At 40.2% G+C, this 130,907-nt stretch overlaps 2 protein-coding genes and 1 long non-coding RNA gene across 3 annotated transcripts; 1 reads left to right on the top strand and 2 right to left on the bottom strand.

Annotated features, from left to right (window-relative positions):
* Positions 1–9,277: 9,277 nt before the first annotated feature.
* TTC17 (tetratricopeptide repeat domain 17) lies at positions 9,278–63,593 on the bottom strand. Its single transcript, XM_079308652.1, has 25 exons — positions 63,339–63,593; positions 51,118–51,207; positions 49,625–49,794; positions 48,526–48,637; positions 47,293–47,424; positions 46,493–46,602; positions 46,055–46,199; positions 45,538–45,677; positions 45,143–45,303; positions 44,719–44,831; positions 43,907–44,047; positions 43,352–43,467; positions 42,095–42,269; positions 41,515–41,592; positions 39,128–39,352; positions 36,799–36,985; positions 20,332–20,502; positions 19,738–19,991; positions 19,048–19,213; positions 16,597–16,717; positions 16,115–16,274; positions 15,560–15,643; positions 13,975–14,094; positions 11,651–11,794; positions 9,278–10,342 (listed from the first exon to the last, which is right to left on the bottom strand). The coding sequence occupies exons 1-25, from the start codon at positions 63,552–63,554 to the stop codon at positions 10,211–10,213; spliced, it is 3,663 nt and encodes a 1,220-aa protein (XP_079164778.1). The 5' UTR covers positions 63,555–63,593; the 3' UTR covers positions 9,278–10,210.
* Positions 63,594–63,686: 93 nt separating this feature from the next.
* Positions 63,687–64,252, top strand: LOC306803047. The gene is made up of 2 exons (XR_013774544.1): positions 63,687–63,933; positions 64,088–64,252. It is a non-coding gene; the product is annotated as an uncharacterized lncRNA (long non-coding RNA).
* Positions 64,253–65,204: 952 nt separating this feature from the next.
* On the bottom strand, positions 65,205–82,330 carry API5 (apoptosis inhibitor 5). Its single transcript, XM_079308670.1, has 14 exons — positions 82,109–82,330; positions 78,479–78,640; positions 77,608–77,701; positions 76,624–76,689; positions 76,096–76,247; positions 74,559–74,765; positions 73,909–74,013; positions 73,138–73,227; positions 72,398–72,579; positions 71,125–71,218; positions 70,565–70,621; positions 69,451–69,527; positions 68,973–69,109; positions 65,205–67,409 (listed from the first exon to the last, which is right to left on the bottom strand). Exons 1-14 carry the CDS (start codon positions 82,175–82,177, stop codon positions 67,330–67,332), a joined length of 1,572 nt encoding a protein of 523 aa, XP_079164796.1. The 5' UTR covers positions 82,178–82,330; the 3' UTR covers positions 65,205–67,329.
* Positions 82,331–130,907: the final 48,577 nt, after the last annotated feature.

Raw genomic sequence — 130,907 nt, 5'->3', positions numbered from 1 at the left:
GTGAGCTTCGTGAAATAGATTAAGATTAGCCCAGCTGTGACTGAAGTTTTGGCCAAAACAACAACCCACAGTGGAAGGCGAGGGAAAAGCACACCGCAGCCCGAAGATCGGCGTGAGGCTGCACAAAAGAGCATTCCGTGGGCTGGGGAGGATCGCCCGGAGAAACCTTGCATGGGCAAACCCTCCCCTTGCAGAATCCAGAGCTGAAGCGGGTAAACCCCTCAGGAGTGCAGTGCTGGACTCCACCTGCCCCCGAGGGGATCGCCGGTAACACCGCGCCGCCTCCTCCTGTCCGCCCCCGGCTCCTGCATCCCCCGGGCTGCAGAGCGTGTGGGCGGCACGGCAGATTCCCCCGCCGCCGGGGCGCTGCGGTGCCCGCGGGGAAGCCGGGCCTCCCTCGGGGCCGTTCGCCGGGCGGGGAGGCGGGGACGGGGCGGAGGTTTCCCCGCAGCCAGGGCTGTCCCGGGCCCGGGGCTTCCATCCGGGCTGCGGGGCCAAGTGCGGGCAGCCCCAAGCGGGGGGGCTGAGGAACACCCCCGCAAGACCTGCAGCCCGCACGGAGCTTCCATGTGGGCTTCCGTCCCAAAACCCAGAACGCACCAGCTCCTTGCCCCCCATCCACCCCGCAAGGGGCGAACCCGGGCCGAGGCGGGAGCCCCGCGGCCGCACCTCGGGCACGGAGGGGAGCGGGCGCGCCGCTCGCCCAGGGCAGCGCCCTCTCAGGCGCGCTGTGGGCCGGGGAGCAGCCGGGTGTCCGTGCGGGGAGCCCAGCGGGCCGGGCCCGCGCTCCGTGCGGGGGCAGAACGCGGCGGGGGAGCCCCGACGGGAGCCCCGGGCCCGCGGCGGCGGCGGCGCTGCCCCGCCCGGCCCGGCCGCCTCACGCCGGGCTGCTGCTGCCACCTGCCGGCCGCGCGGGGCCAGGCGCCGCCCCCGGGCTCCCCCGCCGCCCCCGGGCCGCCGAGCGGCGGGAGCGGCTCTCCGCCTGGCGGCCAAAGGGATCCCCCTCCCCGGGCCGGGGACAGACCGGGACACCTGCGGCACGGACAGCCCCTTCCCCTTCCAGCACGGAAAACTCCTGCCCAGGGTGTTAGTTCACCCCGAAGCTGGGGGTACTGGAACCAGCGCTACCTTCGGCGCGTTCCTCCGTGTCCATCGCCAGCACATGCCGCACTGGCAAATCCCGGCTGGAGAAGGAATACAGGGGACAGACAGAGGGCTGCCATGAATCAGCTGAATACGAGCACCCTTTGGAGGGCAGGTTGTGGGTGTACCCAGGAGGCTCCAGCGCTGCAGGTGTGTAAGCACAAAACTGCACAACCAGGGAGTCACAGGGCCGAAGGCGGCACACAGAGAAAAGGCAGAGCAAAAACTGGGCCCTGCGAAAGTGATTCTGTCAAAGGAGAACAAGACTGTGGTGGCAGAGGAGGAGAACAGGTAATGATTACAGCTCAACAAGCCTGGGTGTGTGCCCAGACTGGCAAAGAGCTGCAAGATGCTCACGTCCCACTGACTCCCCCCGGAAAAGTGCTGGGACAGTCTGTGGGATGGGATAGGAGAGGTGTACTGAGACAGGACAATCTTACCTGCTCCTGGTAGAGTAGACCATCCATCCAAATCCAAATATGTCCAGAGAGGAGACAATACTGATTTTTGTCCTTGCCACCTCCCATCTTTGCTTCAGCTGCCCATTCATTAACTTGGAGGGAGAGAGAATAAGGCATGACAGTGCTGGAGCTTCAGTACCAGTGACAGCACTTTTCCCGGCATGGAGACAGACAGGAGCACGGCACGGAGGAGGGAGGCGGTGGGCACTGCCCCACAGCCACTGCTCACACCACTACCTGCTCCTCAGCCCCTCTGACGATACCTCTAGGTGAGGAACAGAAACACAGCTGGAGGGGGCTGCGAAAGGGAGCAGACAGCGAGGCTGGCTCTCAGCCCCCAGGTGCTCTTCCCTCTTCTTCCTCCCACTCCTCCCACTTTCCTCCAGCTGCTGGTGCTGCTCTTTCCTCCCACACAGCAGCTCTAAGAGGCTGGAGGAGACAGTAAGGAACAGGGGAAGCTGACTTACAAGCTGACAGATGCCACTGCCTGGTTTCTTTCCAGAGCCCCATCTTCCTTCGACCTTCACTGTCTCCTCCATTTGCTCCAAGCTTGAGCAGTACTCAGAGGTGGCCTAGCTGCAAGATGTGGATGAAATGGGGCACAGAGAAACGTGGGTGACTGAGAACTAAAGCTGGTTACTGCAGCCTTGGAAAGAGGTCACTTTGCTGCAAGTAAGGGAGGATTAATGTTAAAAAAAAAAAAAAAAAAAAAAAAAAAAGGTAAAACTCATGGTTTCTCCCCCCCAAAACCAAGCCATGCCATGCAGGATTCATTTTGCTGGACATCTCATGAGCAGGGTGCAAGCAAGGCTCTGAGATGGCAATCAAGGGTTGCTGGTGACACTTCGAAGTGAGAGTCACAGGGATGAATTAATTTCCATTTTATCTGCTATGACCTTGCTGTCTGTTCTAGTAATACCAACTTTTAAATGAATATTGTGAATTCATTCACACTTCGCATTCCCCTCTCAAACTTCCTAGAGTCATGCTGACAACATTGGAAGGTCTTGTTCTTCTTTTTTATCCACTTGAAGGGTTGTGTGCTGAACTAAGAAATCACAGCAACCTGATATGGCTAGGACATGCTATCCAGACTGAAAGAACTACAACTGCCATGCAGTTTGTAAAAAGATTAAAAAAAAAAAAAAAAAAAAAAAAAAAAAAGCTCAGGGCTAAGCCATGGGCAGGCTTTTCTCCTCTGCCCAGCACTGAGGAAGGTTGAAACTACAAGCAAATAGAAGGGGTTTGTCTTGGCTTCTCTTTTAAAGAGTTTCTAAAGGAACTTCCACCCATTTAGTTTTTTTTTTCTTATTTCTGTCTCTTGCAGGTCCTCCAACTGAAGAAAGCAAGCCTTACCTACACTAAAATACACTAAATTGTTTGTTCTTCTGGTCAAAATGTCTTTGAAACATTTTAGGAGAAAGTGTTTCATAAGAAATACTCTAGGCTTCTAAAGGCACAAAAAATCCTGTTTATGAAAAGGGACAGAGGGTTCTTTGTCAGGGTACCAGTAGCAGTGCTGCACTGATCTGATCTGCTCCTGAGGAAATGCTGTCACTTGTGTTGCAGCCACCCAATTTTCCAAGAGCTTTTAGTGACACTCCTGCTAAGGTTGGTTATTGTACGCAGGTGTAGGGGGGGTGTTGCTATAGATATTCAAAGGAAGGCCCATGTAAGCCCACAGTGACAAGGATAAGAACTCTTGTAGAGCTCTTGCAACCTGATGTGCTGACTAAGCTGCTCCAAATAATTAAAATTGCCCTATGATGACAGTGAGGAATTAATTAAGTAGGGTTTGGAAGATCATGCAATTCACCTCTCTCAGATCACTGAAAAAGACTATAAGGCACTACTGTAATCAAGAGATAACACAGAGATTAAATAGATTTTAGACCAAATTCTCATTATGGCAGTCTAATAGTTAATAGGACTGCTTCAATGACAGAGGTAGGGTACATCATGTACTTCTTGTTGTGCAAATGTGTGCATCCAGCCCTGCTTAGGAACATACACACCCTGCCATCATGCCATCCACTTGCATAGAAAACTGCCCACAGGCAGACAGGTCCCCGTGTCACACAAGACACAGAACTCACTATTTGCAGGTCCCCAAGAAAGAGGGCAAGAGTAAATGGACCAGAAGATGCCACTCTCTGTGTGAGGTGTAGATTGGCCACTCTCGTGTTAACACTTCAGTTACAAGAATCACATCCTGACCTTTCTTTTCCAGAGGAAACTTCAATCTAGGCTGAGAAGGCAGAAAAAAATCAGATTCTGGATGCTTACAGTCCTCTTAAAAAACATCTAGAAGTTGCTTTTAAGCAAGTATTCTACCCTCCCAAAAGAAGTCAGTAGGCTAAAAGCCAAGCTGAGTCTGGTCAGGCCTCAGTTTAGTCAATAAGGCATGTCTTAGATAAACGTGTCACAGAAAAGGTGAGAGAGAAAAGCTGTTAATGATCTTTCATAACACAAGAAGTAGCAGGCTCAAAAAGAACAGATACTTCTTCAATGCAAACTGACCTCTGGAACTCTTGGCCATAGGTGACCATGGGAGCTTTTGTTCCAGTGCTCACAGGACATTTTTGCACTTAGGCTTGTCCCTTGGCCAGGGAGGCTGAGCAGCTGAGGCCCTCCAACCTCCTGACTGTGCAGGAATGCATGTCAGTGCCAGGTGCCCCACTGTCTGCAATGGCTCTGCAGCATTGACTCACAGCTTCTCAGATGTCCTTCTTGTTTCCTGATGTCTCCAGATAACCAGGAGGAACCCTCCACTCAGGCTACTGCTTTGTCCTTTTTACCTTGTCTAGTTCTGCCTTCAGAAAGCCTCTGATGTTACAAAAAGCAGGACACTTGTCTTCTTTGCTTCTACCTGGAGATTCCTCTCCCTTCCTTAGTCTCACCACTAAAGACTAGTGTCTTTCCTGTTTTCAGAGATAACATTTTCCTACATTAGTTCCTAGCATAGCAGTGGGATAAGACTGGCTCCTCCACCCATTTAGGATGTTTGGATTGCATTTGCCCACAAGTTAGTGTCTTTTAACAACTTTCATATATCAACTTTTGCTCCTCAGCATATGGATCACAAGACAGGCTGCAGCAAAATGCACTTCCTAAGACAGTGGTAAGACATGCTATCATACTGTAATCTGTAATAGCTGCAGCTCTGAGAAATAATTTCTTTAATAAAAGAAAAAAACAATCCAACAGTAGAATTAAACTATCAGAGAGAGGGGATATGATTGGATTTAGATCAAGAAGCAGAACAGGCAAAAATTTTCCATTGAATTGTAGTGGAATGATGATCACTGATTTGTCAGAGTGTTATTCTCAGAAACACATGGAAGGCTTGGATTTTAAAACCAAAAGTGGTGTCACCATGGAGGGACTGTGGCCAGAAGGTTTGACTCAACAGCTGTTTGACCCCTGGGTAAGGCACCAGTGATCACTGAAATTATTCTTTGGTCCAATGTCTGGGGGTGTACACCCTTCAGAGCAGAGATTGGCTCTTCTGTGAAGTACCTGGCATACCATAGGCACAAAAAAACATGCACAGCAATACTCTGTTAGACTAGTAATAACCCTGACTGAAAATGGAAGGAGAAGCCTGAAACCAGATTAAAGAACAAAAAAAAAAAAAACCCCAAAACCCTCAACAAATCAAAACACCTGCATTAAGAAAATACTCCTAGATTGTAAATATCACAAAGCTAACTCCGGCTCACCTGTATGCAAAACCATTCCTTCCATGGCACTGTCACTGCATCTTCTCCTCTGGGATTATTGAACTTGAATACTATTTGTTCTGGAATCCAGAAGTAGATTATTAGGTTTAAAAGTTTAAAAAAAACCCCAGCTTCTTGCAAAAGTTTGAGGAAATGCTTTTTTAAGCAGCCAGCCTTATCAAAACACTGTTCCTAATTAATCCTGATTAATACTAAAACTTGAAAAAAGCTTTAAGCACAAGACCCTTCTCCCTTAATTGAGACTGTCACTTTCTTAGCTTTCTTTGTGTGGAACACAGGTTGTACCACTCTTGTGCAGATTCCCTAAAAATGGTAGTGAAAACTCACTGCCTGTCCCTTTGTAGTAGTCATTTGCACAACTTTCTGTTGGCTCTCTCAGATGACCAGCCACTGGACTTCAGCAAGATGACAACAAATTCATAGGAAAGCTTCATAAGCCTCAGTGTTCACAGACCCAAATTTTTTGTTTGAATAAATACTGGCACACTCGAGTACGTTCAGCAAATCAAGAGTAAAAATAAACTCAACAAAACCAATCCCACACGTGACAATGGAGGATGTTTCTTTTAAGAGAGTCTCATTGACTCAAACTTGGCCAGCTGGTCCTCTAAGAATCAAAACAACCTGCAGCACTCCAAAAGGACACATCTAAGTAATGCTTGAGATGGAAGAATCATCTGAACCTGCCACACAACATCCAGCAGCTTTGGAGGAGCTTGTGTTTTTCTGAATATTCAGGCAAGTTCAAAGCATTTTCACTCTTTCAGTGCTGATACAGACTATTAACTGTGGCCTATTCCCTGTTTCATAGGCTGTTTTTAATTTGGGTTCTCTGTTCTAAAAACACATCAGACAATGTGTGGAAGGGAGAGGTACAGCAAAGAGGGGAAATGTGTTGCCTAAAGTCATACAGAAGGACAACAACAAGGGTAGGAACATTACTTTTCTGGGTCCAAATATAGAGGGGTCATAAATTGGGACCCAGAAAAGTTAATGGCAGCTACTGCAAATTGTAGGAAGTAAAAGCATCACAATACAGCAACAGAACTAATTAGTATCTGCAGCTATACCATATCATACCATACCATTCTTAGAGAGAGGTTGTGGGTTTGTTGTTTTTAATCTTTTTCCTGTGAGAGGGAAAGAGGGGGGTTATAGAGTGGAGAAAGAAGGTAATGAGCTGCATCAGAAAACTTTTCTGATGGCCATTTTCTATCATAGGTGATGCTAAGCATCCACAGGCAATCTCAGTCTCCAAAGCATTTTAAAACCTCTTGTTTGACTACGATCCTACAGACACACTGTATACCAATATGGTATTTCAGTGTTTCCTTTTTTGTATGGCATCAGTGCAGTCCTGACCAGTACAACTAAGGCATCAACAGTAAATCAAATCCAACCACTTTAGAGGTAGAAATGTCTGATTCTTTTCCTGTACCATTTTCCCTCAAAAACCCCTGAAGTCAGGAGGCTGTGAGGATACTGGAGGATTATAAGGATGCTATCTGTGAACAAATGGAGACTTTTTTTACCATTACTACTTCATTTCTGGATATGATCTGAAAAAAACCCTTTTTTTTGGAGAAGAAAGGATTTTGCCATTTACCTATGGTTATGTCATCCCTAAATCAGACTACTTTGATGATATGTTAAGCAGAGCCAGTCAAGGTGAAATGAGTTACCAAGCCTCATTATTAGAAAACATAAATGAAGTTCAGTTTGTCAAAGGTATCTCAATAGTCAATGGAAAGGAACAGTCAGTTTGAACAGGCAATTTGTCACACTCCACAACAGGGAGGGTAGATCACCCTCTCAAGATAACAATATTTTCCATTTATGAAAGACAGTCTAGACAAACACCTTAGCTTATTTTGAAATAACTTAAATGGAAGGAGATGCGTGTACTCTCTAAATAGGTAACTTACCCTGCAGAGTATCACACCTTTGCTCTTAAAAATTCAGTGGCTTCCATTTCACCATGTTGCCCAACTTGTTTTCTGTTCACAGAATCAGCATTATTAATTTTAATTGACTAACATTTGAACACAGGCAAACCACTGAAACCCACCATTTGGCATTTATACAGAAGGATGGAAGGCATGGAGATGGGAGTGTTCCATTGGCCTTCTCCAAGGGCAGAAGCCAGCATTCCCCAGCAGATTCACCAGTGGGTGAAATCTTTAAGACACACATTGTTAGCATTAGGTCAAGTTTATGGTCTCAAGTAGATCTTTTTACTTCCCTGCTTCAGCTAGATGTACTGCTTGTGCAGTACACATCCAGGAATTACCTAAAATTTCAGAGAATATAGTTAAGAGGGAAGCATAGGCTATTTTAAAATGGGCTGTATGGCAGAGAGAGCACACAGTAGCCAAGTAGCACATGAACATCTGTACATACAAATTCTATGGGACTAAGGCAGGACACATTTAAGTACTTACCCAAGATTAAGAAGAAAAACCCCATTAGACTACTGCAGTTCTCAAGAACCATTTCTAATGGGCAAATTCTCTGAAAATTCAAAGAAAGCAAGAACAGCAATGTCCTGCTACCTCCAATTTACAACCTGCCAATTTACAGTATGGCCACACACAAACTTGATATTCCTAGATTTTGGAAGATGTCTGTGTGCAGTGCATCTTGCTGCATTTCTTAAAGAAATAAATTAGTAAACACTGCAGTAAGCAAGATGTAAGCTGGCATGAATATTAATGACCAATTTCAAGTGCCCATCAATACTGTCTATGAGCATAATCCTTGTGGATCCAGAAAAGGTCTGTTTTAATCCCATCTTTTGTCAAAGCCATGGATGACCACCTGTGCTCCATATACTTGTGCTTTAGGTTCTTAAGGACCAGCCTTACTCTTCACTTAAAATCCAGCATCTCCCATCAGCAGTAAGACATGCAGTAAAGAGTTCAGCACATGGCAACTACTTGATTTAACCATATGATACACTAGGAAACCAAGCTGAAAGGTACATGCTCTGTACCAAGTTTTTTTGCATACTACATTTTAAAACTAGTACATAAAATGGAAGATTTACCAGATGTATTTAAGTGACTCCCAACTCTTCATCAACCACTATATAAGTGAAACAGACCAATTAACAAAACAATTAAAGCAGACACTCTGCACATTAACCCAAGGAAAAGCTTTTGCTCCTTTTTTCTAGATCAAATGGAGATTCTTCCCATTTGCATTTCCATTTCCTTGCACCTGCCTTGCTATTTTCCCCTCCCACAGCTCTATGTCAGAAACCTGTGTCATTCATTATCCCAGTCCATGATCCTAGTGGTGGTATTAGACCTTTCATGAAGTCATCTTCCTCTTGGAGTTTATATAGAGATACAGCTATGCCTGTCTCCAGTCAACAACATTCAGCCTTCCAGTAGCCTTGGGAAGAGAATAAAATTTGACATACTGTTGACAAAAATTTAACACATTCACCCATTTTAATAAAAATCTACCCAACAGTAGTACTTGTTCATACCTCTGTCAGGCTTCCTAGATAAATGGAAATTACTTGCAATAAAACAGAGGTAAAATTTGCATTAGAACTGCTCATCTTCAGTCATATATAAAAACATTCAGGGATCCTTTTATGAAGTAGTAAGTTCCAGTATTACAAGAATTACACTGATGTCATAGTTTCTACCACTGCCATACTCTTAATTTGCATCAATGAGACAGGAGAGTTACATGACAGCTGACTTAGTTAACTCTTTTGTATTTCCTTCTGCCACAAACAGAGTCAGACAGAGGAGCAAGGAATTTTCCAAGGGTACGCACAAAATCATTGGCTGATCAGGAATGTCAAGGCTTTGCTGGCTCCCAGCTTGGTCTGCTCCCAAGGAAAGGCTGTAGCTCTTCCAAGAGAACCTGGACTCTTGCAAGTGGCGCATGACATACACAGTACAGGAGAAGCTGTGAGTTGTTCATAAACAATTTTATTTCAAATATGTGCCCTTTTTGATTCTGGAGAATCATGTCCTCCACCAACCAAAGACAGAACAGATTTGGAAATCTTCCACCTGACTTGTTTGTTGTTGATACCTTGACACCATGTCCCTCCTCCTCCTTGGCAGCTGAAAGTATGGCTCAGGGTGAGCATAACTTGCACCTTATTCCAAAACGGCTAGAAATACAGCGAACAAAGAATTAGTAAATCAACCACTCAGGGAGGCAGAGGGCTATGAATATACAGACAAATATAAAACATCTCATTGGGATTTTACCAATTTTTTTTTTTTCTGCAAGTATGATTAAAAACTACTTTGACTTTAGGGTCCTGATGTTTCCTCCACCTCATTTCCCAACAGAAACGAAGAATTCCAAAAATGCTTCATGTTTCTCATGTTTTTTAATAAATATTTAAAAGTCTGTTCCTCTCCTTCCAAAAAAAGCAAGTAATATGGTATGGAGTGAACAAGACTGGACAAAGCATGAGTTTCACATGGATGAATTGCTGATTATCTCTTCTTACTATTTGGTACAGTTGTGTGCTTTGCATTTCCAGTGGCTTAGATTATAAGACATGAAGCAAGTTATTTTGGATGCTGATGCCAATCTGAGCATTATGGAAAAACTAACAGTTGCCTAGGTCCTGTTACAGGTGGTCATGGACTCATGGAAGTTTCTTGTTTTAATATTTACACGGATGTTTTAAAATTATGGTCTGTGAAATATATTTTCCAAAGATGCTCCTCTATTTGACAAAAAAATAATAAAAGAACCCTTGATCCAAATCCCATCTCTTTTTAACAGTCTTGTTAAAAATTTCAATTCATCAATTTATCTTAGCACACTTAAGAGCAGAATAGAGAATAATGACATTTTTAAAAAAGAGAAAGATGCTGATCTCTAAGGAGACCGTCGCTCTTTTTTCAGAAGTAAATGACACTGAATGGTTCGGATTCGATTCTTTGCTGGGGCAAACTCCGGCTGAAGCTTTAGTGTTGACTCATACCATTTCATGGCCTTTTCAAACTCCTCCTGTGAAGAAAGAAACCAGAGTGCAAAGAGTCAGATTCTAAAACAGTGAACATATTTTCTATGCCTTTCCCATTCCAACCAGTTGTACAGAATGATAAGCACAAAAGTAACTGAACCAATCCTTGTGATTTAGGATTCTTTTCCTTCTTCCACAAATAACTGATATTTTCTTTTCTTTCCTTTTTCTCAATTCTGCATAATCCATGGAAAGGAGTCAAGTTATTGCTGAGAATTATTGACCAATGTTCTTGCCTTTTCTTTTTAATACACCTCTGTATTCTTGCTGTGAAAGTAACTTTTAAAAACAGATTTCAGTCAGAATTTGAGTAGATCAAAGCTTTAAAATCACGGACAATACAAAACCATCAACTTTTCTGAAAAGCTAACATTTTTAGAAACAACCTGAAATTATTTTTAAAAGATTACTCAATAAAAAGAGTAAAAACTGAACAAAAAACACCCCAAAACTTAAAGAGCATACAATAGCTAGACAATTTCAATTGATAAGCTGGACTCCAGGCTGGTAGTTAGAAGCATTCATGTGGAAATAGCATCTATTTTTGTATAGATGAAATCTCATTACCTATGCCACCCTGCTTTTTTATTAACTAGGAAAGCATGCCAACATCCAATACTGTATTAGAGGAAAAATGAAAGGAGAAAAGACACAAAACATTGAGGTTTTCAGTCCATTTCATCACTTCTTCTTCTCTTAAGTTTCTTTTCTCAGTAACTTTATAGTTATGCAGTAGAGATAATATGAATTTCTGGCCATATCATAAAGACTAACTAGATCAAGGTGAGTTGTGAATCTTGATTTTTTAAAAATGTGTATTTTAATAGTATAAACAGACAGTATGAATACTGGAGTCCATTCTGCAAATTATGCTGGGCATTGATAATCCAGATACTGAAAATGAACTTCCCTCGTGTTTGTTCACCACAACTCCAAACTGCGTTTTACTTATTATTCCAAGCCTAGCTCTTCAAGATAGAGACCAAATTCATCCCTGATTTTCCAATATCATAAGAATATCCTGCATTTAGATGGGTAGACAACACAAATTACCAACTGTTTCCTACTGTCTTTACAAAGTTTTGCACAGAGCATTCTTAAGCCAGCTTATGTTGGCCTTAAAGTACTAAATGAGAAATAGAAGCAAAATCAGCAATAAAAGTTTAGTCTTTCTAAAGATACTTCTTCTTGATGATCATACCCAAATCACTTGAACATTGCTCCTTCAGAATTTATGTGAGAATAAGACTTCTATACACATGTAAATAGTGTCCCAAAGACAGTGCACTCACCATTGCTACATAGACATTTGCCAGTGTGAAATGATTAACCACGAAGTGCGGAGCTATTTCCACTGCCATGGTAGCCACAATGATGGCATCATTCCAGAGCCTGGCGTTGTGGAAGATGTTTGCTAGGCTTATTAGTGGTACATCCTGGAGGAGAAGAGCAAGCAACAGTTTATTTCCACTGCAATTGTCTCAGGATCAGCAAGACAAACAGAATAATCCACCACCAAAATGCATTCATCTGGTTCCTACCCACGTCCCTCTCTTTTGATGTTGAGAGCAATGATCCAGACTTATTTTAATACAAAATTGCATTTGGACTTGAGATACAAACAAAAAAACCCTCACATCCACATCCACTCTCAGTAGTGACAAACATGACCCTTGGACAGAAAAATCAACTCAAAAATTAACTCACTTAAGTGTATGTACATTCATTTTTTAGAAGCTCTTACACTATTTTCCCCCCCAAAGATGAGATGCACTCTAAGGACAAGACAAGCTGTTTTGTTTGTGCAACCTCCTTCAGCTCTTGCAAAAAAGGAAAGGGAATATGAACAAAGGGGACAGCAGGGAAGTGAAAACATGGTCTAACCATAAGTGCAACAGACGCATCATTTTTTGTCCTGCCTCTGCCACAGAATTGTTATTCTGATGCTGAGTAATAGCTATAAATAAAATTTTCTCAGCTAGACACTGATGGTATGTTCTTTATTTCCTGGATTTCCAGACTGTGACCTTGTCTGACTGAAAAAACTGTAGAGCCCTGGCAGGCATAACAGACTCTCTGGGAGCTGGGCCTCACCCCTTCAAAGCACAAAATACCTCTGAGTACCAAGGCTTAGGTGCCTTCAACAGGACAATAAAACAGCTCTGGGTGTATGCAATCCCCGAATGCTTGACCTTCACATGTCAGGGAATACACCTGTCCTGGACAAGTTATTCATGTTTGCAAAGCAGGTGTTATGGAAGTCAGATTCACAAGAGAAGTTCACAGGAAAATTAATTACCTTTTATTTGAATGAGAAAAGTCGAGAGAAAATAGCCAAAGTGCATAAAAGCTAAGAAGAGGATAAACTAAAATACACAAAATAACTCGTAATTCAGTGCTAACTCAGAGTAAAAATTGCAGTTCTATCTTTACAACCAAATCCAGTGTTTTCTCTGGAGGCAGCTTCAATATGGAGGACAAAAACAAGGCACAAATTCAGAGTCACACAACATTATATCATACTTCTAGAAAACACTACTACTCCACCATAATCTTGCCAAACTATAGTTTCCAATCCTTAGTTTGACCCTTACAAATCACACAGCTAGGGAGTCCTTTCCTGAGTAACCAATTACATACAAAGACAGGAAAATAAGCAAAAGCTGAATGGATTAGGTCTTGGTTCCAACCCTTTTTAAATGGATAATGCAAGAGATCGGATTATAGGAAACATACAAAGCATGTGCAGACGGAATGTGCATTTCTTAGTTGAGGCATTTCTACTGTTAATGGCTAAATCCTTCTAATATCCTGAAAGTGTGAATTACTTTGTCTCCATATTTTCAGAGAAATTAGAAGACCAAGATTCCAGTGAAGTTTACATATGTCCGTGCTGCACGATTTGTTGCTCAGGTCCCTAAGAAGAAATCTGCTGTGTTGAATAAGGAGCCTATATTGCATTTATCAGTTGGCAAGGGGGAGCTTGGTGTTTAAGAGCAGACATTACAATGCTCAGCACAGCACCTGGCAAGGTGAAGGGTACAGAGTACTTCAGCCAACTGAAAAACTAAAGAGAAGACTGTGTCCAAAGGACTGCCTTTCTTTTTTGAGCAAGGAATTGCTGCACAAAGTCAAGGACTAGTGTACTACTGAGATTCACAGCTCAAATGCTTAAAGATCTGAGCATTTAAGTAATTCCTTTAGATAATAATCTCCCACCCTCTCTAAAAGCATAACCAGGGAACATACTCCCATATACTAGGTTAGAAGACTTGTCCAGATTAAGGCTGATGAAGACTCAAAGTTCTAACAGGAGGAAGTTCAAGTCTGGGATGCCCAGGGAGGGGTAACACCCACTGAACTGCAGGAAATTCCAATGAACTTTTCATCAGTTGTCTTTTATTTTAGAGACAGTCCACACTAAACAAATGGTGAAAATCTTGGTTTCACTTCAACTAGCTAATATCTAATACATTACAGATGCCTGATATACAGTGCTGGCCTTAACAATAGTCTCTGAAAGCTCAGCTGTGACAAACAAAACATTCTTTCATCTGGGTAGTGAACACACACACTATGTGATGTATATACTAGGTACTACACTATGTGTACACACCTTCATGTGATGGGGTGCATAGTGCAATGCTTGCCGTAAACAATCAATTGCCTTCTTGCCTTGGCCTTTCACCCTCCAGTAAAGAGCTGCCATGCTAGAGAGGACCCACGAAGTCTGATTCTGCCAAAAGAAGGACACAAAAAACTGTCCTGTAAACACCAGTACTGAATATTCTTCCCACCTTTCACTCTTTCAGTTTATTTGATATACTGAGGTAAAGGATGTTACACTTAAAAAGAGCATTAAACTATTTCAAAGCAGCAAAAAGTTTCTGACAACATATATGCAATAGCCAGATAAATGAGACTGCCAAATGAAACAAATTCCAAGTGCAACATCATTTTAGGAAAGGAATAGCAGTTAAATAGCTTTCAACAGCAACAACAGTTTCAGCAGCCACAACAGCTTCTAACCAGCTCTCTGACGCTGAGCATCTATATGTGCACACACATTACCCAACATGAAGGAAAAAACTTAGCTAACTTAGCTGATTGGACTTGTAGGCTCCCTGCAGTCACTGGAAAGAGAAAGGATGCCCTGGGATGCAGCTCAGTCCAGAAGCCGGCCAAAGCCCAGCCTCTAGCTGGCTGACTCCCATGCCCTGTGTTACAAAGGAAAATGCTGAGAATACTGTTTCTAATCTTTGCACTAAATATTCATCTTATTTGGATCAATCTTGGTGTTTGCAGGGGAAACTGGAATGTAAGAGAAAAAGTTAGTATACATCTAAAGTGAAAAGAAACTAAATCTTGTAACATGAGGATAACTCATTACTTTCAGGGGATGGACAAAGCTATATTGGTTTTAATTTCAAAATACAGTAAGTACTTCAGATAGCTTTGGGTCCACCTGGCTAGGAGCACCAAACTGTCTTCACTAAGCCTTCTTTACCATAGTACTTTGGGATATTATGCCTACTAGCTGTAAATACAGAACAATCCCTGGCATGTCAGTCTGCTTTGTGAATCCTGTGAAAATTACGTCCCTAATCCTCTCATCCTGGGGCTCAGAGCTGAGGTCCTTAGTAGCCTTTAGCTAGGAAGCTTGGATTGCTCTGAGGAGAACATGAAGTGCAGGCTTGCACATGGTACCAAACTCTGCCTGAACATGTGACACTTCAGGCCAACACTGCAACAGGCAGAAGCAGCAGGCTGAAAAACCAGGAAGTCCCCCTGAGCTGTCTGCCAGGAGTGTTGCTGGAGAGGGGAGACATGGCTTAATTCTACTTTCCATAAGCTTCAAGTCAATGTAGCATAAAGAGAAAGAAGAGGGCTGAGAACTGAGAACAGTTTAATAAATCAATAATCAGCAACGCTGCTCACTACAGGGCAGGAAACACTGGGACATTTGGCAAGCTTAAGTTTCCACAGAAAGATACAGAAGACACTTGATGGTATAAGCACAGGATATGCCTCAACAAAATACCTGTGAGGGCATTACAGATGCTAAATAGACACAAATCCCTAGTCCAAGTGCTAATACGTTCCTTGAGCAGGATTTCAGACAAACGATTTGAGACCGGATTGACCACGATGCCAGTCATGAGCAGTAAGCCCAGACTTCTCACTTTCTCCCTTACACATACCTTTTCCAAAGCTTTGGCTATTCGAGTACCAACTTGTTCTAGTGACTGTGGTGAGTAGTGGTCTTTGCCAAGATTCTGTAGGACCTGTGGAAGAGGAAGTAAAAGTGCTTAGATCCTGGAACTTGGTAAGAAATGTCCCCTTGTTTGTTGGTTGCTTTTCTGCACGGCGTTTTACAAATGTTGTAACCTGCTTCAACCTAAACATCATGGTCTATCTTGAGTTGATACTATCTGTATAACACAGTGCTACAACTCCTTGGCACTGAATACTAAGAACACTGGAAATTCTGAGTATGCTGAGTTGAACTTTACTAATTCATACACAAAGAGCTATAAATACACAGACACTAATGGTGTTTTAGGATTTCCCTCAGGCCACACTGTAGATGGCTGGGAAAACATTCTGGTAAAATTTCATGCTGCACTGTTGTTACAGTTTTATCCAGGCCTTCACTCACTGAAAGTCACCTCTGGAGATAAGGCTCTGAGGTAAATGCACCTTGAATCTGCCATGGTATGGCCTTTTTTGTGTGACAGCCTTCAGCTCTGGCATACCTCTTTCAGTTGACTTTCTCCAGTGTAATGCAAGCTGGCCCGACTAGAGACACCTTGCAGGTGGTCCAAAGTATGCATACTGGCTGGGAGGTTTGGGTTACAAAGGGGCTCCACGGCTGGTTCCTGCAGCTGTGTGGCAAAATCAATGTGTTCTGTAATGCTACAAATGTCATAAAACAAGTCAAATTAGTCAAGAGAACAGAATAGTCATTAGAAAGCTCTCTAGTGAAAGTAAACTACCCAGAACCCGGCAGAATCTCATTTGAGTAGCTCAAGAAGCAAGAGAAACTGGATCTTTCATCTGCACTTGCACTTTTCAAGTCTAACTGATGAAAATTCCACATGATGTTTTCAAACTTCTTAGAAATTCTGGAAGTTCTTTCTCACCAACATAAAATCTTCAGTTTACACACACTGAAGACCATGTAACTGTCCTGCTTTGTGTAAGTAACTTACTTAGGGCTCATATCCAAGATACTCACTCAATGTTTTTAGCAGAAACAGCAAGCCATGTGCTGGCTACAGTTGTAAGCTCTACCCTGCGGAGTTTCAGGCATTCATCAGGACTTGGCCAGCCAAGGCTACGGTAGTCACGCTTTTTTCCTTGAGAAAGTGAAAAAAAAAAAAAAAGAAATAGAATAAACCTTCTGGAAGCAGAAAGACATTCTCCTTCAGTACAGTGATTCTTAAAATACTTTATGCCTGTGGATATATCCCCTACATAGAAAAGTCACAGTTTCGCAGACACATTTCTTTAAGAACATTCATGAATCTAAATGGATTGACTGGGACTGGTAGCATGCACAGGCAGAAACAGATTGTGTGCAAAACACATTAGGAGATGAAGTTTCAAAATCTGTTTCATTACACTTTTTCCAAAACTAACAGATAAAGAACAATTGCCAATCTTGTTTACAGGTAATGTTTCTACTTAAATGTCCTTATACAAAAATTGCGAGTCATCAGTAATGTTCTACAGCTACAGCTAAAAACTAATAAAAGCTGACTGGTCTATCTGCTGGCAATTCCAAGCAAAAATACTGCCAATATTGTTCAATGAGTACTGTCTAAGACAGTGCTAAGTCAGTGGCTCTTACACTCAGATAGAAACCTTCCTGAAACTATTTAACAATTACACTTTAGCTCTCCCGTTTTTCAGAAAAGCAAAGCAAGGAAGGGAAAGGTTAAATAACTTGCTTTATGGTAACAAACAGATCATTGAGAGAAACACGAATCTGATCTTCACATCTGAACTAATGCCTACTGAAATCTTTCCCTCAAATTTGATGGATATTATATCAAGTCCTAGGAAACTGACTTGTGTTAAATGTTAGGAAACATCCAAACTATTTGGAACATAAGAAAACTTTGTATTTTCATTCATATAGCAGTAGTAGGTTTGCACGTGGGAAGCCAAGTTTAACAACATTCTAGTGCATCAAACCAGCTATATAGACAATATTTCAGTATATATTTCTAGTTAAAGGAAATTTTGCCCATTTGGATGCAATGCCTATTTCTCATTCAAGTTGCAGTAAACCACTTAATAATATTTTGCAAATAACAAAGACGTTTGCAATACCATGTATTCTGTAAAGTATTGTAATAAAATGGAAATTAATTTTGAGATACAAAGGGAAATGGTCAGTTTTTATCACCACCACTGTGAGCTATCTGATTGCAAGTTCTTACTGGCATGAACAGCAAAGGACATAAAGAGGTATGGAAATCCTACAGATGAAGTTCAGTAGTCTGGGAAGGAGTGAAACACAAGACAGATACCATAATTCCTCTGTTCTACCAAGAACTCTCCAGGTGATCTCCAATTTGTTACTTAAATTTTGATGTTTTAGTTCTTGCAAAGAGGATGCCAGCAGACCCTGCCTCACAGGAATGTTGGGAAGATTATTTTACAATTGAGGGATGCTATCTAATAAAGCCCCAAAAGTAACTCAGAGGGAAAGAAGATAAACATTGAAGAAAGGACAGGTGTGTGCTCACAAATGATAGCCTGTTTTTATGTATTCCTTCCCCCCTTCCATTTAAATATTTAATTCAATAACCTACATTTGTCAGTTGCTAAAAAAGGAGGTTGTTAAAGATTTAATGTAAAAGCCTTCAAAATGTGAAATTACTTTCCAGGTCATCAAATCGTCAAGGACTAAGATGCACTGTAGAACTTTGCTTACACATCAGTCCCACAACATTAAGATTTTAGATCCATTGAAAGGTAAAACAAGAAGTATGGGGGTCAATTACTTGGGTTTTATTATTTGGCACCATATTAACAGATTATTCTTCAATTCCTCTTATTCAACTAGCAAAAACTGCATCTGCCTCTCAAAATCTCATCTGTGTTGGTGCAAAACTATTCTTCTGTAGCTGTACAGTGTTTTGGAAGACAGTCTCTAAATTTTCTCTTATAATATTACTGAACAATTATAGCAGAACATTTGGTTTTTATTTATTTACTTCATTTTTATTAGACTAGGCTTTCAGCTCCCTCTTTTTGAGTTGTATGTCTTATGTTTAGCCAAAAGCCAGTATAAACTCTTATTCTGCATCCCAATAAACTCATCTGCCCATTCAGTTTATCAAAAGAGATCACCTAAGGCCCCTCTCTCTTACAGCTTCTACTCACAGTATCTACCTTTTTCATTCTCCACTCTCACCACTTCATTCCCAGAAGTTTTTGAAATTAACTAGAAAGTTTTAATTCAACCCATCAAGTTAGGCCGCACTTCATCAAGAAGGTGCAGATGGAAGAGATTTCTTATTTTTCCATGTACTCATCTAGAAGGGACATTTCACTGTGTAGCTTTTGTGATGCTCATTTTCAGCAATAAACTAGTGTAATAAAGGCTGCAAAGGAAATAAACCATAGTAATAAAAAAGTTGCAAATGATTGTCTTTCTCTAGAAGCAGCAGGTTACCTATTGGTCCAGGAGAAGGTATCTTTGGTCCACTGATCTCTAGAGCAGTTTGGTACAGGTTTTCATTTTCTGCATTAGTCCCTTCTTCCACATTTCTCCCAACCGGCTCCTGGAGATCCAAGCTTTCAGCTTTCGGTTTCTTCAAACGTTTGACCTGAAAAGTGATCTACCAAAAGAACAGTATTGGCAAGGTTAACAGCAAGAAACACCATGACTGCTATCAGCTCCAATGCACTACTTGTTTTAGCCCAAAGATGTAACAGATGAGATCTCTCTCTCTCTCCTTTCCTCCCCATCTCAACTGATTTTTAAAGCCTGCTCCCTTTCACTGCATTACACCATGCAAACCAAGTACACAACTTCTGACCTTCAAAATTGGAGACAATCAATTTAATTGCTGGAGAACTGAAAGGCATTTTTCATTATCTATTTTATTAGTAACACGAGGAGAGGGATGTCAGTGCTTCCATGCTAACCAGAACTTTTGGGTTAAATCTTTTTAAACTGTGAGCAAGAAGTTGGTTATGAATTGAAACTACTTGTTCACTTCACACCAGCCATCAATGTCCAACTACATATTTTAGGCTCATAGGGGAAGTTCATAGATCTGTATCTCCCCCTCGAACTGTTCTCATCTTTCCCTCCTCCACAACATTAGTACAAGACTTAAGTAAACTCATTCAAACTTACCCATTCAGCTTCATCATCATCATCACCACAGTCCCCAAAACAGGAGCTAGCAAGTCCATCCTGAGATCCCTTCTTCAGGACCCGGATTCCCTGCAAGTCCATCCGACGACCTTTTACCTCCAGAGCCCCTTCAAAAGCTTCCTGAGGCCAAGAATTTTCAAACTCATCCACCAAAGCCAGCATCTCTTCAGACATCTGATCGTCTTCTAAACCCTCCACTCCTTCTGAGCCGTTGCTTTCTGCAGTGACTGTGTCTAAGACAGAATACCATAAAAAACTTCAAAAATATTTCCCTGTGCTTTCACAAGTTGTACAAAAAGAATCTTTTTCTGTGACCTGACTTTTTCACTTGCACAACCTAAGTATCACTGACTACTCACTGCACACTGCAAAAAGAGAGAACTAGTTAATGCAGATAAGCAACTCTGTTGTGCTTGGAGAACAATGAAGAGAATGAAACTAGTTTATGGGTTACTTGTTACTTTATGGACAGAGAGGGGAAAACACAGCTTCTCAGTGGAAAATAAGATAGCTCTTCTGAAAAATCTAGAAACCATTTCATTTGCCAGAACTATTTTTGTAAGGCTGACTTACTTTCCAGTCTCAAGAAGGAGGGATCCCTTGCTGAACTCTGAGTAAGGACTTCTGGATCTTCTATACCTCCCTCAGAGTGTCCTTCTGTCGTTGCTGTAGCTGACTCATAGTGGTCATCAAAGTATTTCTCCTTGCCATAATTGCCATCTGGATTTTTCTCATGACAGTGGCCTGAAAGAGAGAAATTTACTGATATACCATGAGAGAAAGCTCCTGCTAGACACAAGTGCAGAAGCTGTATTGTGGAAGCTACCATCTTCTAGTTTTCTGTGGATTTTCTATGTTTTTAATCTATGGATTGAAAGAAAAGTCTATGAAGTATGAAGGACCTTGTTCAGTGAATAAAAAACTGATCTGCCCACTGACAAGGGAGATAATGTAAAACAGTTACAGGAAATTATGTTATTAGGTATATGCTGTGAAGTACTAATGCAAGAAAAATCAGCTACTTTTCAAAGGAAAGTTGAAATTACAAGAGGAATTACTGTGTGTTGGCAGCCACTCCAATGAACACTCCCAAGACATGCTTTAGTGACAAAGCATCATATGAGGCTTGTCTGTCACATGAACTTTCACCACCACAGTGGTCCCCATGCTTACGTGCAAGAGAAAAAAGACCAAGGCAGACTGATCTGGGAATGCCAGACTGACCTTCTATGCCAGCAACAAACAGCATGTAGGGATGACTAGCTCATGAAACAGAGAGACAAAAGCTAAGAACATTCATCTGTACAAAAACGCCAAAAGTTTATACAGTTGAAAATTTAACATTTGTGATCAGGTTGCAAGTTCACATTCCACCAAATGCAAAGATCTAAGAATAACATCAGAGGAAAGCCAAATGTAGAGTCAGTAATAAGCAGAAACAAAAAAGCACACACTTGCAGCAGTTGTCTTTGAGCATCCTTCAGTGCCACATAAGCATTCAGACAGTTTAAAGGGTGGCCACCTGCATCTCTGTAACAATACTTTTGATAGTAAGTACATTTTAACTACAGATCTCAGATCTTCTAATATTAATTACTTTCCATAGGCAGAGGTGCTTAGGGGACACAGCTAATGACACCATTCTCCACATGTGTGAGAGGCTGGGAACTGCCCTGACCCCCAAGGCACAGCTACAGGCTGAGACACAGACTGGGGACACTTGTCTCATTACACAGGAAACCTGTTCCCACTGAGAAAAACACATTCCATGTACACATCTACTGCTTTCAAACCTTTTCTTCATTTCAATCCTTTGTGAGTGAAAATAGTATACGCAGACAAATGAATTAAGAAGCACACAGTTGAATAAAAGAAAAATTAAATGCATTAGATTCTCAAGTATATTCCTCATTCTACCTTCTCTGAATTCAAATTGTATTTCTCCATTCATACAGGAAGCATTATTTTTTTTCAACCAGCAGCATAAAATAACAAGAATGTGAATAAAGTAGATCAGTGACTCCTTTCTACTTCACACAATGATCCTATGATACAAAAGAATAATTCTAGGTTTTCTGTCTTTATCAGGCCAGTGGGATGAGAGGATGGTTCTAACTCTCCTATAAGGGTAACCTGTTCCACTGCTGCTCTGCCAAGTGAAACTCCAGCTTTAAGTCTCTGCTTCTCCATCTGGGGACACTCAGGTGTCATCTCTGGAGGAGAAACAGACCATTACTTTCTCTTTGTGTGTGTGTGAGTGACCAAAATCAAACAAATGAAACTGGATTTATAAATCCTTTGGGAAAACTTCTTGTCCTACATTTTTTTTTTTTTGCTGCATGCCAGAAGACAAACAATGGTAGGAGGAAATGTATGAAACAGAAGGAGTTAACTTCATAAACTCTTCTAATATCTACCATACAGTTACAGTCAGCTTTTCTTATTCTAACAGTCATTGAGTCTTTCTTCAATCCTCTGCCCATCTCTCTCATTTTGCAAATAAAAATGTAATTGGTTTCATATTAAAAAAAAGATAAAACAATCACTTCAATATATGGGTAACATCATGTTTGGTTATGTGAAATGGTGCACACAGAACATTTAAGCTGCCCCCACCTGACATCAACCCAGCCTGATTTCAATACAAGTCAGGTGTTTCTCAGTAATGTAATGACTACAATTTTCTTTGCTGAAGATACATTCATCATTAGTATAAAGAAAGAAGCAAAGGGACTCCAACTCAGACAACTATTTTTAATTGAAATAAAAATGCCAAAAAGAATTTTAAAAGCTGCAAAGTGCAGACAGAAGGAAAAAAATGATGACACTTAAAATTCAACTTAACACCAACTCTGTTAATATTAATTTACAAACACTGACAGCTAAAATCAGACTAAATGACTGTCTGTGCTGGCTTTCTTGGGATCTGAGAGCTGCTATATATAGAAATCCGAGTGACCTAATTTCTTTCAAATTGCTGCTTTCAGTTGTCTGATGTTGCTGTAGACAAAAATGCTAATTAAAAACCAATACAAGTTGAAGATCTCTAGTGAGTGAACTATGAAGCTAGTGGTACTGAAACACTGCAAACAGAACTTCACAGCCTCTGTCAGGCAGATGCTGAAATCCAGCAGGAAGTCCAGTGGGGAAGAGTGTGAGACCAGCAAGGGAACAACACAGACCCAAACTCCTGGCACATCCTCTGTCTGTAGAACTTTGGCTATCACTGCAATACTTACAGCACCTTTGTTACGTGAAGGACCAAAGTGACCACTGACCTACAAATGCTCAGCTACTTATTATTACTATTTCACATATATTACGGTTGTTTAAATCTGCACATATGAGTTTTAGGTGTAAAATCCTGACACAGTGATATTACAAAACTTGGAAGTCTAAAGTTTCTACATTGTACTTAGTAAGTTCAGCTTACTCCATCCTAAAAATTTACTAGAGAAGGATCACTTTCTTGCTCATTTATTTTCTGAGAGCAGTTGTTGTCACTCTTCCTATTGATTCTGTAGAGCTGAGACTGATCCACTTCCCTCTAGCTGTCTGCCTTACCACATGTATTATGAGACCTGGTTATCAAATTCCAGCCATCAAAACAAAAATCATAGTGATGATACAAACAAGTGCCTGGGTCTTTAAGTGATGCAAATAACAGAAATAGTCTGTAGCAGGTTAATGTAGAGGCAGAAAAAACCCACAGAGTAGTTCTTAACCTACAAAGGAAAGCCTCTGGAGAAAAAGGCAAATACAAACTCTAAACTGAAACATTGAGACCTCAGAGATTAAAATCAGAGCACAATACTGCATATTAAAGGACTCTATTCCCATATTGTTATAACTTGTAATTTTTCTCACCAATGTGAACACACTTGTACAGCATTAGCACAATTCAAATGTTAAATATAGAAAAGATTTGCTAGATAATCCATCCCATTTAATATCAACCAAATTCATGATTTTCAGGACCCCTCTCCCATGTCCACTGAAGCTGTGGTAACTACTGCAGCTGGTAGGAAAAAAAAACAAACATTAGACAAAAAGTCAGGCTCAAGTTCTTTAGGAATGGGGTGATTCTGAACTCTTAAGCAGAAATTCACCTGCCATAAGTAGGGAAGCACCCAGAGTGTTGATATTTGTCACAAGGAAGGAGAAATATTAAGAGGGAGAAGCAATACAGTAACTGAAGTTTATGGCTTGCTCCATCTATGATTGGGTAACAAATACTTATTCTGAACCATATTTGATGTTGCCCCATTTCTCAGAAAAGTCACACATGGAAACCATTATGAACTTTCCTCATTATGTATGAACTTTTCTGGTGTGTTGTGTTTTGGTTTTTTTTGGGTTTTTTTTGTCTAAGAGCAAATTTCTGTTAATTTGGGTGATCCCAGATGCTCAGATTGAAAGCCACTCACCTAAGGCAAGGAAAGAAACATGCAAAGTGCAGAAGAGAGGAAAGATGAACAAACAACACCCCCAGAGGATCACACAGAAGTGCTGCACCTCAAGTAAGGTCTTCAAAGTAATCAAACCACACCATTAAATTAGGCATAGATTGTTCTAAAAATGTAAATTAACTGCCACTGTAGCTCTTTGTTTCTTGTGGTTCTCTCTGGCAGAGAGAATGAGGCCTCATTAAATATTTTCCCTGTTTGATTCCTATATACCAACCAAAGATACATGATTTGGTGTATCAATAGCATTAGAAATAAAAAGTAAAATTATCTCCAAGTGTCTTTGGTCAGCACAAAATTTTTACTGATGTTGAGTTCTTTGTCAGTGCAGAACCTGCAAAATATGGCATTTCTAACTCCAGCATCACAGGTTTACAAAAATTATTGTGTCCCAACTTCTAATGTTGTACAGACTAGTTCCCTTAAAATTTTTTGGTACATATTTAGAAATTACAGTGGCAGAATAATGCCTTAGAACTAAAAATCAAGTAATTTTAAATTTAGGTACTGATTTTTTCTCCCTACCATTTGGAATAAGCAGAGCTGCATTATCTCCTGAATTATTACAAGAGTCAAGGACTGTTGCTGTTGCCAGTGACTTGCATTAGGTTAGGCAAAATGCATGTTATCTGGAGATATGTGTCACTTAAATGATTTGCCTCTTTATGGGTAAACACAACCAAGAGAGAACTGTACTTAATACAGACATAAGTCATTCTAATACCTGAGTTGTCAGAGTAGAGAACAAACTGAAACCAAGCTGCTAACAGGAGTTATTAACTTCATACTTATTTTTATGAATGCTTAAAACTAGTATTCCCCATGGTGAAATTCAGTAAAGGTAGGTCTTTTTTTTTTTTCTTTTTACAGCAGGAATGACATATCACTGAGCTCAATGGAAATAAGTTTCAATCCCTGCATGCAGATGAAGTCTCATCTACAGACATCTCAGCAGCAGAGAATCAATGAAGAGTCTTCTCTTTACTTTTGCTAGTCACTGCTTACACAGATGCAGAGACAAGTAAAAGGGGGTGGTGCATTTCCACTTATGAGAATGGGCAATGATGCTGCTCAGAGGCCACATGAAAAATCTGGATGTGCTCACTACTTGACTGACACTGTATATTTACAATTAGGCTAAAATATATTCATTACAGAAATTAAACTGAAACCCAGCACATCCTCACCCACCACTTTTAGAGAACCAGTCTTGTGCTTCACATCACAGGCAATATGATTTGCCAGGGTTTACAAAAATAATCTAGAATGAGAAAATTCACCTATCAGAATCTTTTGTGCATCTAGAACTACTGGGATCTCAGTCATCAATATTTGGGCTAAATGAGCACCCTAAGAGGTGTCTTACTTTCTGCACCACAGTGACTTTGTTGCAATCTGACATTAACAAGCCAGGCAGTGTCACAGGGAAATGCTGTTTGGGAAACCATCCTCTAGACAACATAAAAACATGAACTTTGACTTTCATGGCAATGTTAACACTAGTGATTAACACACTGCATATTCTTAATTACTTTGATCTTTCAAGGTGAACATGGTAATTTCCTAAAGATCTTCTGACACATTAGCAGCAACCACGTTATTCCAATCACATATGAACATGTATTTGATTGCAATGCATTTGCCAAGGGAAAAAAATCCAACTCACTTATTTTGAGGTGAGTTTTAAAAGCAATAGGATGAGCAGTAACTACAGAAGAGACCTATCTTTAGCAGCTATTGCTGCTCTGCTTACCTTAATCATAAATTAGCATGGTTCTATTTAGATTTTGCTCTAAAATTAGTCTTTTTCTTACTGTTTTCGTGAACAAAATACATATTCATACTTCAAAATTGAGCTTTGAAAGCAGAAACTGCAGAACACCTAGAGCTGAACAGGACTGCCATCAACAATGTTACAGAAAGGTCACGGGCCATATCTGCTAAACAATGGTACAGCAACAATGCCACAGGAATTTGTTGCTTTCCACACACACAAGCATATTAAAAATAAAACTGAAGAAATTCTAGTTTATTTTTAGTGAAAAACGATCACCAAAGTGATAGAGCAGGTAAGTAAAAGGAAACGAAAATGAAAAGTTTTAATTAGAATTAGCTGGCTGTGCAGTACTGACCTGTGAATGTTTGCTAGGTCTGTATTTAGCTCAAGAGAAATACATCAGATCTACCACATATCCACTGTGCACTACAGGACACAGGAAGGACACAAAGCAGATGGGCAACTACATCTGCAGAAGCATAAAACACTTGACAGCCTTGCTGCTGACTGGAAAAGCAACCAAGCAGTGGCCAGTCTTGCTCCCTCTGAATCTAACAGTATCAGTGCTGATTTCAGGCTGCACGACTCAGCTCCAGAACATTAACACCAGTAGACCTCCAGTGCCTTTTACAGTTGTTTACTGGATAAACCACTAAAAAGATGCATCTACTACCCACATACCATCATAGAATCAATTCTGGATAACAAAAGACAGATTGCAGTAAGTTCCCACTCTGATGAAAACAAGCAGCTGTATGGGTACTGGAAAAGAATAAGGAGTGTAGCGTCCAAATTCTGAATTAAGCTTTTGATGTGTTTTCTCCTTACACACAAAAATTACTTTTTAATTCTTAGTTTTTTCCTTTAATACAAATCCTCCTTTGAAAAGCCAGAATTTATAGAACAAAAAAAACCCAAAACATTTTCAAAGGACAGGACAAACTGCTGATTGAAAAAGTGAAGTATCGAAAACAAATAATGAAAAGCAAAATGAAGTATTTAAAAAGCTGATTTTCATGAATTCCTCCCTTTGATAGGCAGTTGCCCTTCTTCTAAGATGATGATAGGTGTGCTCAAAAAGGAATAGTCAAAGAAAACGCTACATAAAAACCTTTCATTTGATGGATAGCAAAAAACAGGATGATAATTTATGCCATCAAAATTTAGACCAAAGCACACAAAACTAAGCATGCAGAAGTTCTTTTTTATTATTTATTGCAACAACAGTTTCCCAGTTAAGAGGCTTATATGCTGAAACTGTTCTCACTTGTAGGAAGTTTTAAAATCTGATTTGTAGCAAAAAAACTGCCTCTAAATTGGCTTAGCTATAGACTTAAAGGTTATCTTTTTGTCTCATCACAGCAGTTCTGATTAAACCTTTCAAAACACACAAATGCCAACAATATATAAACAGATTTCTTGATCATATTGAGAAGTACCTCACACCACTGTGCCATAGACCAGTCCCTGACGAACAGATACAAAAATTCACTCCTTATGAAATATAAAGCAGTGATAAATAAAACATGGGAAAAAATTAAAGAGAAAGACAAACCTATTTAAAATAGAATACAATGCAGTTTCATAAGGCACATGCATGCAAAATATCCAGAAGAATTCAGTAGGCTACTCTGCAACAGAGTAGAAAATGTCAACCTTCCTCCCAGCAACAGGGAGAGGAAAATCAAAGAGATTGACTACCTAAAGCCTTCAGCCTCCTCCTTCCTCTCCACCCACTAAAATAGCAGCTTATTTTTTTTCATGATGCACATCTAGAAGCAGGAACTTACTCTACAGTGGCAGGAATAGGGCCTAAAACATAGAAACATCTCAATGTAACCCCCCCTCCTCCAATCCTGTCAGTGAATAAAAGATAACTAGAAACTATCTCTTTCAGAAGACCCTGTTTCTATGTGTAGAGCAGGAAGGTAAGTAGGCCTCCAGTCTGATTTCAGTCTGTGCCTCAAGGGTAATGACTTTTTCTTTTTGTTTGTTTTAGGGAGAGAAAAAAAAGCAAGAGAAATAAGCACATTAAAGTTCTGAAGACAAAGGCTTGTCCTCTGTGACTTTTCCTCAGGCCAGATTTTTTACTGTAGATACAAAACCAGTTAATTATTAATTTCTTAGCAATAAACATTCACCCACAGTAGATCCCAATACAAGGCTTGCTAGAGTATTAAATTACTAATATTTACATCCCTGTACACAACACAATTCTGAAATCTGTTTACGATAAGCCAAAGACAATTCTCAGTTTAAGTATCACTACCATAAGCAAAGCCTACAGTGGCCTGCATTTTTTTGCTCTAATCTTTCCTATTTTCCACATATCTGTTACTCTAAACATCACATATTTTTAGATTCTAAGTATCTATGTACTCAAGTCAAAGAAGGGCTTTAGGTATCTCTATTATTACCTCTAGTAACCTCTATTGAGAAATGGCATCATACAGTTGAACTCTATGAGAGTTGTTAACTCCACTGTGCATTACTGTCAGCTTCCCACTTCTCTGAATGCATGGGGTTGAAACTCCAAAGCCAAGGAAAGGCCTTATGTGTGTGCCTTGATTACCACTTTGTAAGGTTTGCACCATATACTGGAATTTAAACAATGTACCACAGAGACCTGGTGACATGTTTTTTTATTCTGAGAAACTACTTTGACAGGTTGTATTTATGTTCATGTGTGTACCTCTTCACTAGGTCATACTGCTCATCAAAAGCAGATCCATAGTCAGACTTGATCCATGATGATTTCTAGATTTGTTTGGAAGACGTATCCATGCAACTGCTTCTCCTAACTGGACATCAAAGGAGATACAGACAAACAGCAAAACAGTGTCAGCTGGTCAGGTAGGCCTGTCCCTTACTAATCTTAGAGAGTTTTTAAGTGCTTGGAAGTTTGCCTGACAATGCACATTCTACACAAATCCATTAAAAAGCAGAACTGTTGCTATAAATAGAAGTAAAAAAAAATAAAATTCTGATGTTGATGGTTGTGATGATCAAGATTAGCCTTTTCTTAAGTAAGGAATACCTGCAGAAGATTATGTTTGACAAGAATACTGCCAACCACTCTAGATTAGAATTCAACAAGAAAACACTCTCCTCACACTGCCAGAACAGTACAAAGCCATAGAATAGTTACTGCAGAAAGATTAAAAAGTTTTGAAAGAATGTCCCTTCTCCCCAGAATGGTTACATTCAAGAAGCTTCAATCTCCTCCTCTAGGGAAATGCTGAACTGTCCTAGTTTCAGTCTCTAGTAGCCAGAGCAGATGACTGATTTAAAGCTTTGAGGAGAGTCAGAGCACAATACAAACTCATATGAACCAGGCAACCAACCTTAAAAGGAAAACAAATCAATAAAGCAGACAGATCAGGGGTAGTTAAGTGCCTGGCACTCCATGGCTCAGCGTGCAGTGCTCATTTTAATCTGAGCACATGGTGCTTCGAGACAACCTCCACATGACTCATTACAGGCTGAGGTCACACATCACCACTCTCCAGGTTCTCAGATTTAAGCCAAGTGAACACAGCCTTTAAGGTCTCAGGCACCTGCTATTGACACTAAACTACACATGGTCACTTTTCCCAAATATGGGGACCACATGTTCTTTTCTCCTCCAAACATGCTTTAACCAACTCACTAATTCAGTGTGTACAGCTCAACTATGAACATATTTGTGAAACTACATCTCCCTGCAGATGTAGCTGGGGAATTACTATTCCTCCTAAAATGGCTGTTGAACATATGCAGTTATTGGAACCTTTTTAATAGGTGCAGCTCTAGGTGGTTTATCCTCTTGAGGTTCAGTAAGAAATCTTAGCAGCTACATGTAACTGCCACTGGCAAAGACAGCCTCTCCAACAGAGAGGAAGACACAGTCACAAATTTATAATTTTCTCTACATTCTTGTCACAGAAAAGCACCATACGCATTGCACAGAAATATTAATTCATCTGATAACTGAAGGAATCAACTTTTGAAAATTTAGTTGGAGAATCTTTTCCCTTTCAGTAGTGCCTGATAATTCTCCTCCTCCTACATGAACATGCAGCTATTGCTCAAGTAAAGGAAAGATCCAGGTAACTTATGAAGAAGAATCTTTTGCACTGTAAAGGTAGATAAAAATGGGAAATGTCATATTATATTTATTTTAATACTGTACTGCATGTTCTTCATGCTGAATGATTTGGCATCAGTAAACTCTCACTGAATTCTCCTACAGTTCTAAATTCCCTTCCACAGTGCAATTCTCATTTCCCCAGTCACTCCAGCAGCTGAGGCCAGAATTTTCTCCTCTCTCCTCTGCTAGTCAATGGTCTTCTGATCTTGGGATAAGACAGAATGGATACAGATTGCAAGTATACCAGCCTTAACAGAGCATGATGCAAAGTGAGACTGATGACTGCTGGGAGAAGCTGTCAGGTACACTGCCATGCAGGAAACAAGCAGGCCATGTACGTAGGAGAGCAAGACATACTTTGCATGATGAAAGAAGCTGCAAAACAAACTCACCCATTAGCATATTTAACACATGCAGAAGAGAATGACATTTGAGCAACAGAGATATACTTAAGGAATCATGCATTGTTTACAGAAACCTTTAAGATTCTTAATGGCTTTCCAGCAAGCAGCAGCTTGGAAGCAATGTGCATAAGCAGTGAGTACACAATCTTTGGATACTGGTATAGCTAAAAATGCCAAATTTAACATAGTATTCCACTCTTTTATTTTTCAATTTAGGAATCTTAATCTATACATTTTTATATAGTTTTGACATGTAAAATATACGGAAAGGAAAGACAGGTTTCAAAGTAAGCTTGTCACAGTGGTATTAGGGCAAGATCATTCACCTTCATTTTCCTTCAGCCACTCAAGAGATACAACATGAAGACTTTTCAGGGAAAAACATGATTTATAAATCAGGCTCGAAGGAGTGAAAAATACCAAGAAGCCTGAATCTGGTCAACTATCTTCAAGATCGTATCACTAATATTCTAATATTACTGCAGCAAAAGTAGACTGTGGGAACTGCTTCTTCCCTTAATGGGCTAGTGGTGCAGAAACAGTAGCATAAACCCAAAATAACTGGGTCACATTATTCTCACAGAGCACATTCTCACATGGATTTCTCCAAGATCTTCCACTCAGAAGCACATCTGACACTTCTCACTTCCCCAGGGATGCTGGCTTCCACCAGGACAAAAAGCAGACCTCATTTTCCATATCTCCCACCTACCTGTATTCTGCAAGATGTTTTCACTCTACACAAGCACAATTTAACCTCTTCTTACTTGTTCAGCACTACAGAGACCAAATATGGCGACCTAGAGTCACTTGTATGGCAACCATCAGAACTTTCAGATGGACAGTCACTGTCTGATCTTCCCTGCCAGAGGGAGAAAGAATCCAGCTTGATTTTCAGATTCCAGGAGGAACTTGCAGGGTGAATAGGCACATGGGTGCACTCCTGTGCATGTATGGGGCAGCAATAAGCAATTGAGTAACTTCAAAGGATAACAATGATCTTAGAATTGCCACTGTTACACACAAATCCATTCTCTCTATGCTACTACTAAATGACCAAGGCAAATTATTGCCATGATGTGTTTCTGAGAGCTCTGACAAGCTGTTCATGTGCTTCATAGAATTCTACCTGTTGTTTAAAAACCCTACTGCTGTTGACTCTTCTGTTCATACAGGTGAACTTTACCATAAGGCAAGAGAGAGAATAAAGGCAACAGAGAAACAAATGGTCACAGATCCCACCAAACCCAAAGATAAATAAGAGTACTAACATATGCAGTATTCTCAATAAGGTTCAGGAGCACTGATGAATTCTGCCAATACGCAGATCATGGTGAGATTAAGCTGAATTTTAAACATGCAGAAGTGCTCAGTTCAGAATCCATATAATTGGTATAGATTCTGGTCTTTTGCTTCAACTAAACACCATTAAATTCTGAGCTAAGTTCAATATCCTTTGTTCCAAGAGTAAACATCTTAGGGGATGTTTATTCCATTAACATTAATGTAACAACATTTACACTGTAAGTGATAAGCATTCCTTGGATGAACAAGACACAGAAGCTTGAGAAAGAGGCAACTGTCTAAGAGGATCTCATGCTATAGGATATGGAACAAAAATTTAGCAATCTCTTGCTGGGACTATCAAGTCAGTCATAACTGGTAGGCAATGAGTTAAGTGAAAGGTGCATTTAAAAATGCAAATTATTTCACATCTCTGTGTCTCATCACACTATTGTAAAGAAAATGATATTACACTTTTGGTTAATGTTTGCGTACCTCCAATCATTAAAGGGACATGAGGTGATTGTAGCTGTCAAACTAGTGTCCAAGGCTTAAACTGGGATATTGATTCAAGGAAGTTATTTAATGTGTCATAAGCTTGCTATTAGAGTTTCAAGCACAGATTCTCCTTTCAGGTCAATCTCTCCCCCTTAGGTCAATTTGCTTAAAGGTATAAGCTTATTAACTTTAACTTACTTTAACTTGTAAGAACCTATGTGCAGAGGCATAAAGGGAAGCCCATACACATAAAAGCTGAAGCACCTTTCCCGTGTTTTATTTTAAGGGGAAATAGACGGAATGAACCAGGAGTTTTGATTTCACGTGGCACAGACTGTTGGTACCACAAGAGGGCACTAAAGCCACGCCTAAAGCGGATCCATTACAGAACTCACTCTGAGGAATAAGGATGAACTGCTTTCACAAACACTCCCTCTAAGTACAAGGATGCAGGTTTCTTGGTGGCATGCACATACATTCATACAGAACTCACAATCCCTTGACTTTCCACAGAGCAGCACAAAGTCTTTTGTAAAAGCACTATCCTGCCAAGGATGTAAGACAGTGAGACTTGAAGCTTGAAACAAGTTACATTTCATGAACGGCACCAGTCTGTTACTAAGACTTGGAATTTTGGCCTTGTCTATGTGAAGTGCATCAGTTCATAACCAAATGGAACTGTGAGTCGGAGGTAGATGCTTAGATAAAAATATTATGAGTACAAATGACTTCTGTTTGCTTAAGCAACAATTCTGTTTACACATAGAAAAGTCTTATCCAACAGCAACTAACAAATCAGCATGTTTCAATGGCCAGCTGATCACCACACTAAAAATATTGTTCTCATATTCTGTAACCTTTTAAATAAGGCTTGGCAACATCTGAATGTTTACATCAGCCAGTGAGGTGCCACAGGAACAATCCCATAGTAGGACAGTCCTCTGTAGATCTAAATACCTGATAAAATACTTGCAATATTTTAAGTTGTAAACTGCACAAGACAAATCTCAGCAATGCACCATTCAGTATCAAAATGATGCTGGCCTTCTCTACTAGCTTAATAAGCAGACCAAATATTTCATTTCTGCACCTTTGAGAGCTGACCTTGTTTTCCTCATTAATTTTTTTACACTTGTTAACACACATCTCTGGGTCCTGTTAGCTGTGTATCAGACATAGCTCCTAACAGCTGATGTAGCAACACCCTTAACACTGCCAAGTCACCTCTAGAAGGATCACCACAGGATAATGCTGGAAGAATGAAGTCTTCCAACCCTTTTCTCAGGTATTTAGGAATAAAGCACTGTGTGGGCTCTTGCTGTATAGCATCTGTATTAGATGCAACTGCCTGAACTCCTGCAGCTGTCTAAAATGCATGTCACAGATGATAGGGTTGAAATAACTTTGGACACTTCACACACATCCTCCATAAGAAAAAATAACCCAACAAAACCCCTGCAGATTTTGAAATTATTTTACAATGAAAACAAACATTTATATAACTTGGGTTTGAAATATAAACTATCTATACCAGAAGTAAGTTACTAAAAAAAGTACCAGGCAGCAGTACAGACAGGAACATATAAGCAAGCATCCAAAAAGTCACTGTTAGTGTGTCACACTTCCAAAGTCCTGTGCTAACAGCAAACGCCCCAACATGCTTGAGAAAATGCCTATTTCATTTATTTGAAATAAACACCAAGCACATACTGTAATCAAAAATCAGGCCATGAATTCAGATTTTTGATCCCATATTCCATCTCATGCCAGCATATAACTCCCACTGACCATTTGCTGGATTCTGCCGATGGCTCACGGCAGCAGAGCGAGGAATTCCATGTCTCGCTACTTAGCTCAGATTTCCTGAACAGAGGCTTTTGACAGGCGAAGCAAAAACACAGCTACCACATGGGCCTACAACCCAAAGCACAGGAAGCCTACTGCTGTTACTTCCAGAAATACTGAAGGAATGCTCATCAAAACAAGATATTAAACCAGAGAAACATCTGACACTCCAAATTCTTGGCAAATTTCTCAGCATTAGATATTGATCTTAAAGGATACAAATTATTTATGACATGTCATCAAGTGAACAATTATCTCTTTTCAACTGTTTTTCTTGGACTGAAGGATCAAACAGAGGATTCTCAAAACTTCAGGATACTTTTAAGTAGAAAATATAACTTCTGAGTATGCATTATTGAAATTCTGTTTTGGAGACTTTGTCTCACTTTCATATAGCTTGTCAAGGTTCCTTGAGTCAGCTGAAGCTTACAGAAAAAAATATTTTCCCAAACTTTATGCAAATAAGATAGGTAAATCTACCTTTCCATCTTAATAGTTTGAGTATGGACTTAAACCACAAAACATATCAAGACTCAATTAATCAGTGTGTTTACTCTGCACAAGAACGTACAAAGAATATTTATGCCATTTGTCAGGTTTATGTTTTCAGGTTTCTTGAACTAAAACAAAATATGACCTAAAAGATATTATAAATAAAAATAATAAACAAATATTAAGACAAGAAGGGTCCTAGAAAAAGGCAAATAATACAAATACAGAGTAAAATGCTTAAATAATGGAATATTGAAATTGAATGAGCACATTAACATGTTAAGGCATATCCAGCTCCCTCTTGATTTAGCAGCTTTACAAATTCTTTATTTATCAAAACCCAACTCCAATGCACCAGATGAATATATTCATGCTCACTTTGCTAACCAGTGGCCAAGTTGACAAAAAAAGGCCAAGATACCACTTTTCTCTTAAGTACTTTTGAGATGGGCTTTCCCTCATATTCAAGAAACACAAACTTCCTAAACAGCATATACTGTAACAGCTGACCTCAAAATGAACATCCAGGATCAGGAATCAATGCAAGCAGAAGCCAAGAATCAACCAAACTACACTATGACAAGTTTAAGGAAGAAAAGCATATAAAACAAAAGTTTACAAAGATAACTCTGGAGTTCAGATATAGCCACTACTTGTTGCTGTTTCTGTTCTGTGAATGTATTTTTAAATTGTTTTCTGCTAAACTTCAAAATACAGTAGCTATGACTAAGGTTTGACTAGAATAAATTTAACCTTGTGAGCTACAGACTTTTAAAAGACCTTAAGTAAACAAACATTGTTTTGTTTTGTTTTACAACAGTGTGTCTCTTGTGATGAAATATGCAAGTTCCATTACTGCTTACAGTATCTCCTAGGATTTTTCTAAGCAGGGCCATCTGAAGTTAAGAGATTCATTCTGAGGTACCAGCATAGGAGTTGACATTATGAGTATCAGCAAGAGATCCATCAGTTGGGCTGCTACAGCACTTACTGCAGCCCACTCAGCCAAACAGCATTCATTTCTCTGCACAGCTGATGGGCTTTCAATCACTGCAAAATGCACAGGGCCATAGAAAGCAGTATTATTTTAATGGCATAGTCCTGGAATTTCAGCTATGATGGTATCATCCATATTGTACCAGGAGATAGGCCTCTAGTCTGTGTTTAGACAGCATGATTCCAGATGCTAAATCAGAGGAGGTTTCTCCATGTCTTTTCACTGGAAAGTGAATTAAAAAAAAAAAAAACAGAGGAAGTCCTAGCAATGCTAAAAATCACAAGCATTTCTCTGGTGAGATTTACACCTGAAAATAAAGAAAATATTAGATGGAAAGATACCTTAATGACAATTTGAGATGGAAAGGATTAGAAAATATATTAATAAATAGTCTATAAGATTGTGCACAAGTATCATATTGGCCATATTCAAGTACAGACAAAGTACTCAAAATATTCAGTGGGATTGAATAAAATGAAAGAATCTATCTTCAAAAGCTATTATTTTTTTAAATATAAGTAGCAATTAATGACAATTTATAATTTTATTGAAAATATTTAAATAATTTTTTTGGGGGGGAGAGTCTAAGCCATTCTTACAGATTTTTTGTTAAGACAGTGATCACAGGTCCCATACAAATAATATAATGCTGATACAAGACATTCTAGTCCTCTAGAAAATGACACCCAAAGTACTGAACACATTGAAAGGATATGAATTAAAACTAAACTGCTCTTCATCATATTCTTCAGCTTTAAGGAAACAAATCCAGCTGACTGTAAAATGTGAAGGGATGTATAAAGGGGCTGTTGAGCAGCCTAGCAGTAGATGTGCACTTGCATAAATACTGAAGCCAGCATTCCTTTTTACCAGTAAGAGATATTGGTGGTGCTGTTAAGGCATTACTGACAGGCAGGAAGTAATTTGCACTCAGTGGAAGGCCTCTAGATATTCAAGAGGTCATCCTCAAGCAGTTATTTAATGGACTGTAACTTTTCCATTAACAGCAATGTCTCAACGTTGATCTTTAAAAGTAGAAAGCACTGTAAAGCAAAAGGGTGGAAACTTGGGGGAAAAAAAAAAAATCACCAGCACCCAAGGTAATAGATATTATTTGACTTGTGGTCCATCTTTCAGCAGCTGCTTACCACTGCACACAGAAGAGGTGATGTTGTACAGGAAAGGATAAAACTGCAAACAGCGGATCATCTTCAGGCTGCTTTCACACTCCAAGCACTTGGCTGTCAAATCCAGTGCATGTCTGAAGGCCTGCAGCGCTCCACTAACGTTGCTCTGAGCCAGGTATGTGTTTCCTAAGCTCAGAAAAGTCAGGGGCTGTGAAGAGAAAAGTAACACACTGCAGTATAAGCATGTTCACTGTTTAAGATTGAAGCCAAGGAAAAACCCTTGTCAAGTCACAGCCTCCCAAATTTGGTGGGAAAGAATTTAGAAAACTTGTTAAACAAGCACTGTCTATTCTTACAATGGAGAACTAACAGCTTGATACATTGGTGGTAATCAAAAAGTGTTTTGCCATAGGGCTGTGTTAGGAGTTTCATCTTTCTACAATAAAAAAAACCCCAAACAGCTATTAAATACACACAAACTGAAATGAAGCATTAAGTACTTACTTTTAATCATCAGAAATATAATTCTTACTGCAGAGAATACCAAAGGACTAAATGAAAATGTGCAAAGACAATTTAGAACCCTTCAAAGTCCACAAAAAAGTAAAAATATCACTAGTGCTCTAGCACTAGCATTGCATTTGTCAAGAGTGTTCAGATTTACCCCAGCAAAGTTCGGTTACTGGAAACACCCATGTCACACTAGCCTAGGGGTACACATTTATGGCTTCCAATTCTATACAAAACAATATTTTTGTCTACTGCTTTTGGCTACTATCCCTAAAGTATGTAATTTTTTTGAAGAGTAAAGATTATAAACATCTTTTTCCACTGGGTAGAACTCAACACTTCAATTCAGCACACAGTAAAACATTACATTTATTGGTTGACTGAAAAGTCTTTCACTTAGACAAAGTAATGTGCTGCAATTAACAGTATGCTGCTACAATAATGACTGTAGCATTGTAATTTAGCAGCCATTTTTCCCACTGAAACAGTTTTTTACATTGATTATCTACAAATGTGAAAACTGATGAGTAGCTGAAGACTTTTCCAACTCAGCTTGTATTACTAAACTGCATTTAGAAAACAGTGCAAGCTGAGCAACAAGATTTTTTTTCCAACTGCTTTTGCTGCTAGAGCACATCTTTTACTCCCAGTAACTGTAAATAATTTTAATTTACATTTATTTTGCATTATATTCCAGGAAATATCATTAAAGTACAATGCTTCCTTTTCTGGTACAATAGGTATTACAGGACTGAGTACACCTGAAAAAAACAGGAGTATACATTATTGTAATGAGACAGGATTTGTAAGTATTTTTTAAGAGAAGCCCTACTCACATAGCATGTCCTAAGGATTCCTAGCTCCTCCCCTCCAAGGCTGTGTTTTCAAGTGTTATTCTTAAGGCACATCATTCAAGCATACTTTTCTGAAGCTTCTTTCTGCATTCTTACCTGCCACCCAAATGGACGACATTCTTTTCCAACACTTGCAAATTTGTTTCTGAATGCTACATTGAATAAGCTTATCCTGGTTTTAGTTTTCTAATGTGCTAGGTGACTCATGGCAGGTTTAAACTCTGTTAGTCTAATTACAGAGGTAGAAGCACAGGAAAGAAGTCACTTGAACTTCACTGAAGCATCTCAAATGTAAGATCAAAATTATCTGCTAGAGTAAATGTGTTCCCTGCTTTGCCTCTCCCTTCCCCTTTCTTTTCACAAATGCTCTAGCCAGTTCAGTAGTTCAAACAGCTTATACAGAAACTGTCTATATGAACATAGGTGACAACCTACAGAATGCTTATCATGCTCCTGTTCAGAAATACAAAAACCTGGTTTGAATCTGTGGTTGGAAGTAAAGCCACCAAACAATGAGAACATGTTTTCCTCTATGTATATAGACAAAACCTGAGGACAAATAAAACTGTACAGAAAAAAAGTCAAGTCTCACAGAAAGATGTCTATAAAGTGAAAGATCTTTATGACATACACACTAAGGATTTTAAGAATCAAGATACAATGCTGACAGCTTGACAGATCTCTGTTTTAGGTTAAAATGCTGCCAAACATTTGGATTAAATTCCTTGGAGGCACTCTTGGTAATACAGGTTTTGGGAGGCCGAAAGTGTGTCACTGATTTAAAAGAACTTCTCTAGATGTTTGTGCTCTCAACAATCAGAATCACTCCTGGTGCACTCAAGAATTTATATGAAAATTAACATCCACAGCAAATCACAAGCTGTAAAATGAACTGCATGTACAGGTAAACACAAGTAACATGTATTTAGAAAATAATGAAGGAAAACACATTCACTGCTGAGCCAACACAAACCCCATCATCTTACCTCAGAGGCATTGATGGCCAAAGCCTTGAGCAGGAGCCTGCTGGCATCCAAATGAAGACCATAATGAAACAAGAGGTTAGCAAGGTTGACGAGAGGGATGTCCTGATACTCATGTGGAGCCAAATTATATGCTTTTTGCAAACAGGTGATAGCAAAGGTGCTATTTCCAACTGCACGCCAGTACAATCCAGCTTCATTAAGCACAAGCCATAGAGGATCTTCTGGCTATAGGAGAGTCAGGGAATAGGATAAAAACACCCACAAAGAAGTGTCTCAGGAAGACAGAAATGCCTGCTCTTTAATAAAAAGCAAACAAAACTCACTCTTGCATCCCACATTGTTAACTAGCACAAATTAGACTTTGCTGTGACTATTTGCAGATTATTCAATCTGCCCCATTCTACTCAAATGGACACAATTTACAGGCTGAACTGTAATTTAGTAGCAGTTGTTGCTCACACTCTACTCATATGAATGCTTTGTATCATGACCACAAAATCCCTTAAAATATGCATGGGATAATGGTTAGCTCACTACAGGAAGCAACACCTGTGGGCCACTTCAGAGTCTTAAGATTATTCAAACACAGATCACAGATCTATGTGAAATGCTAGAATTTGAAAGTCAGGCAGCTATTAAATTATAGTTAGATTTGCTTCCAGGTCCTGTGTCTAATATTACCCTTCTCTGTCACTGTAAGGTTCCAGAGTTGTTTTTTCTTAGATTTAGGTAGCTGTTTGTCTTATGAAAGTTGACAACTGGCATGCATTAAGATAATGTTTAAATATTATAAAATAGTAAGCAATAAGTGAGGGCAGGTGAAAGAATGGAGGAAGTGTCAAATATACCCTGAATGTTCCTTCCTCCTCTTTAACCTGTAACAGCAAAAACAAGCACTCACCCTAGAGGAGAAATGGCAAAATTGAAAAATAGTGACAGGTTGACAGAGGGAGGCAAAATATCCACTTTCAGATGCACTTTGAAATTATTCAGAAACATGTTCTAGTTTTTACTATTTTCACTACTCTGTGTTACCCAATTCTACAAAGCATGTACAGTATAAAAGCAACACCTGAAATGGATCTTCAGTCCTACCTCCATGTCTGAAGCCCAAATGCATGCCTGAGTAAGAAACATGCAGCTAGGATTAAGGAAGCAAAATGATACTATGTTGAGTCAGTAAGAACATTTTTGTTCTGGGTTTTAAAAAGCCCCTCCCACAGAAGGGTTCTAACTAATGTTAGGGTTCGAGATAAACTGGAAGATATCAACATTAGATAACATTCTTTGTTTAGAGGACCTTACATAATCTGTGATTTCAAGATTATTAATGACCCCTGTTTTGCAATGCACATGCATAACATTACTTGCATGCTCTTCATTCCAAACTCCTCATTGTATTACTCTTCATTCACAGGTATCAACTACCTCCCTAACTAAATCCTCAGCAAGTTATTAGCATTTTGTCTTTCCCAATACAAATATGCTAACTGCGGCATTCCTGCTCTAAGTAGTTTATCATTAGCAGAATAGATAAGACAAGAGTGTTCTTACATCAGCAGACAGAAAAGTTCAGGCTTTTAGCATGACAGCAAGAGATTACTACAGTTAAAACCAAAATACTCATGCACTGCACGGTAAGACATTAGTAAGACATGTATAGGAGGACTGTTATGAACAACATAATAATAGGAATCAACTCCTACTGCTCATTTTTCTCCTGGTTAAGACAGATGCACATAGTAAATGGTACTGATTTTAGACTAAAAAAGTTATCTACACATAACACCTTGACATAACTTCTACAAGAAAGTTAAATTGAGAAATATCAGCTTGACATGTCAAAAAGAGTCAATGTCTCTCTCAATGCTTCCTGTCATTTGACTCTCAAAGGCCCCACGCAAGATGGAGGTGGCATTCCACAGGGTTCTATACAGAGGTACATTCTTTGCCCCAGAGTGCTAATTATCCTGACAGAAGATTGACAGAGGGTTGGTTTCCTTGCAGGGAGAGTAGGGGGAAAAGCAGGGTAGTGGGAAGGAGGAGGAAGAGCACAAGGCAGGCATGCAGGAAGGGGTGGCAGATAGAGGAGCAGTTCCAAGCTACTTCTCCCAATTAAGCAAATGGCTGCCAGAATTAGCTGATATATTGCTGCTCCATATCCCTGCAACAAGAACAAGCAACTACAGAGCTGTTTGGTCCACATTAAACTAAATGAGATACTTCTCTGTATATTTCTCCTTTACTTGTAAACATGGATTTTTAAGTTAGTTTCATCTCAGTTACAGGCAGCAAATACACCCCTTTCTAGTGCATCACTACTTTAGAAGCACAAAAACAAATCTCAAGTAAGAATTCTGAATTCACCTTGTGACAGACTGACATACCTTTTTCATGGCATGATCTAGAAACACTCCTATCTTCGTCAGTGTAATACTTTCATTGTTGATACGAGAATGCAAAACCTGGAACACAAAGATTTGTTTTTTCCCAAACTACTGAATAAATTTTACAGTCAAGATCTACAAGGCCCATTCAACACCTGCTTCCTTAAATCTTCTCTTTAGCAAAGGGAAGATAGAGATATTTTACTAAAAAGAGGATGTGGACACATAACACTTATAGCAACTAATTCTCCAGAATGCAATATGAAGGTTTTAAGTTACAAGCTTGGTAGAATGCAGTAGTTCTTGCAAATGAATCATATGAAATGACTGTTACATTAAAAAGAAAGATGTGATTTCAAAGAGTAAATTAAATTTCCCATTTTGTGTGCTTTTGGGTCAGAAAGAAGTCAGACAACCCTTTCTCTATTCTCCATTACTACTAGAAAAAATTTGTCCACATTTTTCAGAAGTACTGATTACTCTGAAATATCAAAATCTTTCATGATCTAAACAACATGCTTAAAGCAATAAAGAGGAAGATTTTCAACCAGAAGAGAACCGATAAGAAAATGTCTCTTACTTGTCTTGCTTGATCATCTGGCATCCTGAATTTCAAATCTAGATTAGTGTCTAGTTCTTTGACCAGTATGTTTAGAGATTCATTATTACGAGCATCAGTAATGGAAGAACAATCTGGTGCCTGTGCTTCTTCATGCTCAACAGTATCTCTTAGGATATTCAGTATTGGCTGGATTCTGGCAATAAGGAGAACCAAAACAAATTAACAGATCGTGCTGCATGTCATCATCTGCTAAGCTTCATACTGCAGACTGCTATGAGACACAAGCTGCAAACACAAAGTAGTCAAGGACCACCCTTCCCCTTGAAAAATTTATAAGATCTTTACTTTCCATTTTAAAGCGCAGAATAACAAGAACAATGAATAGTGTTGTAGACATAACAGAAGGTTCTCACATTGTGCTAATAAGGATTCTGTGAAGCTTAGTACTAAACAAATATGTGATTATAAAAAAGTTGATTTTTTTAATGCTAAAACTTCATTTCAAAAACACCAAGAGGTAGCCAAACTATGTAAATAGAACATTCTAAGAGGAACACTGTTTTGTTCCAAAGGATGTTTGTAGATGGGAATCTTCAACACAAGCTCAATACTGGTATTATATTGACTAGGTAGAACAAAACAGCTTTTTTTTACTACCACTATCATAATGGAAGCAACTAGGGTATTATAACATTGCATTGAGCTATGTAAGCTAGCTATTGCAGTACAGACACATTTATTTTATCCTATATAATAACAAATATTACTGACTCCTCCATAACTAAGCCGATTTTCTACCTCTGTCCCAAAGGAACGAGCCGGAGTTTCCACTCCTAATCCATTTTTAGTGTCTTCTGGTCTTTATCATTTTTTGTCATCATAACTAAAGCTTAGAGAATGTATGTAATGTACAAGAGTTAACTGCAGTTATTAAACAGATGCTCACCTCATTCTCTCTCTCAAAGTATTTTTTTTTTTGTTGATACAGTCCACAAGACATTCAGACTTGTGCTTTAATCATTATTCTGTCTGTATTTTGTATGTTCACCCTAGACTAACAGTCAGGGAAGAATCACCATGAAATTCAATCTGATTGTTATACTTGCAGCAACTACAACAATCAAGGAAAATGCCTTTCTTCTGTGGAAATGCCAGAGAGGTTTGAACACCTCTCTGCTGTTGATTACCAATTGAATCCATCCTCTCCAGAAAGAAAATACTCTTCACCCATACAGTAAAGATCTACAAATACAGCTTTTAAAAATCAACACTTGCCTGAATCCCCTGTTTTCTGGAGGCAAGAAATAAGTTGGCAGTTCTTCTGGGTCAGGAATTTTGGGAAAAGATTTCATGCATTCTGACCGCTGAGGCCAAAGAATGTGCTGTTTGTCCTAAGAGGGAAAGGAATTATTTTTTATTATTTTTTTCAACATTTTTAATATTCTAATGAACAAGGTAATAAAAGAGATAGTAAAAGATGGTCTGAATTTAAAAAAAAAGAGATCTTTAGAACTATTATTTTTCCATCTTTTTTTAACATCAGCAGTTGAAATTTCTATCTTTACTTAGCTGTGCCACTTTACTTGCAGCAGATGTAGCAGAAGGAGCACAACAGCTCCTTCTGTGCTGCAGTAGTTTCAAAGGACACGAAACCAGTATAGAGAAACTAGACAGATGTTTGTATGTTGAAGAAATTCAGAATACTACATTTTCCAGTGCTGACACACATCAAAACTGTGGCCCAAACACTAAGAAGTTTCACATAAACAAGGAGAGGATTCACTTCCACCCCTGCTCTGTGAAAGGGCAGAGCTCATCCTCTTCACTCACTCTGCTGGGTTCCACACTCCACACTGAAACCACAGAACGAGCCACAGGGGAAGACTGCAAGGACTGGCTGTGAACACTTTGGTTTGCATGAGGATCCAAATTCATGGATGTCATACTAGAAGTTGAAGAGTCTTCACCAAACTAGAAAAAACAGAAAGACAATTTTTAATAAAGGAGATGGTACAGCTCAAGATCAAGTCAGAATTGATAAGACTTGTGGCTTCTAGAATTATCTCTATAATCTGAATTTAAAATTACTATAATAGGAAAAACAATCAAAGCTAATAACAAAATTAAAGATAATTATTCCTATTTCTTAAACTAGTTAAGAAGAAACTTTACAATGTACTCCACATTGCAAAATAACTGAAATCATAATCCTTATCTGTAGTTTTAACACAGCAGAGGTGTTGCTTAGGTGGCTGTCATTCTGGATTTTCAGTACACACCTTGCTTCAAAACTTCTTACTACTGCTGTACCAAATTTTCCTGATGCAATCATAGAAAACTAAGGCTTTGGACTAAAAGGAAGCTTTTGAATTCAAGTAATTCTCTTCTCTAAGTAAAACAAAGTCTTTCACAAGAAACCCTCTGTATTTCTGTAGTTCACAGTTTCTCAGTTTGTATTAACATCAAATGGAATGCACATTAAAACACACTGCACTCTGGAAAAGAAAGAGACTAAGACATTTCTCACTATAATTACCACACCCAAAATGTAGCCCTTTTATCAACCCTGAAAAAATTGAAACTATTTCGCTGTTAAATCAAATGATGAAACTTGAAGCACTGGTATCAATTCACAGACAAACCTGAACATATTCCACATTTTCAAAAATGTCTCCGCGGTGGTAACGAACAGGCTGATCCCACTGACAGTGTAAGCTGTGCTGCTGGTTGCCCAATCTGCAAATCTGATGGTTCCCTGCAGAGCACAAAGTATTTTTTTATACTAGAGAAGTGTGGTTTCTGAGAAAATAAAGACAGCATACAGTTAACATCTCTGCCCTCAGTTTGGTCAATCCTTTTTATTTACTTCATCAGCCCAGACGAAACTCCCAACTCCAAAAGACTCAAAAAGAATTCCCTACTCAAGAATATACTGCAATCTCTTGATTTAATAAGCAAAACACAAGAGCCACTCAGGGCCATCTTAACAAGAACATATAATATAAGAAGTTATATCCTGACACTTTTATTACTTCTTTAATGAGCATGAACACTAAAAAGTTGTACCTAATTGAGCTTCTTTTGCCATCTGTGTCTCATGGATGATGTTCCTCAAGATTTGTTCCTCCTGGATGAGCTTGTACTTGTCTAAAACATCTTGTTGCCTAAGGTAATGGTCATGCTGCTTTTGATATTCCTTTAATTCATTTAATGTTCGCTGAAGTGATCTTGGAAATTAAACAGAGAAGATTTACTTTGAATGCTTTCTAGAACATCACCTTTTCCTACACTCTTGCACATTTTTAACTCTCAGTTTCTTAAAGCATTCTTATGCTTAATTCTATTATATAATCAAAGAAATACAGAAATTTAAAAACAATTCTTCTTGAAATGTAAATAATTGCTGCAGCAGAACTACAGAAGTTTGATTGTATGCATTGTCACTGGGATACTTTAGTTACCTATGCTGGGCTTCCAATTTTTGCTCAAGTTTTTGCTGACATAGGACAGCATGTTTCCTTTTTACAGCTTGTTCAAACCCTGGTTTGGCCTGCAGAGCATGATCATAACACAGGACTGAGTGGTTGTACTCTCCAAGCATCTGAAGAATGACCGAGAGAGAGAATTAGTCATTGTGCAGTAACATTTGATAAACAGTACCCAGTTTTTAAAAAAGCCATTAACTTAAATTTTAATTTATGGTAACAAGCAGCTTGTCATTTCTGACACTCAAGCCACGATACCTATTAAGAAAGGCTGCAGAAGAATTTTACTGGAATTTATTTCTAGGTGCAGATAAAAGCCTTTGCTAAAAGACAGACTTCTGAATAGAAGTATCTTGACAGAATCTTAAGCATTAAGCATGAGATTCATGTAGAGCACAAGACACACTGTAAAAAAGTAAAACATTTCAAGTCAACCCCAAAAGATTAAGTAATTAATTTTCTTCAAGTCTTGGAAAATAAAGATTGTATTTACTGCGTATATATTTCCTAAAGTGTAATAGCTGGTAAAGAAGTCACTGTAATCCAGAGCTGCATGAACCACAATAGCTGCATCTGCAGAGAAGTGAGCCCGGTGCAAAATATTTGCCAGATTTACCAGTGCAATGTCTTTATTTTGCCTAGAAGAACAAAAGAAAATAAAAAGGAAAACAATTAAAAACTAACATTAAAGGAAGGTAAGACTGTGTCAGAATCACGCACAAGGAAACATTAATTTGCCAGTCATACATTAAAATACATCACTTGCTAGAAAAATGTCTCAACTACTTATATCCCTAGTATAGCACAGAGAGACCAAGAACAAGCAACATGGATTACTCCTTAGGATACTGTCTTAGAAACCAAAATCTGTTTACTAAATAGGATAACTGGAAAAGCAATCTGAGAAGAAATCCTTATTAGCAATTCTTACCTTGAAGAAAAATGGAGGGCACGCATGGCACATTCTACTACTTGGTATGGATCATTCTTTATTCGCCAGTAAAAAGAAGCCATGTTATAGAGCACCCAGGAAGAAGAGTTCTGCAGTAAGGAGAAACATATGAAGTGCACTGACTACTAACGCATGAACTAAAAGGTTAATCAGGGCTTTAATTACTACAGGATGAAAAGCTGAGCAACAACTTTGGTGCTCAGCTGCTCTAAGCTATCCTCATCCACTGGAAAGCTGCCATTTGGCAACAGTTGTCAATGTTGAGGAACACTGGACTAGCATATTAATGTATTAAAGAAACAGAATTTCTGCATTTCAGGCAGGTAAAAATACAAAATTAGGTGAAATGAGAGATGACAGTAGTTTAAGCATCAGCATCTTAGCTGTAGTTCAATGATGGTTCCTAGATTTTGCAGGAAGACATTTAACGAAAACAAACACTTCAGTACAGTTGTTCCTTCTTTGCTCTTCAAGTATCTGTTTTTTTTTTGTATAAAAATTCTTTATTACCTTAACAAAGCAATGAATGTGGCTTGCCAGACAACATAACTACATAAGTCCTTAAAGATGACAGTAAGTATCTATTTACTGGCTTTGCAGATGCCTTCTCTTGCCTGTACTTGACTACCAGAAAATGGTCTGTTTGCCTTCTGAAACTGAACTGTAAACCTAAAATACATGTGCAAAACTGGATGTAACTGCTTGTACAAGGTGTATCTAAACTTGTGAGGTTTTCCAGCACTGTTTTTGGTGTATCCAGTAAGATTACAGTTTCATACCTTCATGAGCCCATCATAAATACGGTGACCTATTTCCTCTATGCTTCTTCCCAGCCTCCGTGATAAGTATGTGAAGATTGGATCTTCTTTAGGTAACAGGGGTGCAGAAAGATTAACCCTTTCTTGGACACCCTAAAATAAAAATTGAATACAGGTATTTGCTGACACTTAAGAGTAGAGAAATATAAACAAAAGCATGACTCCCAGGAAAATGTATGGCTTGATTATCTTACAATCTTATCTTCCTTTCAAGATCTCTAGGACTTGATAGAACAATTTCACCTCAAACAGATAATAATATATATTATTGCAGAAAGGAAAACAGTAGAAGCCAAAAGCAGCCTGTGGTTGTGAATTCTACAGGGGAAATACTCAGTTCTGGTAGCACTGTGCATCTGGCAGCTACTGATTTCACTAATGACCACTGAAGCACTTAAGTCAGGGTTGTCAGGTTACAGGCACACAATGGATATATCCCTATACCTCTTCTCTTTCTTCCTCCCCCAAGCACAATTGTACTTCTTTCAAAAATACATCCAGACCAGGGACAGAGCTAAAAAACTCCACTTAATGTTTAGCTGCAAGAAAATCCTTATTTGTTGATGAAAAGACTTGCAATAAAATAAATATCAAGACAGAAGCACTAAAGCTGCATCTGCATTAGAAAACCTGCTCATATAATGCTGTTGACAAACCTAATTTTCCTACACTCTTCCACTGTAACTTTTCTAAAGTAGATAAAAGTTTGTACTAATAGGGAACAATTATCTCATCCTCTGGGTTAGGGCTTGGCATTCAGATGTTCAGGTTTGATAGGAGCTATCAACAAAACTGCAAACAATTGTTTAATCCTTAATCTTCATACATTTTAATGACCCTGTTCAGCACGCTGCAAATTTCAACTGAGACAATTCACAAGCAAGTAGTAGTCCCAATGAAAGCTACCAATTTGCTTTTGAAATGTGTTGTGAAAACAAAATACTCCATTTTCCTAATAATGTCCTCTAAAATAAGGCAAAAAAAAATCACAAAAGAGAAACTGTATGCCTAATGGAACAGGTATAACCTCTGATACACAGGTACTTTAATCAAGGTCCAACTGTAGTTTTAAAAAAGTGTGAAACAGTCTTGGAAGATTACAGTACCTTTCAACCTTGAGTGAGAACTGCCAGCAGGAGTTTTCTACTCCTTTTCCTAATGAGGAAAAATACTTGCTTGCATTTTCTCACTTACCCGTAAGTGCTGAAAAGCGTGAATACTGTATGGAAGATCTAGAACTTTTGTACAGTCTGGCTGCTGCAAGTCTGGAGGCACTGGGGACTTTGTGTCTATATAGTCTTCAGGGCTGAGGACATAATAACATAACACAGCAGACTGCAGATTAAAATACTGCTGAACTTCCTAAGAGACAGTATAGTAGCTGATACAGAAAGCACTCTGATTTAATCATTACAGAAATACCCCGTTTGGGCACATTAACTGATTTCAGTTGTATTCCCAGATTTCAGTTGGGTCAGAATGTCATGACTATAGGATAAAATAAATAAATTTGTCTGCTTTAGAGAAAATATCAATATTTGATTAGCCTCCAAAATGTATCAGTGTCAACCTAGTGTATACCACTGCTATTATTACTGATGTACCTGCCAGGCAAATGGCAATGCATGCAGACTCCTCAACTGAAACAAACAAACCAATCCCAAATATGGGTGATGAGAAGTCCAAATGAAGGTGTGTGATGATAAAATTGATCTTTTCCCACTTCAAGTGCTCATGTGATTATGATTTTTTAAAAAACCAACTAAAACAAAAAAGTCATTTCAGAAGATGAATTACCAATGAAGCTGAATGTCAAGTACACTGTGATCATCCTTCGCTTTCTAAACATAGGGGATAAAACAGGACCAGAAAGTTCAACAGGTTGGTAATCAATGGAATTTCATTCAAATTTAAGTCAAGACGATTCCACTAAAATAAGTATCTAGCTCAAAACACTGAAAGCACACTAAAGCAAATGCAACCCCCTTTGTACTTGACATATTTCACCTTAATTCACGTGTCTGCTTGCATCAGCAGAGAGTAACAGTGGTAGAACTGGGAACAGAAAGGGAGTTTCAGGGCAGACAGTTTTGGGGAAAAAGCATTTATATGTTGTACCTATTCACAAATAGTGGCAGATGTTGTTTCAATTTTATTCCACAGTAACAAAAACTGCCATCTAAAGAAAGTCAGTGCTAATAATTTTTCACTTGCATTTAGAGGTACTATCAACTTCTTTTTTATTCAGTAAAAATCTTAGAATATAAAGCACCTTATTAAAGCATCTTATTACCGGATATCTTTGCTCTCTAAGGTGATGTATGTGCCATCATACAGATCTAGGTCCCCCAGGGGCACCTTTGCTTTAATGCAGTCTGGATCTTCTTTATTATGCCTTTGTTCCAGCCCTGTGTCTCTGTCCTCATTTTCCTCTATATGAATCTTTTGAGCAACTAACTGTTTCTGTAGGGAAAAAAGGAAACAGAAGCACATAATATCGATGAAAGCAAACACCACAGTTGCTATGATTCAAGAGTCCAACTTCTTCCTTAAAACAAAGTTCATTTGAAAAAAATCTAAAAAATTCTCATTAAATTCTGGGAATACTTCCTCATCTTTTATAACATCTGTAGGACTTTTTTGGATTTGGATGGCATATAAACACTTTAATTAGAGATAATGCAACTTGAATGAGTCCTTATTTCTCCTGTTGTGCCTAAAAAATGGGTTAGTAGCATTCCAAATCCATGGTAGGCCATTTAGGAAAAGAATAAATGGTTGCTACAAGTACATCAAATCTTTCATATTTGGTTCCCCTTTTTTCCACTGTAAGACCTTGTGGAAAAATACAAGACATTGCAACAAGTCATCATCATCATCATCATCTTAAGTGTTCAGTGTGCTAAGTACAACTGAACATGAGTACATGTCAATAGTACTGTACACGAACACCCGTGCAATGAGAAAACCTGCATTTTTAATTAAAGCCATACACATTTGATTACATGTTACTGTGAAGTAATACAGATATGTACACTTGTAACAATTTGTATACGAAATTACAACAGGTAACTTCAGCTGAAAGTCATTTGTATACCACAAGTTGGACGTTAGTGATTTCCACACCCATACCCCAAAAAGCCTTTAAGTATTATTCTATCCACAACTAAAATGTCCACCACCACAAAAAAGAGCATACCCCAATGAGAAAGACTGCTGAATACAGTCACACCATGGGCAGTCCTGATTATTTTCCTTTCTCCTACTTGTCCCATTCACCTAAAGCTACCTCTGGTTTTCATCTAGCTTTCCACTTAGTTAGCTATCACAATCTGATAAAACCAAAGCTGGCACAGGAAAGGGGTGCATGGCCAGAAGGGCTGTGAGCTGTTTGCTTACCTAACCCCTATTGTATTTAAACTTCAGTTTATCAGTTCAAAGTTCATTAAGGCCCTTTTCAAAAGGGTGGGCTCAGACCCCTTCTCAATAATAAATGGGCTTGAAGAAAAACAGAGATTATTTGCTCTGTGCTCTTCTGAAATACAGTACAATGGAATCTATGCAATGCAAAACTGTTAGGATTTATGGCTAACAACAGGGAATGATAAAACTGGAGACCAGTTATGCAAAAAATTCTTGAGATGTTAAAAATTTTTCATCCTTTCATTAAAGGAGAATGTTGCTAATAATAAATTATTATCCCCATCTAAAACTATCACAATAAAGTCTATGGAAAAAAAATCTGCATTTTCAGAAATTAGTTAATACTTAAATGTTATGTTTTACCTCCAGTTCTTTGAGGTAGTTAACTGTTGTTTCTTGTCTCATTAGTATTACCAAATCATGTGGGTTTCTCAAGTTCATCGGTGAATCCACCTGCAAAGCATTTTAACAGACATTTAACAGCATGTCTTAACATCTAAGACATTCACCTAATTACAGTGATTTTAAAAAAAGGCAGTTATGTTCATTCAGTTTCTGTTCAGAGGCTTTCTGTCCAGTCAACTTTCATAATATGTCCATGATGAAAATCCATACTTCAAACAACATTGTCATTTGAGAATCCAATTCAACTCGTGGTTTAACTTTAAATCTATTTTCATCAGGCACACAAGTTCTAAATATAAGAGGCAAATAAATTTCCATAACAAATATTTTTAAGAGTACTTACTGCTTAAATAGTAGATACCTTAAACTGCAATCACAGAAACTTATTTTGCTTTGTAACTTTAAAATTCTTCCACCATGTCCCTCAAAATGCACAAAGTAGTTCAGCTTCAATTCCTCTCAGACTAATTTAAGACACTAGCCTACCATTAGGATCTACTGCTTTCAGGATTAATAAGTAAAGGAACAAAATCAAAAGGGAAGCAGGTGAAGACTGAAACTCTGTTACAGAAGACAATGCTACAGCTTCTACAGGATGCACAAGAATTCAGGGCTCCATGAAGAGGGACACTGGAGGTGAGTCACAGATGCAGCAGTTACACACCAGCCCCTAGCTGGGCTCAGTAAACTCCAGCCCAGGGCTGAAACACCCCAGCCTTGTTCTCACACCAAACTCTGCTGTCTAACGGGGCGAGGGAAAGTCCCTACAGTGGAGAATGTGGTGTAGCAGCAGCTGAGCTGATGTATAGGCTCACTTTCAGGCTGGCAGCCCTGTTTCCTCCCATATGTCAGTGTGAGAGCAGTACACTGGCTGCACACCAGCTGTGGTGATCACCAGGGTCTCTTGGAAGCTAACCCAAACTCGGGCTGAACAGAACCAATCCCCTCCTGGTTGTTTTGTCTGAGCTAGTAAACTGAATTAGTTCATGAAGGATTCAATAAATATGAGAACAGAAATAAGGAAAGAAGGTTGTATTCTCTTGGTTCTGAGTCAGGTAAGAAGCTCCAATCTACTTTCTTTGGACTACTGACTGTGAAGTCTATATTCATTGCAAGATTCTTGACTGAGTAAGGACCTTGTCCTCTGAGATAAAAACACCTGCTACTTTTACTAAACCCTAAGTGTGGTTTTGGCTAAACTTGGTTAAGTATTCTTTCCCAAAGCAAAAGCTGAAATGTTTCTTTTAGTAGGGAGCCATTTTGATGGGTGGCCACCTATACAGTCCAAACAGTTATTTTCTTTTAAATATATAATATGGAACTACAAAACTCAATTTGCAACAGTTGAATCCATAATCTCCATGGGTAAAAATGGACTAGTGTGAGTAGCACCCATTATTTTCTATTCAGCTGTTGATAGAATTCATTTGTTAAGGAAGAAAATAAGGATTACCAAGTATCCACCACAATGTAGAGAAGCACAGAAAATACCATTCTAAAAAAATGTAATGGTTTTGTTAGTTGAAGTATTACAGTCTACAGCATTTTATTCATGGTCCTATTTCCTCCTTTGGGCACCACCTCACTTTGAACTGGGTGCTCACAAAACAAGACTTATGCACTGAATGTAGCACTGGTTTATGCCTCATTTGATAAAGAAACTACTGTGGTATGTGCAAATGAATGAGAGATGAATTTGCAAAGTAAATAAGTTTCACTGTGTTTAAAGCACTTCATCACTCATTCCAAAACAGCACTGCTCATTTGACATCTAAAGGCTGCTTGCATGATACTACACAGTCACTGAGGGCAAAGTCAACAATCAGCTCCACTTTCAGTGACAAACAGCATCTGGGCATACATTTTTTGAGAAAGTTATGCAGCGTCACCAATTAGAAAACCTTATTCTGAAAGATGAAGGATCTTGGCTTATCATTCATTCAGAAACAGAATGATATTCAGGGTTGGCTTGTTTTTAACTTTTGGTAAGACAGTCTCATGAGAGGTCTGAATTCAGTATTGGAGAATTTGGAGTGGTATGTTACCAACCCAGTGTGTGTGAATTCACAGGAAAGCAAGGCAGTAAGTACCACACTCCCATCAACTATTATCTGGCAGCAGAAACCAAAGTTTCTGTAGTCAACAATCAAACAGCAATATCACTGAATTAATTCATAAAGTTACAGCAATTCACCAGGAAATCATCCCAGTTAAGGATATTTTTCTTTAGTCTTCAGATTTTCCCCTTCCATATCTGACTCAGTTTGTCACCAGCAAGTAAGGACTTTTAATAACAGCAGAATTCTTCAGCCTAGTAGAAAACACAAAGCTCCTAACACAGAATTTTAGTAGCTGTACTGGGTTTGCATGGCAAGGGGTGCCTTCTAGGAGAGGCTGCCAGAAGCTTCCTCTAAGTTTGACAGGGAAGACTCCAGCTGGCTCCAAGATGGACTCACTGCTGGCCAGGGCTGAGCCCATCAGAGGCTGGGGCAGAGCTGCTCTGATAACACATTCAAGAAGGGAAAAGAAGTTATTATTGCCAGAAAAGAGAGAAGTGAGACCATGCAAGAGAAACAAGAATGCTCTGTAGATACCAAGGTCAGTGGAGAAGGAGTGGAGAAGGTGCTCCAGGTGCCAGAGAACAGATTTCCCTTGCAGCCTGTTGTGAAGAAGACAATGGGGCAGGCTGTCCCCTGCAGCCCACCAGGAGCAGAGAGATCCATATGCAGCCTAGGGAGGACCTCACACCAGAGCAGATGGATGCCCAAAGGAGGTTGTGAACCTGTGGGAAGCCCACATTGGTGCAGGATTTTTGGCAGGACCTGTGGCCCTCCAGGGAACCCACACTGGAGCAGCCTGTTCCTGAAGGATGGCATCTTGTGGGAGGGACCCTGAGCTGGAATAGTTTGAGCTTATGAGAAGGAACCACACTGGAGAAGTTCATGGAAGACCTTCTCCTGTGGAAGGGATATGACATTAGAGCACAGGAAGGAGTTCTTCCTTGGAGGAAGCTGTGGTAAAACCACTGTGTGATGAACTGACCAAACTCCCATTCCTTCTTCCTCTTGTACCACTCAGGGAGAGGAGGTAGGGAATCAGGAACAAAGGTAAGTCCCAGAACAAAAGGATGGGTTGGGGGAAGGTATTTTTAAGATTTGCTTGTATTTCTCATTACCCTACTCTGATCTGATTTGTAATAAATAACTTATTTCCTCAAGTTGAGTCTGTTCTGCCTGTAGTTGTTAACTGGTGAGTGATCTCTCCCTGTTCTTATCCAAACTCTAGAGCTTTCTCTTATATTTTCTCTCTCTCCCCTGTGCAGCTGAGGAGAGGAGTGATAAAGCAGCTTTGGTGGGCACCTGGTAAACTCTTCATTATCCCCTTCTCTGCAGTGACAGACAGATGGCTTTTGAACTGAAACTTATTCATCTCAGATCCAGTCAGCAACACTGTCAAGACTTACAGTACATTATCCAGCTTTTTACAACACACCTCCCTACATCTAACACATTTTCTTCACAGTGCCAGCCATTTCTACAGCAGGAAAAAGACAAAGCTGACATACTCAGCTGTGAAGAGCACCAATACTGTGTTTGCCATTGAGAGCAGTAATGACAACTCGTGAAGAATACAGTAAGTTGCAAGCAAAGGTTTGCATCTGCATAACTTGCACAGCACAGATATGAGTAGCAGCAATGATAAAGGTAAGTGGAAAGTAGGATGTGCTGAAATCAGGAAGACACACTTTAAGCCCTGCAGGGCTTGTCACATGGATGCTCAAACTTCCCTCATGTTGCCCATGCTCAAGTTCCACCTACCATCTTCCTGCTTTCCTGTGCAGCCACATTCCCAAGCCAGGAAAATTATACCCCGAATAAAAACATAAACTATCTCAGGACTTTCTCGTGAGTTGCTGCTTATTAAAATTCAAAGAGATGACAATATACCCCAAAGATTTGGCGAATCCCTCAGAGCTTCACTCGTCAAATAATTTTTTAGTCAGAAATACAATAGTCCAAATAAAAGGCATTTGATGGATACCTAGGGGCTGTTGTGGATTATGCCCCTTCCTTCCCAAAACAAGACTCTGGGTAGATGCCAGAGGATACTGGTTTCACTCAGGCTCATGTCATGCTTGTGCTCATACAAACACTTGCCACCTTTGCTGCTTTATGTAAAGTCTGTTGTGCCTCGTCACCTGATTCGGGAGTCAGAGCAGTGAAAAATACACAGATATTGTGCCTTAGATAATCTTTTTCAAAATGTAAGCAACTCTCCACAAGGCTCCTCTGGGATGAAATAGAAAAGGCATCAGCCTACCCAGCAAACACAGCCTCATGGTGCAGAGAGTGGAGGCTCCTGCACCAGAACAGATGCTTTGTCAGTGTTTGGCTGATGGCAAAGCACCACATTCATTTACTCTTTCTCCAAAGTGCTGAAACTGTGACATGCAAGATGAAGTACTTGAAATGCAAGAATTTGACTTCAATTCCAACACAGTAAACAGAGGGAAAAAAGTTGTTCTGAAAAGCTTTCTTTGAACCTTTGACAGCTACTGTAGTTACACTGCAGAAAGCCTGCCAGTAAAACACTTTTAGAATAAGTGTTCTCTGTTCAACTTTGCCCAAAGGTGAAAGTTTCTTTATAAAGCACAGTTCAAATTTATTCACTGTCACAAAGTACACCAAGAACCTGATTCAGCAAGAAACACACAGAATTTGTGTAATGAAAAAAGACAAAGCTGAATCAAACCCTGAAGTTTTAAAGTCTCCCATGTTACCTCCATATATCAAAGTCTCTCAGAAATTAGACTTGTAAGTTTTGCCAAACCCTCCAGCATACTTTTCCCCAATGATCCAGTTACATTGTACCAGGAAGTAATTTTTTTAATTGAGGGTCCACGAATGCATCAGTCAACTATTTTTAAGTAAGGCTTTTTTTCAAAAGTACTGTGGAAACCCCACTGTTAACTGAGGCACAGGCACATCAAAATCAGAACACCTGCTGCTGCCTCTGCACATCCTAAAAGCATTACACTACATATGGAAGGCAGATTATTAGAGAAAGAAGCTGGAAAACATACTATATCAAATGATGGTGTACAGAAAAATGGGCTCCCATATTTGTTTCACAGGCAGAGGATGTTTTGTCACTGCACAAAATAAAGGCAATTCACCCCTCCAACAGGCTGGAACTTCTCACAGTCTTGAGTGGGAGCCAAGGATCTGAAAACTGGTGCTTGTCTTTTGGTATATTCTTGCTGTCTTGAGATACTTTGCACTCCAATATGATGCTACATGGCATTTCTGAGGAAGCCATAAAAAATCTGTATGGGTTTCAGTGCAAGACAAACTACAAAACTGGAAAATAAATTATTTGACTCATCCAAATGAGATGAGCAGGCAATGTCAGAAGATACTTGTTCCAAGGCATGTCACTGAAAAATTCACACAGAAAAATGATGTTGAAATGAGTATTTGTAAGTATTGAGCCATTTAAAAGCTTCCTGCTGCAGAACCTGTTAGCAAACAGCACTAGATATTTTGATATTATTAACAGTAGCTGTGCTACAGGGAAATCACAAATTTTAAACACTTGCAGCACTTCAGAAACAAAACCTAACAAAGCTGCAGTATTATTGAATAGCTCTGCTCAACTGAAATCACACAAGCTATGAATATCCTAGGTAACAGATCTAAATGCATCAAAGGGAAACAAGACTTTACTTGGAACACCATGTGTCCAAAGAGTTGCTGGTCATACTTAACAGTATAAATTTCCAACTTGTATATTCTATGTAAGGTTGAAATTCTTCAGTAGCCATACACTCAGCTAAATCAAAACAAGACATGGAGAATCATTCAGAGATACATCTGTAATGAGAAAGTACTTTTTTCATAAAAGCAGACTGGTTCTTGATGTTTGCTCACTGCCAAATCCTAAATTTAAGTGTTCTAATACTGAAAATACAGACTGGAAGACTAATTACTAGACTTACAAGATACCTAAAAAAGAGCAACCCTGAGCAGTAATTTCTTCAGCAAATGAACAACAGAAAACCCATTAATTTTATCTGTTAAACTTTGAGGAAAATCACTTTATCCAATAGTGTATTTTTAAAGCAGGCAGGCACATGACATAACAGTGGATTTTAAGAGAATGGGACCTGGGAGCACACAGTGTCCAGAGGACAAAGGCTGTGTGAAAACACCAGGAGCTGAGCAATGAGCAGGACATGCCTACACGTGGTCAGAGCCACCACTACAGCACTCTGGACTTACAGCCTGAACCACCTTGCTGTGTATTACCATGATCAGCTAAATCCAGACATCTCTGCACTAAAGTTTCTCTGTCAGCAGTCAAACCTGGCATCAGATGATCTGCTGGGCTGTGGCAGGTGTGAGGGGCATGGCCACCCACAGCTGCAGCTCAGCAGCTCTTGGGATCTGCCTCTGAGCTCCTCCAAACTCAGATGCAAATCTCTGACTGCTGAGTTGAGAGCAGTGGAAGCTACTTCTCCACCCCACTCCACTGAATGAAACATTTGCATTTCTGATGCCACATACAGGCTACCACAAAGCCTATTTTTATAAATTCAGATCTAGTCATAATGTTCACAGAAATACACAGGCTGTGCTCCCCTGGGAGCAGGCAGTGCTGGTGAAGTGCAGTTCTATATCCCTATCTGGGACAAGGACATTAAGCAACTCAGCCATTCACTATACAAAATATTCAGGTTCAAAAACTTCATATACACTTATGTAAAGGTAGAAAATTTAAAGAGTTTTTTTCTTTTTAAACTACAGTTTTTCATACCACATGAATGCCTGTGGTCCTCTGGTAATCAAGAGTGAAGTTCTAAACCAGAACAAGTTTTATTTTTCTTCAGGAAAACCTTACCTATGCCTCAGAACCATCCTGCTTCCACTCATCACCCTAGGGCTGGATAACACCTAATGAATTACAGAACACTCAAACCAACCAGCCCAGGTGTCTTTGCACACCTTCATAAGGAGGCACTGGAAACTGTTTTGGGGAAGGCATGGTTCCATCTTACATACTTTAGTGAAAATTAGTAATTTTTTTGGTGTATGTGTGTGGTTTTTGCTGTTGTTTAGCACACAGTACACTTGGAAGGATAAATCAAGTAAGAGTTCACACAATCAAGCAAACAAACCTTTAGAACAAGAGCAAAGCAAACATTCACCTGTCATTTTCAAGACAGGACTGAGCAACTACTTAAGGTATTACAGAAGATGCTTTTGTAAGCAGCAAATAGCTTTTTATTTGGCTGGACTGGAAGCTCAGCTTTCCTTGGTTTGGGTAACTGCTTTTCCTGTATTCTTGAGCACGTGGACCACTGCTCTCATCTCAGCCTGTTAGCACACAGGTGCTCTCACATGCCAGAGAGAGTAATGCATTAACCCACTCTAAAGCCATCCACAAATCAACTTGTCTTGCTGCTGCTGCTGCTTGAAATCTCAAAGCTGCAACTAAATGAACAACTGGTAGGTACTGTCTCCCCTCTCCACTGTACTAAACCAGAGTGAAGCACACTACAGCACTGCAGGAAATTCAGATATCACATTCATTGAGCAGTGGTTGTCTTAGTCCCAAATAAACTACCCAGTCTTTGACTCTGCTCTCCAGATTATCTCTTATGAACTTTGAAACATATGACAACACATCAAAACTAAAACAACTTTTTGCCAACTTGGATTCCTTGCCAGTGGCTCTTAGCCCTGACAACACTTTCCCAATCCTGCTTTGGATCATCTGCCTGGAAGGTGTCTGTGTTTCTTTTAGTTTAATTACTCTGACATAACTTCTTCAGAGTTTACAACATAAAAGGCAGTCCTTTGAGTCCCCACTAGCTTACTCAGTTTTAATCACCTCCATCCAAGGCATCTCTAGAAAGACCCAACCTCAGCTCTTGTATGTCAGGTCTCTGAGCCATGGTAGCAGTTGGTTCCCACCATTAAAGCCATCAATGACTGTACTCTGCATTGCTTTTAATCTGACAATTGTCTGTCCTCTCTTTATGAGTTTCTCTCTTCTCTTGAAGTACACTAATATTTCTGTGGAGTGCCTAGCTTCCCTACTGGCAGACAAGCACTGTCTAAAATCAGTTATGTATTAGTCTGAACTTTATACTGAGTTGTGAAATGGCTTATAAACATGTGCACTGAGCAGATATAATCTCATTAAAGACAGACGATTACTCAGTCCCTGGCTTTGCAAAAGAACACATTTGAAGGCAGACTCAGACTAAAAGAACGTGAACTGATCCAGAGAATGATGTCTTTGATCTGAAAACCAGCTACTAGAGCAACAGATACAGCTTGATGGCTTTTTTCTTGATGGCTGAGACTTTGAAATATATGCACTGCTAGTAATTTGTTTTGTCATTTAGAAATGCTCACTAGAAACTTGAACAACAGTGCCTACTTAGCAAGTACTCCTATTTACTAGGAGATCTTGCTGATATATGGAAAATTGTTCAGTCTGTGCTAATTTTGCCACTGCTACCAGGAAATCAAGTCTGAGCCAGGGTATACCTGTGGTCTTGTGTCACAGAAAAGTCAATCTCACTTGAATGCTTGAATGTAGTCTCATACTAAATTCTTGTACTCTTGCTGTGCTCTAAGGAGAAACAGCTAAGAGATTTTAGGTCAATAATGTATAATAATCTCACCTTTCTTCCCTCTAACACGCTGCAGCAACTATATTTTATATTTAGGTCAGGATCTGTAACTCCTGCTGTCAGCCCCTCATCCACAGCGCCTTTTGGTAACAAGGAAAACAAAGTTCACAGTAGCAAACTCAAAGCTACAAGGAAGCCAGTTGTCACTGGGGCTCATCTGCATTTCCACAGATAGTGGCTCATTTAGCAGTGGGAATGTCTGGGTCTTACTATCAATTAAGTTCTGCCTACATCTTAATTATATAGGTTTCATTCAGATAAACTGAAGTAGTCCAAGCCAAGACCAAGCCTGTCCATCTCTAAAAAGCCGGTAATCTTTGAAGATATGTTTCAGACTTAAAGAATGCTAAGATTTCCAAAATTAAATCATATAAATGCTAATTAGTATCACCACTCTGTCACAGCAGCCACTTCCAATCAGAGACTGCTGTGTTGGAAGTATTGCAATGAGCAGTGCAAGGTCCAACAATGGTTGACCACCAGCAACATCCCTCAGGGATCAATACCAATCGTTACTAACACAGCTCTTCACTGCTGACAGCCATGGAAAAGAAGCACAGGCTTGGTGCCCTCTGCAAACGTGGGGCAGCGTGGCCACTGCAGGGCTGCAGCAAGACAAGGTGGTGCAGAATGGGCTGACAGGGAGTCAACATGCCATGAAGTCAACAATGGCAACCACAAACTCATGGGATACAATAGTCCCACGCAGCAGGAAAGGCTGGGGCTGAATGAAAAACAATGTTCCAGAAATGGCATTTGGGCTCCGCTGGGGAGAAGCTGGCGGTGAAAGCAGCGAGTCCTCACAGCTGAGGCAGCCAACTGCACCCAGCTGCAGCAGCAAGGCTGGAGCCAGCTGGGCAAGGGCTGTGATCCTGCCCCTCCACCAGGCACCCACGGCAAGGTGCCTGCTTCAGCTTTCTGTCCTCTCTCAGGGCCATTTCAGGTGGTGAGGGCACATAACATACAAGAGGTTCCTACTGCCAATGAATCACAGAGTATCTCAAGTTGGAACGGACCCACAACTCCTCATGATATGTAACAACTTAATTAAGAATATTCTGAAAAATTAAAGCAAAGGAATACTTCGCAGTGAAGTTTGAGGCTTTTGTTCTGTTAATAAGTTCTCAGCATTAGGAGGAGAGGTTGAGTATTTTGGAATATTGATAAATCACTTATGAATCCTCCAAGTGCTGCTGAGATGCTGCTTGAACTCTGACACATTTGGTGCAGTGACCATGTTGCTGGGGAGCCAGTTTCTAGTGACCAACCACTCTGTCTATGAAGAACTTTCTCCTAATGTCCAGTCTGAACTTTCCCTGGCACAGCTTCATTCCATCTCCTCATGTCCTCTCACCTGTCACCAGAGAGAGATCAGCACCCTCCACTGCCTTGCCTGAGGAAGTTGTAAGTTTGGATGAGGTCTCCTCAGAACTAAGCTGAACGAGCTGAGTGTGCTCAGCTGCTTCTCCTAGGTCTTACCCTTGAGAGCTTCCATCCTCCTGGCTGCTCTGCTCCGGGTGGGCACATAGCTTAAGAGTTTAATGTCCTTATCCTGAGGCACCCAAAACTGCACACAGCACCCAAGGTGTGACTGCACTGGTGCAGTGTAGAGTGGGACAACAACAATTCCTGCCTGCTGCTGGACTGGTGGAGACTGTTACTTTTGCTACTAACTATCGAACCACTACTACATTTTGGCACTTAAAACAACATTGAAGTACACTGCAAAAATTGTCCAGTGATTCCCCAAAACACAAGTAAGTGGAAAAAATAAAATTCAGAGGTGCCATGCAGAGTTGACAACAGCAATAACCACAGATTTAAATACCATTTTCATGAGAGCCAGGGACATGACAGTGACAGATGCCAAAATGCAACTAGTTACAAAAACCTCACTAGACAATTCTCAGGACTACATTCCAGGTACTGAAGAATCTGGCTCCTCATACTCCAAGTAATAACATATTTATAACAGCAATTTCCTTGCTGGAAATAGGTGAATTAATTTTGACAATGTAAGTAAAAGAAGTTACTCCACAGATACTGTTTTCTCACCTCACCTACAGGCTTTGAGAAGTTGACAGAGGGAACATGGGAATGCCCCTGCTTACAAAGCATTTGGAACTGTAAGAGAAAAGACTAATGCATAGCAATGGTACAGTGGAAACTTCTACCTGTACCATCAGTTAGCTGACATCACAAAATGTCATTCCCTAAAATCAGTATTCAATTTAGCTAATAAGATTTTCAAGCCCTTATGTCTAATTGGATTTTTCCAAGACACAACTGCTTTTTATGTAATCATCAAAATCAACACCTGACCCAAATTTTGTAAGATACACTCAGTATATACACAGACCATTATTATGTACTTGCACCACTTTCCCACCACGTTAAGTGGGGAAAGGAGATGAGACAGCACTGGAAGTGTTGTCACTAATTAATTTATTATTAATGAGGGTGTTAGAGTGCCTGGATCCACCCAGACAGCAGAAGTGCCCAAGAAGTATAAAGACGCAGGAGTTTCCTGCAGAGAAAGTATGCTCCACCTGTCTGAGGACCTCAATGCATTTTGACAGGAAAACCCGACTAAAAAACCTCACAAATGGGAGGTGATAATGAACATTCAGGTCTCCACTCTTTTGTACAAGGGTAAATCCACATTGCTTGCTACAGGATCAGCTCTCCCACTCCAGAGGGAAACGGACACATCTGACACAGAAGTAAATTTCTAGAGTGGCTCCCTTTACAACAAAGGGGAAGGCAAGCAACAAGGCTCTTAGGCTAAGAAAAAGCCCAAACATGAAATAGAGATTGACTCAAGCCGCTTAGTGAACGTGAGGCACAGCCCACTATCAAAATAAGACATTTTTACTAAACCCACAGGGCGTGCGTGTGCTGCTACACACGCCACCGTTTCTCTTTCCTACTCCAGCAGGAAGGAACAGCGGCCGGGTGGGGTGCGGCTGGATGTGAAAAATCGCAAACTCACGGACATCTCCTCCCCGGGGTGCCCGGGCCGGCCCCGCTCGGTCCCGGCTGCGGGCCGGGGCCGCGGTCCCGCTGCTTTCGCCCCCGAAGCGGGACCCGGCCTCGTGTGCCGCAGGTTCCCGGGAGCGGCCCCTAGGCGGGATCCGCCGCTGCTCCGAACGGAGCTCCAGCCGAAATCCACTCTCGGCTCGGCCGACCCACCGACCCCCTCCCCGCTGCCTGGCCCCGGGGCTCCGGCGGATTCGAGCCACGTTTCACACGCGACGCCAGCTCGCCGCGGGAGACCGCCGTGCGGGGCCGCGGGAGCGACCGGCACCGCCGCCCGGCTGCTGCAGCGGCTGCGGGAACAGGCGGGGCCCCGCAGCGGCCGAGGCGCCCCGCGCCGCACAGCCCGGGGCACAGCGCGGCTGTGGGCGAGCGGCGGCGCGGACAGGGGCTCTCCGCAGCCGGGTGGGCAGCGCCCCGCGTCCCTCGGGCCGCTCACCTGCTGCTGGATCTTCCCGTCCTCGGTGACCACCCAGTGGGTGGTGGCAGCGGCGGGCCGCGTCCCCGAGGCCAGCAGCGAGCACAGGCCCAGGGCCCAGCCGGAGAAAACCCATACCCGCCCCAGCCCGCCCCGCCCGGACGCTCCAGCCGCCGCCATCTTCCCCAATCCCGGCCTGCTCGCACCCCCCGGAAGCGGAACGGCCGCCGCCGCCATTTTGGGAGCGGGCGGTGCCGCGCTGGGGCCGGTGCGGCCGCTCCGGGGGCGGGGCGGGGCGGGGCGGGCTCGGGCCGGGAGCCGCTGGCCGGAGCGCTCTCAGTGCCGGGACAGTACCGGGACAGCCCCGGGCCGAGGGGCGGCACAGCAGCCGGGGCGCGGCCCTGGAGCACCGTTACAGCCCCGCGCGGGAGCCGCTCCGGCCAACGGCGCCTTCCCGCACCCCTGGCAGCCGCCGGTAACGGCGGAGCCGCTGTCCCCAGCACAAGGCTGGCATTAAGTGCTAAAAAGCGCCGTGGGGCCACACGCTGAACCCTTCAATTTAAAGGACGAAATTTTTGTCTGGAACATTTGCCGAGGGAACGAGTTTGTGCCCAGCGTAAGCCAAGGCGTACCTGCAGCCATGCACACTCAGTTAATGCCAGCCCTCCCAGGAACTGGGTGAGGAGAGCTCTGAAGGACGCACCGCGCCTTTTCCCTTCTAATGCTTCTCAAAACACAGCAAAACCGGAGTTTTTCCTTTCCTGTTCTAGTTGACAGTAAATACCAACCCAGCAGCGAGAGCCTGTATCCCCAGTACCGAGAGAAATCTAAAAGCCGCCACGTTCAAATTTTGTTCTGTACGATCTTTCTGCAGTCCTGCTTCTTGGGAATATTAAACTTCCCAGCGCCCATTAAACAGCAAGATTTGCTCGCAACTCAAACTCATTAAGTAGAAACAAGAACAAGTTTACAAACAGTGTGTCAGTGCTTCAAGCGATTTGGTTTCTACCAGCCTAGAGGAAATACCGCACAAGTATGATAGCTCCTTATTGCGGCCAGTTTTCAAATCAGGCATATTACAAATTCCACAGAATAGCCTAGGCAGCCGTTCCAAATGGCTCTTGCTCTATCGTGTCAGGAAAATGCACAAACGCCAGAGGTTTATGTCCAAAGAGGAGACAGAGGAGTCCTGCAGCTTCATCCGAACAAAGGGAGAGAGTCACCGGGGCACACGCCCGCGGGGTTTTCTCTCTCGGGGTTTTGGGGGCGCAGCTCCTGTTATCCTGAGCTCCCGGCCGCATGTTGCCTCTTCCTTTCCCCACTGCCTGAGGCACAGGGAAGGCACAGCCTTCCCCAACTCCTCCCACATATTGCCCCCTTGAACCTGCCCTTTTACCCCAAAGCTCAGAAACTCGGGCTCTGCAGACCCTTGTCTGCTTCAGGAGCTGGTCTGGGCTCTGAAACAAAACTGCTGCCCAAGGTTAGGAGATACATTGGGACCCATTTCAAAGTGTTAACACCCATCAAATTGTTTGTAGATATTAGCTTACCTCTCATAAGGTACTAACAAACTGTATCACAACTTTCAGCATCGAGGAGTTTGAGTAAGACAATGAGCGTACTCCTTTTCACCGAATTTCCAAATAAGATGTGTAACTTGCGGCTTTTGCTGAATATTTAAATTCCTCAATAAAATTCTGCATTTGAAAGTTGAATTACTTAAAACTTGAAACAGTTAATGCAGTCTTATTATTCCTTAGTGGCAAACAGCCTTCTGCATCTACAGCAATCTAAGGAGTAACTCAACTACAACAAAAAGGTACCACAGAACCTCTTTTACTAAGGTGACATAATGCTGTAGAGTAACTGTGAAGCAAAGAGCCAAACAAAATTACAAAATGAATTTATTCCAAAGCTGTAAGGGAACATTTACAATTCAACAAGATGGCAAACAGGTGTTTCCACAAGAACTCACTGTGTTAAAATTAGATAGGAAACTGGGAAAAAATAATCTAACTACTTCTGAGGCCACAAGAACTTTGCACATCACCTCTGAAATACAGGAGTCACACAAAGAAAACTCACTCAAAATTCAGTGAGAAAAGAAGCTGCTAGTACCTAGTTACTAGTCTACACACAAGCTATTAGGCTTTGGGATTACATTATTAAATCCCCTCAAAATACCAGTAATAGTTGCAAGTGCAAAATGTTTTTTATTTTTTCTTTTTTTACCTCCCAGTAGAAGCCTATTTCATATTTAGTGCCTATTTTCAGAGTGATATTTTGACCTCTCAAATTTCTCCTTCAAAGTTTTTAGCTAATTTTCATGCCAAACCAGAGTTTAGCTGGCATGTAATGAGAAATACAAAGTTAACTCCTATGTTTTGGAATGTCCAAAGTTTCCTACCTACTGTTCCAGAGTTAAGAAAAAACAGAATTAAATTTGAATTTAGCATCATCAACAATATCTCCAACTTTGACATAATTTTGGTATTCTGGCCTTCTGATTGTAGTGATAAATATCAAAGAGTGTTAATGAAAACACCTGAATCAGGTTCACAAGCAAATACAAATGAACTAGGGTGGGGAGACATCATCTTCTGTGGATATCACTGAGCAAAAAAAAAAAAAAAGAGGATAAGAAGTATTATTCACTCTTCTAAAGCCTAAGGTATTTTACATTAACATGCTCTGGAACACTTAATTAAAATTCTTTTCCTGTTGTGACTTCTTTTTACTATATACTAATTCCTTTACAATGTTGAATGACCTGAGAAGTTAAAATTTTGAGTGGTGAGAATAAAAAAAAAAAAAAAAAGCATTGTGCTCTTACATTGTATTTTCTGGGTGCACACCAGTAACTAAAAATCTCAAGTTGCTATGGGAAAAAATTAGCATGGAATTGTTACTTTTCCACCTGAATCAAACTACATAGCTGGAATTTTTCAATGTTACCCAAAATACAATTTTATTTATATATTTTTAAATGCAACTATTGGTTAAAAAAAAAGAACCAAAACACACACACACACAAAAATCACAAAACAAGAAAAACCAACCAACCAACCAACCAACCAACCAACCAACCAACCAACCAACCCACCAACCCACCCTCAAGTGCCAACTAATCCAGAAATCTACATAAAACAGAAAAGAGCCAGAAACTCCCATGGTCCAGCTCCAGCCTATGAAGCTTAATTACTGCATCAGTCTTTACCCATTCCTGAAATAATTAATCATTTATTGTTTTGGTTTTTATGCTATTCATTAACTGAGATTTCACGGCATAACTATATGCACATATTCATATTAAACATTAAAAATTAATCTTCAAAACATCACTTTTGTATTACAATGCACGGAGAAGAGTAAGATGTGCAAACCAAAAAATGCCACATTCTCCACATCTCTAAGTAAGAAGATTGCATCATGCTACAAGCAGAATAGATTTCCAACCATGTTGCAAACTTTAAAAAAACAGCGTGTATTTCATTCAATTCTATTAAAGAAAGGAAATCAAAGCAAATTTAATAATGGTACTCTTCTCCACATATTGCAAAATATGGTTACAGATGAGGAAAGGATTACTTCAGCTGCTAAGCTTATCTAACACCTATCTTTGTTGTCATGCCTTTCCTGTCCATTACTTAATACATAAACTCAATTATATAGTTTCAGTTATTCAGTAGCTGACGTTTAGGTTAATATACAAATTGTCAAGATGCAGCTTTTGATGAAACATCTATGCTCTTTTCCAATTTTGAATCCTGAAGACACTTCAAAAGTAAGAACCCAGAACTGCTGACTGTAAGCATCCAAAAATACAGCTGTGGTTTCACTATGGACAAGTTGTAGTCCGTTAGAAAAGTAGATCATACATACAAAGGTATAAAGAACATTTAAGTCAGTCTCAATGGAAGGCAGTCCTTGAAGAAAACAATGCTCCAAGCAAACTTGCTGAGTAGCACTTTCACTTTAGCCCTTCAGGGGCATGGAAGATTTAGCAGTCTTCTCAGTAGATTCTTCCTCGGCTGCGATTGCCACGTCCTCCCCAGCCTCTTCCTCGTCCACCCCGGAAACCACCTCTTTGATCTGAAATAAGAGTCAAAAATTTTCAGGCACATTTTATACTGTATAAAGATCCAAACTGAACAGCAGGATCTGGAGGTACTGAAGGGTAACTTCAGTCTCTCAACCTGCTTATAGACCATGAGATTGCTGAGTTATTTTCTGATGGAAAATGGATCCCATTTAATCTTAGAAGGAGGTCAGGAGAACGAGCCCTTCTAAATTAAGTGCAGTCTTTCTGCATACTAATAATGTGATATATAACCGTCCCTGTAACTTAGGACTATATTTAGGCCAGTCCATCACCACAGAATTGAAAACTGACTGCCTAGCTCTTCCTCCTGTTCAATAACACAATCTTGAGGTGTCAGTCTGACTTGCTACTAGTGATTTTATAAAATGATGGAAAACCAGAACTTTGTCTATCTCTCCTTTCCTATCCTTAATGTTATCACCAGCATATTACTCTTTTTTTCTGGGGCTGATATCATCATTCAATTACAAATCCTAGCTAGAGATGGATACCACACAAACTACTTGTATACTGTAGAAAGTGTGTCTCTTTGTTAAGAACAAATCCAATCACAGCAAAAAAATCCCCAACAACAGAAACCCTAATATTTTATACAGTTTCTTTGGATTTGTTTGATAATGTACCAAACTCTCATTTGCCTTTCATGATTTCTTTTCATGTACAATCTTAAAATACAGTTTATATTAATCTACAGAGAGAACTGCATGCTGATTTTACAGGCTACAGAAATCAGAAGTTGACTGATGAGGCTGAAGCATCTCACTAACAAGAAGCAGGAGAAAGCAATAAAACATTCCTGGCTGAAAGCTTCCCAATCTTTCGACCTGCAGGATTACAATCTTAAAAGACACAGATGTGTCACCTGAAGTCTAGAACAAGAAGTTTGCAGATGGTGTTATATCTTCTCTTTGCTTTATGTATCTGCCAATGCTTTATATTAGTTTTTCAACTCATGGGTGTGGGTGACAATTTGTCACAGCAGACTACTTGCCAGAGGTAAGTGCCTACAGGCACACAGGGATGGACTGTTGCCATTGCCAGGCCTACTCATCCAGTCTTGTGCTTCACCCAAAAATATGACTTGCAGAAGGGCAGATTCAGTGTGACTGGGAGCATGAGGATATAATTGTGTGCATGCACAGAGAACCTAGCAATTCCCAGAACTTCTGGATCAGGTCTGCAACATCAGCAGTGGCTGTAACAGGAATGCAGCACAGGTCCAGTCGTATGACAGGAGGTGACCCAGCTCTGCCACCTTCTGCAACTGGCCTGTTCAATGGGAAATTGGTGCACTGTGTGTTGTATCAGAGAACACAACAGTTCAACTACTAACTCTTGGTAATTAAACCACTACTAAAACTAACTTGCAAATGACTTCAGTCATAGGCTGGTAATATTCAAATAGTGCAACATATTAGCAGCTAAGAAGAGACCATCACAAACAAAAATTCATGACAGTACAATCTGATCTTCCATGAATGGGATATCTATTCACCTCGCCCCACCCCAAGACACAACTGTCAGATACAGTTTTTCCAAGCTGCCTAACTTACCGTAAGAAAAACTACCCAGGTTACTGCTGTATTTTCCACTGGGAGGATTATATATTTGCCTGGCATCCCTTTTTGGTCCTGCTGAAGGTTTCTTTGGGGGTGAACTTGAGGTTGTATCTTCACTTGCTCTTTTTTGACTGACAGAAGAAAACAAAAACATATCATTACACCCCTGTGGGTAACAAGTACAGTAACAGTAGTTCAGCCACAAAAATTAATCACTGGAAGTCAGCAGCAACCAATGACAACGCCCTGAATAATATAGTATTTCAGAAGATCCTCCAGTTGACTCAGTCTTTAGTATCCCTAAAGCAAGACTAAGAGAATCCCTCCACAGCCACAGGATGGGTGTTATTTTTGATGTTAAACTTTTAGCTCATATGCTGTCTGTATTATGCAGACCCAGCTTGGGAGGTTGATTTTTACTGTTTACAAAATAAACCCTACTGTTTGCTTTTATTACATGAAGAACTCTTACCTTGCATCTGCCTTCTGTACTGGCTTCCAGGACAATGTAACTGTGCTTTTGTAAGAAGGAGGAATGTGGAAGAGATCCTATGGAGGCAGAAATGGACAGTTTATTCTACAGTTAAATTCATGTTGATTCAAAATTTTAGCTACTTACCAAGACTCTAGAATAACCACTACTTTCCAATAATTTTAAATCCTGTAACCCCATGGCAGAGAGAGAAGGCAGTAGCTTACTGTCTAATCTGGTGGCCTTTACTAGGAAATTCAAGTAGGATTTATCTTAGCAAAATGCCATCTTACACTGACCAAATACAGAATCATAGACTAGTTTGGGTTGGAAGGCATGTTTAAATACTGTCTGCTTCAATGACCCTGCAATGAGCAGGGAGATCTTCCACTAGATCACGTTGCTCAGACCCCAATCTAATCCAGCCTTGAATGTTTCAAGGAATGGGGCATCTACAGAGAAAGCACAGGCTTTGTCTCCTTGGCTGTGCACATCAAGCACCTCACAGTGAACTACAGTGCTGGAAGACATCTGATATCCCTGTGATGGTACAAGACAGGCTTCTCAATATGGTGGGCCAAATTTTTTGTTTTTTGTGGTGAGTGAGAGGGAAGAAAGAGTAAAAGGGGGTTAGAAGAAATGAACATGGTTTCATGGGCTCCAGATGAAAGTCTTTCTTGCAGCCCACCTCTTCTAGGTTCTGTACAGAAGAAACATGTTCTGTACAGAGCTTGCTTTGCCTCCTCCCTCCTTTACATCTCCTTGCACCTCTTTGAACTCTACTGTACTTCTCACTGACACTGCAGGAAAGGGAAATGGTAAGAAAATCCAGAGACCCCTAAAGAAGCAAGGTGCTCTTTCCCTGGGGACAACTAGTGCTCCAAGGAAGTGTGTCCATACCCAATCCCAAGAGCAGTAGCAGCAAAAGCTAAGCTGCTTGCAGGATCAGCAAGATCCACCACTCTTCAGAAAAAATAAAGCACCACCAACTCTGAGGTAGCTACCATCAACTAATACAACATGCAATAACACAATACACTTGGTTTAAATCTATTCCTTTCTTCTGCAGAGGTTACTCTGCTGTGAGAATTTAGTCCATAATGTGAGGACTTACCTTGATTAACACATTAATGTTATTAGTTATTTTCAAGGCAACCACTTTAATCTTGTTCTGTTAAAAAAAAAATAGACACCACTGAGCATCTAGTAGCTTTATACCAAACTTATTTCATGAAGTTGTAACATTAAACTGACTGCTCTTCCTAGAGAATTGCTAGAGTAACAGTGATAGTGAAAGGTGTGTACACTTCCAAGTTTTTATCACTGTTGCTTTTAAGGTTCTTGCAGTTTCATAATAACTAGCTGCTTTTAATGTTCCAGTGTAGTTCCCACTGGGATTTTTTTGGCTCAACATATGAAAATTTCCCCTTCAAAACAAAGCACAGAGCACAATTAAACCAAATACATGTGGCTGCAGAGAGCAGCTAACAGTCGAAACTCTATCATCATCACTTGGAAAATGTAGCAAAAGGTAACATGAACTTGCAATAATGTTAGCACCATTATTCCCTTATCTATTTGCATACTTAAAACTTACTGCAACCTATTAATATGTGCCAATGGTTATTTCAGTAGGCTCAGTTAGAAAACTCAGAATTTCTGAACAATTCTTACCTCCTCTGTTTTCAAAGCTTCTCCTGTTTTTCCTTGAAGTGCCAGACGAAGCTGCCGAATATACACCTGCAACCCTCGAGCAAAATATTGTAGCCTAAAAGAGTTAAAAGCAAACCCTTAGTAAAATTTACATAGTCCTGTAGAAATAAAAGCATAAGAAAAAGGGAAGCTGCAATCTTCTTTCTTCCCCTTCAAGAAAAATGCTCAAAATAAGTCTTCCATCAATCTGATTTGTGCTATTTGTCCAGATAATAATTTACTTTTTCATTGAGTCAGAGAATTATAAAGCTTAGAAGAGACCTACAGGATCAGCTAGTCCAACTGTCACACCTAAACCACACCCCCAAGTGCCACATTCCAGATGCCTCCTGAACACTTCCTGAGACAGTGATTCCACTACCACCCTGGGCAACTTATTCCAGTGACCAACCACTCTATCAGTAAAACTTTTTCCTCTAGTATCTAATCTGATCCTTTCCTGGTGCAACGTAAGGCCATTTCCTTGTCCTTACAGTTGAGACACGGCAGAAGAGACTGACCCCCCACCTCACTACAACCTCCAGTCAGGTAGTGGTAGAGGGCAATGAGATCCCTCCACCTTCCTTTTCTCAAGACTAAACAGCCCCTACTCCCTCAGCCACTCCTCATTAGTGCTCCAGACCCTTTCTTAGCTCCACTGGCCTTCTCTGGACACACTCCATCCCCTCAGTGTCCTTTTTGAAGGGATGGTCCCAAAACTGGACATAACATTTGAGATGAGGCCTCATCAGTGCTGAGTACAGGAGGACAATTACTGTTCTAGTCCTGCAGGCCACGTTATTCTTGAGACAGGCCTGGATGCCATTGGCCTTCTTGGCCACCTGAGTACACTACTGGTTCATACCCAGCTGGCTGTCAACCAGCACCCCCAACCCCTTTCTGCTGAACTGCCACTCTGGCCCAAGGCTGCAGTGCTACATGGGGTAGTTGTGACCCAACTGCAGGAGCCAGCACTCCACCTTATTAAGTCTCATGCAGTTTTCCTCAGCCCATTGATTCAGCCTATCCAAAACCCTCTGCAGAGCCTTCCCACCTTTCAGCTGATCAACACTCTGAACTTGGTGCTGCCCACAAACTTACTGAGGATGCACCCAATCTCCTCATTCAAACCATTAATTAAGATGGTGAACAGGACAGGCCCCAGTACTGAGCCCTGGGGAACTCCACTAACACCTTTTGACAAACACCTTGTAACAGAACATTAACACAATAACACTTCCCTCTAAATCATTACCTGATTTTGAAGTCTTTTAATTTCTCTGCATTCAGCTTGGCTGTGAGGAAGTCTGGAAGTTTGCGACCCAGCTGATGGAAGCTATACAATAAACACTCCACATAACTGAATTGTAACTTGGGCTCTTCATTGCCAGCATTTTCCCCATTTTCTGCTTCCTCTGGAGGAAGGGGCATATACTCCTGAAGAACAGAAAGGAAAATGAATGCATGAGACACATTTATGCTGACTGACTTCACAGTGTTTGAATCAGACGGTTTATCTGTGCTGACAATTTGAGAAGTCTCCACCATCTCTATACTAATGGATGAACCCCTGAATAAAGTAGTGGTGCAGGTGGTTTGCCTACACTTCTGTGACTGGATTCAGAGGAAATACTATGGTGGCACTACTACCACAGGAAGTAACAATGTACTGCACCAATGCTTCTGAAATAGAGCTGAATTTGCTTAGAATTGTACAGTGTTTAACAAGTTCAATGTGAGTCTCTGATGACTATGAAATTTAAATGTAAGAAACACACTTGAGTTTACTGGATTAAGCTCTTACTCAGGTAAGAGCTCTCTATCTACAGAGGCTTTAAATTGCAAAATTATGTTCAACTTTCTATCTAGTAGACAGGACTGTCTCTGAAATAGCCACTTCAGAAAAAGGATAAAGAGATTAATACATAAAAATAACTTGCTTTGACGAAAACTTAATTTCTTAGTGTTTTACATTAATAAAAATTGAAGTCTTACCAGTAACTTATCAAACAGCTTCTTCAAATTTGATTCAAGCTTTTCCATATCACCACAAAATGAACTCATTTCAGCAAGAAGCTTCAAAACCTACACATAAAAATAGCCAGGTTTTTGTGTGTTAACTGAAAGTACACAAGCTTAATATTCAACCTAAAATCAATTATCACATCACTATGGCTGGCACTGTTGAGGCCAGCCATTACAACTAAACCCCTCTCAAAGAGCAGGAAGGAATACAAGGAAGAACATGCCTAATTTGTTTTTCCTGTCTGTAAAAAGAAACACATTTTTGTGTGTATAATTCCAACAAGCCTTAGTCAACATGTAAACAAAACTTCATCTCCCACATCTGCAGCACAGCTCACCTTCAAGTGAGAGCCACAGAGACCTAACTGAAGCTGTAGCACTGATTAATGTAAACAAAATGAGAGACATTAAGCCACTCCCTTAGGAGGCTAAATTAGCACAAACTATGCTACCATCATTTCAGCAAATGCTACATGCTTAAAAAAAATTGAGAGTAATATAAAAATGATTACACCGATCTACTTATTCTACCTTGCTTCAAAAGCTTGGGACAGACAACACATGCTTTAAAAGGCAATGCTCAGTCAGGCTTCAATAGAGCAAATGTTTTTTCTAGTGCAGCTACTTTTCCTACCAGCCAAGAAATGAAAATGAGTAAAGAGCTTGTGGTTTTTAAAACAGCTCTTTTTATCTAGCATAGTTATTTTTCACTATTTGGAAGATGTTTTAACTTCTGCTTACCTCTAACTGGATATCAAGACCCTCCACTAGAGTAGTCAAAGAGCTGAGGTTTGGCAGAACATGCTCACAGAAATAAGTAACGAATTTTGTGGAATGAACATTTTTCTGAAAAAAAAAACCAAAACACAAAAAAACCATCACATTATTTATGTTACTAGAGTCTGAAGGAGCTAAATGTTTTTCTCCCATCACCCCTCCACCCTTATAAATGCCTGCCTCACAGCTGTACCTTAAAGCTTTATTAAACTTCCCTCTTATTCCTAAGACACAAACCTCCTTGCAGGTAGCCTAAATTCAGAAGATGTCCACAATAGCAGCTGACAAGATTGCTTGCAACCCAAGAATAGGCCTTTAAGTGCTGCAATTGCCTGGCACTAAACTTGAAATAATCAAATTAATTTAAACTAATTTGAGAAATTTGTAATAATTCACTGTAACATCTCAAAATTGAAAAAAGAAGAGAAAAAACACAAGGTATCTTTGCATTTGGAGGCTTTAAGGATGTTTTTCAACATTTGGATACATTAGAGGAAAAAGGTGGAGAAGTGCTGATTTGTGGTCTTTCAAACATAATAATTGAGAACACCAAAGCCAAGCTCCAGCCATTAACTTTCCTCAATACTCCTCATGCAAAGCAAACAAATACTTACTGAGAACAATGGCACTGCCTGCCGAGTGCACTGCAGAAGTCTGTCCACACAGTCCGTATCTGATGGATTGAATGTTTGCTCCAGGTCAGCCTGTTCTGCTACCAGCTCCACCAGTTGCTGCCTCCCACTGACTGTCTGTAAACTTTTTAATCCAGACAATATTTTCATGAACAGAACAAATTCCTCGCCTGTCACATCTTCCAGAACCTTAACAGAAAAACAGAAAACATATTTCTGTGGTGGGAATTTGCAAACCTCCACATCAAACCTACTGGATTTGAAAAGGTAAATTATGCAAATATTTAGCATTTAAATTTAGCACTTAATTATTTAAAGGCACAAGTTTGAAGGAACCCAGGAAAACATTCAGTATAATTGAAAGGAACCTACAAATTAATGCAACCGTCATCAAGTTGTGCAAAGGAAACAGGTTTTTTAAACTCTAAACTTAAGAACAAATTCCTATCTTAGAAAAATCAAATGTTTCAGGCAGAATAAATGTTAAACAAGTATCTGCTCCTTACTGGTTGTTTTAAAAGTTTTTGCATCTTTCTCAGCTAAGGGAATGCACGGAAATCTCGTAAGATTTCAAAAAGACAAATGCCAGATCCTGCACCTGGGATGAACCACCTTCCCTGCATCAGTACATGTAGGGGACTGACTGGCTGGGGAACTGCTCTGCTGAGAAGACTGAAGGTTCTGGGGGACAGCAGCCTAAACACAAGTGACATCACCACTCCTTGGGTGACAAGCAGTGTTCTGGGCTAAGGACAAGAATACAGACTAAGGGAAACAAAAGGACAGAGGACTGACAGGTCCTTGGCTGGGCCCTCATCTGACCAAATGTGGAATATTGCACCTACTGTTGGGCTCTCCAGTGTGAGGAAGTGCTTGATAAGCTTTAGGAAGGCAAATCAACAAGGTGATCAGTATCTAGAGCACATGAGCTGTAAGGAGAGCTAAAGTAATCAGGCTTTTCCAGCCTAAAGGAAGAGAGCTGTATCTGGGTGTGGCAAAGTAACTGATCTTCCAACACTTCAGAGCAGGACACCACCTACAGCAGCCAGGTTCTTTGATGAGGTGGACATGGTCAGACTGAAACAAGGACACGAAACTAAAATGTGAGGTTTCCACTGGATAGAGGGGAAAAAAAAAAATCTGTTGAGGACAATTGAACACTGAAGCTGGTTGCCCAGAGAGTATAGGAACTTTCCTTCATTAGAGGTTTTCAACAGCTGACTGGAAAAAGAACCAAGAAGTCTGATTCAGCTGAGCACGATTCACTGAGCTGATCAATCTCTTAAAGACCCTTTCCAATGTGAATGATTGGGCCCAATTCTAATCAAAACCACTCTTGCAAAATTAGAAGAGCCATGATTTTAACACTGCCACATAAAATGCTGCAAGCTTTAGGGTGTATCAAAATAGGTAAGTATAAGATCACATTTGTACAATGCTCAAACAGACCTCCAGAGCAACACCAGTGAAAAGGGATGGTTGAACAATGCTTGTACTTGAACTGAGATCAGACACTCACCTTCTTTGATTCAGTCAATATGAACTCTTCCACTTCCTTTGTCATCACCTCCTCTGGTAAGGTTTTCAGTTTTGTAGAAAGGAACTTAATGGCTCTCTCTCTCACAATATCCTCTCCCTGAAGAATTTGACTGAATAAACCTCCCAAAGTGCCTGAATGGAGAATTAATCAGGTAACACAAATTATTTTAGAAGTTAGGTAGCCTGGACCATAAAAACCTGCCTGGACTTTTTATGCATAAAGAAGCTTCCTCTTAAGATTATATGACACATTTTAAAATAACTGTTTTAAGCTGCTTAAAAATTGATAATTTTCATGCATCTTGACATAAAAATCCACACTCTTTTATTAGTCTGCATAACTCAGATCCACAATTATTAAGTTCAGTACTGTTTGCAAAACCTAACAATTAGTATGTATCTCACTTTTGCACTGTACTAAGAAGACACAAAATTGAGTCTTGTTTTCAACCTACTACAGATTGGGAAATATTAATAAAAGTTATGTATAGAAAAATGTGTCCTTTACCTTTAGCATCCATCTTAAATATACTGAGCAAGGCATTATTCACCAAATTGAATTCTGCAGAATCATCTGGAAAGGGAAAAAAAATTAATATGCATACACTTGAAATGGAAAGGTAAGAGTAGAAAAACAAAGACTGCTAAAACACTACACATGAAGTGTTCTGTTCACAGCACTTAGCTATAAACAACATAATCTATATTTTTAAAAACTATTAGAGTGAGGAAATTCAAAGCCATGACTATGGAAGTTGGAAAAAAAAAAATGCTATTTGTCACTTTAGTCCCCCTGCCAAAACTAAACCTTAAAACTTGGTAAGACTGAAAACTTGAAGGGAAGCTATTAATCTATATATTTAGTTATTTTAATAAAGAAGCTAACTTTCACTTACTGATGTAAAATACATAGTTATTTATTTTTAAACTCTTAATTAATCTACAGTAATTCTATGTGGCAGGAACTATTTCTTTCTTAAGCTAAATGGAGAAACATGTAAATCTCAAAAAACCCAAACCAAAACCTACCTTCTGAGAAGCCCAGAGTCTTAACCATGCAGTTTTAATGGAAGTTTGAACACCTAATATTTAGCACTTTATAACTTACTGAAATTAAATCCATATTAAATTCTGAATTTACTCCCAAAGTATTTATTTTGCACCAAAAATGCAACTGTATGGAGCAAAACGCCCTTAGGCTTTTTCAGGTTCTAGAAACTGGATCAGAAATTCAGTAACTCTTTTTCAGGAAGCAATTTGCTGCAGTCTATGCTTTCAGAGAACTTGAATTAAAAAATTGTTTTATTTAAAAGAAAGATTTTCAGTTTAGATTAGAATAGTTAGTGATCTTTCAGCAGAACCAGCAGCCCATCTGTATAACATATAAATATAAAACAGAAGAAAATTATGAATCAATGGAAAATGTTATACAGAACCAAAATTGCATACATATTTGGGTGTGCCATGAGATCAGCCAGGATGTGTCTCCTACCTGACTGCAGAAGCTGGGTCAGTATGTCTGCTACCCGAGGAAGATTATCTCCAGTGGCAAACTGAGGCAATTCCTTGATTGCTTGCCGCCGGATCTGTTGAAATTGTCAGTAACATAGAAATGAAAAACTATTTAAAATTTCAGGAATTACGTAACACCCCAAATCCCCTATTTTGACATATTTATGAAGAAAAGAATATATTTTTCTTAAATCTAGGCAGGACTGGAGAAAAATCAAAGTGAACCAGCACTTCTGTTCACAAAATCATTTATATGATCAACAAAATAAAGGCTGGAATGTGTGTTATTAAGGAGTTATATTTGCTAACAGGAAGGACAGTTCTAAAGCTGTGCATATGGCAGGGATAAACTCTAGGGGTTGCTCCCAGCACTGAAAAAAATCTTTGAACAATCTGTCCAAATCCTTAAGACCTGATAAACAGAGATGCTTCAAAGGTACCGGTTCTACCAGCACCACAGAAGCAGCATGAAGCACCTCAAGAAGTGTAACAGACAGAATCACATCCCTGTGGTGCTCAGGTGGAAACAAGATTCTGTCTCCCAGTAGTATTTATCAGAATCAATTACCACAAAGTGCCTTTTGATAGGAAAATATGTAAATGCTATTCAAATAAACTGTTAAGTTTCTGCAGAGCTATTCCTTTGATCAGTGGTGGAAGCTAAAAAAGATAAATGAAAACTGATGCATCTTCCCAAGCACAATTAATTAAATGCAAAAATACAATTAAATTTTTGTTTTCCAAAGACCAACCCTCCCCTCCTAAAAGACACAGCCCATTAAATAAAAAGAGGAAACAATAGCAAAGTATAAATTCAAAGTATCAGCTTGCTACAAGGTTCTTATTCTTACAGAAACATCTTCATCCTCGCAAAGGTCCAACTGGGCATTGATAGCTGAGTCAGCTAGCTCAGGAAAATGCTTGAAGAACTTTGGAATAAACTGGGCTGCAAGTCTCTTCTCCTTTGCACCTCCTTTCACACCATCCAAGATCACCTGGTAGGCATCCTTATGCTGAAAGAAGAAAACCAGAATACATAAATGGAAAAATCATGGGTTATTCTCAAGACAAGGAAGGACTTTTTTCTTCTGTTCTCCTAAACAATATATTTTTCTCTTAGCCATGCCAATTTGGTAATATTTGTCTCTAGTGTGTGTTTTTTACTGTTATGCTGGATCCTGTCTGTTCAAGTGTGTATCCCTTCAGCTGCTGGGTAACACCAGCTTGCACACTATGAATAGATTAGTGCAAGGAATTCTATGATCACTACCACTGAATTTAGCCAACTCTTCAAGGAGTTTCTGCCTTCTGTATGCTCATGTGTTGTCTTTGAAGTAGAGATTACCTTTCCCAGTAACTGTGCTACTGCAGCAGATAGCAAATTCTTGTTAACATATATGGTGCTAAAGTATCTCTGGCATCTATTCAGCTAGTTAACTTCACCTGGAATCTCTGGTATCTATTCAGGTAGTTGGGATGAAATACACTGCTTGAATAACTGTTAAGGGAAATTAGATTAAAAACAAAATCCCAGAAACCTCCAGTTTCAAATACAGAAATATATATTCCAAATATAGGAAAAAACACTCTAGCAACAGTAAAATAATCTCTAGCTGCTCCAACTAGAATCACACAGGTGCTTCTGATTCTGTGCCTGCAGGACTGAAACTTTAAATTAATTGAAGTTTTTGTTGTGGTTAGCTGTATGCTTGTGAAATAGAAGTCAGCATTATTAGGATACTAGTGAAAATCAGGACCTTCTAAGATTAATTTTCCTCATGGATGTGAAAAAGAATGCTTAAAACAGCTTATCCTACTTTGAACAGCAACCCTGACAGCACAGGACACTTTCTTTGCTTTATTTACATTAAATTTCCCAGAGCCACACATATTATCACCACTACTCCACATGAAAATTGGCCCATAGTAAATACAGATACTAATTTACAAAGCAGTACACTGCATTAATGGCCTCTAAAGCAAGCTGTATTTTAAAATTTAGTGCCCATGCTCCTGAAGCACTCCCTACAGCCTGCTGATAGTTCTATGTTGCCAGGATCTGGAGTGGCATACATATCTGGATGAAAAATAAGCAGTGAAAGAATCAGTTGCCTTTCAGCTGAACCACATCACCACCCAGTTCACTCTGTAGCTGGGCCAATGCAGTTCACTCAGCAGCAAAGGCAGAAATGAGCCAGCACAAACTAGCAATAAAAACACACGTCATTACAGACATGTGTTCTCAGCTGCATGTTAAAACCAAGTTCTGTTGTTGAACACATAACATAAAAATTATTACACATGAAAAAGCATCCACACAGCAATGGAACAGAGTAGCCTGTGTTCCCTGCATTTATGTTCCTGCATGCTAATTATTCCTACCATGTAGGCAAAATACAGTTCAGACAGGAGTTTGTTTTACCTGTACCTGGCAGCCTGGAATGCTCTAGAAAAACCACAGGCAACTACAGAAGCAGTGTGATTCTTCTGTTTTGTGCACTCCCTTCCCATCTGCAACAAAGGAATGTCCCAGCCTGGAGACAGTGTCCAGACCTTTGTTTCTAATAACTGTTAATTGATCAATCATCCATTAACTTCTCTAGGTTAGTTTTTGAGCCGATGCACACCCTACAGTGCCCTGTGACAAGTCTCACAATGAATTATGAAGACATGTTTGTCTTCCTCTTTAATTTCAACCAGCTTCCTAATAGTTTTTTTCAACTTCTCACCTTCATGCCACTTGTGGACACCTCACACCTGAGCCCCTTTCTCGACTGAAATACTCTTAAAAGCTCAGTACTTTCAAGACTTCAAAACTACATTTCTTGATGTCATAACTTCTGGTAGTCCCCATGCTCAATGTTTCTTCATCTGAGACAGGGTGACCATGACTTTTTGCAGTAAGAGATCATGTTCATAAAATTAAGAGACAATAAAGCACTAAGTGGGATAAAACTGATGAGCAGGGAACAATTACTTACAGCTTCTCAGATTGCAGAAATTTGAAGCACCAAGCAAGATTAGGAAATGACAAATTCAAAGAGGCAACTCCTTCACAAAGGTTAACAAAACCATGAAACATTTTAGCACAGAACTTTTTTATACCAGAAGCACATTCAGTTCAATAAAGTATCAGAAAAGTTCACTGAAGAATAACCTCACAAGCTAAGCTTGTTACAGAGACTGTGTCTCTGGGAACCCAAAAGCTAGAGGGGGACAAAGCTGGGAGAGTATTTCAGGAATCACCAGTCTATATTAATCTTGAGAGGTCCTTACACACCTACCCTGTCACAGGCTGCATTTCTTAACTATGCTGGAGTTTACCTAAGATGGCCATTCCTTCCTCCACAAAAGCCACTCACAAGAATGAAAGTGAGACGAACTGTGCATTTCCAAAATGGCAAGGTAACAGCATGTTTTACTCTGCACCTCTCCCCACAGTTCCCTACATTTTGTTTGCACTTTGTTTTTGGTTCTGAGGTGATGCTTTTGTTGGACTGTCTGCAAGGATGGTTCATTTCACTAGGGCATAACACACAAACAAACTGAATGAACCTGAATTACAATGAAAAAAAACTTCAACACCTTCCCCCTGCCCCCAGCCAACGACCAAATTATTGGTTCTCTTAAAAGAACTTTCTAAGTGACTTGGTATAGGAGTGCTTCGTTTAGTTTAAAATTCATGGTTAGATACAGATATGACAAAACTACTTTTCTACTTATTGACATAAAAGACCAAAAAAAAAAAATAAAACCTTCTGCTTTTTCAGGGAGCCATTTGGGAAAATGAAAACTAATGCAATTCCAAAACTACTTGTAACTAACCACAATATTTTCCATTGACAATATTCTAAGTAGTATTCTAATATTCCCTAAGTCTATTGAATAATTCAGTAACGGTATAAACAAATGGCAGATCTTGCCAAGATTCTACAGAAAAAATCAGTCACGAGGGCTGACCTACGTCCCTGCCTCAAGGAAGAAAACACCAAAGGGCTGCGGGCAACCTTCAAACCACAACAGATTTCACCTTCCCTCAGCAAGCCCTTTAGCAAGACAGCCTGCCCGACGTCCTCCAGATCTGCAAGTGCGGTGTCAAAGACTCCAAGGTCTGAATTCGCCAGGCGAAACTCGCCACCCCCTTGCAAAAACCAGCCTGACTCCAGCTAACAACCGGTTAACACCCGCGACGCCACATGTGAAGGAGAGCTGCCGACACGCCGCGGATGCCGCAAAAGCGACGGGAGCTGCTGCGCTCCGGGCGGACCCGCGGCGCGCTGCTCATTTCCACCCGCCCCGAGCCGCCGCGGGGCTGAGGAACCCACCCCGAGCGCAGCCCCTGCGGCCGCCGGCCGTGCGGCGAGGCGAGCAGTCCCTCTGACGGCGCCCCGGCCCGCCCCGCCTCGGCCCGGAACTGCCCGCGGCGGCGCTACGCAAGCCCGAGGCCTAGCGAGGCCTTGCAGGCCGCAGCCACACCGCACCTGGCCCGCCGTCTCCGTGGCGTCCGCCAGGATGCCGTAGTTGCGGTAGAGCTCCTCCACGGTGGGCATGGCGCGGCGGGGAAGGGGCAGAGCCGCCGAAACACCGAACCCGCCACTGACGCCGACAACGCCGCCGCTCCGGCCGCCGCTCCCGCTCGGGCCGCGTCGTCAGCACCAGCGAGGCGCCGGTGCCAGAGCGGCCGGGCGCCGCCGCCCGCGCCTGCCCCCTGGCGGTGGGCGGTGGCACTGCAGGGCCGGGACCGCGGGCAACGAAGGCGGGAACGGGGCGGGACCGCGCCCAACGCGCCGCGCTCGGCAGCGCCCGGCCCCGCGCGACCCGCCCCGCCACGGGTGCGTTCTTGTGCTCGGAGATGTGCCACGGCCTTCGCCTCTTGCAGGGTTTATTTTTTCTCCTCCTCTCCGCGTTCTTCTTCGCACTCCTCCTTCGCTTGATTGATGTTTTTCCCTCAGCGCCTCATTTCTGTATCCCTTTTTGTGTGTCATGTACAACTGCAATGGAAGATGCTCGGGAAGTGCCTGTTGCACGCTGAGCTCCTAGCAGGACACGGAGACTGCTTTGCGGTGATTAGGTGACTTACATATTTTCTTGCAGAGGAAGATGCTCCCTAATTCCAGAAACCGAAGTATCTTCAACTCATGCCAATGAAGGTACCATGTGTTCATTAGGCTCTAATCACCAAATATAAATTGTGACAAAAGTTTTAAGGCTGTAGCAACGTCTTCTCATATCTCAATGTGCATCCTGCAAATTTCATAGGCGCTTAAGATGAGAGGAGTCCCCTTATGTGAATCTGAGGCTGAACTAGCAAGGCACTGGACCTTAAACACCTTCCCCAGCAGCATGAAGGATGCTGTTGGAGGCATTTGAAGACAGAAGTTACCTGCATGCAGCGGGGATGTACAGCAGCATTGATCATTTACCTTCTTCCATTTGTCTTCTGTTCAGTGTTTCAGCCAGTGGCAGCAGTGACAGTATCAGTCACCATTCTCCCCTTCCTTGAGCTGAGTGCCTTTACCTGTCCCCCGGAGGATTCATGCCATTCTGCACACTCTGATGGGGTCTGAGGGTGTGGAAGCTTGTGGCTGCTGTCAGATCCAAGAGAGCTCTAACCACATCCTGCCCCTCTGTGTGCTTGTGGCCATCATATTTACCCAAAGTAATCTTAAAAAAAAATATGCTGGGTAGTCTTAGTAGTGGGAACAAAATGTAACATGAGAGAAGAAATATTTTAAATGTAACAAAAGAGCTGCGTGCTTAGGATAACCTCCCATTTTCTAGGAAGGAAGGGTTCCTCGGGCAGCCTGGCGGATATTAAGAGATGTCAATCTCTTGTCCTCCAGCAGTTTCCAGCCAGCATTATATCTGAATACAGATTTTAAAATTTATTATAATCAACTTTATCAGCACTACCATGGCAAGCTTTTACAACTTGGCCAGAAAGGAAGAAAGATGAATATCTCATTTAAGTGCTTTTTGCTCTCCCCTGCTGAAGTGTTTATGTAGATGGAGCTGCCTTGTTATCTGCTTTTCTTGCTTTTTTTCCTCAAGAAGACTCTATCAAACTGTGATTACGTTACACAGCAAGCATGGATAAATATGTAACATTTATGCATTGTTGTACATATGAATTTTGCAGAATAAAATAAGTAAGCATGAATGAAAATGGTTGTGAGAGGGGCTGTGTATCTTCTGGGAAAACTGGCTCTGCAATCAGAGCAGAAAGGGTGCTGCAGACACTGGAGAGTGATGGGAGATGAGCTCCCAGGCTGGACTGTGGCTGCATAGCAGGGAGATTAGATGATAGGGTGGGATGGTAAGCAACTTCAAAATACTATGATAGCATTATATAATTTGTTACAACTAACTATGTAAATCACATTTTTATAGTATCTGTTATGGGCCTTGGAATGATACTTTTCTACTTTCTGTAGCAATGATACATTCAGCAGTGATACATTCAGCTGTTCTCAGTGTCTTTCTAACAGAGAACACACAAAATGAAAATGAATATTCAGAGCCACATTAAAGAATTGTTTTATCAGAGGTTTGTTTGGTTTCCATGCTTTGATCTTGGAATTTTATTTCCTCAACTACTTCTTTGTTCCTCTACATCATTAACTTAATTTTTTCTCTCCTTACAACAATTTTCATTTTCTCATCTTTAGTTTTTCACCTATTTATGAAATAAATACAATATTTTAAAAAATGAATCTGTTTAAAACAAATCACCATTAGTCTGTAGCTTTTATATGGAAGGAAAATAAATGAAGACCTGATAGTGTTACATATTCTGAAGAAATTGTTTGAAATTATTTTTCAAAGTTAGTCATGGATATCTTTGTTACAGTTATGATATTTTTGAAAATGCATCTTTAGGAACTCAGGAGCTTGAAATGCACATTTGAGAATGGCACACAGCTTTTTCAGACTCTGCAGTGCAAATCTCATCGTTTCCCAAAACAGGGTTAATCTGACCATCAATCGGTATTTTTCTCTCTTTTTTCTTCTAAATGTTTGCAAACCCAAGCATGTGGAGATAACCCTGTGGTAAATTTGAAAATGAAGTGGTGTAATTATACATTTGATTCCCATTCCTGTGCGCTGCCCATATATCAAGTACTCTAGAATCACTGCAGGTTCTCCAGAGAAAAAATAATTTACCTGTGAAATTAATGAAGTTTTCTGTTTCCCTCAGAGGAAAAATATTACTATTCCTATCCCACAAGTGACCCTGTCTTCAGTGGAGGACCTGCTTCACACAAAGCCCATAGATGGGGCAAGAAAAGACTTCAATTATGACAGAAGGAAAAGGCATGTTTAATGAAAACTTCACATGGAACAGTGGTCTAATCCCATAAACCAAACCTGGAAAGTTTCTATGAATAATAAAGTGACTGAAATTTGTTGTCATTTGTTGTCAAAAAGCGCCCATTTGTTGGTTTATGCTGCATGAGCAATTGATCCTGAATTCTTCTAATCTCACTTTTTAGAATTGGGCTTAAGTCACTAACAGAGGTTTTACATGTGAAGGGGTGCAGCAGTTACCCCATCCATTTTAAAAATCTGTGGAGAGTTTTTCAGAAAATGGTGTCCAGATATCCCAGGGGAATACAATGAGTGCATAACTATGTTCACAGAAGTAAAGCCTTTTATTGGCTGGCACTAAAGGTATCTTGCATGTCTATAAGCACCCAGCTGCTGTCTTCAGACAATCGCAGATTTTCCACTGATTCCTTGTGGTGTGATGGGGTTTTCTTGCAGAATTTCTCCCTGGCAAGAGGAGCAGTTTTTCCCGCGGGAGCGGCAATCCCTGCGCTGCTGCGCGGGCGCGCTCCCAGCCCGTGCCAGCAGGCGGCGCTCGGCCCCCGCGGAGGAGCCGCTCCCGGCTGCGGGACGGCGCCCGGCCCTGCAACTTTCCCTCTGCAAAAAACCTTACGCCTACTCTGCTCCAAGTCACATCTCCAAGTTCTGCCGAAAAAAGGGATTAGAGAAATAGAGCCTGGTTTTTCTTTCCCCCTGTCTTTTTTTTTCAGGTTGCTGCCTTTGTACAGAGTTTGCTTTTACCCCTATTAGTGCTCGCTCTGCCTCAGTGCGTAGGAAATTTAGAACATCCTTTTAAATGGTTTGTGAATGTGTTAGTAATGCTCCTCTCTTCTACAGTTCGGAAGCTCCCACAGCCCCGACAAAGCGTGTGCCATGTGATTAACTGCGGTCAATCAGGGCTCCGATTGGGAGACCAAAATGCTGCATGTCATTCCCCATGGCCAAGTCTGGGTAAAGATTGAAAACCCAGCCCTCTTCAGAGTCTTTGATTGTCTTGCTTGTGTGGAACATTCATACAGCAACATTTATACAATATTAGAGACAAAGCATCTTGAAGAGTAAGAAAATGGGACTATGAAATATATTATTTGGCAAGAAGACTTAAAAGCAGACATTAGATCCACTAATTGTTTAGCTTAAAGGGCATCTATAGAAGAGGGACAGATGACTGGTTTATACTAAATTTATTCTACTTTAATTGAAAAGTTTCACATGTATACAATGCTGGCTAGGACAAATTAATAGGGCAGGTAATGGGTAGTCCATCTTTCGTTGAAAAAACACAAAATTATTGGGATGTTACTTTTCTACAGGCTGAAGTTTGCATGCTTTGTGCCTCTGTGCTATGATGGTCATCATTGTCTTGCCATGCCATGATTCCTACCTCCTGGGACATTACAATGTGAGTCTGCAGCTTCTCTGGGCTCACTCAGGACAGGTTTCATCTCTGAATTTTGCCCCCAGGCTTTTGCATTTTCATGCTGCCAGTTCATGGTCCTCCACAGCATCCTTCTCCTCAAACTGGAGAGTAAAGGATTTAATGAATGGACTGTTAGATGGATTAGGAATTGCCTGGTGTGATCACCTCCAGAGGGTAGTGATCAATGGCTCAGAATCCAAATGGGCATCAGTGATGAGTGGTGTTCCTCAGGGATCTGTGTTAGGATGAGTGTTATTATCTTCGTTAATAACATAGAAGATGAGATCAATAGCACCCTCAGCAGATGACATCAAGCTGAGTGATGCAGCTGACACACATGAAGGGCAGAATGCCATACAAAGGGAGCTGGACCAACTTGATATGTGGGCTCATGGGAATATCATGAGGTTTAATAAGACCAAGTACAAGGTGCTGCACCTAGACTGGGGCAATCCACAATATCAGCACAATTTAGGGGATGAACAGAGGTTAGCCCAGCTGAGAAGGACTTGGGCGTGTTGGGGGGTAGGAAGATGGATATGACCCACCCATGTGCACTTGCAGCCCAGAAAGCCAAATGTGTCCTTGCTGCATCCAAAGCAGCATGGCCAACAGGGCAAGGGAGGGGATTCTGCCTCTCTGCTCTGCTCTGGTGAGATCTCATCTGGGGCTCTGGGGTTCTCAACACAAAAAGTACATTGACCTATTTGAGTGAGTTCAGAGGAGGCTTTCCAAGCTGGTCAGAAGTTGAAGCATGGTCTCTTGTGGCAGGAGACTGAGAGAGCTGTGATTTTTCAGCATGTGAAAGGCTTTGGGGTGAGATAATTGCAGCCTTAGAGTGCTTGAAGGGAGCTTACTGGAAAGATGAGGCAAGAGTTTACAAGAGTGTGTAGTGACAAGGGTGAACCGAGTTCAGATTAAAAGAGTATAGGTTTAGATTAGATATTAGAAAAAATTCTTAATTGTGATGGTGATGAGATACTGGAGCAGGTTGCTCAGGCATGTTGATCCCCCATCCCCGGAGGTGTTCAAGGCCAGGTTGGATGAGGCTCTGAGCAACCTGGTCTGCTTAAAGGTGTTCGTGATGATGGCAGGGGAGTTGGGAACTATATGGTCTTCAAGGTCCCCTTCCAACCCATTCTATGCCTCTGTGAAATTCCCCACCTTTTGCCTCTTGTTTCATCAATTCAGCCATGGATGCTGACCCAGCTCCCACACTGAGCAACTTGACATCCTGTACCTTCCACTGCTCCTGAGGCTGCTGCTGGTGAGACAGCTGTTGCTGCTGCTTCTGAGAATACGTGAGAGCTGCTCTGCAGCACAGTGACAGATTGGAAATGCTAAAGCCACATGGCAGCAAGCTGTGAAAACTTTTCCACAGCTTCTGTGTATTTGCAGTGGCATTTGCAATGGCATGGAGCACTGTTTTCATCTGTGCTGGCTGATAAGAGTATGAAAATGACAGTGGCTATGCAGAAGGAACTAGATGGTGACAAAAGCAACAGAAGAATTTTGAGGACTGAGGTTTGTTTTTAGCTGGTTCTGGCAATGCTATCCAGACATACTTAAAAAAAATCGTGGCAGTGTGGATGAAATACCTGGAATACTTGTAATATATGCTCAAGTAGCACTAAATAATGGTCTGTGCCACCTGGATGATGTACTGTGGGCTGTAGCAAGCTGTGTAAACATGGCTATGGGAACCATAGCGTGCAGCACTTGCTGTGAGCCAAGTCATAGTTGAAATAGCATCTCTAAGCAGATGATTCTTTTTGACATGGAACTTGAATAGATTAGAATGAAATAGTATTCCTCCAGCACTTTGAGCTACTCTAATGTGAAAAATCATGATAAGTAGATGCAGGCCTTTGTTATAATGGAAAAAAATTTGATGGCAAGTTGAATCTGCAATTACTCTGAAAAAAACCCAAAATATTATTTTTCCTTCTCCCATTTCTTGAACTAGAGAAATTAGATTGCCAAAGAGTTTTCTTTTCTGGCATAGCTCTAAGACTTCTGTTGTCATGGGGATGTCAATTAATGGGGTTGGTTTTATGTTCTTAACCTAGCTGTGCCAACTAAGCTTTTGCATGCAGACGAGGTCTTTCACCAGTCTGAAAACTCATAATAGGAACTCTGCTTTCTGTTTAACAAATTCTCTTCTGAAGACTTTACTGTATGCCTTAATGTGTTTTTTTTTCTCCTCAATATTGCACATGAATGTATGGGCACATATTGCATATATACAAACTGGAAGATGTTGTAAACCCAGGTTTTGTTAATACACACAGATATAAGTAATCTGAATTTTATTGGCAATGTCTGGCTGCGTGCAGGTCCTGCAGGTGTAAGGTGTTGTAGGGTGCAGGCTGTTTGTGCTTTGTATGGTCTGCAAAGACACTCATATAACATAATGCACAAATATGTGCATATACACAATGTCTGGCATCAGGCATGTGTCAAATATATAGGCATGTGTGTAGTGCATGCCTGAGTGCATGATTACATCTTTTGTTGGGTAAATACAAAATGTTTTATACTTTGTATACTGACTTGTCATAAATGTATGGGAGTATATAGAATTCAATGAAGAGATTTTAGAGTCTCCAGTGTGACACATACATGAGACTTAAAGCCTGGAAAGCATTTTTTTTGAGCATGTCTATATTGCATAGGCAACTCTGCCTCTCCTGTGAAAAACACTTAAAAATTATTTATATTTTCAGCTGAGCTCTTTCTACCATGCTTGCTAAAAATTATTAACAGGAATAGATATTACAAGAGTTTCCTAGATATTTTGCACTGGAGCTCTTCAGTGTCTCCTCTACCTCAAGAATCTGTGTTTCTTGGAACACATGAATATCCTGTGCTGTCTGCCAGCAAAATGTTAGTAGTGCCCTTTGTTGGCTTGCCTGGGGAGTTCATGCAAATCCCATTGAAATATAACAAACAATAAGATCCCTAAATGCTTTTAAACAAGACCAAATTAGAAAAAGCCTTCACATTGAAAACATAATTTTCAATTAGTATCTATTCAGTGGGAATGGGAATGAGGTGGGGGAGAGCTGTCATGTGAGATAAACTGGATTTGTTAACATGCCTTGAAAACACTTGCTGACTAGCATAGTTTTTTTCCCCCTTGTGAATACCTTGCTGTAATTTGGTGACATTTCCATTGTCTCTCTACTCTTGTACGACAGATAGAAATGAACTCCATCCAGCAGGAGGTAGAGTTGATTTGACCACCAGCCTACTGTGTTTAGACATCATGTGGAGAGCTGAGTGTTGCTGCACAGGCTCAAAGTTGGGGAAGAAGCAAGTATTTTCTCTTCTTAGTCCCTTCCTATTACTATCCACCAGTTCATGTAGGAGAGCACTGAACAGGGAAGTGGACGACTGAATGGCCAGAGACCAAAGTGACACCTCATTCCCTCAGGAGCAGCTCAATGTGTCCTTGGTAGCTCTGATGTGGGAGGTGTTTTTACATGGATAGAGACTGCTAGTCTACAGAAAAGGCACTGAGGATCCTTCACTACCTGTGTGCATTTTGTCAGTATTTCTCTCCTAACAGAGGGAGAGCAGAAAGTTATTTCTGCTACTGCAGTTGCTAGCTACTAGAAGAGAGGCATGAAATACACCAGAATTAGTGGCTGTTTCTTTTGCCCTTGATTAATTTATTAATTTAGTCTCCCTACCCTCTGACATGTGGCAGCATCGACTGTTTTTCCTTGATTTTGCATAAGGGTGAGTGTACCTGGTCCTTTTCTTCCTGCTTTGGTTTGCTTACATTACTTTGGCTTGGATCTTCTTTAGATGACCTCCTCACCTTATCTCATTTTCTCTTTCTATTCTCACTTTCTTTGGTTTCTTGTTGCTTGCTTTTGTTAGAATTATCACTTTTTTGCCTCTGATCTCAGGAAATGTCAGCCCTGCCACATCTTGGCATGGCTATGCCATGTTATTTTGCCCAATGTTTGGAGTGGCTCATGTCTGTGTTCATTTGTATGTGTTTTATTGTTACCTCCCCTCTCTCTTGCACTTCAAGGCCCTATGGTAGAGATGCTCTTTCATAGCTGCTTATGTATCCCTGGGACCACAGGAACTCCTTGGACCAGTGCCTCTCAGCTCATCACCTGAGCAGCTGCTCAATCCCTGCTCAGCTCAGAACAGACCCTGGGATGAGCAGTGCTGCCTTAGGTCCAGAGCTCTTATTTCCCCACCTTCGTTTTCTGTTTTGGCAGCAGGGACTGATGGTATTTGTAATGTTCAGAAGAATCAGCACAACACCTATAGGAAAGAGGAGTCTAAAAATTCCTTTATCAAAGTGGAGGCGTGTAGCATCTGGTATTTTAAGGGGTTTTCTGTCAGGACTTGGAAATTTTAGGGCACTCATTTCCCTTGTTGCATCTGCTGTGGTGAAAGTGTGAAGATTTTTCACATTGTTATGAACACTGTACCTAGCTGAGTTTCCCTGCTTTTTTGAAGAGAAAGAATTAATTAAAATATGCACCTAAGCAAGTGACAGAGAATATGCATATCATGTTTGCCAGGGAGTGAAAGTACTTTTTTGGGGGTGTGTGATGAATACACTTCAGTGAAGACAAGGGGATGTCCTAATTTCTGATAGTGAAAGTGAGAACAAAAGAACATTATAATAAAAAATTCTAAGAAAATACTTTTAACATTTAGAGCTAAAGCTAGCATGTGGTTGTGTTGTGAGTTAGTGTTGGGAAGGGTGTTGATAATGGGGAGTTATCAACAGTGCTCTGCTGAGTAGTGCTAAAGGCCTTTTTTGCTCCTCACTCCTCATTCCCAGTGGGGAAGCTGGGGATGCACAAGGAATTGGGCAGGGATACAGTCAGCACACCTGATCCAAGTGACCAAAGGGACATTCCATACCTTATGGCAAGGAAGGAGAGGAATGTTCAGACTGGGTTTTTTTTTTGCCCCAGTAACCAGGGTGTGGTGACCCCTGCTCTGCTGGAGATGGCTGAACACCTGCCTTCCCATGAGAAGCAGTGTATGAATTCCTTGCTTTTCTCTGCTTACATGCCTTTACCTTTTAAACTGTCTTCATCTCATCCATGGGTTTTCTCACTTTTACCCTTCCAATTCCTTCCCATCCCATGATGGGCAGTGAGTGAGCAGGTGTGTGGGGCCTTGGTTGCTGGCTATGGTTAAAGCAGAGAATTCTCACATTCCTTCTTTGTTTCTCTCATTTCTTTCCCCAGGCTCTGAAGCCAGAGATGTTTATTATGTACATCTTTTTGTTATTCTCTGACAAATTGTCCCTCAACTCTACAAACTGGCCAACATCTCATCTGTAACATATTGTGAATGAGGACCAGTGCCTTGATTCATCAACTCCATCTCTGCATTATTTAGAGAATCCCAAGCAAAGGGTTATGTAGTATAATTATACCTTCTCATGATGGAAATCTGCAGTTGCAGTACAATCTTACACATACTATGGAAAGCTGAATATAATATATAGTAAAAGTGAAAAACAAATTCACTCTAGAATGATGTTGTAGACATCATGTAATCTCATGACAGTTTGGAAGAGGCATAGACTTGGTCTCAAGTTGTATTTTTTTTTTTTTTTTTTAATGGTGTGAAACTGACTAGTGAAGATATGCAAGGGTCAGCAGAGTTTGTGGCAGTTTGTGGACTGGCTAAACTTTCTCCCTTACCAACTCACTCCTCTTTCCATTCTGAATTTGTGACAACAGGAGACCACTGAAATACTTTCTCAGCTTTTACCTGGTATTGCCAAACTGTCAATTTTTCAGTCCAAACTGAACAAACTTGGTAACAAGATCCTCTGCAGCTATGTATTGCTTCCTGCTTTGTTTGATGCAGCACTGAGAACTGTCTCCTGTAGGGGACAAGCAGGGAACAGCCTGTTTATCTTTATCTTAAGAGACAGTCGGGACTTTTTCTTCTCACATGGGTTCAATTTTCTTGATTATTTACTGCTTATAGTTTGGGTAATAATACAGTCTGCCGCATGAAGAGCTCTGAAAGAGGGACCTATGACTCTCCTATTAAGATACAGACAGAAATATCAGCCACTGTCAAGGAATCGGCAAAATGTTCAACTTCTGGACATGCACTCTGTAGAAGTTTACAATATGAGCTGTTTCCTCATTAATCTTATTGGTCCCAGTGAAGCATTCCAACTACTCCCTTTCTCTTGCCATTGAATTTGTCCCTTTGGGCAGCCAAATCAACTAGCAATTGATTTTTTATATGAAACTTACCAATGAACAAGACAAAATGAAGTGTCTGAATCACAAATGGAACAGAGACACGTTTCTTGGAAACACCGGTTGTTTCCTCAGAACTCTTCATGTCATAGATGAGTGACTCTGATATCCCATATAAAAGAGGAATTAAGTTGGGCTGTTCTCTCTTCTGGATTTATTTAGCTGCTCCTGGAGTCAACAGGCAACCTGCTCAAATGTCATCCTTAATATACATCAAATGATAGATAAAGGGGAGATTTGAACCAATCTTGATTATCCGAGATCTGTGGGCACTTTTTGATGATGCTGATGCTCAAATCAAAACTCAGAACTCAAAGTACCTCTTTATACATGAAAGAGGTATGTGAATCTCTTGCATGAGATATTCACATGTAACCCTTTCCCACCTGCACACCAGAATATGTTGGAGTAGAGCTGAACTAACCCACACTTTTTGATTCATCCCTATTAAAAGCCTATATAACTTCAATTGTACTTTTAATTGTGAACAGGCTGTGGGTTTTCCTGTGCTATTCTGAACAGCTGCAGTGTTCTCCCATGTGTTTCCTGTGTTTTATTGGCAAGTCACAGGATTTATGAAAGGGATTAGATGATATTGTTGCCTGTGGTAGCAGAGAAGCAGGCTCAATGACCCAGGCAGTCTTTGCCAATCCTATGTCCCTATTTTCCTGTAGACAACGTAAATGATATTAGGACTGCTGGCATGAAAGCCACAATGCTAATCTTTTTTATTATTGCTTTATCCATTTTGAGCTAGCATATCCAAATCACAGTGCTTGATTTTCTGTTGTCTTGCCGCTTATGCTGTCATTTGAACTAACCCATACAGGATGTCAGAACTCATCTGAATCAGACTGGAAAGGCTTGAAGTTCATTTTACACAGATGTAAAATGATTACCTAGGCAGGGGGAGATCACGGCTCACGTATATTTTGATATACCAAAACTCCAAAGCCATTTTTGTCCTGTTGATCTGTGAATATTTTTCAATGACTTAACACTTCAAAGTATAGACACGCCTGTGCAAACAGAGGATTAGGACGTTCCAGGCAGAGGATTATGAATGCAAGAGAACTTCCATGCAGTGAAAGGCTTCTTTACAAGAGAATTACCATCATATATAAACGTATAATTCTGAGACCAAATGAACAAATGAAGTCTGATTTCCCGTGGTTTTGTATATTGTAGTTGGATTTCCCAGTATCCTGTAATGTACACACTGCAGGTGAGGCATTTCAGGAAAGTTTCTTCATCAGAACTCTAATGCTGAGTGAAGATGATCATATCTCAAAATCTTCAGTTTCTCAGACAGAAAAAATACCAGGTAAAAGCAAGACATTTCCCAGTGTTGTCGCTAGGGCATACTAATCATCAAAAAGGAGCTACAACCTTTCCTCTCATCTGTCCATTTATATGACCTGGTACAGTGCACTACTGGTAGATTTGGGAAGAAATATGCTGCTCTGCAGCCCATCTGCCTCATGGGCCACATCCAGTACTGCAGCTGTTTAGCTGTGAGAAGCTAATAATTCAGAGGCAAGGCTGCATATACTTTCTGTGAGCTGTTGGCTGCTCCTACAAGAGCCTCTGCCTATTTTCTGTCACCCTGGAATGCATTACAGAATAAGCTTTTTTTTTTTTTTTTTTTGTAATGACAAGCATATAATAAAGCACCCACGACCCACTCAAACACGTGAATCTTCAGTTTGGCTCTAAATAACTCTGCAGCTCTTTTATTTTATTAAGGCCCCAAAGTGGGCATTTTGTTGGCCTCTGTGAGGTAGGGAAAATTAGATTGCTTTGCACTGCATAGCTCTTTTATTATAATAAATGCATTGAGGATTGAGCTCTTTAATTAATATCTGGAAAAGAAAGGGAAGGATCTACTACTGAAGCCCTTGGGCCATCTCAAGGAGAGAGTGAGAGTTAGAATTAACTGGAGAAAAAGAAATGAAGCAGCTTTCTGCAAAGAATCCTCCTTGATACTCACTTAATGTCCAAATACCATGGGAAACAGAATGTTTTTTTAGTGGAAGAGACATTCCAGAACCAATGCAGGGAGCAAATCATGGTGTCATTTGGGCCAGCATCACATTTTATCTTTCCTGAGTCACTTCTCTTAAGGTTCTCAAAGTAACTGAGCAATGATAGTTTGGCCTTCTGCCCTCTGGAAATCTATGTGCAAAGGTTGTGTTTTCCTTTTTCTACCTGGCAAAGTGCAGCAGTGGAAAATGACAGAGCAAGGTACATAGCAAGGAGGTCAAGAGCCTTTGAAAGCACTTTTCCTCTACCCTCTCCCCTTCTGTCTTTGGTTTGCATGCAGTTTTGCCAGTTAACTGTATTTTCAAATTTAGAAAAAAACCCTGCCTTTTTCTTGCTGGACAACCAGAAGGCTGGACTGGCAGCTTTTACAGTTTCAAGTGAAGACACTGGGAGGGGGTATGCTTGTGACACACAAAACTGCTCTCCCAGACTGAGTGGCCAGGACTGGAATGTATTACAGATGTAACACACACAGCTTAAACACATAAAAAATTGGGAAGATTAAATACCTCCCAATGGAAACTTTGACAAGCAATACATCTGTCATAAATAGTGAATTTGCATGTAAAATAAAAGTGTAACAAAAGAAAGAACAAATCTAGTCTTTGGCAAAATATGACAAATCGTTCTATTTTTGAAAGAATGGCAAGAGCATGTGATTGGTAAGTACAAAATGAACTCTACAGTCTCTTTGGCAGCTGTTGCTCATTCTGCCTTCTAACTTGCCAGCTTAAATATTTAACATTTAAGGGACCCATTTTTTCACTGAACTGGAAGAATTCACTTAGAATCATAGAACATTAAGGGTTGGAAGAGATCTTAAAGATCATCAATTTCTGCCCCTGCCACCATGGGTAGGGACATCTCCCACTAGACTAGATTGCTCAAGACCTTATCCAACCTGGCTTTGAACACTGCCAGAGTTGGAGCATCCACAACCTCCCTGGGTAACCAGTTCCAGTGTCTCACTACTCTCACAATAAGAATTTCTTCCCAACATCTAGCCTAATTTCCTCTGTTTCAATTTGTACCCATTTCTCCTTCTCCTATCACTACAGTTCCTGATAAAGAGCTCCTCCTCAGCTTCCCTGCAGGCCCCCTTCAGACACTGGAAGGCTGCTATGAGGTCTGCACACAACCTTTTCTTTTCCGACTTTCTCAGCCTGCCTTTGTAGGGGAGATGCTCCAGTCCTCTTACCAACTTCATGGTGTCCTCTGGAATTGCTCCAACAGTTCCATTTTCTTATGCTGGGGACATTAGAACTGGATGCAGCATTCCAAGTGGATGTCACAAGAGCGTAGCAGGGAGAGAATCTCCTCCTTTGACCTGCTGGTTACACTCCTTTGGATGCAGCCCAGGATTGGTTTGGCTTTCTGGGCTGTGGGTGCTGACTCATGGTGGGTTTTTCATCAAACATTGCCCCCCAGTGCTCTGCAGGGCTGCTCTCCAGCACTTCTCCACGCAACCTGTAGGTGTTTCTGAGATTGCTGCTATCCAGGTGTAGTTCCTTGCACCTTGCTTTGTTGAACTTCATAACATTTGCCTTAACCCATCTCTCAAGTGTGCTAAGGTTCCTTCTTCATCACTGACTCCAGAAGTGTCTTCCCCTTGGTTCAAGAGGTATTTTGCTTACCATCATTCACAGTGGTTCAGCTCCAGTAACTGTTGGATGGTACTGCAAAAAGTGGCTTTTATTTTTTGTATGTGTTTCATTTTTAACTTATGCCATTATGACAGAGCAGCTATACTGCTTCTGGATTTGGTGCCAGCCAGGTTGGCATTAATGGGAGTCAATACACAAAGTCAGCATTGGGCAATACAGACAGAATTCAGTCATTCTCATTCTTACATCCATGGGCTCTGAAGGAGCTGTTTCAGCTTGGCTGCATTTAAAACAGAATCAACCACAAATGTTCATGTTACCAGGTTGGGGGAAGTTTAAAAGGGCTCTGGCCTGGCCCCACAAGTTTGATTCAGAGGAGCTACTACAAGGAATCACTTACCCTTGGGAAAGAAGTCTTGTGGGTACACCGTGGAAAGTCGACTAGGATGGCACAACAGCTTCTTCTTGCCTCTTTTTCCAAACCTGTTTGAGAAAGGCAGAAGGAGAGGCTGGATACACAGGACTGACTTGAAGTAGCATCCTTTGGTAATTAAAATCTGACTGGCTGAATGACTTTGACGAATTTCTGAAGCACTGAAGTGAAAAAACAGGAGCAGATTCTCTTTTGGCATGCTAATGCAAGCCTCTGCTATGAGCAGCTCCAAGGAACCATGTAAATATAAATGAAGTCAGAAGATGAGTTTATGAAACAAATACCAAGTTTGTCTTTCATTCTCTTTACTTTGATCTCTGCTACCAATTAAAAGATAAAAAAAATTTACAGCACATATAAGTCAAATTAGATCTTGTAATGAAATCCTCAAGTCCTACTGAGGTGGAACTTGCAATAATTAGTTTTGATACATAAATAAATTTTCCAAATGCAATTTTTTTCTTTTAAGACCATGTTCCACTTTGAGTTCATAGTGTTTTATTATTTCACTGATGTGTGAGAAATAGCTTCCAATGTTTCTGTTCCCTTGGTTCTTACAGCTTCTATGCTAATGCATTAAAAAGAACTAGAATTAATGAAAAATCTAGTAAGTAATTATTCTCGTGGCAATGCTATGAACTAGAATTCTAACTTTAGGAATAGGTAAAAAGTATTCATAGTCCCTTAGTTTCATATCCTCATTCATCCAGAGTAGGATAAAAATTCTGGATTATCAAGGCACTGAAGGCTTAACATAGATTTTACAAGTGAACAGTCAAAGTCATGGCTAAGATGCTGTGCTTGAAATTATGATGAGTTTTGTAAGCAGCTAATAATTTAAGAAGCTGCAGTGAAGATTGTCTCGTTAGTGAGGTAATTTGAATAAAACCCAAATATCTTTCCCACATCCCCTTTTTTGGTAAAGATTTAATGAATTTACACAGGTAGAGCTCAAGCCATATATGGGTAGAACTTTTCATTTGCTGCTTTACTATGTTCCTCTAAGACTTGTTTTCATTTAAACAAAGTAAGTAAGGTACAGTCTCATAGGTTATACTAGGACAACACACAGGAAGGATTATTATCTGGCTAAAAACTGTTACAAAAAGTGAAGATCATGAAAGCCCTCTTCTCCATACTGCACATTTCTCAGTTGATATAGGCCTTCATATATAGTGAGTTTTTGGGGCATTAGCCTATACCTTCAGAGTGTCAGAGCCTGTCCCCTTTTTGCTGGCAGTTTATGTTGTTCAGGTGCTTAAATCCCTGCTTTGAAGGAGCAATAAGGGTATTGTAAAAATAAATACATGAATATTTATAAGAAACATATGGAAATGCAGATAAAAGTTGATTTAGTCATTCTTAAACAGCAATGTTTTCAGGTGTTTGTACCATGGCAGTAGGAACAGAGTTACTGCACACAAAAGATAGGCAGATGCTAATTACCATTGCTCATGTCCAGCTTATCTTCAACAGCCATAGACGTTCAAATGACAGGGGCTTTCTGAGTCTTGCAGGATTCAGGGCATGGTGTTGCAGCTGCTATGAGATCTGCCTCTTCTAAAATGTTCTAAGCCCAGTCTACTGACTTTTCACCTCAAAAGACTCTTTGGGCTCCAGTCTCTGCTGCCTTATCAGTGTACTTCTCATGCTGTCTTCTTGCTTTCTTCTGACTGACTCTCTGGGCAAGTAATCCTAGCTCTGTCAAAATAATTTAATGTTATATCCTTGTTGCGTGTCTTAGGGTTTATCTTTGCTTCCATTGAGGGAAACTCAGGTAAAGTTTGAGCATATAAATTCCAGACCTAAGTCAGTGCAGACAGTAGAAGGGGGAAGGGCCAGGCTTGTTGTCCCACAACACAGTTTGTGGTCAAAAGAAGCCTTTCTGAGAAGAATATGTCAAGCTGCAAGGGGGTGGGAGTTGGTGGACGTGGTAGAAAAATGTGCTTTATACTTCCTGATAGCTCCTGTTGATTAAAACACCTTCCTGCTCCAAGTACAGGATGAAAAGGACATCTCACCTGATTTACTCTTTATAGATATTTACAGTTAACATAGGCAGGACATGCCACCTCTATCTGGCCACAATGCTTATTATAATGGGAATATTTTCAGCATCACAGATTGTGGATCCAGCCTGATGTACACTGCCTGCTTTAGGAATCTTGCTAAAAATCTCACAGTCTTTATATATCTGACATCAGGATTACATCAATTTCTATGGCTTTCAGTGGGGGATGCACAGGCTGGCTTAATTCCATCTAGTCTGGGATGTTTAAGTCAAGAACTTCACTGGAGATCAAGTTATAAAGATATCTGTAATCAAGGGAAAGAGATGCACCTTCAGAGGATTACTTAGATTTAGCTAGTGAGAGGTTGTTTTGTAGTAACATCCTTAGATTAACAGAACATGACAACTAACTGAAGCCTTATAGTTGTATTAACATGGCTCTGTATCTCAAATTTACAACAAAAGTACATCTCTGAAATGTGGTGGGTTTGAATGATATACTGTTCATACACTCCTTCCAAAGTACTGCTGGAGCCAAGCCAATTTACAATGTTTTTTCAGTACCTTACAAATAACTGTCAGTGAACTCACAGCTCAAAATACAGCTGATGGTAACATGGCTACAAAAGTTTGCTTTTCTCTCTGCTAGCAGAGATCAGGAACTTTTCATCCCATATCTGTTTAGGCATTGAAGATATCAGCCATTTGATGGGGAGGTCCTTCATGTATTTTGAAATAAATTAGTGAAAACAAATGATAAAACTTGCCTGTTATGACTCTCAGCAATTGTGACCATAATAAAATGCAGTTTTATACAATGAGTCAATTAAAATCTTGTTTCTTAGATGGTAAAATAAATATCTGTGTATGAAGGATACTAAATCCCACAAAAAACGTGCTAAGGACATGTTACAAACTACCACTTATGAGGATAAGAAAGTTTAATTATTTCAAGAATCATGGGGAATCTGAATATTCATTGCATGTCATCCTCAATGAAGCATTTTAATTCATCAAAAAAAGAGGTGAAATGTCTTTTTCAAAACATCTGTCAGGAGCCATCAGGCATCAGGCAGCAGAGCAATCCAAGGTGTCTGGTGTTTATTACGAAGTCTGTAAAATAAGCCAGTGTGTGTGTGAGCACACAGAAGCCCATCAGCATCTATTCAGTCCATGCACAGCCCTGGCAGTCAGCAGGGACACAGTGGAGGGATCGTGACCCCTGATCTGCCAAACCAGACTCCATTCCTCAGTTTGAAAGAGGAGCTACATCAGTGGTGGCATTTCCAGTGTTTCCAAAGAGGAAAAGGGAACTGGATGATAATATTCCAGAGCAGAAATATTTTTTTAACATTTTAAAAAAATGGTCAGAACTGTAGTGACACACAGTTTCCCTGAGTTCATTCCTCCCTAGGCATGCCCTTAGAGAATGATGAGATGGGTGACAGAAAGGATCCAGAAAAACAGTGTGTTCAGTCCATGTAATGAACAATGGCAGAACTTCCAGTTCACACTCCATTTCCCCATGTCCTTGGCAGGGTGTTGTGAACACTGTTCTGGAGAGGAGAAGGGTGTCACACTTCCACCCAACATCAGTGTGCTGTGGTGCCTTGTCCCCTTGGTCAAATAATGAGTGAATTTAAACAGGAATGGAGATGCTACTAGGCAGAGAAAATGGGGCTTTCTACTTCACAAAGAGCTCTCCCTTCTCCTTTATCCCAAAGACTTCCTCAAACCTACAAACATGCTTTTAATTGTAAAGTTTAATCCATCAATCATATAAAAGAGCTTGCCACATTCTGCACTGCCTACCACCTGCTTATGAGGAAAAAAATAGAAAGTACCAAAGGAGCATATGAATTGAATTGTACTGAAAATTTACTCAGTCAATCTTTCGGGACCAATTCTTGTCTCTCAAACTGATTTCACTGCACTATTTGTCTTGGTAATATAACCAGAAATGTTTTCTTCCTTCTGGGAATTGAAATGCCTCTTGCTCTAACCTGCCAGGCATCTGAAAACATTGAGGCTCTTTTACCTACTGAGCAAAGTCCAAGCTGTTAAAACTTTTCTATTCTCCATTGTGGCCCACTCTCAGGTACTCTCTGTTCTGAACAGAAAACACAGCTATTGGGCCCAATAAAGTATTCTTTCAGAGATGCCCAGTCAGATGCATGCCAGAACTAGCCTGCCCTACAGTGCAGCAGTGAAAAGAGAAGATCGTGACAGACCATGAAATAGCAACCTTTACACAGGGTTTGAGCACACCACAGCACTTATATATTCCTGATGTTTTACTATGTTTCTGAAGAAAAACTGATTTCTTTGTAGATAAAGCCTTTAACAAGAAATGTAATTCTGAAGATGCAGATTTTTGGTGTAGACACCAAGAATGAGGCATCAGAAACATAGAACCACAGAAAGGTTTGAATTAGAAGGGATCTTAAAGATCACCTAGTTCCAACATCTTGGACACTGTAAGGGACACCTTCCACTAGACCAGGCTGCTCAGGGCGCTGTCCAGCCTACCCTTGAGCACTTTGAGGGATGGGCATTTGCAGCTGCCATGGGCAACTTGTTCCAGTATCTCATCAACCCCACTGTAAAGAATTTTTTCCTCAGAACCAATCTAAACTTGCTCTTTTTTTAATTTAAACCCATCCCACTTGCCCTATCACAATAGGACCTTGTAGTGGCAGTCAAAAAGTGCCTCTTTGGCTTTTCTGTAGGCTTCCTTTTGGTACTGGAAAGCAAGTTAAGGCCTAGTGTGCAGGCAGGTGACACTGCAGTTAGCTCTCAGCTATCAGTATTGCTGCAAAGACATATCACTAACATGTTTGTATTGATTTTTGAAGTACAAGAAAACCCTTTTGGCAAGAACCAGGCTTTTCTCCTGTCTTAAATATTCCTCACAAAGGATCTGTTTCCAAACATCCTTGGTATAATTTCTTGCCTTTTCTTGATCCTTCTTTCAAGTCTTATTGTAGAAGATTGATTTGTCTGTAGTGTGCATGGGAAATCCTCACATGTCCACTCTACACAAGCCTCTGCTCCAAGCAATTTCTCACCTGCTGCTACTGTGATCTATGGGAACAATATATATTGACTAGTGGCTGGACATGAAACTGTGCAAAGCTAAAGGACACTTCTTTTATTGAGAACCAATTCCCTGCTTGCTCCATTTTCCTGTTATGAGCTCCAGAAGCAGAGATTAATGACAGCCATTCCACTTGTTTAAACAGCTGATGTCTCAGGCCTAGATCCCACCTGGGGCTCCTGTCTGGACAATAACAACATGCCATTTCTGAGCTAAGCAAAAAATACTGTAAAAAACAGCAAAGTTTTAGATTCCAAGTTGGCAAAGAAAATAATTTCTTCAGGAACAGAGAACTAGTGGCAGGACAGAAAATGAGAATCACTATGGGCAGCCACAGAATTTTGACTATAGTCCATTACTACTGAATTTTCATTAACATAGATTGAAAAATGCAGACATTGCTGGGGTGAGATGCAGCTGTTGGATATGAAGAGACACAATTGACATAACTGTATGATGGATGTGTTCACGGTGAATGAAATGTAGAAGATGACAGGGTCAATGATAATAAATGTGTAGATACAGAGGGAGTAGCTGGAGGAATGTAACAAAAAAGAATAGGAAAAAAGCATATGGAGCTATTTTGGGCCCCTACAACTAGCTTTTTGACACAGAGAATAAAGATGATGAAGACAAAAGATCAGCAAAGCTGGACCATAAATTAAAACCAGTGCTTTAAAGAGTGAAAACCTAGGAACTAGGCATTTCTAGTTCCACACCAAAAGACCTGGATGAAGATATATATGGCCCGAAAAAAAGATGTAGGTTGCTTTGCTTCTTCTTTGGTTACAAGAGAAAGAGGCTGGCAATATTAATGAAACATAGAGAGATTATATTGCTGCTTCATGTACTACAGTTATTCTTCGTTAAAAGGACTTTGGATTCCAAGGTCCTTGTTCCAGTACAAAAATAAAATTATTGGAAAAAGTGGCCAAGAATAGTAGCTAGATAAAAAGACTACTTGAAATACTCCTACAGGAAAGTACTGAGGGTTCATTGCTTTCTATTTCTTCAAAAGCTCCATAGTCAGGTTTTTTTTTTGTTGGTTTTTTTTTTTTTTTTTTTACTGTAACATATATGCATATTTTTAAGTCCAAAATTTCACACTTAGCTTTCAGGTGCAACCAGAGAAATAAAGAAATAGCCATCATGCAGCCATCAAGTTTTCCAATTATGTTTTCTTTTCTCATCCCATTTGAAAACAGCTGAGCCTAGAGTTACATTGCATACCATTGTTACATTCTGTAGCTGCCCTTAAGTTGCAGAGGTGGAGGAGTTTGGAGGGTGTTATTTGGCTGCCATTTATTTGACTAAGAAACAAATAGGGAAAGGGAACACTCAACCCTCCACCCCTGTCTTCATCACTTTGTCTATCTCCATCTGTCACCCACAGAGGCTCTTAGTGATTAAATTTATAAGCATTTTCAGACACATTGAGTGAGTACTGCTGAATCAGGAGAATCACAGTCTGGTCTCAGTGATGAGTTAATATTTTAAGCCTCATGTAAGTGAAAGGACTTTTACAGCTCCTTGAAAAAAATCCAGCTATTTTCAGAGAACTTGAGCCAGAGGAGAGGTCTTATATTCCAGTTTCTGCACTCTGAGACTTTGGGGAGGAAGGATGAAGCAAATATTATTTATCTGTGATGACCTGCTTTGTCTCCTTTTTCTTGTTTTGGGCAAAGAAAAGCTACACCAACATGGTGAGGAGGCTGGGCTGGCCTGGTATAAGCTGCTCTGAGGTGTTCAAAAGGACAAACAAAAAAGTCTGAAGGGGGCTTACTCTGCAAGGTGCTTTGGCCTCAGTGAGCTGCAGAGCAGCCTGGCTGAGCTGCAGCTGCCATGATGGAACCAGATGCTCTTGTCTGCTGACCTGATTGTGCTGCTCTGCAGTGATGGTCCAAAATGACAGAGTGCTATTCTTGGTATTGACAACTTGATGAAGGTTGCCATTGCCTGGGCTGCTAGGGAGGTAAATAAAGATGGGAACTTCTTCCTGAAAATTCTATAGTTTTCATTGATATGTCAAAGAAAACCCTGGCTTTTGAGCTTACTTTGTACTGTTGCTTTGGGCTTTTGTGTAACTATCAGGCTTCCCTGTGCATTCTGATGAATCAAAGAGGTTGCTATGTAAAAGTCAAATAGTGCATCCTAAAAGGCTGGAATTTTGAGATGTCAGATAAATGATTTTAAGGAGAGAAAATGGTGGCAAGCTACATAAACCCTATATTTCTGCTGAGAAACAGCTTGACAGCAATTTCAGGCAAAGGAATCCTGGCTCACAACTTTAGGACTATATGAAATAAAGCTCCATTGATCCCTCCTGAACTGTCTCACTAAATCTAGTTTGACTCTTCAAGCAGCATTCTTCAAATAGCTCCTGATAAAATGAAGACTCAACCACCAATGTAAGTCTTCAGCCACTCCTTTTCTTTTGCAAACAACACATAAATGTCAGAGTGGTTTTACTGACCTCAATAAATGCTTGCAGGCAAGCAGGGATGATCCCAGACACTGCCAATAGGAGGTCGTTAAGATTGATGTTATGTTTCCACAGACTCTGTCAGCTGAGAGAACCTTTGCAGTTTTACAGTCTGGTGGGAAGCTTGAATCTGGTGCTGTTCAGGCAAGAGACCAGGACTGGCTCAAGCATGGGGGGAAAAGCCAGAAGATGCCATGTCCATTCCATGTCTGGTAAGGGCTGAGCAGCACATGACAAGCAGTTCTCATAGAGTCAGGTGGGATGGTAATTGGAAAAAAGCAAAGTGAAAGGGAGAAGCTGCAGAGATATTGTTCTACTTCCTACTCAGTATCAGCCAGTAGAGTTTGCTCATTGCGTGGCTGAGAATACATTCTGCCTGAGGACGGATTTTAGGAGCAGGAATGATTCTTTGCATGCCAGAATGCTCTGACTGCTTTCTTTAGAGTCCTGAGGGGCAAATTTATCTCTAACATGAGTCAATGGATTTTCACAAGAGCTGAATAAACTCCACTCCCTTTTGTAAGAAGAATAAGAATGTTTTCAGCAGCTAGGAAAAAATACCTGACATGGTAGCTCTGCAATCAGGCTCACAAATGGTATATTGTTTCTGAGTGGCAGATACAAGTGTCCTTCCCCTGCTCTGTCCAACAGCTCCCCCCGAGCACGTTGGAGGTGTGCAGCTCCCAGTATTACAGGAATGCTCCCCCAGAAGGAATTGGGATGGCAGGACAGCACGTGCACACTGACCAGGTAAGGGCAGTGCCACGGGACATTTGGCTGCTGTGCAACTGCAAATTCTCCCAGGCATTTAAGAGACAATTAGGCTCTGGAGTGAGGAATCCAGTGCATTGTGGCCGTGTTTCTTCCAGCCTTAGAGACAGAACACTGTAACATTTATTACTTGCTCAGTTCCCTGGTTCTCACTTCCAAAGCCTCCACAGGAGAATTTTGATTTGTTAATATGTTTCTAGCAATGCCCTCTCATTTTGGATTTTCTAATGTGCTTTACACAGATTAACAGAGGAAAGATTGAGCAGAAGGTGAGAAAACAGGATGCTGGTTCACATTTATTCATGAAAAGAAGAAGTCTGACCTCAGCTGGAGAACAATGACTCCTGTAGTGGGATAGCATATGAATGTTGATGCTTCAGAAGCCTCACATTACTTTTAGTTTTCTATCTCAAGGACAGGAATCCCATAGTGCAGGTAGAGTCTGTCTCTGAAGTTGCTAGACCACACAAAATGGGCACACACATTTATAATGAAGGAATTTTGGCCAGAGCTAAATAAAGTTAGATTCTGCTCTCAGTTACAGCAGCAAAAACTGAATAGGAGTTCTGATGCCAGTGACATATTTTTGGATTTGTTCCTGAACACTGAGCAAATCTCCAGCCCTCAGTCTTCCCTCCTTTATGTTCACACTAACTTTCTACTGAGAGTATGCATTAGTTTGCATCTCTCTTTTCATCTTTCTTTCAGCATGTAAAATCCCAGGCTTGAAGTAGAATTTGGAAGTAGTAGTCAAGAAACAGATGGATCCAAAGAAGATGTAGCACTCAAAGGATGATTTTGTCTATACAGATCTCAGCATACGATTGTTAGTGAACTTGGTGAATACCTTTTCCAAGTTTATTTCAAAGGCTTACAGTACTCTGAGGAAAGCTGGCTTTGGTCATTTCTTCCTTCTTACATTGTATTCCCTTGTCATCCTTTGAAATCACTGTTTCACAGGAGCTTTTCTCAGTCTAAGACATTGTCTTTGTATCTCTGAACAGAGCATGGATGAAGTAGAAACAATTTCCACTTCTTCTTTTGGTACCAGAGTGAAACTTAATTTCCAAGTCACTTCATTTGCTACCCAGACTGTGGGTTTGACAGTCTTGAGGAGTTAAGTCTCCTGTGGAACAGAATTCTGTGTTGAAAAGCAGTGAGTCTTCAGAAATTTGGAAAGAAAGCTTTCCCAGATAAGCTTTCTCTTGCTGCATCACATCTTTCAGGGAACTCCAGCTATTCAAGGTTTTCTCCTTTCTTGATTTTTTTTTTTTTTTCTCATTTCAATGACCAGCTACTTTGGTGGAAGAACTTACTTCTTTGTGTTTTAATCTAGTTTAAGTCAATTCCCTGAACACAACATACCAATGATATCATATTTAGTGTGTGCTCATTGCAGGTTGTTTTCAAAGACTTCCAATATTTGTGAATCTTCTGTTTCAGCCATATCTTCTTTCCTATTCTTTTTCTTCATACCTTATTTCCATTGGTTCTCTATCATACCAAAATGCCATATTTTGCATTGTCCCTTTCTCTAATAGTGCCCCAACAACTGCTGTTGTCAAATCCCATATTAATTTTTGGTTTATTTTTAAACTCTCTGGAGATCTTGAACTTCAACATTTCTGGCCCTAATTAAATGACTTTGATAAAGCCATCCACATATGAAAATGTGCTAAATGATTTATCTTGGGAGTATTATGCAGCTGCAGCACTTCTTCTTTTTCTCCAGACAGAGTCCTAAAACAATAGTCCCAAGAGGGCTACAATCCTCTGACAGGAAAAATAAAAATCCACATTCTGGGGAATGCAAATGGATGGAATTTTGTCAGTACAATACTTGTAGGGAATGTTTTTGAGATTTTGGGATATATCTGTATTTTAACTAACATAGTTGTCCTACATTCTCTTCTGGGAGAAGGGCAAAAAAGCACAATTTTAATGAGCTCCCATAGGTTCTTTTCCAGGTAAGTGATAGTGTCCAGAGACAAAATTCACCAGACTGAGTCAAGGGAATCATAAGAAAATGTCTGATTAATGGATCTGACTTTGTGTAACGGTACCACAGCTGTTATATGTGAAGAAACTGTAAAAGAGACTTAAAGATAGAACACTGCATTATACAGGGTTGAAAGCCACTCTGACAGTAGTAGGGAAACAGGAAAGAGGTATCAAGCTGAGTTTAGGACATGCATGTGAATGGACAGGTAAGAGAGTTTCCAATGATGAGATGAGAAGTGAAGTGCTGGAAGAGGAATGATGATGTGTTTGAAGAAGCTTTCACTAAGATCTGAAGATGTGGAAAACAAGAGTGAAGTTGAGGGGAAGGAGAATTAAGGTTGATGAAAAGCACCATCTGTCTTTTTATATGTTGGTTTATTTGGAACACATATTTTCACTTAAATATTGTTTTATGTTTTCCTCAGATTTTCCAAGGTAAAGTATTTTTCAACAGAAATTGGAACAGAATTATATTCTTTAAAAAATATACTCCTTTTTAGCTGAAAAAAGTAGAAAGTTTTGTAAATATTGTTACTGAAAACAGTATGGGTATATTTTCCCAACAGAAAAAAAATGGTTTGAAATCCAAAAATAATTAAGCCATCTCAAAGAGTGAAGAAAAGTGCCTTAGCTACACAACGGAAGAAAGTAACTGGAGCACTAGGAGTAGAACTTTGGTCTGGATGCTGGCCATAGGTATAGGGTCCTCTTGCTGACTGCGACCCAGCATTCAAAAGTCCTTGTTCTCCTGCAGCAAGAGGACAGAGGTGACTTTATTGCATTGCTAATAACTGGAGACTTATCTGTAGTTCACCTGGGAGAAGCTTTGAGTTTTGAATCAAATGCCTGTCTGAGCAGTCTCCAGTTACAAAGGGGTTAATGTGCCTGACCAGCAGGATTGACACACCTAAGGACAGACCACAGCACTTGTGGTTTTCAATGTCAAGTTCAGTGCTGGCATGCATAAAGTATTATTACCAGGCAGCTGCTTGCTGATGTGGCTAATTGTCTGACTAACAAATTGCTTGCTAACAGCAAAGCACAGAAATCAGAAGCAAGAGATAGAAGGATCCCAGTGGCAAAGTAATAATTTATCCAAATCAGTCAGCTGGGTCTATGTGAAGAATCAAGATCACAATTCATATTTTAATTTGTTGTGTCTTCAAAAACTCCTCTGTTTTAATATATAAATTTCTGTATAAAACATATTTTACATTTTGAAGTCAGCTTTGCTTTGCTTTTCATTGCTGTTTATTATATCTGAACAATATATTTCTGATTCTAGTTCAATGAAAATCTCAGGTGTGTCAGTCTAAACAAAGAAATTTAGCCTAAACACAGGAGTAAAACTTAACAAAATTGTGGCTGGAAATCAGGGTGTTAACATTGTCCACCTGCTGACAAGCTCTTGCCATAGGTGAAAAATAGATTTTCCCTCTGTCTTCTCAGTTCTGATTAACCTTAGTTTGTCTGGAGCATCTCTATTCACCTGAAAAACAGAGAGGAAATATCTGCAAAATCCAAAGTGTTCAGAGCCTGGGGATTGAAGCTAGGGTCTATTGTTCCAGAGAGCAACAGAGGAACTTAGAGGTCTCTATCAGCATCTTCTTCCCTTACTCTTTACCTGTCTACCTAATGTTTAACCAGAGTTTCAGGATTTAAAAAAAAATTAATGATCAAGCACGATGTTTCTGAAGCAGACTGCCTGGAAGATTCATAATGCCACCAATTCAGGCCCAAAACACATAACTTAGATTCTTATGAAGCTTTTTTCAAATTATAGAAAGAATCTGATGGGTCAAAATCTTCAGAACTTAAATATTGTTCCTTGCTTTTCTTCTGAGTAGAAAGATTTTTTAATTCCTCCTTGCTGATCTTCATTCCTCTATCTACTTCTATAATTTCTACAGGAGTTGTGATTTGTTTTGTGAACTGTCTTTGTCTGGGTGCAAAGTTGTCTTGAGTGCATTTTGTTTTGGCTTGCTGTGTTGCCTAAACCATTCCTTGTTCTTTGATGATATTAACAAATTGAGCTGCCTTACTGGATTGACTTTTGTCCTCACTTATTTCAGAGAGCCTTTTGGATTGAAATCTCTAAGCCCATCACAACTGCCATTGTAAATCAAGCTGACAGTCAATTACAAGATGGACTATGTATTTGAACAAGGCCAGCTTTGAAAGCCCAGCTATTTCTAATACACTTACACAGCTGCAAATGCTCTTTGTTAGCAGGGTGCAGGGATGCAGCACATAGGGCTGCCCACCACATGTGAATGGCTGATTTTGAGGTGTGGTGTAAAAAATCAGCAGCACTTAAAGAGAACTTAGAGGAGTTTAGTCAAAACAATAAGAAAAGTGTTACCTGCCTCTCAAGGAATATATCTTAATTGCTGGGATCCTATTTTTTATGAAGCTTTATTGTATATGATGCATTAACACTAGCACTACTGACAGAGAGCAGACAGGTTGGGTTTTACCAAGGTGTTTCAGAAACAGCCAGGCACACTGGAGTACATCAGAAACTTGTGATCCATGAAGATCCACAATAATGCACCTTGCACCACTCCTAGTAGAAAAATACTGCATCAAGACAGTTTGTGTTACGGGTGTATGTGTCTGTGAGTAAATTCCAGTTAGCACTTGGCATAGTTTAATTCCTCTCCATTTGGCAATTCATCTGGTGTTCTCCCTTCTGTTGCATTTCTCAGAATAAAGTTGAAGGGGCTGTCTTCAAGTATGCGAAAAAGAGGCAGCTTAGGCTGCACCATGGCTTTGTTCCTAATTCATAAGAAATTAAAGTAGTTCTGCTAGATTTACCATTCTGTTAGGAATGATCATGAAAAATCTGCAGAAATATGGAAACAGCACTGGCTGGATAATCCTGCAGAAAGCATACCATGGTATTCAGTGTGGGCTTTCCTCATGAGAGCTGCTCCACTGGGGTGGTATGTATAACTCTATAAAATCTTGTATTGAAAAAGGTCTGACAAAAGCAAAACAAAACAACTTCTGGGAGGATGCACTGAGTCTGGCCTAGGTATGGTGGGACATACGAAATGAGTACTCTGTGTGAATCTCTCTGTCAGTCGACCAGTTTATGGTGCCAATAAATCTGCTGGCTTGATTTGAACAATGATAAGAATAATATCCAATAATCTAAAGAAAGAATGGTTTTGTGACCTGATGGGGGAAAGACAAGATTTATTTTTTAAAAATGTGACAGTTGAAGCAGTTGAGGAATATCTTCTTGCCTTGGGAATCAACATGTATTCTAAGACCTGGACTAGAAATAAAGACTGAAGTCACAACTCATATGCTACGCTTATGTTACAAGAAATCCCCTCTCCCTTGGTTGCAGGAACTTTAGAAGCACAAGGCAAAGCACAGGAAATGATGTTGTGAAGAGTGTACCAGGATTAGCAGGGAACAGCCCTGTCCCCATCTGCTTCTATGGCCCCTGCTGCTCTCCAGGAACATCCTGTCTCTCTATTGGCTTAGTCTGGGGCAGAACAAAAAGGAAGAAAAACACTGTGCTCAAACTTGATAAACTGCAGTAGGTGCAGATAGTGAAATGGCCAAGTGCTGCACTTCAGGTGCTCTACCACTGACCTGTCTACTCTCTCCAGGTAGGAGAGGGATTGAGTTCCTGTCTCGCATCAGCTCTTTAAAAGCCCTCTTCACCATCTTGGCAAGCCTATGCCTGAAGATGCTCTTCCCTTTCTGTGACAGGTGGACCCCATCTGTCCCCTCAGTGGACCAGGTTTCCCTGAGCAATTCCCATGCTCTCGGTAGGCAAATATCCCAGTGGGCTGTTGCATCAGTTCTGTAACCCTTTGTTGAATTTCGAGACCTGACTGACCCTTTCAAACTCCTTTCCTTTGATTGGCAGGATTGATGAAAAAAGTACCTGTGCTCCAGAGTCCTTTGTGACCACTCTCAGAGCTCTGTAATCCTTGACACGTCTCAGACTGCTCCTGGCTGTATCACTGGCACCCACAAGAAACAAGAGTAGTGGGTAATAGTCTGGACTGTACGAGCCTCAGTAGTTTCTCAGTGATAACCCTGACAGGAGCATCTGCATCACACATCTCTAGAGAGTGTATCAGGTCAGCAAACAGGTGCCTATGAAGCTCTTAGAGGACAGTTGCCTACTTCTTCCACCCACTGCCTTTTCTCAGTTGTGCTGGTTATTACATGGCTTACTCAGCTCCAGTCTCTTCTGATATGATGGGTCTTTCCTTGCCTGTCTGCAGAGCCATCAAATTATTCTGCAAGGGCACCTTGGGCCTCAGGGAAAGTCTTTTCCTCCTGCAGGTCCTTGCTGTTGCAAGTTTCCATTCTTGGGTGTTATTGGCTACCCTCCCTTCTGTGTATGCCTGTGAAGGAGTTTTTGGTGGTAGGCTGAGTCCTCTGTGAGACTGTGCTTGGAACCAGCTAACCAGGTCCTTCTCAGCCTTCCTGATGCTGTGCAGCTCTCTCACTACCTCCTGCAGCTCAACCACTTGCCACACAAAGTGGGAGATAAAGTGTTTCTCCTGCCTCCACTTTCTTGGCAGCTGGCAGCTTTGTCTCTTGATGAGATTATCACCAAAACTGCATAAAAACAAAAACTCCCCAACAAAATTTTTTAGTGTTAGAGAATTAAGACATTGCTTTATTCTGGCTAGAATGTTGTTCTGGCCAGGAAGCGCAACAGAAATAATTTAATTTGCATATTGCCTAGGTTGTGCGGAGAAAATCGTTCCATCACAAAGGTTCTTTACTAGATTTTTCATATACTTATTCAGTCAAAACCCAGAGAAATTAATTGGTTCAATGTTCATTGGTCCCAAGTTACACAGGTCTTAGTACTTGGTTTCCTATTGATTCTTGACCCCTTCACCTTCGATGTTAATTAGGTTCTCATTCTTGGGTCTCTTATCTCTTTTCCAGGTGTCTCCATGCTGATGTTTGATGTTCATTAATAGTTGTTATCTTTTGTGTATCATCTCTGCTACTCCCAATTTGTTGAGAAAATAAGCTCATCAAGCCTGGAGTGGTGAAACGCTCCTTTGAAAAGAAACTTCAATTCCTTTGCCCCTGATTAAAGTTATATAAAAATTTTAATCTCTGTGTGATTCCCAACAAGATGAGGCTGAAGTGAGAATGACCAGTTTGCTGCTACTAGTTACAAGAGGCATGATAAAAAACTGTCCCTGCCAGCTACTCAGGATCACCCACCTATTGTGTGTAGTTTTTTGTCTTTCACTCAGCTGCAACTGGGCCATATGTTCTCTCGTGGATGAAAGAAAGACTCACTCTTCTTGGACCAAGTATTTATTTCAAACTTGCCTCACGTAGAAATTGTACATTCCCCATTTTAGTCCTGCAAGGTTACTTCAGGCAGTGCGGTCTGGTTGGCTATCAGAGTCAATTCTCAGAACAGGTGTCTACTTCATGCTATGATTGTGTCAACATCTCACCTAAAAGCTCTCAATGAGTTGTGGCAGGGCTGGAGGTTGCATCCATAAATCCTCCCAGAACAGGAGACAGTCTCCTGGTGCTGCAATTCCAGCAATGCTACAAAGAGCTGTAGTGGCCCTAGGTCTGTCTCAGGTGTTGAAATGTTCCTAGTGAAGAAATGCCCATCACTCCAGAGGCCATACAATACGCTTTATGTAACTTTGAGGACCTATTCATTCCTCTTTTGACACTGTTTTAGAAAAGAAATATCAGACCTGTGTTGTGGATGATAGTGGGGACTTCAGACAAAGTTTATTAGAGAAGCCCTGTTGCACCATGAGGTGCAGAGAGGACCCCCTGCATTGTAAACTCCCCAGAGAGGAGTCTGGGGATGGCTGAACCCAATCTTAAGCCTAGAGTGTCAATGGATTAAGTAACCTTGTCCTGCAGGGTTAAAGATGGCAAATCAGATATATTTCTATAAAATAAATTTTTTATTATGACAAATTATTAGACCAAATTATTAATCTAAATTAATTACTAGACAGTGTAAAAACTAAAACTACTTTTAGTGTATAGTATAATGCTGTACTTCAGAGCAATAATATTAAAGCTATCAAAAAGAAACAATTATTAAGCAGTGATTGATGCTTGTGTGCAGATCTCTTTCACTCAGCCTTAAGGATTATCCTTGAAGGGTTATCCCGCTTTGAGGGAGAAAACTTCATACACACTTTCCAGGAAGGAGCATGTCAAAAGAACCTCATAAGAAAGTCGACTGGACTTTTATAGTGTAAAGTGATATGACTGCCAGTCATATTGATTTTGTTTATCCCGCAGCTTTGATGACAATTTGTCTCCAATTCAGACTGGCAGTTTATCTGCCAAATCTTTGTTTCACTGTCAGGGTGTTAATTGGATGGATTTTAGTAAAATTCAACACCAAACTCAGTATGACACCCCCTGTCAGTCCATCACTGATAGCCTTGCAAATAGTGTATTGTCTGAGTTATTTGACCCCTTTCTTAGATATGGGAGATACGTAGATATGGAAAGTCATATCCCAAAAGGGTGGACACACAATATTTGTGTTTTGAAATCAGTTCATCTTTTCTACAGCACTGCTTTTAAGATTCAGGCACTTAAAGTGACAAAAAGTGAAGGCACCAGTTTTTCTATGTATGAATTGGTAACGAATGTGAAGTGTTGGGTGGACATCATCTGGAGAGGTAAAAGAGAGCTGCACTAAGCCAGTCTGTGTTTACTGAGTTCACTTTGCACAAAAGCTGTGACTCACATGCCTTACAAATGCTTTTCTTTGAGATCCTGAGCAACAGAAATCTCACCTACATGGCACTGGAGCATGGGACTGAGGTCTCTGCACACGCCCACTAAGTAGGTTGTTACAGATAGGAAGGGTGGTTACTCTGCCTGGAGATATGGTTTTTGTCTTGAAAGCAGTGTCATCAGCTCAGCAAGAAGCTCTGTGCAAGTTGTAGGTAATTGTCTATGAACCTGAGCTAGACTGAAGTGCCTGGGAGCTCTTTGCATGTGTGTGCCTGATGTATGGTGCAATATAGTCATGATGGAAAGCTGTTGTAGGAAAGAACAAAATCTTCCACCCTGTGCTCAGAGAAAATTTGACCTATTAGAGTCAGACTGCTTATGAAGTTCCTGATAATTTCTTCTGAATTTCTAAACTGTTACATTGCAGTTCTTACTAATGGATAAGTTAGGTGGTACCTAGTATATAGAAACCAAAGATCTGATGAGCAGAGGACTGTAGAGATCAGGATCTGTGCTGTCATCTTGTGTCCTGAAGTTGCACACAGCCTGGCAGATATTCAACCCTAGGGCAGGTAGGGAGCTAAGGAGACAAAAAAGGGTACTTTTGCTGTGGTGCATACCTGGCATACATAAAATACCACATAAATGATCATCTCCTTTGAAAAGATAGATGCTGACATCCTGTACTAAAGAAAATTATTTACTAATCAGAATAGATAACAGTAAATGCCTTGTAGAGAGCTGTACAGCTCCAGGTCTAAAGATACTGCAGCTGTAATAGAGGGATGAAAATTCAAGAGGTATGTTAATTGAGCAATAAATGAAATGTATGATTAAATAAAGAGGTAACCTTTCTAAGGTAGTCCCTCTTAATGTGTGTTACTTTGCATTATGCCTTTGGGCTTTTCTACACCAGAAAAATAAGCTGCAGTAAGGTCATGCTTGGTTCAGTTAACTCTGACCTAAAGATAACTGCTTTGCTAGTATAGTTGTGCTGCAATGTTTTATATCTCAAATAGGCAGGTCAAGGGGTAGCCTTGACTCCCTGCAGACTTAGAGTGATCACAGAAAACAGTGTTTTCAACCCCCTATGCTTCTGCCTTACCCACTGCCTGCACATACCTCTGCAATCTGTCACATTATGACGGGCAGCAGGCGCTTAGATGAAGTACATGACTGTGAGCAAGAACAACAGCAGGTGGTTAATTCACACTCCTGAGATTCCTCCCAGAAGAATTGGGGCATGGCTGGGAAATATGTAGGGAAATCCCCAGTCTGTTTCACCCTGCTGATGGTCAGAAAAAGTTTGTGAAAACTGGCAGCTGTGAACCTGTTCGTATGTCCAGAATCTACAGTACTGAAGAGTAGGGGATTGGCTGAGAACATTGTTTCCCTTCTTGACGATGATCTGATATTATGGGTAGCATGAATGTATAGTTTTTTTGGCAGAAAGTTGACTTATGGTTTTCTTAGTCCTCCTTGGATTGCTTGCTGCCTCTGTAAAGGAATTTTTACCATTTGGTGTTCAGATTTAATTAGGTAATACAATACCCTTAAATGGACCACTCACAGCATGTCTTCTCCCTAGTTTGGAAGGAATTTTCCTTCCTTCTGCTGAGGTCCTCGTAACTCTGGTTCATGTGTGCTTCCCCATTCCTGAATGGGTAACTGTTGAGATCCCCTGAATATTGCTGGTTATAGATTCAGGCTGCTCTGCTCTTCTCTGATCAGCTATCTAGAGGGACTGTTTTACCTGTTCCTACAGAGTCCACCATTTGCCATTTGCTTTAGTGCATGGGTAACTCAGTGAATTCCAACTATTTCCATATCCACATTTGGACCCTGCAGCTCATCTTATGGTTGGCATTTCTTGTTCTTCCTAAGTGTATGTGCTCACACGCTCCCCAGGCACTCTGTGATAAGACTGAGGAAGATTAAAGTAACTCAATCTGCAAATCCAGTTGTGATGTTGAGGAAGAGCCAAGCCAGATAAGCACAGCAGTCTCCATGGCTCTGTGATAGGAGGGAGGCATCCTTTGTAGTAGGTTTAAAAAGACACCGGCAGTGAGGTGGCGGGGACACTGCTTCATGCAGATAAATACTGATATCTTGCAACTCTATGAAGACTTGTATATGATCTCTCTCCACAAATCTCAATTGCATTCACTCTGCCTTGTCTTTGCCATGTTCCACATCCTGGTATCCCTTTTAGCCTTGCCAGGAGTGGACCCACTAGGAGGCAGCTGGGCAGCCTAGGGGAGTACAGAGCAACAAGAATGTGGTGAGTGCTGGTGCGGCTGGTCATGCAGACTTTTTCTCAGATTTAAGATATGCCAAGGTCAGTCAGGGAAGCTCAGATGGAAGAAAAAGGAGATCAGACTGAAGGCAGCAAAAATTATTTGGAAGCTGTCCTTTGAGTATGTATGAGGACTTTAATTTACAGCCAGTAAGTGGAGCTAAAGCTCCATGAGAGGTTATTTCTTTAAAAACATATGGTTAAAAATTGCTGATAGAACTTTTTTCTCCCTATTTCCTTGTATTTATTTAGTCCTTTTGTTGCACATAAACAGTCACACTGCTGGGAGCTCACGGTGTGAGCTCTTAACTTTTCTATTTCATACCTTGAGTCATAGACAGAACACAGGATCTTTGCTGCATTGACTGTGCAGTTAGCTTTTTCCCATGTTATTTGTTTGGTTTGCAATAGTTCTTCTCCTTGCTAATTTCACACACAAATTTCCCTTGTCAGTTAAACACAAAATAATTGCATTTGTGTATATATGAGTAGTCATGTTTGCAAGAGGACTTTCATACTCTTATTAATCTAATTAAATTAATTTCCTCAATGGCAATGTTGTGTCCAAGCTTTTGGGGAAAGCTGTCCTTTGGCTACATTGTTACTCAGTATTGCAGTTCATGTACAATATCTAATGTTGGTATCTAGAGTCTTGAGTTACATTCCCTTAGTGCCTCTGTACTTCTTCCCATAATTAGAAATATTTTGCAATTGCACTTATTGGTCTCCAGTTTTGCCTGGTCTGAATCACTTTATGCTTTTATTTATCTTGTATCCCGTTTAAAAATATTAGCTACTCATTTGAAAGATTTAGGCAGGAAAGTACTTAGACTTAGGTGTACCTTTAAGTATTGGATTTGCACAATAGATTCCAATGGTACTAGTCATAAAACCAAAGTTAGGAATCTGGTTGAGTGCTTCCTTGGATCATGACCATTAATACTTCACCTTGATTTATATGACTAGGAGCCCAGTTGAACAACCAGACAACCAGAGACTCAGGCAGTTCTGTGATGTTTATTTTTTCCAAATCCACTAGCAATAATACAACTACAAGTCCTTTGCTGAATAAACACAGACCTTTTTTTCCCCTAACCCAGGCTATTGCTTGAAGCCATAAAATGTATTTTATTGAGCTCAGCTCAATCTCTACTGATTTTGACAAACTCTTATTTCACTACTGCCATGGTTGGCCATTTAACTTGAGTTCTTGGCCTGTGTTCTGGGAAAACAATGGTCATAGAATAGCCTAGATCTATCATGCGCATTTGCAGCAATTCACATCTGACATCAGCAGATCCATAGTCCATTGGATCTTGATTTTAATTTATTAAAACTGTAAAATGAGCACCTATTATCCTGCAAAGTTCCAGTGTGATCATTTAAGCGTGTTTTGGTAACACAGGATGGGAAGGAGAGGTCTGTGGAGTGTTAAAGAAGAGAATTTCTGGCAGTTCGTTTTTCCTTAAAGTTGAGTCATTGCAGACATTCTGGATGTTTCCTTCTGGGTCCCTTTCCACTGACAGTAGGGAAGATATTTCAAAATCATGACACAAATGCATGCACACTTGCTTGTATGCCTAAAATCTCTCTGATATGAACAAACATTTTTGGCATTAGAGTAACACTAGAGCAAGCACCACAGCTGTTTGAGATGTGAGGGGATGGAAAAGAGGACTGGCATTGCAGGGTGAGGTTCTGCCAAAGGCATTTTTATATGAGAATATTTTTCTACCCATAAAATTGCTGTATTAAGTCAAGTGAGAACCTGTCTACCCCTACTGTGTGCTTCATCCACAGCTGGGCCTATAGCAATGCAGACAAAAGATGTGTGGGGGCATCTATTCCTTTGCCATTCACTAGACAGTGCCCCACAGTGATAACTGGACATGCTCAGTGGAGATGACAGCAGTTCCAGGAATACATTGTCAACAGAAGAGTAGAAATTGTTTTAGAAGGCCCTTGTTTGATGAGACTATCTGAAGAAACAGTCTTTCAGGATAATCAAGTTAAATTATGAGGTATTTTAGAAACACTAAAGTGATAGCATAATAGCATTGGGGTCTGAAATCTTTGTAGATTGATTAGAAAGCATAATTTTATTTTAAGGATTAAAACTCTTTCTTTCTCATCCATTTCTGGGGACTGAGGTAACCAAAATTATTTAGGGGCTAGTTTTCATGAAAGGATGTAATTATATCAGGTATGACACTCTTTAGAAGTTTGCTTTATTTTCTCAATAGAGGTTTAAAGTCATGCTATACTTTTAATGCTTTCTGCCTTCCCGATATGCTTCATTTTCCCCAAGAAATTTCTAATACAAGCACTGCCTGTGAACTATTGCTTTAAAATATATTTTGACTTGTTCAGTTTACCACTCAAGCCCTCAAACAAAACCTTTTTCCCTTAGACCAGTTTTATCTTCTTGAAAATGACTGTGCATTTAAGCTTTTTCCAATGAGAAAAAAATGATTGGGGCATCATCTTATTGTCACTTCCATCACAGTTTTGTGCACTCAAAGCACTAGAAATACCCTGCCAGCTTTGGATTGACACTTCTGTTGTCTTTAATGGCTGTTTGGGCAAGCATCAAAACCACTTCTTAAACTGCTGCTCCCACACTGTGAACCTTTGCCCCTTTTCAGACCATTTCCCCTAAATCCCAGAGAAAGGGCTGATTGCTACAAAGCGTGAGACAATGGCAACATGTACTCATAACAAGTGAGCATCTGTAGATAGTGGCAGGCAAAATGTCACCAGCCTCCAGTGACTGATATTCCTTCTGCCAAGATATGCCACTCACAGCCAAAGTTACTTGCTACCTGACAAGCCCAGGTTGTGCTTTTGCCAGTGCTGAGACTACAGCGGATCATTTGCTCTCAACCTGACCTTGGACACTAGCAGCCTAGGACTGGGGAATTACAGCACCCTTGCACTCACCCAGTGAGAAAATAATAAGCAGTAGCAGAGTTAGGAAGCTGCTGGTATCTGGCAGAGCCTAGTCAGAAAAGCTGGCCATAACATGATGGTTCTTAGGATGAGGCCAAGGGCATGAGGACTGCTATCTCTTACCTGCAGCAGGCTGAAAGGCAGCTCAACTTCCAGGCCCACACTAATGGATGGAAAGCAGATGCTCATAATAAATTCCAGTTTTAAGCAGACAGCCTCTTATTATTTTTAACATGCTGTCAGTACAACATAATACTCTTTACATGGCCAGGCAATGTATTACCTTTTTCCTCTATGGATAAATCCCCCAGACTCAGTTGCTACAGTACATGCAGAGGCATAATTATTACCTACTATTTCAGTGGTAAGGATTTGTAGACTCCTAGGATGCCAGGCCATTTTCTACTTGCTGCTCTATGAACACAATTGCACACCACAGAGATGGTACAAAGGGAAACCCAGGGAATGGAGGACAGAAGGAACAGAAAGCTTTGATCCTACCCAGCAGCATTTATAGTATACCCTCCAAGCTAAATTTTAAACATTTCAGTTAAACAAGATTTTATCAACACTATACTGTGCTTGAAAAGGCACCTTTTCAAGCAGGACAAGAGAGTAGTGATTTTATGGATTGGGTCTAGGTCCTAAGGAACAGATTGATATGCTTGAGGGATCATCATTCTCACAGGAGATCTGGCCTTGTCTCCACAGAAATCAGTGAGAACTTGCTTTTCAGCTCACATTCTTGGGTAGGATCTTTTGAGAAAAGCTTCACACAAAGTAGGAATTATATTAAGACTGTGAGTTCCCCTAACCAAAAACCTGTAAATGTTGTATTAAGAAACATTATATTTTTATACTAGCTCAGGGGCCTAGGTGGCACTCAAGCCCAAACTGGTGGATTTGCACGCTATGTTGTGTTCGCTCATCTTTTCACTCTAGGCCATGCACCATCTGGGCAATATGACAGCTTGGATAATGAGGTCTTAACCTGATCACGAAACATAGATGTGACCAAACTTGCCCTTGAAATCTTAGGTGTCCTTTTATGCCTCACAGTGTGTGCTTTGATGATGCAGCGGTGGTACCTTTCCATATGGAGCCTCATTCACAGCACAGCATGGGTCCTGCTTGTGGACTGAGCCAGCCTTACACAGTGGGTGAAATAATTTAATGTGAGATGCCTTTGTTGTGTGTTGGAGATGTTAAACAATGTGCAGCCAATAAGACAAGGAGTGTCGGGAAGAGGAGGAAATTCTTGTGAGTTGGCAGCTGCTGATGTATTACAGACATAGATGTTATGCTTGCTTCTCCATTTCTTTATCTATTGTGAAAAAAAATATTTGTAGGAGATTTCTATTAGGAAGCTGGCAAGTCATTTAAAGCTCTTTTTTAAAACACAGCATGTGCATGTTTCTCATTTTCTGGGTGCCTAGCTTCTAGCTTATTTTGGCCTCAAGCCATTGAACATGTTGAGGATAAAGACCAAGACTAGGAACTTAATTTCACATCCTCTGGGAAGCTCATGTACAGAGCTGGAGACTGGTAGCTGCATTTGCCATAACCCATGTAGCTGAACTAATGTGCTGTAGCTTTCTTCACTAGCTGGATTTTCCTATGAAGCACTGTGAGAGCTTGCCATTGAAAACTGAGGAACCCAATTTTTGCACAGCATTGACCAAATGGGCTTTTATATCAGTAGCCATGGGTGCCTGCACCAGAATTGCCAACTCCACAGGCTGTGCACTCTGCCAGTTGGCCTAACTTGCTTGAATTCAACTTCAAGCACCTGTTTTTCATCCATGAGCTTTGGCTGAATGCAGAGAAAAGAAACTGAGCTGCTCCTCTGATTATCACTGACAATGACTGAATGCGTAGTCTAAACTCTCCTTGAGCACTTCAGCAAATGAAGAAACATGATGGATACTTCCAAAAAGGTGCTGCACTGCTCTTTAGAGCTATATTCAGCTTTTCTTGATAAAGAAACCTGACAGCCTATTTCAGTGTGAGTGAATGGGGGAGGAACTAATTTCAATCATATACAGTATTTTTGCTTTTAGGTGAAATTAAATGTGAATTATACATAGATGCTTATGAATCATATGGAATATTTGCCACAGGCACGATTAAACTGCTTTGGCCAACTTTTCAGCCACCTAGTCAAATACACTTCTTTAGCAAGAGGGCAAGTACCATCCACTTCCCTGGGCAGTTAATATTCCTGTGGTTAATTTATCTTCATCCCCAGGACTGGGCATCTATGTGCAGAGTAGTGAATGTGCCTTCTATAATCTTTGATACTGCCAGCAATAAGTTGGGTTTTATTTGCATGGTATTTCACTTGAGATTTTGATCACAACCAGCAGCTGGGTGCTTTTCTGAGTATCATATTTTCGCTTCAGGCTGTTCAGAGGCCAATATTTCAAGGCCGTAACTGCTGATCCCACTCTAGTGGGATTCAGCCCTTAACAAGCAGCTGAAGCATCTCTTTTGCTGTTTTGTGAAACATAATCTCAACTATTGGTTTTTATCATTAGGAGCAGAAGCAGCTGGTACACAGAGAGTTCCCATGTTATCTATTCAGGAAGCTGAAGTCAATATCAAGTTTACTTAAACTGGAAAGAGAAGCAGAGTCTAAATGCACAATTGTTTTTGATGTTTTGGGGTTTTTTTTTCTCTCTGAATTACTGCAAAACACAAAGGAAAAAAGGAATGAGGGAAGGGGTTTTTTCTTCTGTAAGGGGCAGGGCACAATCCTGACTCTACTATGGTAAGAGTTCCCAGCTGAGATGAATTGTGCTGCTGTTGAGGCACCAAGCTTTATCTTGGCTTCTTCTTGGCTGTAATATGAAAGTGAGTCTGGATCTGTCTCTGAAATTTTATGTTTTGCATTTGGCCACAACTGGTTGGCACCTAGTCCAGTCCTGCATCATGCAGGTGCTCATAGCTCTGACTTATTTGTCCATCTCTGGCTCAAAGATGAGCATTGAAGGTAGTAGTCAGTCTGTTCAACTTTCTGCAGTTCTGCCAAAAATATGAGGGTTTTAAGATGCATCATATTGGGGAAGCAGAAGAGCACTAAATATTTAACACCAAAAAGTTAAATATTATCATAAAACTAATTTAATATAAATGGCTTTAAGCAAATTCTTATCCATATTTCATGATTGAAATGGGTGTCTGGCTTCTAATGTTTGCATGCAATTAATTTTAATGGGTGCAGCACATTACTTCCAATCCTTTGTCCCTCAGAGACCCTGGCCCTATCAAGAAAAGAACATAGCAGGACATCAGACGTCAGTGACACGGAGGGTGATGCAGTGCCCTGTGTATAAATTTGAAAATGACAAGTTAATGGGCTATTGATAGTTCCTGAAGTGTATCAAGACTAATTATTCTGTGTTTCTGGGGATAAATAGGAAAAGGCAGGAGCTCCAAAGGTAAAGATATCTAAAAATATGAATATGCATTAGCAGCATATAAATCTTCATTTTCTCATGTTTTTGTAAAATGTGAGCTGAAATCTCTTTTAACAGGTGGTAATCTTCCCACCTATCTTACAAGATTTAGAAGAGGTTTTCAGTGAAGTTTGTATGTGTAGCAAGGACATAATAACTAATTTTGCTTGGGTGAGGTCAAAGAAAAATTCTCTCATCCTCCAAACACCTTCATACCCACTAAGATCTCCTGTGAAGGGCAAGGCTGCAAGATAAAGCAGACTCTATGTTTTGCAAATGATTTAAAGTGCAGAAATTGCTGGATGATCACAAATATCCCTCCAGATTGCATGAAGATGTGTAAGGTGTCTGATGACCTCTGAAATAACAGCAGAGGTTTTTAAAGCTAAACAAATATGTCTCACACCATTAAACTGGACAGAGGAGAGGCACATTTGATTACAGAAAGAGTTTCTGAAATAGTAAAAGTGAAAAAAAATAGGTGGTGCAAAACATATTCTAACACTAAAACTGATTTCATTGTGGGCTTCTGGGGATGAAACTCTCAAACTTTAATTAGCATCAAACTTAAATGTCTTCTATTTCAAACCTGAATATTAATTAGTGATGCCCTTGGGGTAATCAACCCTTGTGGATCTCTGAGAAAAATGAACTGATTAGTAGATTGACCTTGAGATTTCCAATGGAAGATGATGAAAATACAGATTGTTCAACGATGCTGCACTGTAAGCTTAATGTACACTAGTAAATTGGGAAGCCCAGAGGAAGGGAAAACTTAATGAGGAGGTTAGTTACAAAGGATGCCATTCATTTTTCTAGATGAAAATGCAAACTCTTATTGCTTTGCATTCAAGCCATGAATGGAAGTTCATCTTGAAATACTTCCAGAAGAATATTACTTTAATTGCGTGAACCCTCAAAAACGTTCTCTGAAAAACAATCATTTCAAGTTTAATTTTACTTCTTCCCAGCAAACAATTGATGTTTGCAGAAAACAGAAACTTTGGAAAAAATGGAGAGAGACCAACTGATGTACACCACCATATCTGGAGTCAGGAAAATCTGCCTCTAGCTCCTTCATCATGCTCTGGATTCTTTGCAAGGGTCTCCTTCTGCCTTTGTCAATAACTGCAATCCTGGACAAATAAAAGGTCTGCTTGCCTTTTCTGAGTAGGAATGAAGTATAAAAATCTCCATTGTCCATGATACTGTGATCTGTTGATTTGAGATGCTCAGAACACAAAGAAAAACTTCAAAAATCTTCTATCCTTTCTTAGCCTTTTGTATTAAATTTTGCTGCTTCTTCTTCCTAAAGCTTCTCTCTTATATAACAGTTTATCTTGAAAACTGTGTTACGCCATTTCCAACTTTCTTGTCCTCCAAGTGCATGTTATAAAATGGAACAACTCTTCTGTCTTTGTTGTGCCTTTCAACATCCTGAAGCCTGAGCTAAGAATTTGACTGCATTGGCACATGACCCAAAGTTGCCATTCAAATGTGCTTTTCAGTTTTGATTTCCCAAAAGTGATCAGAAGATGTGAAAGTGTCATTATTGCAAAGCCGTAGGTTTGTATTTCAAAGCACATTTGAAGCTAGATAAGCTGTAAAAAGTACTTTAGGCAATGAAAGAATCTCAGGCTTACACAGTAAAATTGAAAAGATAAGTAGTGATGTGCTCTTGGCACATAGGTGGTCCAGATTTTTGTTTTATTGTTATTGTGGGGTAAAATCAGATAACATGATGATGTGCATTCCCTAATAGAAATTTCTAATATAGGACATATAGTGATACTGAAGGGTAGATAAGAGAATTCTAACCTCTGTAAAACTCACTGATGTCATTTACCCCTAAGAATAAGTCAAACAAAAGGCATCTATTTATAGCACTTTAAGAAAATTTGATGCCAGTTGAAGGTGCTAGCTTTTCTTTATATCCTTGAAGACTCAGATTCTCAGCTTGTCAGCTCAGGCATAGTGGAACTTGAAGCAGAAGGAAGAAGCCTGCCAGGGTGCCTAAAACACCCCTTCTGGAGGATACAGGCAATTCATACTATCTAGCCTTTCAGAAGAAGAAATCTCCAATGTAAGTGCCACCAAGGGAATTGTCTAATGTCAACTTGTTGTCATGATTCAGTGAAAATATCATATCTGTTCAGACTTGTTGACAGTAAGAACAGGAATGTCTGCTGCTGAATGAACCAGATGTCAAACCTCAGAGAAGACTGCATGATGGTCAGGTTGTGCTCTAGTTACAAAGAACCTGGAACGGTTTTAGACAGATGCAGGAGGTGGATCAGGAATCAGAAGGTAAGGTGATCAAGAGGAACCATGGCATAGGCCATATCCCATTATTGCCTGATTTTGCAAAGGCAGAGAGGCCCAGACAGGGGGAGCTGGGCTGTAGGTGGTAGCTGCTGTAGAGGATAAGAATGAATGATTCATGATTCCCCACTAGTGGTCTATGGGTCCATCAGTTTAGATGCAAAATCTTGCCTAGTCAGGACTCTTTCATGTGTGTTTTGTTCTAGCTGTCCTTGGACTGATTTCCTGGGGCCACATTTTTTCTCTAAGTGCTGCATCAGAAAGAGTGATCCTGATGCAGCAAAGATTGCCTGGGCAAAGTGTAAATTAAGCAAAATTGACACCTCTGTTGTCACAGCTAAGCTATTTTTGGTACCTAAGGTAGTTTTTTTTCAGCCAGCTAAGGTTTTGTATGCTGCATTGAATTCTGCAGACTACAAATATCCCTGCCATATAATTAGAACTAGACTTGGAATATCAGATTGCATTGAACACTCTGGGATGGTGATTTTAGTCCTTTGTACCACTGAATACCTACCAAATTTAAACTTCATGTTAGACCATTCCATAACATAGTGCTAACAAGTCAGAAATAATCTAAATACGCTGGGTGAGAGACTGTAATTAACATTATGTAGACTGAATTTTAAATTTTCTTTCCTTCTCAATGTTATACATTTTCCTCCTCTGCTTGTGTTTTCAGAGAGAAGTTGCATTTTTTTGTGTGTGTGTGACATGAATACAGGGACTTGAATCCTGCTAGAATACCTTACAGAAGTGCTGAAGGTCTGTTGGCTTACAAAGAAACAAAACACATTTGGCCTGAGACATCCTGACTGCTAAAGCTGGCAGCACTCTGAGAGGAATATGGTGCCTGGAGCATGGGAAGCAGCTGTGATGAGATGAGTAGAACAGTGGGGGGTGGATGTGGACTAAAATGCCAAGTTGTGGAGGAACACAGTTCTGCTAATTGATTGACTAGTGTTGTCTGAGTAAAATTTAAGGAAGAAATGCTTAGGAAATGAAGAGAAATGTGAAACTATTTAATTCTTGCTCACATCTAACAGCTAACATTGCTGTGTATCCTTATTTCAACCAGCATTTTATAATTTATTAATTCAGAAATAGATCTGAGTTTTGCTAAAAATCTGGAGCAAGCAAGGTAGAAGCCCAAATGATTTTTTCATAAAATGCTTGTTCCTTTAATTCCTTCATGGCAAAGGTCCAGATTATTACATATTATGACAGTAGCTACTGTGAAATTTGCTTGTGGTTAGCTGTAGTTAAAATAAAACCATCTGTTTCAGGAACGCTGACAAGCATTTACATTTACAATGCATTTTTAAAATTTGACTCTTGGTCTAAGAAGCATCAAAGATGAGAAGGTGCAGGAAATTCTGCAGCAGGTCTCCAGGAGCAGGCTGGGCTCAATGATGGGGCATCAGCAGGGACTCAGTGCCACTGTGCAATTAGAGGTAGGGTCAGAGACTGCAGGCTTTTCCCTGGTGACCTGTGGATCAGCACTTCCTTCTGTGCACCTAGGGCAGGACTGTAATTTCATACCAGCTGTTTTCATGGTCCAGAACTATCTTCCATTCTGTTGCTCTAGAAAGCCATAGTCACTTTTAAGATACTGGACCTCTGCCTGGTCTGGTCTTTCTAAAATTTCCTCTTAGCCTAAAACTTTGACCCTTAAGATCTTAATATTCTTTAGGTTTTTGTGTTTTATTTGTTTATATTTTTAATTTTTTTTTTCTAGGGGTTTTTTGATGGTTTTTAAATTTAGGGATTTTTTAAAATTTTTCCCCTGGGGTAAAGTAGGAGATAGGGAGAAAAAAAAAACTACCATTGATCAGAAGTGATGTCAATGCTGGCAAACTGCTAATTTTTAATTACTTCATTGGAAATTGTTTAAGGCAGTTGTTGTACACCACTTAAGACAGATGCATTAAGAAAAATGCCTCTAGCCATCACATTCCAACTACAAATAAAAGTCCTAATATGCTGCAAGACTCCTGGCTTTAAAACAGCATTCAGGACAACACAGGCAGGGAGACTGGCTGCTTTTGCACTGTCTCCTGTCAGGTTAACAATTAGTTAATTGTTGCTGCTAATTACAATGTTCATTAAGCAATCCCAGGTGGCAGGTTTGCCCTTCCTATCCATATCACTGAAACATTCTGAATAGGATTTCATGCACAAGTGGAGGTAATGGCACTTTCTGTCTTTCACACAAACATAGCAGGGTAGTGTGAGTAATATTCAACCTCCCATGTCATGTACTTCAGCTTCATCTGGGATTACTACCTGGCCTCATTTCAAAGAGAAGAATGGCACTGTTCTGTTACAGAAATTATGCTGGTTGTTAATTTCTACACACTTTGCCCAGTAGAATAAAGATGTTTGGTTTCATGAGAATGATACCATTAATAATGCATGTGACTTACAAAGAAACAGTGATTTACATGGCCAGAGTATTGTACAAACAGTAATTCATAATAATTTGTATCGCCATAATCTCAGAAATAAGAGCCAGGAAGGATGCATTAGGCTCCAGTAACCAGTCCTTTCCATACTGCTTTCTGGTGGCTGCAACTATTGTCCAAAGTAAATCACCTTCTATGTTTTTGCTGGGGTACCCCACTGACTCCTGCTCCTCTAGACACCAATTAACATTTCGGGAGTTCTGAGATTATGGTGCACTTTTGTCTCATCTTCTCCCCAAGAAAGCAAAATACATCAGGATTTTTCTCCAAGATTCTGCTTTGTGCTTCTACCTAATCAATAACTTTGCTCATATTTGAGGTAAAAATCCCCTGCTTTCTCTATGCTTTTATCTCCACGTCTTTTTTTCTCATCTCTTCTGCTTTAACTTCAAGGCAATGCAGTACATTGGTTTGAAGCACTGGCTGTAACAGGTAATGTGGGTTGTATTTCTGGCTGAGTTATTTTGAGATGAAAGAAAGAAAGAAGGTGCCCCTACCTCAGAGCCCCAGATCACTGAGATTTGCAATTGTCAGCTAGAACACACTGTGTATAGAGTACCATTATGCACTCATACAGCTCCTCTATGTGGCTTTCTCTGTATTTGATTTTCTTCTGTTAGCATGATTTGTTTAATTCTCTAGATGTTCTTCAGTCTGTAAAGCTTTTTGTGATGCATTAACCTGAGTGATGCTACAGGAACTGTATGATGCTGATTCCAATAAAATTGTGGTAATGCACTATCACGATCCAGCCTGTGGGACACAGACACTACTTTTCATTTCCTTTCTGAGGCAAAGACCATGTGTGTTTTCCAAGCACTCTGTGCACTTTTCTGAAGGCCATGTTTCTTATCTCAGTGAAATATCCATTCTATAATGGTGAACACTGTGCAGACAAATTTCCTTTAAAATACATTGCAGAAAGAACTTTTAACGAAGTCTCTGAGATGATACCTAAAATAAACTGTGCAAAAAGCTATTCCATTTGAAGATGTTATACAAATTCTCTGGCAAATGTATCATATGAATGCTTATATAGATAATTCTAGAAGGGTAACTAAAATGCAATCCTACCTAAAACTAGGAGGATAATCAAAGCCTGAATTATCTTTTCTCTATCATTCTTTACACAATGGTTTTGCTCTTTTGCTGGCTTTTAAGGAAACTGTAGGAAAGCCCTTGAGAAAATTTCACCAGGACAAGATGCTAATTCCTGCCAATTTTAGTATTTTCTTCATAAGGCATTGACTAGAACAGTTAATTTAGTGTTTGAGTGTACTCCCTGGACCATTACAGAGAGCTCTACACATAGGCAGCTGAATTTAATTGCTGCATTGAATAAGCTTTTGGCCTTGGTGTGTGTGGTTCAGCTCTAAGAAGCCAAACACTTTGAGTTGAGCTGATGAATAGTCCAGGCCCTGCTCTGTGCTGAGCTCTGAATCACATGAGGCACTAAAAGTCCACAGTGCATTGGCCTAAAGAGGAGATCCTGAGGTCTGGCCAGGACACTTTGTCTGATGAATGGATACGTTTTTGGGCCAGTGTTTCTAAGTCCTTTCCTCCCCCCAGCAGTTTTCCTTTTAACTGGTTTTTGGGTTTTTTTTTGTTAGTGTTTCAGATGCATTTTCATTTCCCTTTTAGCAGATTTTTAATTATCCTGGTGCCATACTGAGATGTGGCTGAGATGAAGACTCTAGCTGGTTTTGAGTCACATCTGCAGATCTTGTAGGTATAATCTCTATGGTAACTGACCCATGTTGGGTAGAAGAAAAATTACAGAGAACTAAAGGTTAATTGCTGTTTTGTTTATACATGTTTTGTGCAACTCCAGTGTTGCAAATTAGGTATCCAATTAGAATATGAATATTAACAGATTGAACATCTTTTTTTGCTTCTTGGATATCTGCAGGACTACTTGAAATACTTTAGAAATAATGATTTCTTTTTATAAAATCTTATGCATGGAGGGATTGTATCTTGGTCAACTCTTTTTTAGAAGGGGGAAGGAAGGGAGGGAAAAGAGGGAAACCTTTTTCTTTATATAATAGAAAAGACCTACCTATCATTCTTCTCCCATCCAGAACAACTCTGTATGGTCATTGTTCAAGCAGGACACCTAGAGAGAAAGCAAAAGGAAAAAACAACTAATTAAACAACCAACAGATGAAATTTCTCTCATGTCATCCTTGACAATCTAATGTTCTGTACAAGGCTTTGGAAATCCTTTTGCAGTTCAATGTGTACACACTGGTCTTCAAATGAAACAGCTCAGGTTTTTAAAAATGTACTGTCAAAATGTCTGGTTTCTCTTTCAGGGGATTTCCTAGATTCATTTCAGAAAGAAAAACATTAATTCAATTTAAGAAATTAAAGGTTTGCTGACTAGTTTTCTCTCCTTACAGTATTTTCTGCCTCTGTGAATATGCTTAAAAATACAATGGGGATTAACTGTGTCACTGGAAATAATACTGTTTTTAAAAAAATGCTTACTTTTTATGGCCAAATGTTATAGACTTCATTCCTAGAGACAGGTGTATCTGTGATGAAATATTTATCCTGAATTACTGAGCTACTGAGACAACTGGTAATTATGGATTATAGTCAGTTTAAAGATGGAACTGCTTGATATGGATTATCATTTTAATTTCTCAAGTGTGCACTTTTGAGTTGTGCTGCTCATGAAAATACTCTTATTTTTCAATATGTCCATCTTTTTTATTAGGCTATTTGAGACTACTATTTTTGGCTTTCCATGCATCCAGTAAAACCTGCTTAGAAAAACTTGTATCTTTTTTGCACTTAGACACACCAAAGTGACTCTCATAGGACACACAATTATTATCCTTCTACAAGAGAATGGAAATTTCTAGTAACCTCTCATTATTTTATTTATTCTATAGGAAGAAATGTTTCTGAATAACCTTATTGCAATTAAGATTCTTCCAACAATTCTTAATGAATTCTGGGGAGATTTCTCTTCTCATAGATCTTAGCAGAGTGAATTAATCTGCGTTCAAACAAAATTAGAGATGTAATTACTATAACCTTTAAGAGAATAATTATGTTCCTAACACAATCACCCATGTTTTGAGGACTGCATTGCAAAGTCTTCTGGCCCCTGTTGCAGACTTACTCCTTTTCCTCATACTCTCTAACAGAATAGAAGAATTAGACTTTTGAGTCCCTTGAGTACAAATCAGTGACCTGTGAGTTCACAGTGTAGCATTTGGTATTTCTGGTTCTATTTTTCTTACTCTTTTGGGAATTGCAACTCAGAACCTGTGAATGACATTTTGACTGCAGGAAATCTGCTTAAATTGAATGAAGAGAAAGTTTCTAGGGATGCCAGTTCTAATATCTTTCTAAACAGTAAAATCTTTGCTATTTGTTTATATCAGTAAAATGAGAAATATTGTGACGCATCAGATGCTTGGAAAATATTATATTCCACCACACATTTCTACAAAAATGTGGTAAAATGTTCTGGAGATCTAGATTTATTGTTTTTCTGTATTTCTAAATTAAATCTGCTCATCTAACAAATACAAAAAATGTTCTGGTTTGAAACTAAGTCCTAAATCTGCAAGGCTGCTGCTTGCCTGTA

Source organism: Erithacus rubecula (genome assembly GCF_903797595.1).
Source record: "Erithacus rubecula genome assembly, chromosome: 6".
Lineage (NCBI taxonomy): Eukaryota > Metazoa > Chordata > Aves > Passeriformes > Muscicapidae > Erithacus > Erithacus rubecula.
Note: the sequence above shows the minus strand (reverse complement) of the source record. Positions and strands in the feature narration are given on the sequence as shown.

Excerpts from the sequence above, each read along its gene's own strand:
- TTC17 (XM_079308652.1), bottom strand. The coding sequence starts at position 63,554 with ATGGCGGCGGCGGCCGTTCCGCTTCCGGGGGGTGCGAGCAGGCCGGGA. Across the intron at positions 45,304-45,537 it reads AAATTGGAAGCCCAGCATAG|ATCACTTCAGCGAACATTAA; the intron begins GTAACTAAAGTA and ends TTAATTTCCAAG. Across the intron at positions 15,644-16,114 it reads GAGAAAGTCAACTGAAAGAG|GTCCTACAGAATCTTGGCAA; the intron begins GTATGCCAGAGC and ends CCTCTTCCACAG.
- API5 (XM_079308670.1), bottom strand. The coding sequence starts at position 82,177 with ATGCCCACCGTGGAGGAGCTCTACCGCAACTACGGCATCCTGGCGGAC. Across the intron at positions 77,702-78,478 it reads GCGAGGATGAAGATGTTTCT|ATCCGGCGGCAAGCAATCAA; the intron begins GTAAGAATAAGA and ends CAATTTCAACAG. Across the intron at positions 71,219-72,397 it reads TTAAAAGACTTCAAAATCAG|GCTACAATATTTTGCTCGAG; the intron begins GTAATGATTTAG and ends TAACTCTTTTAG.